At 46.0% G+C, this 143,472-nt stretch overlaps 1 protein-coding gene across 15 annotated transcripts; it reads left to right on the forward strand.

Annotated features, from left to right (window-relative positions):
- The first annotated feature begins 1,853 nt into the window (after window positions 1–1,853).
- Window positions 1,854–82,403, forward strand: ACTR3B (actin related protein 3B). 15 transcript variants are annotated; one of them, XM_070265269.1, is made up of 13 exons: window positions 1,918–2,038; window positions 20,507–20,562; window positions 36,659–36,783; window positions 37,447–37,557; window positions 43,513–43,591; window positions 48,615–48,710; window positions 50,238–50,345; window positions 53,924–54,067; window positions 57,097–57,270; window positions 58,738–58,830; window positions 79,831–79,956; window positions 80,837–80,920; window positions 81,496–82,403. In XM_070265269.1, the coding sequence occupies exons 5-13, from the start codon at window positions 43,538–43,540 to the stop codon at window positions 81,589–81,591; spliced, it is 975 nt and encodes a 324-aa protein (XP_070121370.1). In that variant the 5' UTR covers window positions 1,918–2,038; window positions 20,507–20,562; window positions 36,659–36,783; window positions 37,447–37,557; window positions 43,513–43,537; the 3' UTR covers window positions 81,592–82,403. The 15 variants fall into 15 exon arrangements, with proteins under 15 accessions (XP_023495819.1, XP_070121369.1, XP_070121365.1 ...); XM_023640050.2 differs by lacking the exons at window positions 1,918–2,038; window positions 43,513–43,591 and adding exons at window positions 18,692–18,804; window positions 19,419–19,463; XM_023640051.2 differs by lacking the exon at window positions 43,513–43,591 and having other exon boundaries at window positions 1,854–2,038.
- The last annotated feature ends 61,069 nt before the right edge of the window (window positions 82,404–143,472 follow it).

The raw sequence follows: 143,472 nt of genomic DNA on the forward strand, positions 1-143,472 counted from the left end.
ACTAAAATTTGCTCATTCCTTGTGCCATTTCTAGTGAGGTTTTCTGTTACCTGCAAACAACATCTCAACTGATACATAAAGGGTTAGCAGTATGTAGAGGAAAATACTGAAGTCAGGAAATCTTTTACTTCCTACCAGCTTCTGACCATGGCCACCATTCCCAGTAAGTCCTATGTAGACAGGATACTCCCCACAGAGGAGATACTCCTTTATTACTGGCCAGTCCCAAATTCCCATAAGGGCTTCTTCCCTGGTGAAGTGGATTGGGCCACATGTGAGTGTTGATGTCCCCCTGGCCTTTGTACATGTTTCCCATCCTGGAGACACTCTCCCACTCTACATTCTCCTCCATCTAACTACTCTCTACCTACGCTCTGGGTTTCAGCTTAGAGACCAATGCCTTGAGAAGACTTCACTGACTCCTACGTCAGGGTTAGGTGCCCCCTTCATGGCTTTCTGGGCTCCCTGGACTGCCCCATCCAAGCATTACCACCCTGGACCACCGGGTCTATTTACTGTCTTTGTCTCTCACTAGACTCTACAGTCTTGGTGGCAGAGACTGTGAGTGTCCTGTTTACTGTTTCAGGCCCAGTCTAATACCAGGCCTGCCTCATCGTAGGCACTTGATAAATAAGCATCAAGTGAAGGAAAATAAGAAGCATGGCAGTGCTGATCTTCAGCAATCGAGAGTTCATCTGCTACATTCTGACTATGGCCGTGAAAAAGTGGGAACTGGGCTGGGCCTGGGGGAAACACAAAGTAGGCAAATGAGTCTTTGCCCCTGGCCCCAGGGTCCCAAATGGGATTTTGTCCACACTCCTGACCTTTCATTTTCCTCTCATCTTCTACTTCTCTCTCCAGTTCCTTTGAAAATTTTCTAGGTCTGGGCCATGCTTGACGCTATAGGTGAAAAAACCCACAAAAACCAAAAAAATAAAACTAGCAATAATGGGTTACCGAGAGTGATAAACTAATCTATTACTTCTCCTCGGGGAAAACACAATGCTTTACATACCACTTAAACTACATGGAATTTCGTATCCAAAAATCTCCTAAAAACTAAACTAACGTCAAGAACTTATGATAGGGCAGGGGGCAGGAAGCAAGTGGGACTTTCAGTATCTATACAACATAGTAGGCAGGTGCTTGCCTACTTTGGTCCCTAGTGTTGGTAAGAACTTTTGGACGATCATCCCATCTTTGATACTTGAAAACACTTTCCCAGAATAATCTTGGTGTGGTGTTAACTCAATCTAAGGTCATTGATTCTTTACGGCTGGCCATGCATTTGTTTTGCAGATTTTTCTCCTATAGAGGAAATTTTGCAGTGTTCTGCTAGTTATAAAAATTCTAACAGTAATTTTTTTTCCTTTATGGTGTTTATTCATTCATTGGACAAACATCTGGGTTCTTCCCATGTATGCACCAAACACTGTGCAGTACTAGTCAGTAACCGGTAAGACAGACACGAGCCCCATTCTAGAGGCGCCTATAGTCCGGTCGGAGAGACTACAAATAAATATATATATTAAAAATTTGCTCCAAATGTTGCGAATGAAAGTATAGATTGTTGAACAGACGGTAAGGAGCGGGGGGTGGGGGGACTGGAGAGGAGGTAGGGTGAACAGGGACAACTTCCCTGAGAAGGTGACACTTGGCCGGAGACTTAACGGATGAGAAGGAGCCGGTCTCGGAAACGGGGTCAAGTTCACTGTAAGTCAATTAAAAATAGCCCCCAGTCGCTCCGACAGCAAGGTGGGACCTACGGGCGAGAAGGCGTCGCCGCCAGCACTAAAGATGGCGGGCGCGGGGGCGTCCCCGCGCGGTGATTGGCCGGCGGGAGCGGCGTCACGTGGGCGGCCGCCGAGCATCCGGGCTCCCGGCGGCGGTCTGCGAAGGCTCCCGGGAGCGGGCGGCGCGGGGCGAGCGCGGCGAGCGGACGGCGGCGGGGCCTCTCGGGCCGCCCGCGTGGCCGAGCGGCGCGGGTGCCGAGCATGGCGGGCTCCCTGCCTCCCTGCGTGGTGGACTGCGGCACCGGGTAAGAGCCGCTGGCGCCCGCCCCGCTCCCGCCGCGGCCCCGCTCCGGCCCCGGCGCCGAGCACCTGCCCCGCGGCGCGCCCTCTCACCTGGAGGCCGACCCGCGCCGCGCCCGGCGACCACCTGTGCAGGTGGAGGCTGCCGCCCCGCCCCCGGCCCTGTCCCGCGCGCCCGCCGGGGTCACGCGCGGAGGTCGCTCCCCTGGACAGGGAGGGAATGAGGCGGGGGAGCCCGCCGGCTCGCCTCGCCCCCGACCTCTGCCCTCGGCCGGGCTCCCCCGATCCCGCAGCCCCCCCGGGATGCCAGCTTTCGGGCGGGTTTCTGCAGACCCTCTGACATGTCTGCCTTTTACCCACCCAACGGTGCCCTTGCCTTCCTTCCAACATTCTTAAAACTGGCCCTCGTTCCGGGCCCCCCGTGCATGTCGCTTCCCCCTGCTGATGTTTCTTTACCACTTGTGGAGGCTTTTACATCCGTCTCCCCACTTGACATCTTTTTGCAGTCCACTCTGCTCACTTCCAGTATGAATGGCTCACTCAGGCTAAGCGCTTGCTTTAATTTGCGTAGACTGGCCTTTGCACTTAAAAAACGATGCTAAAAAGACTCCATTTTGAAAAACAGTCTAAATTTGGGGAAGCCTATTTGTGGTGTAGTTTTTCCCCCCTTTACTTTTTGGGTGTGATTGCATTTTGATGTTGCTAAGATATGCATGACACCATAGGGAAATTCTCTGTACTTTGGCCCAAACTTAGCTGGTTTTAGGAAGGTGCTTACTCAATCCGTCTAGCTGGTAGTTTGGAAATTCAGGCTTACCTGCTCCCGTTACAGGTGAAGTACTTAATAAAACAGCCTGTAAGTAAATTTAGCCTCGTAAAGATTTTTCAAGACGGGATTTTAATCATTTTTGCTTCAGAACATTCCATAGCATGTTCACCTTAGCCTCGATTCTTTTCCATAGAAAAATGGACTTGGTTTGGTTTCCTTGACAACCTTGTGGGGGTGTCTTTAGTTTGCTCCACTCCGTCTCCTCCTGGTGGTTCTTTTCTTTTGCTGCTGAAGCCACTAGTAGTGGTTACAGGCTGGAAAAAACTGCCTCTTGGTTTGTGCTAATTCTTCTTTTTGAAATACATATTGTAGCAGAAGTTTTGTGGCTTTTTATTTTGGAAGTTGCTTTGCTACCCAGAACACAAGCCAAAATCAGTATTGATATGAACAACTCCCAGTGGCTGGCTCTCTTATGCATCCCCTCTCCTTACAATCTGTGTTCACCCCATGCCCACCTGAGGTCTGCTTGTGCCGAGAGTGAAGGCACCGGCTAAAAGTGTTTTTCATTTCCACATTTGCATGTGAGATTTCTGTTTCTGTTTTTGGTCTTGTAAAATGATTGAAATATAAAAGCATTTCTTGGTACTAGCAGTAAGATAATGCCCACAGAGTTTGTCATCCCTTTAATATTAGTAAGCCGGGGGCGTTACTCATCATTCTTGCTATAAATATCTAAAATGTGGTGCTCAGTTTTGACCTTTTGAGGTGAGTGATAAATGTAACTGCTCACTTGGAGATATAACATCAGTATATCGTTGTTTTTTGGCCCAAAGTCATGTTATTGTCTTCATGCTGTCGTAGGCCTTGGACTTAGAAACGCTGGCGGGGAATCTTCCAGAGGGTTTCTGCTGGACATAGTCTGTCCTGGAGAGGACTCTGGTTAACCTGAGTCCCAGTGTTCAGTGTATAGCCAGAAGGAGCAGGCAGGAAGAGCCTAAATTTATTTAGGCATATTAGTAGTTCTTATGTTTCCCAGAGAGCTAAATGGTTTTTGGGTTGACTTTTACCTCAAAATAGGATAAAAAGAGGTAAAATGCAGGTAAAAATAACCAGGACCAAGGGCAAGAATGGGCCTGGGGAGTTGCCCTCGACTGTAGGCCAGTGGTTGCTGTAGCGGGACCTCTGATTGGCCCTAGTCTTTCTGTCTGACAAAATTCTGAGAGTCGTTGTCAGTTATCTGATTCCCATCATCTGGGAGGAAGAGAAATATCTGTTTCTCAGGGGAAAACGCTTTTTCTAACTTTTAAAAGAAAAATTCATGTTGAATTATACATAATGGACATTAATGATTTAGTAGAAAATGCACTAAAATAGCAGATTTCATCCTGGTGGTTTAGCATCCTCTAGGAAACCCTGAGACCAACTCAGTGAGCACAGGTGTGCTGGGGGCTGGGATAATACAGACAGAGGGATCTGCTTATCCAAAGATAAAGCTTCGTTTATTTAGAGCAATTGCTAGGTTGCATAGTTTTCAGGGAATATTCCACAAATACTAGTCTCACTTCTCTTTTATTTTTTGAGGAAGATTAGCCCTGAGCTAACATCTGCTGCCAATCCCCCTCTTTTTGCTGAGGAAAACTGGCCCTGAGCTAACATCGTGCCCATCTTCCTCTACTTTATATGTGGGACGCCTACCACAGCATGGTGTGCCAAGTGGTGCCAATTCCGCACCCGGGATCCGAACCGGCGAACCCCGGGCTGCCGAAGTGGAATGTGCACACTTAACTGCTGTGCCACCGGGCCAGTCCATAGTCTCACTTCTCTTAACCAGCCTTTTTAAATGAGAACTTTTGTATTTTTTAAACTACGGAAAAGCTGCAAGGAGAGTACCGAAAAGACAACCATATATTCTTCATCCAGTTTCACCAGCTACCAACCTTTGCTTTATCATTCTCTTTCTATCTATACCTATTATTTTTGTAAATTGTTTGAGAGTAAGTTACAGACATTGTGCTGTTTTATACCAAAATACTTCAATGTATACTTTCTGAGAACAAGGACGTTTTCTTTTATAATCACAGACCAATCATCAAAATCAGAAATTTAACATTTCTACGATGGTGTTATCTAATATGCAGTTTGGATTCACACCAACGGTCCCTTTTGTATCTTAAGGACTCTCACCTCCCTCCCTCATCTGCCACCATACCTGTGTTTGGTTGTCGTCACGTCTTTTAAGTCTGATTGAACTGGACCACTTCCTTAGCTTTTTCTATCTTTCAAGACATTGACATTTTTGGCAGCCAGTTGTTAGGGATAATGCCCCTCAATTTAGGCTTGCTGGTGTTTCTCCGTGATAGATACAGCGTATGCATTTTTGTCAGGAAAACTGCAGAAGTCAGGTTGATCCTTCTTTGTGCCTCCCATCGGAAGGCTTCCCCCGACCTTCAGCTTTGTTGAGAGGTAATTGACAGGTGACGTTGTGTAAGTTTAAGGTGTACAACACAGTAATTTGGTACATTTCTGTATCTCAAAATGACTATTGCCATAGCATTAGCTAACACCTCCAGCACATCACATAATTACCATTTTTTGTGGTGAGAACGTTTAAGATCTACTCTCTTAGGAACTTTCAAGTATATAACGCAGTATTTTAACTTAAATCTCTATGCCGTCCATTAGATCCCTACCGTTTATTCATCTCAGAAGGCTTAGCATAGTGATTTGCCTCATTCTTGGTGATGAGCTGGATGGGGCGGCATCCACCAGATTCCTCCACTGCGTGGTTACTGTCCTCTTTGTAATTGATGTCATTTGTGGAGAGAGACTTTGAGATTGTGTATATACTCTGTTCTTTCTTAAACTTTCCCCCATTAGCTTTAGTATCTGTTGGTGATTTTTGCCCTAATTGATTATTACAGTGATGGTTGCAAAATTGTGATTTTTTAAAAAACTCCAGCGTTACCTATATTTATTAATATTTTACCATAAGGATGCACTTTTCCATAGCCTCTATTTGTCATCTGAGATATGGGTTGTTATTTTATCCCAAGGGTTATAATCTAGTACGTCATTCTTACTATAATCAATGGGTGATTATCTACTGCCATTATTTGTGTTGATGCTTAAATTATTTCCAAATTTGCACAACAGAAGCTTGTTCTAGATGTTTCTGGTGTTCTTTAGACATGTGTCCATCATTTTTTGAGCATTTTGCTTTTATCGAGAGACTGCAGTGATGGCCTGTGCCATGCATACATCTTTTTGTATTTTTTGCTGCAGTGTCTTTGGGATAGATTTCCAGAAGTGGGATTTCTGGGTCAAAAAGTAAATGCATATATACTTTTGCTGGACGGTCTCAAATCCCCATCAGTAGTGTGTATCTTCACCAGCAATGTATGGAAGTGATGTCTTCTTACAGACTCACAAACAGAGTATATTGCCTTTTTTTTAAAAAAAAATTTTTACTAATCTAGAAGGTAAAAATGATAGTTTAGTTTTAATTTGAATTTCTTATATTATTATGTGGGAAGATGAGCATCTTTTTGTATGCTTAAAAGATATTTGCATTTCTTTTTTCTGTCTTGTCATTTCTCTAGCCCATTTTTCTGTGGGTTTTGGTTTTCTGTTCTTTTATTTTTATTTATTTTTTAAATTGCAGTAACATTGGATTATAACATTATATAGCTTTCAGATGTACATCATAATATATTTTGAATTCTGTGTAGATTACATCCTGTTCACCACCCAAAAGCTAATTATACTCCATCCCCTCACATGTGAGCCTAATCACCCCTTTTGCCCTCCCCCCTTCCCCTGGTAACCATCAATCCAATCGCCAATGCTATGTGTTTGTTTGTTGTTTTTTATTTTTAGAAGCTCTTCAATATATTAGGATGTGTTTGGGGTCCCACAGACCACTTCCAGGTTCAGTGATTTGCTAGGAACAGTCATGGGACTGTTGCAAAAAGGTACAAAGCAAAAACAACCAAGGGAAAGGCACATGAGGCAGAATCTGGAGGAAACTGGGAGCAAGCTTCGAATCCTCTCCCAGTGGAGTCACACAGAATGCTTACTCAGCATCCGGTGTGACAGCACAACTCTAAAGGGAAAGCTCTTTAGAGACTCAGTGCCCGGTATTTTTAATGGGCTGGTCATGGCACCCTCTGCCTAGCATATACCAAAATTCCAGAGTCCCAGAGAGGAAGTAGGTGTTCAGCATAAATGGTATTGTTTGCACAGCTTAGGCACAGTGAACCACTCTTACCATTTAGGGAATAGCAGGAACCCTCCCGAAATCTAAGTTCCCAGAAGCCAGCCAGAGGCCAAGCTTGCAGGTAGGCCTTTCTAAGGATGGCCGTCTTAGGCTTGTTCACTCTTTTCTGCACATGGGGTATTAACCCTTTATGATATAAGTTACAAATATATTTTCCCTATGTATCATTTGTTTTTTGCCATGCAAAGATTGTTTTTTTTTTTTTTTTTAAAGCAATCAGATTTGTTTATTTTTCCCTCATTGTTTCTGGATTTTGAGTCATAGTTAAAGTCCCTACCCCCATTCCCAGATTGCATGGTGGTTTGTAAAAATGGTTTCATTTTTTCATTTAGATCTCCATTTGGAACTTTTCCTGGGGTATCGTATGAGGAATGGACCCAGTTGGAGCCAATTCTGTCTTTTCCTTTTAGCTATCCTGTTTATCTCAACATCATTTATGAAAAAACCCCCAGTGCTCGGAGATGCTGCCTTTATCATGCACAGATTTGTCCATGCAATTCTGTTTATTTCTGGATTTTGTTTAGAGTTGCATTAATCTGTCTGTTCATACACCACCACAGAGTTTTAATTACTGAGGCTTTACAATGATTTAATATCTCATGGGGCTGGCCTCCCCTGCCCATCCCATTCTTTTTTTAGGGTTTCCCCATCTGTTCTTGCTTCTTGTTCCTCCAAATGAACTTTATAATCAGCTTCTCTTGTTCCAGAGGGAAACACCTGATGGCATTTTTATTTGGATTGTATTAAATTTATAAGTAGTTTAATGAGGACTGTCATCTTTATGATGCTGAGTCTTCCCATCTAAGACCATGGTATTTTTCCATTAGTTCAAGTCTATTTTGTATCTTTAGGAGTATTGTGTTTGCCTCAGGTAGACTTCTGAAGGAGTATTGTGTTTGCCTCAGGTAGATTTCTCAAGTTTACACCTAGGTATGTGATTTTCTTTTTTGCTATCATAAATGGTGTCTTCTTTTTCATTATATTTTCTGTTTTTCTTGAATACATTGACTATTAGTTTTTTTATGTTGATTTTATAACCTGCTACTTTACAAAATGCTCTTTGTTTGTATGAATTTTTCTCTTGACTTTTAGGGTTTTCCAGAAACAAAATCTTGTCATTGGCAAGTAGAAATTGTTTACCTCTTCCTTTCCATTTCTAGGGACTCTAACTGCTTTTTTTTGGACTCACTGCGGTGGCTGTTACCTCCAAAATAATGTTAAATAGGAGTGGAGTTAGTGGGCATTATTCTTTTGTTCCTTGCTTTAGTCGGGTAGCTTCTGGTATTTCCAAAATAAGTAAGATGCTGGCTTTCAGGCGGCTGTGTGTGTGTTGCATACATGCATGCATACACACAAATATACAAACATATGCATACATGTGCATATGTGTATATATAGCATGTTAGGAAAGTATCCACCAGTTTCTGTTTTTTGGAGTGTTTATAACATGAACGAGTGTTGGATATTAGATACCTTTATCTTAAATGGAATGTGGTTTTCTTCCTTAACCAGTTAAATATGATGAATTAGATTAATGAATTTCCTAATATTGAGCCACTCTTGCATTCTGGAATAGTCCCCACTTGGTCATGATGCATTATTTTTTGATGTGTAGGTAGATTCTGTTAATATTTTATTTAGTTTTTTTTTTTAGGTTTTTTTTGGTGGGGAAGATTGACCCTGAGCTAACATCCGTTGACAATCTTCCTCTTTTTTTTTTCCTCCCTAAAACCCCAGCACATAGTTGTATATCCTAGTTGTAAGTCCTTCTGGTTCTTCTGTGTGGGATGTTGCCACAGCGTGGCTTGATAAGTGGTGCTAGGTCCGCACCCAGGATCTGAACTGGTGAACCCTGGGCCGCCGAAGCAGAGCACGTGAATTTAACCGCTCCACCTCTGGGCTGTCCCTGCTTTGTTTTGTTTTTAAGTAGGATGTTAAATTCACTTTTATTTTTCCTTTATATTGAAAAGGTATTTAATACTGAAAAATTTTTGCTGTTGCACCTTTAGCTTTATGGATCTGTTAAATTTGGGTATATTTTTGCATTATTATTTTCAAGAAATTTCTGTATTTCTGTTTTGAATTTTTCCCTTAACTCAATATTTCTCTTTTCTTTTTTTCTTTTAAAGATTGGCACCTGAGGTAACAACTGTTGCCAATCTTTTTTTTTTTTCCCTGCTTTTTCTCCCCAAATCCCCCCAGTACATACTTGTATATTTTTTTTAATTGTGGGTCCTTCCAGTTGTGGCATGTGGGACGCCACCTCAGCATGGCCTGATGAGTGGTGCCATGTCTGCGCCCAGAATTCGAACTGGTGAAACCCTGGGCCGCTGAAGCAGAACCTGCAAACTTAACCACTCAGCTGCAGGGCCAGCCCCCCTTAACTCAATGTTTCTGTACCAGCATGTTTTAAAATTTTCAGATGGAAGGGCCTTTTAAAAAAAATTTTGTGTGTGTTTTTTTTTAGGAAGATTAGCCCTGAGCTAACTGCTGCCAATCTTCCTCTTTTCACTGAGGAAGACTGGCCCTGAGCTAACATCCATGCCCATCTTCCTCTACTTTGTAAGTGGGATGCCTGCCACACCATGGCTTGACAAGCAGTGCCATGTCCGCACCCGATATCTGAACTGGCGAACCCCAGGCTGCCGAAGTGGAACGTCTGCACTTAACTGCTGCGCCACTAGGCCGGCCCCCCAAATTTTGTTTTTAATTTCTCGGTTTATTACATCGTGGTCAGAGTGCTGTTTGCAGTTAATTTCTGTTCTTTGGACTTCACTGAGTCTAAGATATGGTCAATTTTGTGAATGTCGTGTATGTACTTGAAAAGAGGTATGTTCTCTGTTAGTGTGTTCAAAGTTCAACATATATCCACATGAGCTATCTTAGTAATGATGTTGTTTAGGTCTCCCGTTTGTCTTTTGTCCACTTATCTCTCTGGGAGTGAGAATGGTGTCTTAGGGCCTCCTGTCATTAGTGCGTTTCTTGTTTATTTCTCCTTGCGTCTCTTGTAATTCTGCTTTATGAAAGTTACTGCTCTCTCACTGAGTGCCCCCATGCTAAAACTTGTATCTTCACCTGAGTTGTTCCTTTACCATTGTGAAGTGTCCTCTTTTCAGTGGTTTTTAGTCTGAATTCTACTTTGTCAGAAAGTCAAAGGATGGTCAAAAATATGCCAAACAAATGCAAACTGAAAGAAAGGAGTATTGTTTACATGCAATGCAAAAAACTTTAAATGAAGCAAGTGGCTCATTTATTTATCTTTTGATTCACTTAAAATTTGTTTATTTTATCAAAGTAATATGCGCACTACTTTAAAAAGTCAAATACTGTTCAAAGGCTTTTGTGAAAATACATGGGACCGTTCTCCCTACTTTTTTCTGTCCTTCCCCAGAAATAACTACTTTTACCTTTTAATTATTTGTCTTCTGGCATTTATAGATTTCCATATTTCTAAGTAATATGCAAATAATGTGTCTTTGATTATCAGTTTTTTGCATTATGTGTTGATTTACTGTTAGCTGAGGATTTAATTCTCTTCACTACCTTCCCCCCTGTTTCTCCCTCCCCGTTCTCCCAGTAGAGATGTTGTAGTTTTACATTTCCCAGTGAAATCTGCGATCAATGTTTACATTATTATGCTTATGCAAATGCACTTCCTTACTCATTGAAGTGCACCATAATGATTTTTTCTCTTAAATTTTGTTTTTACCGAAGTTAACGATTACCCTATTTGTTTGTGCGTTTTGTTTTCTGTATCCATTGCTAATTATTTTCCATGTTTTCGAGTAGCCGACCTCTCAGTACAAGTTTCTACAAGGTTAGTCACATTCAAGACTCTGTCAGAGTTTGTTTTCGGAGTCATCACTTTTGCAGACATCTGTCCTTCTGTCTGGCTGGTGGCATTCCAGCCCTGCCACACAACTGGGACTTCCCTTGCATTCTTCTGGGTATTTTCTGTGCCTGTCTCCTGGCCTGAGTCTCTGTTGCCTGCTTTCCTCCCTCGTGCTGGTGGTCCCCCAGTAAGCAGCTTTGTTGGGTGAAAAAGGTGACTCAGTGGTACAAGGCATCTTGGTGGCTGTCTTTGACATGTCTGTTCCCTGAGTCTCACGTCCTGTCTGGGGCACCTCTGTCATCCTGGGGTCTCCTCCACCATCATTCTGGGGGTTCACGAACACCTCTCCTCTTTAGTTCATGTCTTCTTCTTCCCTGGTTTTCGCCTTTGTTTTGGTAGAGGGCATCCTCTGGTAACTTTCTGAGAACTGCTATGTGGGAGGGAGGTAAATTGTTTTATTTCTTGTTTGTCTGAAAATGTTTTTTTTCTACTCCCTCGCTTGGTTGATCGTTGGGTGTAGTATTCAGGGTTGGAAATAATTTTCCTTCAGAATTTTAAGACACTGATTCTTTGTCCTCTTGCCTGTGATTTTGCTGCTGAGAAGTCTGAAGCCTGTGTGAATGACTGACTCCCCCGCCCCTTTCCAGAAGCTTGTAGGGTTTTTTTGGTTGCTGGTTTCTGATATTTCACAACAGTGTGCCTTGAAGTGGGTCCATTTTCCTCCATTTTGCTGGGCATTTTGTAAGCTCCTTCCATCTGAAAACTAGTGTCTTTGAATTTGGGGCAATACTTTTGAATTACTTTTTCCTCTCCTCTGTGTATCTTTGTGTTGTCTTTCTGGAACTCTTGGATTCATGTGTTGAATTCTTGTGCTGTTTCTCTGATTTTCTTGTCTTTTCTGCCTTATTTTCCCTCATTCTTTCTTTTTTCTTTACTTCTAGGATATTTCCTCACTTTATCTTCTAGCCTTTCTCTTCAGTGTTTTTCATCCTTGCTCTGAATTTTTAATTCAGAGTTCTTTTTGTTCCCTAAATGTTCTTTTTTTATAGCATCTTGTTCTTGTTTCTTGGACATAATATCTTCTCATTGGCATGGATGCTAGTGGTGTTTGTGTGTGTGTGTGTGTGTGTTGGCATTGGTGGGTTTCCCCACGTGGCTGCTGTCTCCTCCAGGGTGACTTTGATGTGTGTGTTTTCCTCCCTGTGTTCCCTGGTAGAGGCCTTCCTCAGATGTTGGTAATCTCTGGCTGCCTGCTCGTGGTTAAAAGTCAGGAAATTGAAAAGCTTGTTGGACTCCCTGAATGTGTGGGTTTGCCTTCTTGATTTTGAGCTTCACGAAGGGTGTTACAGGTGGGCTGTTTGCAGGGGACTCTTCTGGTCTTAGGGTCTTTAGGTGTTTCCTCAGGAACTGGCCAGTGCCCCTGCGAATATACCTCTGATCTGCTTGGAGCGGCGGGTCTGGTGCTGGTGTTCTGAGAGCTGAGTTGGGGAGAGAGGGGCCTGCGAGAGGGTGTCTTAGTTGTCAGCTTTTGTTGTGTGTTTGGTGAGGTAATCCCTTTGTTTTCAGAATGGTACTGTAGACTTCGAGTCCAAAGACACTTTGCTTTACACTCTGCAGAGAACTGACTTCTGGAGAATTCTGGGGTCAGGGAGGAGCGGTACCCTAGCGGTGTGGGGCAGGGGAGGGGAATCTCCCCGAGGCCCCATGGCTTGGGCTCTCCACCCTTGCTTCTTGGCCCTTTAATCCCAGTTCCACAGGTGCAGTGCAACTGCCAATTCCGGAGCCTTTAAAGATCCCGGGTGTGTGTGGGGCTGGCTGTCAGCTTTTGCCTCTGCTGGTTTTCTTGCATCTCCAAAGTCAGTTACCACCGAACCTCAACTATCCAGGGGCAAAAATTTGCTATTGCTTCATCTTCTTTTCTCTCTATTGCTGTGGTTTAATATATCTTAAAAAAAAAATCATTTTGCAGTTTTAATGGGGCCTTGGGACAGAGTGAAATTAGATTGTATGTTTAATCCACCATTTTAACCTGGAAGTCCGAGTTCACTTGATAATGCTCAAAATCCACAAAGAGGCCATACCTCGTAATCTTATATTTACCAAACAACATAGAGCAAAAAATGCTGCTTATAGAAGGAGAAGTGGACAAGTATATTAGGTAATGTAAAATTTACAGATGAAATAGACCAAAAAAAGGATACTGATAAAATAATTAATAAATTTGAACTTATACAGTGAACTCTGTGTCCTATAAACAGAGACTGCCATTCTCTATACGAAAACCCAAGGAACATTTGAAGAACTTGATCATGCATTAATTTACAGTGTGCAGTGTAGGGAGTGTGTATAATTTAGAAGTCTATCATTGGGATCTGGGAACAATTTTAGTTGTGTCAAAATCTTATTCTAAGGCAGTTGTCAAATTTTTTTTTAACTGAGAAAGTCTTGGGATGGAATAGAGCTATTCTGGTTGCAGTTTGGGGTTTGAGACTGGACCTCATAAGGGGTCTCAATCGAAAGGCTCTCCGTGCAGGATATAGTTTGGAAACACTGTTGTTCTAAGATGTGACATTTCCACTTTCAAACATAAATTAATTGAGCTTACATTGTCACCTTCTGCTTTAAACACATGGTTGTAGGAGGAATTTCAACTGTATATAGATATGTTTAGTTGACAGTAGTCAGATTAATTCTCCTGACTGCAGAACCGAAAAGTCTATGTCTGCTGCTGTTGCAAGATAGTGGCATTTAGCATGAAGAATTAAAGAAGCTTTGTAGAAGGACTGTTGAGAATGTTTGAGGCAAATAAGGATATATTGTATTTACAGGAAGTGAAATGGGAAGGATCCACGAGAAAAGGAGGTGGGTGGAAGGCAGAAATGGGGTGGCTGGGCGTAGGAGAGCGCATGAGACTTCTTGACTCCCTTTTTATAGTGTTTTGAGGTTTGAATTATGAGAACATATTGGTTTAAAAGGAAAATAGTTGTAAACCATTGGTATTGCTTTATGCAGCTGTTGATTCTGTTTCCACATCTTCTGTCTGTCCTGATTTCCATATGAGAAAAGGTCTCAGGTCAGGGGTTGCCTGGAAGGGGGCATTGAGTTCGAGAATGTGGCTGGCAGGCTGTAAGTATAGTTTATGTATTTTTGAGAACAAAGCCTGCCTCCACCATGCTGCCTGTCCTTTTGGAAGATAGTATTCAAACAAACAAACAAGGGCTTTTAATGTAAAAGTTGGTCTTGATTCCTTATGTACACATGTTTGGGAAAATGTGGTTGATAGAGCTCTGAGTGAAAGATATACATAGAGCTGGAAGAGAAACAATTCAAAATTTTGGTATAACGAGGGACTTCAATTTAGAAACGATGAAGGAAATTATTCAGGAAAATAATTGGTAGATTTATCACCTAAACTGTTTAAAACTTATCTTTCAGAAAATGTATAATTGAAGGTAAACCACAAAGTGGGAAAAATTAGTGACACATATGAGCAAACGTTAATATCCTCAGTATGTGAAAGTGCATACAAATTGATAAGATATTAAAACTCTAGTAAAGGGGCCGGTCTGGTGGCGCAGCAGTTAATTTGTGTGTTCTGCTTTGGCGGCCCAGGGTTCGTTGGTTCGGATCTCGGGTGCGGACATGGCACTGCTTGTCAAGCCATGCTGTGGCAGGTGTCCCACGTATAAAGTAGAGGAAGATGGGCATGGATGTTAGCTCAGGGCCAGTCTTCCTCAGCAAAAACAGGAGGATTGGTGGCTGATGTTAGCTCAGGGCTAATCTTCCTCAAAAAAACCCAACCAAACAAACAAACAAAACTCTAGAACAGTTCATGCAAGAAATACAGATCTCTAGTACACATCAGATAACATTCAGTAAGTAGTAAAGTAAATAAAATTATTGAATAATGAGATACCTTTGCTTTTTTTTTTTTTTAAGATTTTAGTTTTTTCCTTTCCTCCCCAAAGTCCCCCAATACATAGTTGTATATTCTTCGTTGTGGGTCCTTCTAGTTGTGGTATGTGGGATGCTGCCTCAGCATGGTTTGATGAGCGGTGCCATGTCCGCACCCAGGATTCGAACCAACGAAACACTGGGCCTCCTGCAGCGGAGCGCGCGAACTTAACCACTCTGCCACGGGGCCAGCCCCCCCCTTTGCTTTTTGAATTGGGAAATATTGTCCAGAAGTGGTAATGTCTAACATCGAGATAGGGATCATTATTATTCACCTTTCATGGATGCAGAGAGTGAAGTATGGAGCGATTAATTTACTTGCCTGGAGTCACGTGGGTAGTGCTGCATTTTGAACTCCCTCAGACCGTAAATATATACCACTTTGCAACTACTTTCAAGCTATATTATAAGCTATTTATGGCAGTAACTGTAAATCGGCTTCATTTTTGATGGTTGTATAGCATTTTATTGAATGGATATAATATAATTTATTTAATATATCCTCTATTGATGGCATTTGAAGGTTGCCAGTTTTTTGTTGTTGTTTTGCTGTTCTGTGCTGTAGCTAACATTTGTTGTGCATATCTTAGCATACATGTAAAATGCTTCTGTGGGTAAATTCCTAGAAATGTGCTATTGGGGCAGAGGCCATATGCACTTAAACTATTTGGACTATGGGTATGTGCACTTAATATTTTGATAATGTGATACTTTCCTTTATAATGACTCTTCAACCTTTTACTATCACCCATTTACTACCACCTTCTTCAGTATTGGCCCAGATTTTGAATGGTTTTGCATTACATTTATAGATAGATTTAGTGAAATTTGATGTTTCTTTGAACATATTGACTCTTCCTATGTAAAAGTAAGGTATGTCTCAGTTTATTTGACTCCTATGTGGAGCTTTCTTCACACATATCATATAGTTTATTCTTAAGGGTAATATTGTTCTGTGTTGTTGCCATTGTGAATGGGTTCTTTTTATCCAGTATATATTCTTACTTGTTATTGTTAGGTAGGAAAGTTGTTGATTTTTGTGTCTTCATTTAGTAACTGGCCATCTTACTGAATTCCCTGTTGCTTTTAGTTTTTCACTTAATTTCCTTAGATGTTCCAGGTCTGAAATGATCATTTACAAATAAATTTTTGTCTTCTCCTTCCCAGTATTATTCCTTTTATTTAGTTCTTTGTGATTTGTATTGTCTGGTTTTTCTAAAACAGTGTTAAATGGGGGTAATGATAGTGGGTCTCCTTGGATTCTGACTTTAATAGGGATCCTTCTAGTTTTTCTCTATCTTTTGGTTTGAGAGATTTTTTTTCCCCATGATCATCTCTTCCTAAGGATTGAATGTTTTTGTTTTGCGCCTGGGTGTTTTTCAGTACTCTATAGAGCCTAGTTTTTTTCTTTTCTTTTTTTTTTTTTTTTGCCAAGCATTTCCATTTGTTTCATAGGTGACCCAAATACACAGTGTTCTAAATAATAAGACTATAGTGGTACATCTGAGTCCTTTCTTCTGAACTTCTGACTAGTATTAAACTTCAGTATTGTCGGTACATTTTATTTGGTAATGTGGTGGTGGTAGGTGATGTGGTTAGAACATGGACGTGAGGGTGGGGAGCTTGGATTCTATAGAACTTTTAAAGTGGTCGCATGTGGTGGAGTGCAGTCAGCGATTCCTGAGCGCGGTGGTCGACCGTCAGAACCATGTGGGGACAGGCAGGGAGTGTTAAAGATTCCCCTTAGTGATTCAGGCTCAGGCCCTGGGAATCTGTGTTGAGAAGCTTCCTGGGGGATCTGATCAGCCAGGCTCGTTGCGTTCTTTCTGGAAGCCTAATCTTAAACTCGCCTGCCAGATAAAGTAGGTCATGCTACAATGAAAAACTCCATTTGAAATCATGTTTCTAATAGGTGAACATTTGAGGAATACTTTGAGGCTTGGGGCCATGCCCCCCCACCCCCCTCAGTATCCTGGGTATCCTCCCAGTATGCCTGCTACATTGTTTCTAGCTAGTAAACTGGTGGAAATAAAGAATGCTTCTTTGTTTTTATAAATGGCGTTTTGAACTGCTTTCCACATTTACAAGTTGTGTTTTACTTGTTGATTTTGTTTTGGCTCTGCTCTTCATGTCGTTGAGCTGTTGTAAGGCCATCTCTAACGAGGCACGCCAGACTCACGCTGGACTGTCTGCCGAGGAGACAGTTTAGGATGAGCACTTGTTAGGTCTCATTGACAGTTTTTATTTAATAGACTCTCAACTAAGTTTGATAGGAGCCTGTATTGATGAAGATTTATTAAAATTTTAAATTTGAATGTCTCTTTTTAAAAAATCTTATTAGACATTGATTACATTGTCGTCACTCAAAGTAACAAAACCTCAGCTGTATTTGATGCTGTTTAAGGAATGGCACAGGAAAATTTAAAGATAGTAAATCACCATTAGGTGATCTGAATAGTTTGTGCTTTTGCTAGTGGCTTTTTTTTTGTTCTTGTTCTTTTGGTGAGGAAGATTGGCCCTGAGCTAACATCTGTTGCCAGTCTTCCTCTTTTTGCTTGAGGAAGATTGTTGCTGAGCTAACGTCTGTGCCAGTTGTCCTCTATTTTGTATGTGGGGCACCACCACAGCATGGCTTGATGAACAGTGTGTAGGGCCCCTCACAGGATCCAAACCCCTGAACTGGGCCGCTGAAGCAGAGCATGCGAACTTAACCACTACGCCACCAGGCTGGCCCCTTTGCCAGTGTTTTTAATAGTTTCAGTTTTGCTGGGAGAGTAAGGAAAGATCTCACAGTAGGTTGTTAATACATAAGAATATTAATATATCCCAGCGTTAGTTTGCCTCAGTCATGAAAATCATTGTTTGCTTACTGTTACTGGTGCTACGGTCCCCGAGTGACTCTGACAGAAGGCCTCCTTTGAGGTCTGTGCTGTCTCAGGGGTCACTGCGGCTTCAGCATCTGAACGCCCCAGCAGCTGGTGCAGAGTGGCGGGTGGTAGCGGCATCCTCAGCGTTCAGTTGAATTTTAGAGCTGTGGGGCTGAACACGCCCCCGTCCACTTCTGCAGTGTGACCGTGTGCTGCTGTGGGCCTTTGCTCATGACATCAGGGTCCGAAACTTTGAGATGGAGATGAGACATGGTTGTTGAAGGATGTCTGGTATTTACTAGGGTCACCATTTGTGCATTTTATTTCCACTGCTTCAGAAATCAGTGTGTCTGTGGTGTATGGAGTGGTATATGACAGAAAGACTGAACAATATGACTTGGGACACAGAGCATACTGTTGCATTTTTTTTTTAACTTTTCAAAATTTTAAATTTTGAAATATTTCAAGCACAAGAAATTATAGTAAAAAAATAATGAAAACATATAGATAGCACTGTTCTAGTTTTTTCTCTATATATTTACTTATATATTATATATATTACTCACTAACCCGTAGGAGGTAGGTTGTATTATTATCTCCATTTTACAGATGGAAAAACTAAGATAGAGATGGGTAAAGTAACTTGCCCAAAGTTATACACCTGGCAAAATAACAGAGCTGGGATTCTAAGCCAGGCAGTTTGGTGCCAGAGTGCATGGTCTTAACAATGCAATACACTCGTTTGCCTTTCAGAAATGCAAAAAGTTATATAACAGACATGAGTGATACTTAGCACCTAATTTTAATAAATGTTAACATTTTTCTGTATTTGTTTCAGGTTTTTTTTTTTTTTAACTGCATTACACAAAATAAATATTTTCTCATGTGTAAGTGAGAGATTGTATTAGACAACGTCTTTGGTCTTTTCTGGTTCCATCAAATTGGTTTTCTGACTTTCAGTGTCCCCCTTTCAAAGCTGGTCCTTTCCCCAGCACTTTGACGGTGATGACCTGTCCTTCCATTTGGTAACAACTCATTCAGCAGATACGTACGGAGTGTCTGCCACGTGCCAGGTACAGTGCCGGGAGTGGAGATATAATCAAGAAAAAGGACCCTATTCTGGTCATCATGCAACTCATAATCTAACACCCTGGGAAGGTGGATTTATTTAAGTGCAAGGTGCATACTTTTTTTGGTGAGTGGGTAATGTGGCCTGTTAAAAACCCAGACTTAGATCTGGGGTTTTTAGTGACTTCTGGCCTGCTCATTACATTTTGTAGGCTTCTTTAGCCTTGGGTCAGTAATTCAGTTTATTTATATTTATTGTCTGGAATATACTGCCAGAATGATGGTTGAATTGGGGATGATGCAGAATTTTTAAAGTCTGGTCTGTGTTGCCCTCCTGTAAAGCTCTGGTGCCCTGGGTTGACTCTGAAACCTCCTGGTGAGTCTGGAGAGCCCTGGAGTGGGAACTCGTGGGTCTACTTGGTTTGTGTACTTTGGTAGCTTGTGGGGCTTAGGGGGGCTCTCAGATGGGTCTTGCCTTGTAGAAACTCCTTATAGGGCCCGATGGGTCTCAGGGCCTGGCCTTCCCCAGGGTCTTGTGGCACAAAGACTTCAGAGCCTTAGAGACACAGCAGTAAGGCATGATTTAAGTGGAGCTGATTTGTTCTTTTTGTCTCTTCAGACCTTACGTTCACTCTGTGTTCAAAAATAGTAAAATTAGCATATGGTAAGCTATATTTAAATATCATAAAATTAATTTATTAGAATTTGGAATGTATTACCACATCAAAACATGTAGTATCAAGCATCTTGACATAATTTGTAAAATAGAGTGAATTAATAAGTTACTTTCAACACCGCCAGGAAGTGTTTTTATCCACTGAGGCATTGCTGGAGAAGGCTGGGGAGCATGCCTGCTGCTCGGCCGGTGCGGTGGGCCTGGGAGAGAGGAAGGGCCCACGGGTCTTTTCAGTTTTTAGTCTCCAGCAGATGGTTCTGAGTGGTGGTCCCTCCCCCCCTTTTTTATATATTTAGGAGATTAGCAGATGCTTTTGGAACAGATACTAGTATTTTGGCATTTGTTTTAGTTAAGACTTTTGGAATTCATCATACAGACTGTCTTGACAGAAAATGGGCTCGTTCTGAAATGAGATGATAAAGAGATGCTCCTGTCAGATATTCTCAGGAGGTGGCAGTAGCTGTTTCTAGACATATGCCATGACATTTTAAGAAAATTATATAATCATTTCCTAACCCCCCCAAAAGTTCATGAAGTTTCAGAAGTAAGCGCACTTCTCTGAGCGCCAGCCCTGGAATTAGAGCCTGCATATTTAGATTTGGGTTCTTTTCCTGTTCACTGGCTGGCTGGCTTCGGGCAGCTTAATTAACTTCTCGGGGCCTCATTTTTTTCTTCTGCAAAATAGAGATAGTATTTACTTTCTTCACAGCATTTTTGTACAGATTATGAGAGTATAAAAGCACTTTTAAAGTTATTAGGGATACACGAATGTCATTTATGTATTAATATATGTGTGCAAGAATTTTTCCAAAAGAACCAAGCATAGTATTTTAAGTTTTAGTAACTGCTTGCTTATTTGAAATTAGTGTTTATTCTTAGTCAACAAGTGTTTTCTCTTTTTTAAAAAATTTCAAGGGACTATTATGAGGCTTGATGTTTGAGAACTTGGAGAGCTTATAATAAATGACATGAGTGGGATACAGAGGCGAGTATTATTGTCTAAACCTGTGTTGATGACTTTGTGCTTTTAGGTACACCAAGCTTGGCTACGCAGGCAACACTGAGCCCCAGTTCATTATTCCTTCATGTAAGTAAAGCTGCCCCGCGGGTTTCTCAGGGATGGTGTTTCTCGGAACTGTTCTAAGCATTCTCATTCTGTTTTTCAAGGTCTATTAATTTACTTGCCGTCTCCTTTTAGAAGATTGTTCTGGTTACCGGGGAGGGTTATTTATTTTGACACCTTGTTCTTGAATATTGCAGTAGACTGTTGCTGTTACTAAAAACCCCACCTTTGTAATCCTTGGATTTTCTCCTGACACAGCCGTCTGTCGCTGACACTGGAGTGTGAGCTCGGGTGGTGAGCAGGGGCCTGTCCGTCCGTCATCAATGTCTGAGCTGCTTTGAAGGAGTGTGTCTGGTTCTTTAAGGTTGATTTGTAATTTTAAGTACGCCCAGTTTTTTAAGTTAGCCGCTTTGTGGACTGACCGTCCATTGTCCTGACTGTTTACTCTCTTGAAGGACTTTTGTTTTTTAATTGAGAGGGCTGATGACTGTTTTATTATGTTCAGAAGTGTTCTGTTTTTGTTTAAATTTTAGTCAGTAGAGAATGATAACCTTAAAAGAAGAAATGTCCTCACATTGGCGGGAGTGCACCCTACCCACTCCTTATTTCCCACAGGAGTCTCCAGGGTCAGGTCAGTTTTTTCTAGGGTAGAACGCTTCTCTGAAACTATTTACATTCTGGGTCACTATTTGGAGACAGTTTACCGAACAGTAGTGTAATCAAGAGTCAAGTGAAACCCTGCCTCCTAAATGTACCTCTGGTAAGATAAATCATGCTCTTAGAATCTGTAAGCTGTTACGGGGCTGGTGACGTTGTAATGACAGGCTCTTGTGACCAGTGTGGAACCTGGACAACTGAGGAGAGCCGGAGGGAGGGAGCTTAGCAGGTATTTCTTCACGGGAAGACTGAAGCCTTATTTGGTGACTATGGGTGTTCAGATCACTAGAAAGTGTACTCCAGATTCCTTGAGAGCATTTAATTCACCTCATTCCAGTCCTTTCTTGCCGGATAGCCGATCCTGAATTTGATTTTCTAGATCTGAATGCTTTGATCCTCCACAGCAGGCATGATGGCCTGCTGCACCCTCATTTTAAATTCGTGGCTGGGTACGTTAGTTGCTAGGGCTGCCGCAGACTGGATGTCTTCAACAACAGAAATTTATTTTACCACAGAATGGAGGCTCCAAGTCCACGATGAATGTGCCATCAGGATTGGTTTCTGGGAGGCCTCTCTCCTTGGCTTGCAAATGGTTCCTTCTCACTGTGTCCTCATGTGGCCTTTTCTCTGTACAGGGCCGAGAGAGAGCTCTCTGGTGTCTCTCCCTCTTCCTGTAAAGACATTAGTTCTGTTGCATTGAGGCCCCACCCTCGTCACCTCATTTAACCTTTATTACTTCCCGATAGGCCTTATCTCCACATGCAGTCACACTGGGGTAGGGCTTCAGTATGTGAATTTTGAGGGGACACAATTCAGTCCGAAACAGTTGGTGTTCTGTAGGAGAGATCAGTCATTTGTGAGTTTTATTATTGCGAATGTCACAGAACTTGATCATTCCACAGTGAATCGATAAGTTGGACTTTCTGACTTTTCAAAGCAGATGAGATTTTAACCTTGTTAGGGCCCACAACTCTGAAAGGCTGACCTTGCACCTTTTGCCTTAGTGCTTTGCCATTTAAAACTGTCAGCAGCGTCAGCTGGCTGCCCCATTTACCCTGTCATCATTAATAGAGGGGAACCGAAGTCAGTTATTAGCAGGGTTTCGTTCAGTGTCAGGAGGCACGGCAGCTCTCAGATTGGCGCTGTCAGAACTTCAGCAGTGGCAGAAGCTGGGAAGATAATGAAAATGTCAAAGAGGTGGGAGTAAAAGAACAGTTATGTTGTTGGCTGAATTTGTTACAAGAGATAGAGAAGCCCCAGGAGGCAGGGTTAGAAGACGTTTGGGCAGAAGCGGGGGTGTTGGCAGGTAGGGGGCCCTGGTGACCTTGGGCAGTTGTCCACTGCTTGTCCTCGTGCTGAGAGCTGAACCGTTTTTCTGGTTATGCTCTGTTCGCAGTGTGACGATCAAGACGTATGTGCTAAAGTGGCATCCAAGGAGAAAAGGTGGTGCTTTTGTGGATGTGTGGATGTCTGGCAAGTGCTGGAACAAGACTTTTTTTTTTTTTAAAGATTTTATTTTTTACGTTTTTCTCCGCAAAGCCCCCGGTACATAGTTGTATGTTCTTCGTTGTGGGTCCTTCTAGTTGTGGCATGTGGGACGCTGCCTCAGCGTGGTTTGATGAGCAGTGCCATGTCCGTGCCCAGGATTCGAACCAATGAAACACTGGGCCGCCTGCAGCGGAGCGTGTGAACTTAACCACTCAGCCACGGCCACAGGGCCAGCCCCAGGAACAAGGCTTTTTGACTCCCGTGGGCGTGGAGGTGAGGTGCACCCGGGGCATGTGAAGAATTGCCACACTCTGACGGTACCGGACTCACGGCTCCCAGTAGAGAGTGGCAGGGGATGTGGTTGGAAACCTGTGGAAGGGCCAGATGACAAAGGCCTTGGAACTGTCCTCTTAAGGAATTTTAATTTCATTTTGCATAGCAGGAATTTTCCTGTTGTTTCTGAGGCTCCCTTGGGGGCCTGGTCCCCAGACCAGAGAGGCGCTGAGCCCCGTGCCGCCCCACCAGGGCAGCTCTGCTTCCACCTGATTTCTTGAGCTTCTGTGCAGAATTCGCTTGATTGTTTTGAGAAAGTTTTTCGCTTCCTTTTTTTTTTTTTTAAAGTTGTTGGAGAACATTAGGAGTCGTTGAGAAGTTTCAGGCAGAGGAGTGTGTGTGTGTCCACAGAAAGAGGATGTGGGGGGCAGGGAGGGGTCAGGAGAAAGGAGGGACACTTTAGACGTTGAGCGTTTGAAGAGTTCAGGTGAAAAGGTCCGGTGTGCAACCGGGTGAAAGGCTGAGGTCTCTGGACAAGGGTCTAGGCTGGACATGGAGGTTGAACCCAGAGGCATTTGTGTTTTTTTTATTAAACAGAATTCTTTAAAATTTTTGTTCTGGCCAAAAAACAAAAGCAAAAGATAATGTAACAAAGACCCACGTACCCCTTATCCAGAATGAACCAGTGTTGACATGATTCCATCTTGTAAAGGGTAAACACACGTGTCCATCGGCATGGGTGTCAGCCCCGTCTCCATCTCCCGTCCTGCTTCTCTGTCTCTTGTCTCCCTGCCCTGGTGGGTGTCTCCTCTGTCCAGTCCGTGTTGTATCCTTACCTTCCAGATACGAGCCCACAGTCACGAAATGTGGCATTGTTTTGTGAGTTTAAACACTTCCAAAGTGATACCATACTGCAAATAGTTTTCTGCATTGTTGTTTTAAAAAACCCTCAATAGTGTGATTTTCAGACTCATCAGTGTTGATACAGATCTGGATCAGAATTCTAATATGTGAATCTGCAACAATTTTTTTTCACCTGGGCATTTTCCAGTTTTCTCCATTACCCAGATAGTGCAGTAACTATCTCCTTGTCCATGTGTGCTAGTTTCTAAAGAGAAAATAATGAGAAATGGGGTCGTTTCGTCTTTCAGGTGTGCACCCCTTCAGCTGTATCGGGTGTTGCCAGGTTGCTCTTTCCGGTGCCTGCACTGACTTGAGTGCCTGTTGCAGTGGATGGGAGCATCTGTTTCCGCACCTCCTTGACAAATGGATGTTGTTAGACTTCAGTTTCTGTCAGTCTAATGAATGTAAAATGAGGTCTCATTTTAGAAATTTGCATTTCTCTGATTACTGGGAAGATGGAGTACCTTTCATTGCCTGTTCATGTCTTTGCACATTTTTCTAACACATCTTTTGTCTTTTTTATGGAGTTATAGGAACTTGTGTACTCTGAATACTAATTCGTGGCAAATATCTTCTATTCTGTGACATCTTTTTTAAGTGATTTCTTTAAATCTAGAAACTTAAAATTTTGATATAGTCAAAATTTTGTAATATATTCCTATTTTAAAAAATGCATTTCTACTCCAAAGTCATAAAAACTTTGTGTTTTCTTCTAAGAAAATTTGAAGTGTTTTTGAATGTATTGTGAGAGAGAGAGTTAATTTTGTTTTCCAAATGGAAGGCCAGTTGTCCCAGCACCATTTATTGAAGAGTGCATTCCAATTTGACATGCCTCTTCAATCATATTGAGGTACTGTATATGCTTGGGAATATTTGTGGTGTTTTAATTTTGTTTCATTCATGCGTTTGTCTATCTCTGTTCCAGATTTGCACTATCTTAAGTACTATTGCAGTAGTCCCACCTTATCTGCAGAGGATACGTTCCAAAACCCCCAGGAGGTCCTGAGACCACAGATAGTTCCGTAATCTACGTATACTGTTTTTTCCCATATATACACACCTGTGATAAAGTTTACTTTATAAATTAGGCACAGTAGAGGATTAGTGGCACTTTGGGGCCATTATTAAGTAAAATTAGGGTTACTTGAACACAAGCACTGTAATACCTTGACAGTTGATCTAATAACCAAGAAGGATGCTAAGTGACTAATGGGCATGTAGCATATACAGTGTGGATACGCTGGACAAGGGGTGATTCATGTCCAGGGTGGGAGAGCAAGGCATGGAATGAGATTTCATCCTGCTACTCAGAATGCCACGAAATTTAAAACTGATTGTTTATTTCTGAAAACTTCCGTTTAATGTTTTTGCACCTGGTTGACTGCAGGTAACTGACATTGCAGAAGGTGGAACCTTGGATGAGGGGGGCCTGCTCTACGTTAGCATGTGGCTCGAGATCTGGGAGGGCCGATACCTCCTCCCTCCTCTTTCCTTCTCAGAACAACCTTGGCCTCTCCCAGGCCCTTACTCTTTATTGTAAGTTTTAGAATCAGTTTAAGGTCCATGAAAAATTATAATGGGGTTTTGATTAAAGACACATTCAATTTATAGATGAATTTGGGAAAAATTTGACGTCTTCATGAATTGAGTTTTCCTTTCCATGAATACGATAATGTGTTTTATTGTTTATTCATGTCTCTTACGTTTCAGTGGTGTTTTGTAATATTCTTCAAAAAGCTCACACACTCCTTTTGCTAGATTTGTTTTTAGGTGCCTTTATGTTTTTGATGCTCTTGTGAATTTTTTTAAATTACGTTTTCTAATTAATAGTTGCTAGCATGTGGGAATGCTAGTGAGTTTTTAAAGTTGTTTTTGAGGGGCTGGCCCCGTGGCCGAGTGGTTAAGTTCGCGCGCTCTGCTGCAGGCGGCCCAGTGTTTCGTTGGTTCGAATCCTGGGCGCGGACATGACACTGCTCATCAAACCACGCCGAGGCAGCGTCCCACATGCCACAACTAGAAGAACCCACAACGAAGAATATACAACTATGTACCGGGGGGCTTTGGGGAGAAAAAGGAAAAAATAAAATCTTTAAAAAAAAAAAAATAAATAAAGTTGTTTTTGAATCCAGCAACCTTGCTGACCTCTCAGTTTTGTTGTAATAGTCTGCAGATTCTCTTAAGTTTTCTGTGCAGACTAATGTATTAACTGCAAATAATGGTTATTTTGTCTCTTCCAATCCCGGTTCTTCATAACTTTTTCTTGGTCTTTTTGCACTGGCTGGAACTTCTACTGCAGTGACTAGAACTGGAGGGAGCAGGTGCTTATCTCTCTGACTTTAAAGAGAATGATGTTACTGTTTCTCTAGTGATTGCTCTAGGTTTTTGTGGAAATGCTTTTTTCAGGTTAACACAGTGCTCTTCTGTTCCTAGTTTACTAAGAGTTTTTTTTTTTTTTTATTGAGTTATTGATAGGTTACAATCTTGTGAAATTTCAGTTGTACATTAATGTTTGTCAGTCGTGTTGTAGGTGCACCACTTCACCCTTTGTGCCCACCCCCCACCCCACCTTTCCCCTGATATCCACTAAACTGTTCTTAGCCCATAATTTTAAATTCCTCATATGAGTGGAGTCATACACAGATTGTCCTTCTCTCGCTGGCTTATTTCACTTAACATAATTCAAAGAGTTTTTTTTTTTTTTTTTTTAAATGATGAGTAGATATTGACATTTAGGGCGCTCTGTGTATCTATTGAGATGATCATATGGTTTTGGACATTTAAACTCATAATGAATTACATTAATATACTTTCAAATATTGAACAGTCATTTATTTCATTCTTGAGGTAAACCCTACTTGGTTATGAGATATCAAGTACATGCTGAATTGTATTTTCAAGTTTTGGGGGGGGATTTTTTACATCAGTGTTCAAAAGTGGATTGGTCTATAATTTTCCTTTTTTGTACTGTTTTTGTCTGGTTTGTATATCAAAATTGTACTGGCTCTATAAAATGAGTTTGTTAGCTTGCTTTTTCTCTTTTCTGGAACAGTTTATATAAGATAGGAATTATTCCTTGAATGTTTAGTAAAATATATGACCTTTTTTTTTTTTGTTTACTGAGGAAGATTCACCCTGAGCTAACATCTATGCCAGTCTTTGTCTATTTTTTAGTATGTGGGCTGCCAACACAGCATGGCTGCTAACAGGGGTGTAGGTCTGCGCCCAGAAACTAAACCTGGTCCATTGAAGTGGAGTGAGCGAACTTAACCACTTGGCCAGGGGACTGGCCCTATACTGGATATTTTTATTTTAAAAATTAACATTATCTGTCAACTGCTATAACAAGTGTTCTTAACATACAGAATTTATATCTAAATCTTTATGCATGCTCTTCCTTAGATATGCTCTCCCTGATAGTCTTCTTTAGCTTGCCCTCAGATGAATTTTTAGCATTTGGAAAATACCCTGTCTCTTCTGTTGCACACATTTCTGTACCCATACAATTTTTTTTTTAATCTGTAGAATAGTTACATTGTTCTTTATTACATTTAATCTTGTTATTTTTGATTCATAATTACAGCTAATGGAAATGTTTTATTTTTTAATTTGTTTATTTACAAACTATATTCATCTTCAAACTATTTTATTTTGAAATAATGATAGATTTACAGGAAGTTGGAAAGACAGTTTAGTGAGGTCCTATGTACCCTTCTTCCTGCTTCCTCCAGAGGTCACATCTTACACAGTTATAGTACAATGTCAAACCAGGAAGCTGACATTGGTGCAGTGTGCACGTGCAGTTCTGTGTCGTTTTGTCCCATGTGTGGATTCCTGCAACCATGGCTGCAATTGAGGTTAGAACTGTTTCATCACCACAGAGATCTCTCCCATGCTGTTTTCTTATAATTACACTTACTCATCTCCCCTGCCCCATTCCTACCCTCTGGCAGCTACTAACCTAGTTCCATCTCCGTAATTTTGTTATTTTGAGAATGTTATATGAATGGAATCATACAGTATGTACCCTTTTGAGATTGTCTTTTTCATTCAGCATAATGCTCTTGAGATCCATCCAAATTGTTGCATGTGTCAATAGACTGTGCCTGTTTATTGCTGACTAGTATTCCAGTGTGTGGATGTACCATAGTTTGTTTAAACATTCATCTGTTGAGGAACATCTTAGTTATTTCCAATTTTCAGCTGTTAAAAATGAAGCTGCTATAAACAGTTGTGTACAGGTTTTTGTGTGGATGTAATTTTCAATTCTCTGGGTAACTACTGTGTAGTGCAGTTGCTAGGTTTAGTATTTTGAGGAAATTCCCATAATGGCTGTACTATTTTGCATTCTCACCGGCTGTGTAGGAGAAAGCCAGTTGCACCACATCCTTGCCAGCATTTGGTAATGTCACTTTTTAATTTTAGATGTTTTAATAAGTATGTAGTGACGTCTCAGCATGATCTTAATTCTCATTTCCTTAATGGCCAGTGATGTTAAACATCTTTTCGTGTGCTTATTTGCCGTCTGCATATCCTGTTCCGTGAAACGTCTCTTCATGTCTTCTGCTCATTTTCTAATTGGATTGTTTGTGTTTTGCTGTTAAGTTTTTAGAGTTCTTTATGTATAGTAGATAAGAGTCCTTTGTCAGGTATGTGGTTTGCAAACAATTTCTCCCAGTGTGTAGCTTGTCTTTCATCTTCACAGGGTCTTTTACAGAGCAACAATTTGAACTTTTGATGAACCAGCTTTTTGATTCATAGATTTTTCTGTTTTAAATTTTATTGATTTCTTCTCTTTATTTCTTTCCTTTTTCTTGTTTTGGGTTTGTTTTGCTCTTTTTTTTGGGTTCTTAAGGTGAGAACTTAGGTTATTGATTTGAGACTTTTTCTCTTTTCTAAAGTATGCATTTAGCGTTAAAATTTTTCCTGTTAGCACTGTTTTAGCTGTGTCCCATACATTATGATATTCTCTATTCTCATTGTCATCCTGTTCATGTAGATTTTAGTTTCCCTGAGACTTCCTCTTTGATCCATGGATTTTTTAGAACTATGTTGTTTAGTTTCTAAGTGTTTGGGTGGATTTTCTCGTTATCTTTCTGTTATTGATTTCTGGGTCAATCCCATTGTAGTCAGAAACACACTCTGTGTGACTTCAGTTCTTTTAAACTTGTTGAGGTTGGTTTTATGGCCCAGTATAAGGCTTATTGGTTGCATGGATGCTTGAAAACAATGTGCATTTTGCTCTCGTTGGGTGGAGTGTTCTATACATGTTGATTAGATTCCGTAGTTAATGGTGTTGTTGAGTTCTTCTGTGTCTTTGCTCATTTTCTGTTTATTTGTTGTTTTGATTGAGAGAGAGGTGTTGAAGTCTGCAGCTATAATTGTGGATTTGTCTTTTCTCCTGTCAGCTTCTGATTCACGTATTTTGCTGCTCTGTTCTTTGGTACATACGCATTTAGGATTGCTCTGTCTTCTCGATGGATTGACTTTTTATCATTATTTAGTGTCCCTCTCTATCAGTGGTAATTTTCCTTGCTATAAAGTTTACTTTTTCTGATGACAGTATAACCACCCATGCTTTCTTTAAGGTTTGCATAGAATATCTTTTTCCATCTTTCTACTTTCAGCCATCGTATGTCATTACATTTGAAGAGAGTTTCTTGTAGACAGTGTAGAGTTCAGTCATTTTTTTTAATCCCCTCTGCCAATGTCTGTCTTTTAATTGTTATATTTAGACCACTTATGTTTGTTGTAATTATTATTATTATTATTATTTTAAAGATTGGTATCTGAGCTAACAACTGTTACCAATCTTCTTTTTTCTTTCCCTGGTTTTTCTCCCCAAATCCCTCCAGTACATAGTTGTATATTTTAGTGTGAGTCCTTCTAGCTGTGGCATGTGGGACGCCGCCTCAGCATGGCCTGATAAGTGGTGGCATGTCCATGCCCAGGATCCAAACCGGTGAAACCCTAGGCTGCTGAAGCGGAGCGCTCGAACTCCACCGTTCAACCATGGGCCGGCCCTGTTTATTGTAATTATTGGTCAGTGCTTTTTCTGTTTGTTCTGTTTTTTATTTCTTTGTCTTGTTTTACCTAACTTCCCGTGGATTACTTGAGCATGTTTTAGAATTTCATTTTGATTCATCTGTGGTGTTTTTGGGTACATGTATGTATAGCTTTTTAAGTGGTTGCTCTAGCTATCACGTTAAAAAACGTAACTTCTTAGTCTGCTGGTGTCAACATTTTACCAGTTTCGGTGAAATGTAGAAACCTTACCTCTCTTTATGTCCCTTTCCCCTCCCCTATTTCTGATATAATTGACTTTATTTCCTCTGCATATGTTGAGAAGCACATCAGTGTTATAATTTTTGTTTCAACTGCCAGACGTAATTTAGAAAACTCAAGAGAAGCAAAGTAATTGTGATTACCCATTTTTTTTTTCTTTTGCCGAGAAGGATTAGCCCTGAGCTAACATCTGTTCCCAATCTTACACTTTTTTTCTCCCCAAAGCCCCAGTGCATGGTGGTGTATCGTAGTTGTGAGTCCTCCTAGTTCTGTGTGAGCTGCCACCACAGCATGGCCACTGAGAGGTGGTGCCGTTCCACAACCGGGAATCAAACCCAGGACTCCGAAGTGGTGAGCGCCCAACTCCAACCACTGGGCCGTCGTGGCTGGCCGTGATTACCCGTATTTTTGCTCTTTCCATTGTTTGTTCTTCCTTCCTGATGTTCCAAGATTCCCTTTTTTTGTTTTTTTTATCATTTCCTCCCTGTTTAGAGAACTTTCTTTAGCCCTTCTTTTAGAGTTGATATGCTGGTGAGAAATTCTGTTAGTTTTTGTTGTTCCGAGAACGTCTTGATTTGCTCTTTACTTTGAGGGATATATTTGCTGAATATGGGTTTCTGAGTGGCAGCTCTCTCAGCACTTGGTAGATGTGCCCTTTCCTTCTGGGCTCCCTGCTTTCTGAGGGAGATTTGCAGGAGGCTTTCAGAATTTTCCCCTTGGTCTTCAGTTTTTAGAAGTTTGACTGCAATGCATCTTGGCATGGATTTCTTTGGTTTTATCCTTTTTGGGGTTTGTTCAGTCTTGAATCTTTAGGTTTATTTATTTTTTTTTCCAAATTTGGCAAATTTTTAGTGAGTATTTCTTTGAATGCTTTTTCAGCCCTGCCTCCCTTCTCTTCTCCTGGGACATGGAATGTATGAATGTTAGAGCTTTTGTGTAGACCCCACATGTCCTGGAGGCCCCATTCATTTGTTTTTCAGTCTGTTTTCTCTTTGTTGTTCAAGTTGGGTAATTTCTCTTGTTCTGTCTTCAAGTTCAGTGATTATTTCCTCTTTTTCTGCTGCTGAGCCCTGAGATTTGTACTTTAGGTATTGTGTTTTTTAGTTCTGGAATTTCCATGTGGTTTTGTCTTTATATCTTCTGTCTTGGCTGTGACTTTGTGTTTCCTTCCTGAGACTGTCTTTTATTTTCCATTTGTTTCAAGTGTGTTTGTCATAGCTCACTGAAGCGTTTTATGATGGCTCCTGAAATCCTGTTTGATAATTCTGTTATCTGTGTCATCTCAGTGTTGGCATCTGTGGATTATCTTTTATCATTTTAGTTGAGATGTTCCTGGTTCTTCCTATGGTGAGAGATTTTTTTTTTATTGAAAGCTGGACATTTTGGGTATTACATTATGAGATTGTGGATCTTATTTAAATCTTATGTTTTAGCAAGTCATTTCTTTTCTTTTTTTGGATTGCTTATTTTTAATTATTTTTTAATTGAGGTATAATTGACATACAATATTATGTTAGTTTCAGGTGTACGACATAATGATTCAATATTGTATATATTGTGAAATGATGACCACCGTAAGTCTAGTTAACATCCATCACCATACATAGTTAACAGAAATTTTTTTTCTTGTGATGGGAACTTTTAAGATTTACTCTTCGCAACTTTCAAATATGTAATTCATTATTATTAACTATAGTTGCCATGCTGTACATTACATCCCTATAACTTATTTATTTTATAACTGGAAGTTTGTGCCTTTTGACTCCTTTCACACATTTTGCCACACCCGACCCCCTCCCTCTGGTGACCACCAGTCTGTTCTCAGTATCTATGAGCTTGTTTTTCTTTCTTTTTAGATTCCACATATAAGTGAGATCATATGGTATTTGTCTTTCTCTGTTTGACTTATTTCATTTAGCTTAATGCCCTCAAGGTCCATTGATGGTGTCACAAATGGCAATATTTCTTTCTTTTTCATGGCTGAAGCAAGTCATTTTTTTTATTGTTGTTTGAGGAGTTAAATCTTTATTTTCCCCAATTATTTTATTGAAGTCATAAAAGTTTGTAACATTGTGTAATTTTGGGTGTTCATTATTATTTATCAATTTATGTATAGACTGCCTTTTGCTCATCACCAGTAGTCTGATTTTTATCTGTCATCATACACATGTGCCCCTTTACCCCTTTTGCCCTTCCTCAGCCCCTTGCCCTCTGGTAACCACTATTCTCTTCTCTTTATCCATGTGTTTGTTTATCTTCCACATATGAGTGAGATCATGCAGTATTTGTCTTTCCCTGTTGGGCTTATGTTGCTTAACATCATATCCTCAAGGTCCATCCATGTTGTTGCAAATAGGATGATTTTGTCTGTTTTTATGGCTGAGTAGTACTCCATTGTATATATGCACCACATCTTTATCCAATCATCAGTTGATGGGCTCTTGGGTTGCTTCCACATCTTGGCTATTGTAAATAATGCTGCAGTGAACATAGGGGTGCATAAGTCTCTTTGGATTATTGATTTCAAGTTCTTTCGATAAATACTCAGTAGTGTGATAGCTAGATCATATGGTATTTCTATTTTTAATTTTTTGAGAAATCTCCATACTATTTTCCATAGTGGCTGCGCCAGTTTGCTTTCCCACCGGCAGTGTATGAGGGTTCCCTTTTCTCCACATCCTCTCCAACATTTGTTTTTTTTTTGTTTTGGTAATTATAGTCATTCTGATAGGTGTAAGGTGATATCTCATTGTAGTTTTGATTTGCATTTCCCTCATAATTAGTGATGTTGAACATCTTTTCATGTTCCTGTTGGCCATCTGTGTATCCCGTTTGGAGAAATGTCTGTTGATATCCTTTGCCCTTTTTTTGATCAGGTTGTTTGTCTTTTTGTCGTTGAGATATATGAGTTCTTGATATATTTTGGAAATTAACCCCTTGTCAGATATATGACTTGCAAATTCCTCCCTGTTGGTGGGTTGTCTTTTCGTTTTGTTCATGGTTTCCTTTGTCTTGCAGAAGCTTTCAGACTGATATGTATCATTGGGATACTGGTTGGGATTACATTGAATCTACAGATTGCTTTAGGTAATATGGACATTTTGACTATGTTTATTCTTGCACTCCAAAGCATGGAATATCTGAAGCAAGTCATTTTTGATATGGCTCCAGCAGGGGAAGGGGGATGCCCCTTGTTAATGCCATGTTGAGGTCGGAGTTCTAGTTCTCCACTTGGCCTTTGTTGAAACTCAGTTGGGGAGGGACTCCATGTTACTGCTGAGTGAGAGTGGGAGTTTAGGCTCCCCACTAGGCCCCTGCAGATAGCATCCTGGCTGGAAGGCGAGGGGCGCCTTGTTCTGCTGGTGGTGGTGGAAGTCCCGACTTTCTGCTAGACCTGCTCTGACAGAACCCCATCGTGGAAGCAGAGGGGCAGATTGTTTCTGCTCGGTGGGTTGAGTCCTGGCTCCCCACAGGGTATCCACTGGCACCGAGGGTGGGGCTTTGTTTTTCTGTGGTGTTTGACTGGAGTCTGGTCATTGTTTTAAAGTTTTCTATCTTTTCAGGGTGCCCCTTTCATCTCCTTTGGCTGGAGATAGGCTTTTTGGGGGACCTATTTTTGGGTGCTCATTGGTATTCCTGGGTTCTTGGCTTCTCCAGGACCCAGTATAGGATATATGAGACAAAAAGAAAATCCAGAGAACTCACCACTGTGTTGTTCCTAGGGTCCTGAGGTCCCTAGTCAGTCTGCCATCTTCTCTTCACCTCTTAGCATCTTTTTATGTTCCTTTAATCTATAAAGTCCAGGGATTCTAGCTGTACTTATTGAGAGGAATAGGGAAAAGTGTGTTTATTCCATCTTTCCAGAAGCAGAAGTCCAAATTTAATTTATATTGAGTAGGTAATATATTCATGTGATAGAAGAGTGAAATGGTAATAAACAATGAAAATTAACTTTGTCCCATCTACTTCCCCTCTTGGATGGCAACTGCTCTTTCTGATTTCTTTTGTATCCTTCCTTAGATATGCTCTGCATACACCAGCAAACATGCAGACACATGTTTTTACCCAAGCAGTGGCATACCACAGGCACTGTTTTCCACCTCGCTTTTTTCCTCATGCCACATCTTAGTGATCCGTCTAGGTTAATACAAGAACTGCTTCGTTCTTTTTCACGGCTTCATGAGATCCCAGTGCATGGAGATGCCACATGTATGTGGCCAGTTGGAAGGTTTAAATGTTGATTCTCTTATCTGTTATATTTATTGTCCTTTCCATCGTAGTGTCCTCCGTACATTTCTTGTCTTCTCTGTTTATACCTGAGTCAGAGTTCTGTAGTGTGCTGTGGTGTGCTGGAGATAGCTGCTGGAGTGACATAGGTCATTATTCTGTGATGAGTCATGTAATCTGTGAATGCTGTTAGATAGTCATTGGTAGCTACCCTCTTAGACACGTCTCCATCATGCTCGTAAGGACTGTTTGGACTACATTTTGTTTTTTGTAGGTATGAACAAAATATTTTGAATGTAAGCTCTCTGTATTCCTTTACTCTCTTTCCTGGACTCAGCTACTTCCTGTATAATAGTTAAAAGAAGTATACTTTATGGTTTTTTGTTATTTCTAAGGGCCACTAAAACATAGATCTACTATGATTTGGGATCAGAGTACTTTGATCTACCTTTTTGGGAGGGATGAGGTTTACTTTGTTGTCATTTAAATTTTGTGGTAATTTAGGGGCCGGCCCCATGACTGAGTGATTAAGTTTGCACACTCTCCTGCAGGCGGCCCAGTGTTTCGTTGGTTCAAATCCTGGGTGTGGACATGGCACCACTCGTCGAGCCACGCTGAGGTGGCGTCCCATGTGCCATAGCTGGAAGGACCCACAACCAGAATACACAACTATGTACCCAGGGGCTTTGGGGAGAAAAAGGAAAAAAAAAAAATTTGTGGTAGTTTCATTCTCAATAAGTTTAGCATTTTTTTCTTTAAGGTGGTGATTTTTCTTTTGGTTAAATATATTGCCCTCAAATTCATGGTAAATGTGAATGATGTCATGGATGGCAGAATCTTTTTGCCTTTGTCTCTTCACAATCTTTTATATTTGACTTGACAGTTTAATTCTAAATTCATCCATAATTGAGTTTGATCTTGCCTAGAGGATGGAATCTGTGACTTGTGCCGGCACACTGTGTCAGGATTTTTGAGGTCTGCTGCAAGCCATCTGTCCAGGGGCCCTTTGAAATACCTAGTTTGTGCGTCAGATGATCCTGTGTGCTGTGGTCAGTTTTCAGAGGTGGGTTTATTTATTTCTACAGATTGCTTTGGTAAGTTATGGCCCACCAGACTTTTCTGTCCCTATTCTCAGCCTCATGGCCCCTGACACGCTCACTGCTCCTGACTCGGACGCTCTCTCTAGGCTCAGTCCCCAGCATTTCCACGTCACACCTGCTTCCTCAGTCCTGCAGAAATTTTGTCCTTTAGGGTTTGTGCCACCTTTTGTAGCCTGCAAACTTCAACACTAAATGTGGCAGTGAGTTGAAGTGAGAAAAGGATGTCCGTCCTGCATCTTTTTCTTTTCACCTCTTCAGCCTGTTAGTTCAAGATGCCTTTCTGGGAAAAAGGATTCAAATTCACTCTTATAGCATTGTTGCCATTCTTCATTTGGGTTAAACAGGGATTTCAGATAATTTACTTTTAAAAATAATTGTACGTGTTTACTAATTTGTTTTGGAATAAATTTGATGAAGGTGAGTTTATGGGAACTCAGAGTGTGACCAGGAGTTAGGAATTTAAATGGAAACTTGAATCTTCGTGAAGCTTTCTACATTTCATTAGATGTTGAATTCTGGAGTGAAGTTTTGTATGATTATTTACTGCTAAGTATATTCCCACGTATCAAGATGAAGCTCTTATTAAAATAATGCATCATAGAGCCACTAATATTTTTACATAAAACAGTTGCTTGATTATTGCACTTTTCTTTTTGCAACAGATGTAAGCCAGCATCCTCCTAGTTTTCCCTTTTAATGAGAAATCATTTCTTTTCTGTAACAAGACTAAAAATATATTTTAAATCTATCTGGTGCAGAGTTTTATTAAAATGAGAGCATATAGGCCTTATTTTTCAGTTTACTCTCCTCTTCTGTGTTATATTTTTAATTTTGTCTCCTATATTGTATTTTAAAATTTGGAACCTGCTTATGCTCCTTGGGTGTTTCACTTACTGTCCTAAGGGATTTTTCCAGGTGAATCTGAGAAATTTAGTTGTGTAGCTTCTGTCAGCATTAAAAGCAGACCAGCCAAATTCCTTTGTGCCGTTCTGAAAATAATACTGCAACGTAATGACTTGTTTCTGTGTTATTTTATGCGCTCATTGATAGTGGCTTTTCTGTGAACACCCTTGACCACAGATAAAACCCTAACATTGCAAACTTACTTGTATATACACAGGGAGTATATTATCCTTGCTTGATCCTTCAGATGTGGATATTGATGGGCATCTTGTGGTGTTTTTTTTAAGGTATTGCCATCAGAGAGTCGGCAAAGGTAGTTGACCAAGCCCAGAGGAGAGTGCTGAGGGGCGTTGACGACCTGGACTTTTTCATAGGGGATGAAGCCATAGATAAACCCACGTACGCCACAAAGGTAGACCTCTGACGGGCATTGCTTCTTTCTGTGTATAGCCAGGAACAGAGCAGTGGAATGGATAATGCAGAATGGTAGATTATCTAGAAATTGTGCTTGTGAGTTATGGAATGTATTTTCATTCTTAGGTTTGGAAGGAGGTTTTGTTGTTGTTTTTGAATAGGGTATTTTTGATGTGGGGAATCAAGCAAATTTACAAAGTCCTGGAATGCAGGATTCGCTCAGGCAGTGCTGGGTTAACATGTGACAGCAAGCCCTGCGCCTGGGTAGAGTTGCAGGTTGACTGATGAGTCTGTCAGATACGGAAAGTTGCAGATTGATTAATTAAAAAGAAGCGCTAAAGTTATTTAACTAGACATTTGTTCTAAAAAAAAAATGCTCCAGATTGAATGGGATGGTAGATTAGCTGCACGTTTCCATCTGTCACCCATTGTTAAGACGGATTCTTTGTACTCAGAAAGGGGTGGAGTAGAATATAAACAGTAATATAACTTGACCTTTCTGGGAGGGCGCCTGTTGTTTCTGCACGTGAGTTAACATTCACTTGGTGCGGAGAGGACCCTGTTCTCTGATAATTCAGCTTCTTCCGGGCCAGTGCTGGTAAACTGTTGCTCGTGCTGTTGTGAACTGGACGTTGACTGACTTTGGTTTCTCTTGCTTCAGTGGCCAATAAGACATGGAATAATTGAAGACTGGGACCTTATGGAGAGGTTCATGGAACAAGTGATTTTTAAATATCTTCGAGCTGAACCTGAGGATCATTATTTCTTAATGGTGAGTAACTGGGTCTAAGGGGAGTATATCTCTGTAAATTCCAAATTGCTTAGATTTTAAACTCAAGATACTCTTCCCTGGGGAGTTTTAATTCCTGCTGAAGCTATTTGTGTGGATCAGGATGCTTCTTTGGCAAATAACAGAAGGCTCAACAAAAATGTCTGAAACCAGAAGGGGTTCGTTGTCTCACAAGGCAGGAGGGGCAGAATTGGGCGTTTCCAGGGCTGGTTCTTTCAGCAGCGCGGCAGTGGAAGCAAGGACCCCGCTTGTGCACTCGCTGGCTTGGCCTCCTGGGTCAGTTCCCCTCGTGGCCCAGAGATGGCTGCCCAAGTTTCTCTACCACCTCTTGGTGTATTTGCTTTCAGAGGTAGAAGCACTTTTTAAGAACTGAGAATCCGTTTCTCAGAAACCTTCCCAGCAGATTTGCCCCGTCCATCCATGCCTAACTCTGTCACTAGCAAGGGGAATGGAATACCTTGACAGGTTTAGATTAATCAGGATCCTCTCGCTGGGGCTGGGGAGGGGACCCTCTCTGATCACCTGGCCCCAGGAGGGTAAGCACCTACACAGGTCTCCAAGAGCAAGGAAGATGGAGGAGCAATAGATTTGGGTAGGAAACCAGCCTTGTACTCTGATATCCTCGTGAAGTAGCTGGGTGCCTATGACTTTATGCTTCTTATAGCAGAGGAACCCGAGTCAACATGTTATTTTGCCAGGGTTTAAGTCTTAGTGTAAAATACGCTTGAGCTGAGTTACGAGCCCTGATTATGGTACTGTAGTCCCCCTCATCCGTGGTTTCAGTTACCCGCGGTCAACTGCGTCCGAAAAGAACGCTATATCACAGTGCTTAGTCATCCATCTCACTTCGTCTCATCACATGGGCGCTGTGTCGTCTCACATCACAAGAAGAAGGGTGAGGACAGTACAATAAGGTATTGTGAGGGAGAGAGACCACATTCACATCACTTTTACTGCAGTGTATTGTTCTAATGGTTCTATTTTATTATTAGTTGTTAATCTCTTACTATGCTAATTTGTGAGCTAAACTTTGTCATCGGTATGTATATATAGGACAAAACGTAGTATACATAGGGCTCGGTACTATCCGTCGTTTCAGGCGTCCCCCGGGGGTCTTGGAACGTGTCCCTCGTGGATAAGGGAGGACTAATGAACTTAACTGGTCTTGTTCAAACAAAATAAAACATTACAGAGCACAGAGAAGAAATATTTCTTGGTTGTGGAATCTGTTCTATTGTTCTACTCAACGTTATGTGTTTCCTTCCATGAAATGTTCTTTTTAAGTTAAAATTAATTACCTGTACACAATGCTTGCTTTATAGAGAGCAATTGCATGTAACATAAGCTGCATATTAAAACCTCCATAATTTAGCTTTGGATTTTTTCCGTGCAAGTACGTTGTCAAAGGGTCCCCGATCCAATTATGTAATTCTTTCTAATGTTAAATATCGAATGTCTCTTTAGACCTCTCTGGTTTAAAATATGTTAACCACAAGGCTATTAGGGTAGTTAGTGGAATCCATGTATTTAATATCTATTAAAACAAGTCCTTGAAAGTGCTCTGATCTGTTTTTCTGGCTATGTCTTCACAACTGGAAATTGCCCAGTATGAGTACTGCGTTTTATACGCCCCTGTGTCTTTTCTGTCCTGTGCTTCTGCAGTGGGTTGTGTAGAGTAAACGGAACCAGGAAGCTGGCAGTGTGTCTGAGTGGTTTTGTCTTTATAGCCAAACAAATCACAGATTCCCACCTGTCACATTTGGCATTTTTCCTTCTCCAGCACATCACATAACTACCTGTTGTTGGATAGGGTTTTAGGACCAGGCACCATGCCCAGCTGCTTCCTTCTGTCTGCTTCAGCTCGCCTTGCCAGGAGCTCTCCCTCTTACTCCACGCAGAGGGACGTCTGATCTCAGGCCTGTGGAGCAAACGCACACCACCAGGACACAGCTCAGAGGAAATTTCTCCTGAAAGAAAGGTTTTTCTGATTTAGCTGGCATGCATAGGCTAGTAAGATAAAACCACTTGCCAGGAAGGAATTGGAGATATTTGGCGTGAACATGGAAAAGCTGAAGTCCATTTTCCAAAAATGAGTACCTGCAATGAACATTTGAAAAGAATCAAATTTATTAAATTAAAGACAAGAAAATATTCTATTATATGTATTGTGCTTTGAAGTCTGCAAGTCAGTTCATTGCATCATGTGATCGAGGAGGTGATGAGAATGGTGAATTTTTCAGGTTTACACCCTTAATCATCAGTTAATGGAGTAGTTAAAGGGGAGTAAAGCAGGTGTACAGATTTGTGGCCAGTCATAGAAGTTAACTGGAGGCATTTTCTGAACTGTACGTCAGAGGAGGCCTCTTGGTAGAAGAGAGTCTAAGAGGTCTGAGTTATAGGTCCCTTAGTAGCTCACAGAACTGTCCTTTCTGACTGCTGTGACTAGCCATCTGCACATACAGGGGGAGAATGAGCTCATTACGGCTCATACTTTTCAAAAAGTTTCAGAGACTCAGTTCATACTGGTCATGTGGCTCGAGCAGATAGCAAATGAGAATCATATGATTTTCTCCCATACTGAACTGCCAGAATCATATATTTGAAAGAATTGCAGTGCTCTTAAGTGAAAATTGAGTTGTAACTTCAGAAGAGATTTGTAAACTTTTGAATGTGAATCAAGCAAGAAAGAGCAAACGGCGTGTGCTGCTCAAGAAGGCTCGAGAACCAGGAGCTCCAGTGTCCGAGAGCAGGAAGGGTGGATGTCCCAGCTCAAGGAGAGAGAGAGAAAATCCTCCTTCGTCTTTTTGTTCCATTCGGGTCTTCAGTGGATTGGATGATGCCCATCCACACTGGTGAGGGCAGAACTCTTCACTCAGTCTACTGAATGCTAGTCTCTTCCAGAAACACCCTCACAGACGCACCCAGAAATAATGTTTTACCGATTATCTCTAGGTCCAGTCAAGTTGACACATAAAATTAACCACGACATGCAGTATGCCCTGACTTACTATAATAGTTCCCTTCCTGGTTCCTTTTTTTTTTTTTGATTCTTCTTTGTCTTCCCAAATCCCCCGGTACATAGTTGTATATTCTAGTTATAGGTCCTTCTGGTTGTGCTATGTGGGACGCCGCCTCACGTGGCCTGGTTGAGCGGTGCCACGTCCATGCCCAGGATCCGAACCAGGGGAACCCTGGGCTGCCAAAGTGGAGTGCACAAACTTAACCACTTGGCCATGGGGCTGGACCCCCACTTCCTGGTTCTTGAGAATGATTTAGACCTACTCTGCCTAATTCAGTAGCCACCAGCCAGTGCAGAGGCTACTAAGTTAATTACTGCTGGCCCATGTGCTTTCCAGCTTCTAGGATATTGTCATCTCCTCTCCTGTTCTCCCTTCCTTGAGGATTTATATTTTTAAAGGGTTTCTTTACCCTTTAAAAATGTGAATGTCGGGGCTGGCCCTGTGGCCGAGTGGTTAAGTTTGCACACTCCACTGCAGGCAGCCCAGGGTTTCGTGAGTTCGAGTCCTGGGTGTGGACATGGCCCTGCTCATTGAGCCACGCTGAGGTGGCGTCCCACATGCCGCAACTAGAAGGACCCACAACTAAGAATATACAACTATGTACCTGGGGGCTTTGGGGAGAAAAAGGAAAAAAAAATAAAATCTTTAAAAAAAAAAAAAAGTGAATGTACTCAGTGCCACCAAACTGTGGAGTATGGGAGTGGAGCGATATTAGGTACATGTGTTCTGCTTGCTGTCTTTATCTAGAAATATGGATTGGTTTTTATGGTACTGATTATTTTTGAATCAATATCACATGATATTTTACCATTGTTATGAATAAAAATGTTTGCGTAGCTTACAGTTGTATGTTTTAATTGTATCATTCAGTATTGAAGAAAAGTAAGAAACTCAATACCTCTAATTTAGACCTTATGATAAATAATGGTTTGGGAAATTTTTATTTAAATTGGTCTTCTAAAAGAACAGTTACTTGTAGTAAACATAGAAGAAATGGAAGATTGAGGAAAAAATGGATTTATGGTTATGGTTCTCAGAACCTGTGAGGATATGCCCATAATAATGCTGAGTTTGATTCAAGAACCAGGAGAACCTAATTATATTGTAAATGTTCCATTAAATGGAAGTACATAGATTTTAATGTAAATTCTTGACAGATGGTGAATTGTTTGGCAGCAAGTAATGGAAGTGTAAAAAACAGTAGTTTAAACAAGTTAGGGGTTTTATTTTTCTTAAACAAATTGGTAGTAGGGAGGCCAGTGCTGGTATGGCAGCTCTGTGCTCCAGTGTCTTTAGCATATGGCTTCCATTCTAAGGATGCCCCACAATCACAAGTTGGCTATTGCAGCTCCAGTCATCACCTCTGTTTTCCAGGAAAGTAGTTAAGGGCAAGAGGGAGTCTATTACTTGAGTCTGCTAACCTTGTAAGGAGCTTTTCTAGAAGTCATCAGCTTTTGCTTCTTATTGGCCAGAACTTACTCACTTAGCCATCTCCGTCCACAAGGAATTCTGGGAAATGCTTTTCCTCAGGGCCTGTTGCCTCCTCCTGTGATTGATTTGTGGTTTATCAGTAAGGCAGAGGGAGAGTGGATATTGGGTAGGTAACTTGCAGTGCCTGCCGTAATGATGGGCCCCTAGATGTGAAGACAGTGGCAAAACAAGCATTCAACCGTTTTTACAACTCAGACTGAATTCTGCCTGCGTGGAGAGTGTCATCCACATTGGGGAGCCGACAGGCCAGGGAAAAGCTGTGTCAAGGGGTGCTGCTGTGTGTCCTGCTCTGTGTTGCTGTCTTGCTTCTGTCGAGTTTCTCTCTCTATGGATAAACAGGTCAGGAAGTTGTATGAGGAGTCTCTCTTGTCCTTTCCCACAGGCCGTAACCTACCCCATGTAAAGACTTTTTCTCATTATAGAACTATTAGTATGATAGAGGAAATTTGGAAGCTGTTTATGGGACTTTTCACAATCCTATCACGTTAATGTGATTATTACTAACATTTAGTAATTTTCATTTAAATTTTCACCCATGTTTCTGTATGATTTCACACTCAATATTGTATCCTCCATCCATCCCCCCATTTTCATACACAGTCTTCATAACCCTCATTATAATGGCGGTACTATCGTCTACCCAGTTGTCTACCCAAACAGACAGGAAATATCCACTGTGCTCCACTTTGGTGGCCCAGGGTTTCTCTGGTTCGGATCCTAGGCGTGGACGTGGCACTGCTCATCAAGCCATGCTGAGGCGGCATCCCACATGCCACAACTAGAATGACCCACAACTAAGAATATACAACTATGTACTGGGAGGACTTTGGGGAGAAAAAGGAAAAATAAAATCTTAAAAAAAAAACTTTCTTTCTAATAAAATGTACATACCCTAAAATTTACCTTTTAGCCATTTTTGAATGTACAGTCTGGTGACATTGAGTACATTGATATTGTTGTGCAGCCATCACCACCATCCATCTCCAGAAGTTTTTCGTCTTCCCAAACTGAAACTCTGTCCCCGTTAAACACCAACTCTCCTTTCCCCTCTCCACGCCGCTGGTGCCCTCCATCCTGCTTTCTGTCTCTATGATGTAAGTGGAATCATAGCGTACTTGTCCTTTTGTGACTGGCTTATTTCGCTTAACGTAACATCTTCAAGGTTCATCTGTGTAACATGTGTCCGAATTTCCTTTCTTTTTAGGGCTGAGTAATACTCCACCGCGTGTCCGTGCCACGTTTTGTTTATTCTGTGAACTCTTTCCTGTGATACCTAGGAAGCTTGTGTCAGCAGCAGATTTTTTTTCTCAGTTGATTTTTTTTTTTGCCTTTGTAGGTTATATTTTGCACATCTATAATAATTTAAAATTTTTATGTAGTAAACCTATTTTCCTTTCATGTTTATACTTAATCTTCATCCATCTAGGATTTATTTGGGACGTCACTTGACGATGGACTTAAACCCATGGAGCATCCAGGGAGCCCGGGTTGATCTAATCCTGTTGGTAATGTCTTTCTGTAGGCTCGCTTTTTGCTTCAGACCAAGCAGGCCGCTCTTGGCTGCAGGCAGGAAGCGTTCCTGACCGTGCTGTCACTTTCATTCCTTTCCACCTTTCTCTCTCCATCCTTCTCCCCTCTGCTCAGTTCAAATGCTTTGTTTATAAAGTTAACTTACTATTAAGGTGCTTGGGTTCCTATTCAGGGTGAGAAAACTTTCTAGATCCCTACAGTCAATGTGGGAGGTCCACTGTTGGTAGTTACGGGGATGTGGACTGAGTGCTTGCTGTGTGCCCAGCCCATGCCCTCCCCGGGAATTCACATGCCTTCACTCATGCCTGTAACCCCACCGACAACCCTGCGGAGGCAGCTGTTAGGCTCGCTTTTCATATTCATAGGAGGGACCTTGACAGTTTATCGTAGCCAATGCTGTGCAATCTCATGCGCTTTAAATGAAAGGAATCGAAAATCATTGCTAACACTTAGAGTGCTAACTGTGCCAGGCATTTTACAGGTATTAACAAATTTAATCCCAACCCCTTGAGGTAGGCGCATATAAAATAAGTAATACGTGGTTGAGTGACTTTGAGATCTCTTATTTACAACATGCTTTTGAGTGTGACGTCGTTATTCGTCTCCCATGGTTTAAGATTGCTTCTCTCTCCCATCCAGGGAATATATTCAAATGGTTAAAGCCTCTTTGGGGCCCTGTGGTTGAGCTTAGCATCAGTTGCTACACGAGAGTCCAAACTAAAGCATAAGCTAGTTGATGGCCAGGTTTGTCTGTTTGACAAGATAATACACAGACAGCACAGAATTCAGAAGGTGCAGAAGGATTTCCAGGGCAAGTCTGCCTCATCCCACCTCTGTTCTGCCTCCCAGATCCCCTTGCTAGAGGAAGCCACCTTTACCACTTCTTGACGGGTTCACGGTTCGTCTTTCCAGACATAATTGTGTACAGGCATATGGATTATGCATAAACTTTTGTTTTATACAAATGATAACAAAATATACATACTGTTGTACACCTTTTTTTTATTAAAAAAAATTGTGTGGTGGCACAGTGGTTAAGTTTGTGCACTCCACTTGGCGGCCTGGGGTTTGCCAGTTTGGATCCTGGACGTGGAGCTATGTACTGCTTATCAAGCCTTGGTGTGGCAGATGTCCCATGTATAAAATAGAGGAAGATGGGCACGGATGTTAGCTCAGGGCCAGTCTTCCTCAGCAAAAAGAGGAGGATTGGCGGCAGATGTTAGCTCAGGGCTGATGTTCCTCGGAAAAAAAAAATTGTGGGCCAGTCCCGTGGCTTAGTGGTTAAGTTTGGCGTGCTCCACTTTGGCAGCCTGGGTTCGGTTCCTGGGCACAGACCTATACCGCTTGTCTGTCAGTGGCCACGCTGTGGTGGTGGCTCACATACAAAAAAGAGGAAGATTGGCAGTGGATGTTAGCTCAGGGTGAATCTTCCTCAGCAAAAAAAAAATTGGTAAAAACCTAATATGAAATTTACCCCCCAACCATTTTTAACTGTATAGTTCAGTACTGTTAACTGTATTCACATTGTCATTAAGAGATCTCCAGGACTTTTTCATCTTGCAGAACCAAAGCAATAGAGATTATCATAGAGACTGTTTTCATATCAGCACATACAGAGCTCATCCTTTTTAATTGCTGCAAAGCAGTCTATTTTATGGATGTGGCATAATTTCTTTAATCAGCTCCCTAACGATGGGCATTTAGGTTGTTTCTGGTCTTCTAGTGCTTGTAGACAATGCTGACTTCTGACCTCTGCCAGCCCCTGGTTTGAGACGTCTCTGGCCTGTAGAATGTCATTTGATTTTGTTTCTTGGTCTTAGCTGAGAGACTTTTCCTTTTCAGTTGGTGAGTTTCTCACTTGTGTTTGCTGATGATTTTAGTACCAATAACCTGCCTTCATCGAGCACATTCTGTGTGCCAGGTGCTGCTGGGAGCAGGTAGACCCCCTTCCTGTTTCCACCTCTGTGCATAGGTGCTGATCGTACACAGAGACGAAGTCACCGCCCAAAGTTAGTGAAGTCGAAGGCCGCGATGTGACCCAGCGGGTTGGACTTCAGAGCTCCCGTGCTGACCCCCGTGTTGCGTGCCACGTGTGGCGGACATGCTGAGTCTTAGTGCAGCCATTTTACTTTATGTCGTGCTGTTTGTTTTTACTGTGTTTTATTCATGTATTAGTATTTTTAAATTCAGGCTTGGTTTTCTCTTTGCTTTGTATTGGGTATGCTTTCTGATAATTTGGTGGTTTTTTTTTACGTGTTTTATGTAAGTATAATTGCATATAATATGTTTACCATATATTTGTTTAGGGGTGATTAACTACTTTCTGCTGTGATTAGTGACCAAGTGGGTACATTTTCGCATTTTCTTTTCTCCTCTTCCTTTCTTCTGCCACCTGCTTTTGGTTGATTATGTTACTAAACTGATGGTCATTTTAACATTTATAAATTTGTGTATAGTGGTGCCTCTTATATAACAATACCTTTTGATTCCACGATAAGAGGATATCAGTGTCTTTCTATTCTCTCCTTTCCGGCTACACGTCTCAACTTGATATTATTTCTACTGTTTTAATTTATTACTTGTACATTCTGTTCTGTAGCTTTAATTCCCAGAAAAGAGAAATCTTTGGTCCTACATCTTAGATGGGCTAATTGCTCACGCTGAGTCTTTGGCTATACTTTCTGCTTTCTTCTTGTTTGGTTAAAGTTTGTCTTCTAGTAGTTAATTCATGAAAGGCTCATGGAAGCCAAATTCTCCAAGGTCTTGTATATTTAAAGATGTTGTGTTTTTGCAACGTACTGGGTTGGCAGTCCATCGAGATGTAGACTTCTTAGGTCAGGCCTTTCCGCCCTGAACACTGTAAGTGTGGCCCCAGGGGTCCGGGGCTACAGGGTCTGTGCTGACGGCCCGCACTGCCTGTGCTTCTCCCGCTTTAAGGTTGTCTCAGCTCTAGCTGCGGGATTGAAATACCATCGGCTGGGGGCTTAAACAACAGATGTTTGTTTTCTCACAGTGCTGGAGGCTTTGCGGCCCACATCCAGGTGCCGGCGGAGTTGGTTCCTGGTGAGGCCTCTCTTCCTGGCTTGCAGGTGGCCGTCTTCTCGCTGTGTCCTCCCGTGGCCTCTCCTCTGTGTGCAGTCCCCTGCCGTCTTCTCGCTGAGTCCTCCCGTGGCCTCTCCTCTGTGTGCAGTCCCCTGCCGTCTTCTCGCTGAGTCCTCCCGTGGCCTCTCCTCTGTGTGCAGTCCCCTGCCGTCTTCTCGCTGTGTCCTCCCGTGGCCTCTCCTCTGTGTGCAGTCCCCTGTCGTCTTCTTGCTGTGTCCTCCCGTGGCCTCTCCTCTGTGTGCAGTCCCCTGCCGTCTTCTCGCTGTGTCCTCCCGTGGCCTCTCCTCTGTGTGCAGTCCCCTGCCGCCTTCTCGCTGAGTCCTCCCGTGGCCTCTCCTCTGTGTGCAGTCCCCTGCCGCCTTCTCGCTGAGTCCTCCCGTGGCCTCTCCTCTGTGTGCAGTCCCCTGCCGCCTTCTCGCTGAGTCCTCCCGTGGCCTCTCCTCTGTGTGCAGTCCCCTGCCGTCTTCTTGCTGTGTCCTCCCGTGGCCTCTCCTCTGTGTGCAGTCCCCTGCCGTCTTCTCGCTGTGTCCTCCCGTGGCCTCTCCTCTGTGTGCAGTCCCCTGTCGTCTTCTCGCTGAGTCCTCCCGTGGCCTCTCCTCTGTGTGCAGTCCCCTGCCGTCTTCTCGCTGAGTCCTCCCGTGGCCTCTCCTCTGTGTGCAGTCCTCTGGTGTCTTTCCCTTTTCTTACAAAGACATCAGTCCTGTGGCGTTAGGACGCCACCCTTATGACCTCGTTTAACCTTGATTATCTTCCTGGAGGCCCTGTCTCCAAATGCAGTCACGTTGGAGGTTGGGGCTTCAGCATAGGAATTTTGGGGGCACTGTTCAGTCCATAATAAAGGGTAATGTGGGCTTTTTTTTTTGCCAGAAGGCCTGGAGAATTTTTATTCATTCTTTTGTTTTTGTTTTTGTTTTGCAGCTTTAAATATGTGATGCGTATCCATATTTATTGACATGGAAAAATGTCCACAACATATTGCTGAATGACAAAAAGCAGGTTTATTTATTCTTTTAATCTTTCTGTAATCCTTTCATTTCCTCCTATTTGATAATGGTTATTATTTAAAAATAGACGTTTGAATTTTTTGAAATGCCTTTGGTCACGATTTCCTTCTGCTTTGTTTTTATCTTTTTCTGGGTGTATGTTTTTTGTCTGCCATTTGTTTTCCTATTACTCTCCTCTCTCCCCTCTCTTCTTCTTTTAGTATTTCATATGGTCTCTCGCTGGTTTCCTTATGCTCTTTCCTCATCTTTGAACGAGGGGCATTCTTCCTGGAATAGCAATGTGCGAGAGTTCAGGCCTGGGGGCAGGGTGGTGTCTGGGTGAAGCTGCTGCTGCCCTGGACTCTGCCTTGTGACTGACAGCAGAGGTCTTCCGTCTCACCTTGCCTTCTGGGCGCAGGTGGCAGGTGGGGAGTGGGAACGCTCCTTCAGCTGTGCTGCTCAAACTGATCTTCTCGTCCAAGCACGGGCTCACTGCTTTTGCTCTTCTGTGGAGAGCTCTAATTCGCCTGGGATCTGAAGTCGCCAGTATTCTGTTGCGGTCTCCTCGCTTGTCTTGGTTGGGTTTTCGCTGCCCTTGGCAACTTGCTGCAGGTCTGTTCAGTTTCAGGGTGTTGGTGTTATCCAAGATAATTTTCTTTTCTGTGACTTGTTCTTGTTTTGGGGTGATTAATAAGAGCAGAAGTGTTCTGAGAGGTCTTTACTCTGCCATCTTAAAGCTTTTAAGACTCACAGCCAGATTTCTTTAATTAATCACTCTGAGTTTATCTATAAAATTAGGGAGTTGTACAGCATCCTGATTAAACTGCTTTTAGCTTAACTTTTTTATGATTCTAATGTAATTACATGAAATTTGGGTGAATGGTAAATATAGTGAATTTTTGTTTTCTTATAGACAGAACCTCCACTGAATACGCCAGAAAATAGAGAGTATCTTGCAGAAATTATGTTTGAATCATTTAATGTGCCAGGACTCTACATTGCGGTTCAGGTAAAATCAAAGTGAATTTTACGATTCCCAAAGGACCATCTAATGGAAGAAATGGTGATTCCAGAGGCTCTCTGTTAAGATCATGCTGTGTGGTCTTCCTTTTTCCACTCCCTCAAAAGACGCACACACACATGCACTCCGCCCCCCATTCCGGTTCAAACATTTATACTGTTGGTATAAAATTTGTCTGGCTTTATCTTTTTATGTACATTAAAATCTAATGCACTTTTCTCTGGGTGATAAGATCAAGATGTAAAGTGAAAGCCTCTTTCACTTCTGATCATAAAAAAGAAAAGATACTGTAGAACCTGTTAAAAAACAAAATAAAACAAGGTTGTAATCTATCATAACATTAATAAAAAAAAAAACCAAAAAACACAAAATAAATACCTGTAGAGAGGTCCTCCGTATGGACTTTGGGCTCCTGTGGGTCCATGAGTTTGCAGGCCTTCCTCTGAAGCTGTTTGTTCTCTTAGTCTGGGGATTTTTGTTGGTTTCAGTTGTTGCAGCTCTGCCACCCTATATAAGGGAATGGACTGAAATATTTTGGAATAAATGAAATAGGTGTTTTCTAAAATGTTTTCTGTGTAACACTAGTTCCTTACTCTTAAGAAAAAGGAGGAGTTGCATAGGAGGATGATTTGGGAGACGCCCCGTGCGGTGGCCCCTGCATGGTGATTCACAGTGCACACGGGCATAGTAAAGGCTCTGAGAATGCCTGCATTAGAGAAATCTGTTTATTCCAACACTTCCAGAAATCTTCCCCCTCCCCTAGGTTGTTTACCTTCCTCAGAATAGGGAGACACTTTAGAAAACACTGGACCAGTGGTTCTCAAAGTGGTCTGTGCATCAAGTCACCTGAAGAGTGTGTTTTAAAAGTACAGATTCTCAGGCTTTATCTCAGACCAAGGTTTTCCAGCGTCAATACTGTGGATTGGGCAGTTCTTCGTGGCGGGGGCCATCCTGTGCATTGTAGGGTGTTTAACAGCATCTTTGGCCTCTTCCCACTAGAGGAAGCACTGCCTCCAGCCTGCCCTCCCCCAACTGTGACAGTCAAAAATGGCGCCAGACATTGCTGGATGTGCCCTGGGGGGCAGAAGCTTGAGGACCACTAACGTAGTCCTACCAGATTAGAGTTTCTGGGCGTGAGGCCTAGTAATCTGTCTTCTTAGAAACTCCACAGATGATCTTACTGCAGCCTGTCTGTGGGCCCACAGTGGGAACCAGTGGATTAGAAATTAAAATCTTCTTATTCCATAATAAAATTCCTTTGTGGCTTTTCTTTGTAAAAATTTGCTTTATTTTATTGAAAACTTGACTCCTGCAGTTTTAGGTATACTAAATTTGTGTGTTAGGTGTTCATCTTGGAATTTGAATTTTCGGGAGAAGATAGAGGTTAGGGAAGGGAAAGAGTTATGCAGACTTAGTAAGAGAGAAAGAGCTCATTGACTGAGTCTGAGAACGAGCAGGCAGAATCCTCCAGGAAAATTTCCCCGTATGCTGACGGTTTCTGTGTCTTTTGTCCAGGCAGTGCTGGCCTTAGCGGCATCTTGGACGTCTCGACAAGTTGGCGAACGTACGTTAACAGGGATCGTCATCGACAGCGGGGATGGGGTCACCCACGCTATCCCAGTGGTAAGCAGAACGTTCAGTGCTTCTCTCTCTCTAGGCCTCACCTGACTTGAGGTAAGGGAAGAAATTAAGAAAAAACCCTTTTACAACTAAAATACCGCATTAAAGGCATATCTCTAGTTAGGAAATGTAACAAGAACTTTTAAGCCCAGGTGTGTGAGAAAGAAAAAGCTGCTGAGCGCCCGTGGTGTTGACGATGTTAAATTCCAGTGGCACATTCTGCCGTTGGGGTGCCAGCGGTCATTTGGGGTCTCCGGGGCCTCTGCTTGATCCCCTGGGGTGACATCCCCAGCAGGACCTCCCTGGCTTCTGTTCTGAGCTGTCGGGGTAGACATCGGCTCGGGTATCAGATATCTGGGTGTGGTGCATGCCCACTTGAAGGGTGATCTGTGTGTTCTGCGGCAGGCCGTGGACAGCTCTCACCAGCTCATGCTTTAGAGAATTGCTTCTTGCTTTTAAAAATATATTTAAGAGCCAAGAAGGAGAGTGTACATTTCAACTTGCAGAATTCTCTGCAATGTCACTTTTTGGTTTTAATTTTCAAAATATTAGAGAAGTGATTCCTAATTCAGGCTTCAAGAGACATCTCTATTTTTCTGTCGGTCCAATGGACTGCATACTTAAATGCTATTTAAAGTTTTTTTTTGTGAACATTAATTGAAACTGTCCAAATGGGGGTGTACAGTGGAAGGTCAGACTTGCTCTCTCCTGGTCTTCCTCCTCGAGGTCCCCTTCTCAGGCATCCCTGTTACTAGTTAGTTATGCATCTTACAAGTACGTTTTCTGCATATCTGACGTGTATGTGTGTAGCTCCTGTTTAAAATGCAAACTAGGGTTTTTTTTAAACAATTCATTTACTTTAATTGAAAAAATGGTCACCATTTCAGTTCTGGAAGTTAAGGGAATGATATACTAATATGCTAATGATTTGGTTCCTTCAAGGTCAGAAATCACTGGAGGGGAAGGATTAGTGGTTGATGTGCCTGCAGACAGGAAGGAAAAAGCCAGATTCCTCCCAGGCGCCATCCTTGTGCCCCTGCCGGTGTGCCCTTTGCACAGGGTGGGGCAAGGAAAGGGGGCAGGCATGAGTGATGCCCTGCACAGCGTTCTCCGTGCTGGGAGCACCCTCAGGCGGGTCTCACAGCCCCGCCGCCTCTTGTGGGTCACTGAGAAGTGTTAGTGCCCTGACATGTAATGCTCACGGGGAGATTCCGGCTTCTGGCTTCTTCCCTGAGCAGTGCAGACGAGATCCAGGGAGAGGGGCTTGTGGGCCTGCCCCTCTGCCCTTCTCCTGTGTCTGATGGAGGAGAAGGAAAGAGAACAAATTTCACGGGGTGTACAGGCTCACAGAGAAAGTTGTTTTTAAAATTTTCATCTGTATCTTAGTTCAGTTATTTTCCTGATTATAAAAATTACATTTGTTGTACAAAATTTGGATAAAATAGAGAAATGTGAAGAAGAAAATAAAACGACCTGCAAACCCACCCGGAGAACTGTGTATTGTACTTTTGGTCGTGTAGCTTTCTAAGCTTTTTTTCTTAGACACATGTGTGTACACGTTGTAAGCAAAATTGGAATATCCTACGTCTGGTTTTGTATTCTAATTGTATAATATAATCCTAAAGTTGTATTTTGTGTATTGATTTATCTCTGATATTTTTTCTTATGGTTAAATATTCTGTGAAAAAAAATTTAATAAGTATATAATAGCCCATCATGTGGGTGTTGCATAATTCACTGAGTTAGTTTCCTACTGTTGGACATGTGGGTTGTTTTAATGTTTTTCATGCTGTGATGAAGCTGATACTTATTTAACACTGGTTGAATTAATTATAGAAATGTTATATATATTGCGTAGAATGTAATAATTGTGAATAGTTTGTGGTGGAGAGCTAATATTCTTATGAGTTTAAGTTGATCTTTACTATTTTAATAATTTGTGCATATCTTTTATCTCCATCATAAAATATTTTACAAATAATTTGGACTCTGGAAAGGCCAATTCTTCTCTTACTTCCAGAAGTTGGCTACATCAGAAAGAAAGATGAGAGGAATTCCGTAACTTGTCCTGCAGCTTTATAATCGTTAGAACTAGTGCGTCTGTGAGGTGAAGCCGGCAGTTCCCTCCAGCGCCCGCTGTCCCACTGGACGGGTGGCACAGAGGCCAGTGCTGTATGTGCGAGACCCGAGTGTCTCCTCTTCATCTGATGAAACTGTGCTGGGAGTTACCCCCTCTGCCCCGCAGCCCCCATAAGCACGCTGGAAGTGTGCCAAGCCTGTGGCTGCCGTGGTGTGTTGTGCCCACAGGAAGGTGGTGCGGGGGCTCGGGCCGGCTGTGAGCTGCAGGCGCGTGAACTCATGGCCCCAGCCTGCTGGCGGTCGGCTCCAGCTCGTTTCCTGGCTCTGGGAGGGCAGTGGAGTGCAAGGAGCTGAACTCGTGACTGACGAGGTCTCAGATAGCGTGCTGTGTAGGTTAGCTTCTCAGAGTTATTGCTAACAATACAGCACCTAATACAGCCAATGGAACCATTTCTCGAGTCGTTTGTACCTGCCAGACAAGTGCTGTGTGCTTGACCTACTGCATTTCACTAATTCTGTATTGGAAACCCACGGGGTACTACTACTTGCCCCGTATTTTTTTTTTTGAGGAAGATTAGCCCTGAGCTAACATCTGCTGCCAATCCTCCTCTTTTTGCTGAGGAAGACTGGCCCTGAGCTAACATCCATGCCCATCTTCCTCTATTTTATACATGGGACATCTGCCACACCAAGGCTTGATAAGCAGTACATAGCTTATGTGGGACGCCTACCCCAGCATGGCTTGCCAAGCAGTGCCCTGTCCGCCCCCGGGATCCGAACTGGTGAACCCTGGGCTGCCGAAGCAGAACGTGCGCACCTAACTGCTACGCCACCAGGCTGGCCCCACTTGCCCCGTATTATGGGTGAAGGTACTGAAGCTAAAACATGTTAACAGACTTGTCCACGGTCACTCAGCCGACAGAGGTGGAACCGGGATTTGAATCCAGGTCGTTAGAATCTAAGTCATGCATACTTAACCAAATTGTTGACTTTTACAGATAAGTAGACTTATAGTTGGTTTAACGACTTACAGATAAAACATTTTCCTTTTTGTTAGAGGAGCAAAAAATTCGATTGGATTCTGTGTTCTGACAGACAGCATTACTGTTTGGAAGTGAACTGTCCTGAGTGATTTTCCTCCTCATGTTGCTCATAAGTGTCAGTTTGTTTCTGGAGAGTGTCAGGTTACAGTGAGGGATTGTGTGCTCCAGTCCTGAGCTTTGCAGAGCGGGCTTCGGTGCATGCTGCCAGTGCTGGGTGCCGGGAGGGCAGAGGTACATGCTGCCGGTGACAGTGCCGAGTGCCGGGAGGGCAGAGGTACATGCTGCCGGTGACAGTGCCGGGTGCCGGGAGGGCAGAGGTACATGCTGCCGGTGACAGTGCCGAGTGCCGGGAGGGCAGAGGTACATGCTGCCGGTGACGGTGACGGTGCCGGGAGGGCGGGTCCAGCTCAGAGTCCCCGGAGTTGCTCACGCGGTCCCTCTGCTCCTCTTCTTCCCCAGGCGGAGGGTTATGTAATCGGAAGCTGCATCAAACACATCCCCATTGCAGGTAGAGATATTACGTATTTCATTCAACAGCTGCTAAGGGAGAGGGAGGTGGGAATCCCTCCTGAGCAGTCACTGGAGACCGCAAAAGCCATTAAGGTAAAAACAGATGGGAAACGGGCCGGTTTGGGGGTGAGAGAGAAATGGTGTCTGGACACTTCCCCTTGCTGCCATCACCCTGCCCCCGCCTTCCTTCCTCTCCCCTCCCCGCGAATGTGGGTCTTGATCTGTTTACCACTTGAGTTAAGGGGCTGAAGGACTAAAGCTTCGCCTCTTCCTCTGAACGTAAATGCTTGTGGAGGTTCCAGCTGTAAATGAGAACAGCCTGACAGCCGGTGTTGAGCCCCGGCTGCACGGTACAGAATCATTTAATTGGAGCCTAATTGGATAGGACCTTCAGTTAACTGAATGTGTCTTCCACATCTCCCTCCGTGCTTCATTTCTAGAATAGGGAGCAAACAGCAGCAGCAACTGTGACTGTTAGGAATCCTGGAGGTGACCAGTATTCAAACTGACTTCCAGCATCTGTCGTGTGCAGTTCTGTACCCTGAGAATTACACTGCAGGATAGTGCCATTCTAGGATCCAGAATCACTAAACAAAATACACCAGTGTTTGCTAGACTCTAGTTACCATGCTAGAAAAGTTACAGGAAGTTTTAAAATTAGAGAAGTGAGAGAAGGAGAAAAATGGCTGTTGGTCCTGATTTAAAATGTTCACCTGACTAGTCATTACTTTAGTCTCTGTATTGCTCTGTACGTAGCAGTTGACTCTTTCTAAAGAACTTTTATTTTCAGGTTGCAAAATCAGGGCAAATGATTATTCTTTTAGTTAGAATGTAAGAGATTCTTAGTAATGCAAGGATAATTATTTATAGGTGAAGAGGGAAAGATTTTGTTTGTTTTTGGAGGATTTAAGTGTGGGGTGTCACATGTGACCCCAAGCATCTCCTTTCTCTTAGAACACACAGTTTTTGAGCTGCAGAGGAGTTTAAAGGGAGGCGAACCTGACTCCCCACCCCGACTGCTTTCCTCCCATCCCAGCCCCCGTAGCTGAGGCTGCTTGAAGGAAAGGAAGCATCAGAGATGGCGCCCGCACTGTGCATGACACTCTTGGTAAAAACGGGTATTTTTAGGACAGGGTGCACTGGTATAGGTAGGGCTCCTGCGGGCAGGGTGGCAGCTGCTCCGGTGTTCCCGGGCCTGGAGTTTCCAGGGATAGGGCACTCTGCGCTGGAACGGTGCAGTCCTGGGCACGCTGGAAGAGCTGGTCCTTTTCCTCTTGGGAAAGTTTACAGAAGTATCAGAAGACTTTCTTTTTAGACTAAAATATTTGCCAGGATTTCCCCTCTCCCTTTCCTTCCCTTTCTTCAGTGAAAGAAATTTGAATATTTGATCCGCGGTCCCTCGCCGCCCCAAATCTGTTACAGATGTGAATCAGAATTGACCCTCTCGTTCCGATGCTCGGGTCGATCGGGGGAGCGCGAATGTTCCCCTTTTCAGTAAAGATTCCTGAGTGTGGTCACTCGTGGGGTTGCTTTCCTGGTCCTCTCGTGGCATATACTTTACTCACTGGCTCTCTGGGCTCCAATTCTGACCCTGAGTTCGGAGCTGGCCCGTTCAGGTGATGACAGCATATCGCTCAGCTGTGGAGAGACTCCTTGTCTACTCCACACATCGGCTGCACTGCCCCTGCTGTGTGGGCTAGCCTTGCTCTCAGTGCTCATCTCACCTCTTTCTGTAAAGGAAGACATCCTGGAAAGAGCGGTTTAGAGTTACCCCTGGGTCATGTTACCACCATGGCCGTCTCCTGTGTCGCGAGCAGGGCTGAGGCCGCGTAGATCATGGCTCACGCCATCCTTGCTGCATGAGCCCGGAACTTAAGACTAACACTGCTGCACTCCACTCACCGTCCTGGAGGCACTTCCTGCCATCAGCTAAGCCGGTGGAGATGCCATAAGAAATGGACCAGGGCTCTCAGACAACTGCATGTTTTTGTCTCCAGCCTGGTAGATTTAAAGTTGTATCGACTGACTCGCTGTTATCAGGGAACACAGGGTTGTGTAACACATCTTGCCCATTAATCTTATAATTCTGCTAGAGTTTATCAAGGATGGTATTAGAATGTTCAGGGATTCTAAGAAACTTTTAATATCACAAAAACACCTTCAGAGGTACTTCCAAAATGTGTTATGAGCACCACTTATGTGCCTGACAACAGTGCCAGGTGTTGAACAGAACCCCCCTGGCTCCTGCCCACGGGAAGCTTGCTTTCAGAAGCTGGAACCCAGGTGCCACCTGCTGCTTTGCTGAGGTTAGCTCTAAGGACAGATGGTCAACCCAATTAAGCATCACCTGATGCTAAGGAGACAGTTCGCACATCTCAGGCTGGTTGCTGGTGCCCAGGTGAAAACCATTAGCAAATTATCTTGCAGGAGCAACTCCAGTACTCCTACCCAAGTCTGCCTTTGCTTTTTCCCGTGGTCTCTAGAACCTTAGAACCTACCATTTACTTATTTGTTGTGGTTGTTGCTTACTGCCCGCCTCTCAGCCAGAGCTCATGCTCCAGTGGGCAGGGGTCTGGGTGTGTTTGTCACTTATGCATCCCATGTGCCTAGGCACTTAGTAAATACTTGTTGTGGAGCCAGTGACTGTGCTGTGTCAGACTGCACAGCAGGTTAATGAACAGCTGATAGACTGTGCTGGGCGTCAGGATGACATCTCCCACATTCAGTGGATTGGCTGTGTGCAGGTCTGCTGGTCCAGAGTGGACGGCAGTGAGTGCCTGGGCAGGGGCCACGTGGGGGCCTAAGAGGAATAAGGAAAGAGGAAATGGAGACAAGATAATTAGTAGATCTCTTTAGACATTATTTCAGATAATATGGCAAAATAATTTGATAGAGTAAGGCTGAGATTAATAGCCAAGTTGCAAAGAAAGTAGACTTAATGTCCAAAATCAGAGCATGGTCACGTCTACTGTGACCATGCTGTCCACACTGGAGTTGTGGTGTGTGGACGGGACTCGTTCCAGGAGTGTGTTCAATGCTTGGGGTTACTGGGTATTTATCCGAGGGAAGAGACTCTGGGTAGTTATTAATGACTGGTGACGTCTTTGTGTGTGTGCATGCAGGAGAAATACTGTTACATTTGCCCTGATATAGTCAAGGAATTTGCCAAGTATGATGTGGATCCCCGGAAGTGGATCAAGCAGTACACGGGTATTAATGCGATCAACCAGAAGAAGTTCATCATAGATGTCGGCTACGAAAGGTTTCTGGGACCTGAAATTTTCTTTCATCCAGAGGTAAGATGTTTGCTTTTTGTGTGCTGAAGTATGGCATCTGTGGAGTGATACTGCCACCTGGTGTGCATAAAGATCCGTTCTCTGTGAAGGTCGCTGAGCAAGATAACTGCCTTCGGTGAGGACGACTGGTGTGGGTCACTCTGCAGACTGGTACAGCCTGTGGGCGACGTCTGCTTGATTGATTGTTTCCATTTGCCTCTCCGTAGACTTATCTGTTAAATAGTTAACGATTGATTATACCACGAGTGGTTAGGAAGAAGTTTTAAGAGCAATAGAAGATAATGGAATGGAAATTAATCTCATGTTAATATGAAAACTAATTAATCTCAGGGGCCAAATGAAAGTTGCCTCTGTATAAAAGGGGATAACATAGAACCTTTCCGTCTTTTCTGATCATCCTTCCTCATCCCACTTGTTACGTGAGGACAGTTGGTCCTGCCGTGGTCCCTGCTGCAAGTTAGTTGAAGCTTCTCTCTGAGGACCAGCCTTTCCATTGTTAGTCTTCAAGAGTTACAGATAGCCTCACTGTAACTAGTAGTCAGAAAGAATTATTGCTACTTTTCCAGAAGTGGTAATTGAGGCAAGATTTTAAGGTTTAAATAAAATGTATTTTATTGGTATTTTGTATTTTCCTGCCTAATTCAGTTTATATTCAATAGGTGGGTTACAAACTGCTGCCTGTTTTTAGATGTGTATGTGACTGTTTTGTACAGGGAAGTGGTACAGAATGTCTGCTGTACTGTAATCTAATATACTCATTCACTCATGCCTTTGCTATTATTGATTTAAAACAGACATAAAACCAACAATGGCCAGTCAGCAACTGGATGTTAGCTTCTTCCCTCCAGGCTATTGTACATTAAAGCTTTCCTTGATTTTAAAATGTACTTAAAATGTCATGTAATTGAATTGTTTATGCTTTAGCTTATTTAACTTAAGGAATTGAATCTAAGGCTATTGACTCAGTAACGTGATGGTTATCCTGTTGATTGTTTCATTTGAAAGCCGCCACCATCGAATCCCCCTCCCCGAGTCTTCTAGCTCAGCTTACAGTGATTTTTCATTGATTGTTTTTTTCTTATATCCTGGCTAATTTTTTCATAATATTAATGTTCATAAGTGATATACTCAGTGTTTCTCATCACATATCATGTACATCATGCCTGTGCTTTTTACAGTCTCTTCTTGGCATGATTCACTGCAGATTCATGACACAGGGCTGGCCTGTCTTTGTTGCTATTTGATATTTTTCCTTCACAAAACCCACACGTTTCATCTCTTGAGGGGACATATGTTATCATCACTCCATGCACACATATTCTCATGGGATTCATTTGACTTATTGTTCATTCCAATGTGAAGTTTTTAAAGGTATAGTAAATTCTGTATTTGTTAAAGTTACTTTTTCAAAAGAGTTTTGTCTTATTGAGAGAAATGTGTCATGTTTCTTTTATATTTGTATATTAGTTTGCCAACCCAGATTTTATGGAATCCATCTCAGACGTTGTTGATGAAGTGATACAGAATTGTCCCATCGATGTGCGTCGCCCGCTGTATAAGGTATAAGCTGCCTGGGTAAGGTACTTTGATCTCCTTCCAGAGCTGAAGGCCCGTCATTCTTAGACTAGGTTATTAACGTCAACATGCAGACTGTCCTACTTTACCTCCTGTTTCGTAGGATTTGTTAAAGGCCAGTGTAATGGTAAACTGTTTTTCTTGGGGTGCGGATGACTTAAATGTTTGGAAATATGACTCAGTTAACTAGAAGTGTTTAATTTAAATCTTCTAGTATCTTTTATTCTTATCTGGCAAACTTTATTTTAAATTGGACAATTTTAGCTGTATGTATTGACTGAGATATCAAAGTGATACTTCCCCTCCGGCTGTCCACGAATTCCACTGGTCTTGTTTCATGCATATTTAGGTTCACTGCCAAATGTGGTGTTGCCAGAAAGGAGTTAGAGCCTGAAATGAAACAATCAAATAGAAAATGCTCATGTAATATTCTTTCCAGAATTCTTTGATTGCAATGAATTTTGAAACTTGAAATGAGAAAAAGCCAGTCCATGTCATTGTAGGATCAAAGGAAGTAGTGCTGGCAGCCAGATATCGAGGGCAGAGCGTGACGCTCAGTTAGGCTTCCCTTGTCCTTCCTTAACCTCCGCCTGAGTGAGTTATGTCGTCAGCTCTCAGCCTCGGGAGTTCGTCTTACCTCCCTCACACTCAGGTAGCTGAATTTTAAAGAGAGAGAGTCAGGCTTAGTAAAGAGGGCTTCGTAAATTTTGTTTCATCTATACAGTGGCATACTATGCAGCCTTTAAAAAGAGTGAGGTAAATCAATGTAAATTCAAATGAAAAGCTGAGAATCCTATATATTGTTAGTGAAAAATCAAGTTGTAAAATTTACACGGCATTATTTCACTTTATGTAAAAACATAGTTTGCATATATGGAGATAAGAAAAGATTTGAATGATAAATGTTAAACTCTTAAATAAAATATCTTTGGGGGTGGGAGATGGATAACTTTTACTTTCTACTTTTAGTGTTTTAAAATTGTTTGAAATTTTATAGTTAAATGTTATTTTTATTATTGGAAAAAATTTTCCTATAAAGCCAGCTTTTTATGGATGAAAATGAATTATAATTCTACTTTTATTTGTTGCATATCCTTTAATTAATTAATTAATACCTCTTTCCTCCAATAAAATGTGCATGAAAGGGAAACTAAAGACAGACTGGAGTGTTAAAGTTTAGTAAAATAGCGTGTCTTAAATCTCACTTTAACACTAGCTGTGTCGTCTTGTCCCTGAAAGCAAGGGACAAGTGCACACTGCTCAGTCTTCATTTCATCATAATGGATGCGAAACTTCTGCCAGCGGTTACCGATTGCTCATGGTGGGTTGAGATTTTTCTCATTTGACAATTTAGTTCACTTTCAGTGGATTCATAGGACTCTTGAAGTAGGGAGGGCCTTGGAGAGTGTGTAGAGTAGATGATGACAGTGAGCCCGGAGATGGGAAAAGGAGGCAAAACTAGGGTGCTGGGTGCAAGGGAGCAGACTGGTCTTGCACTTTTGTTTGGTCTTGCTTTCTCTCTCGTCACTGGACAAGTTCCTTCACCTCGGCGATTTGGACTGGTAGATTGGGCAAGCCCACACAGTCTCTGCTCTTGGAAAAGATGAGTCTTTCCCTTTGCTGTTCCTTGTGCAGGGCGCCCTGAAAGAGGCAGCCTCGCGTGCCTTCCCTTGGAGGGCATCCACTCCTTCTTGCCTGCCTGGTAATTCCACTGCAATGCCATTTTCAGTCTTGGACTGAAAGACTAAGTCATATTCTCTCCCCACTTTTAATCCTTCTTGTCTCTAATGACTCTTTCCCAGGTTTAGGTACCAAACCCAATATTCGGCCTTGGCCTCAGGTGGCTTTCTACCACGCCTACATCTGACATGATGAATTGCACATGAGTGCAGTTTCCACACTGTCACATTTTTCTCTCGTTTGCTTGCCTTGTCTCACTAGTTTATAAAGCTTCCTTGAGTTCAAGGTTAGTATGTTTCATTTTGCAGTTAGCACAGTGTTATTAATAATTTAATAAGTCCAAGAAGGATTAAAAGTGGGGAGAGAATAGGACTTACAGGGAGAGGAGAAAAGAGGAGTTTTGGGGGCCTAGGAACGAGAAAGTCTTCTGCAGAGGCTGCTGAGGTACGGTTACTGTGCCTGAGTAGATTTCCCTCTTCACCACTCTTGGGACATCTAGCCCTAAATTTCCATCTGCTTCCTAGACACGTCCCAGTGACTGCCTTGTAGTCACCACAAAAGCTGTACAGGCATACCTTATTTTATTGTGTTTTGTAGATACTGTGGTTTTTACAGATTGAAGGTTTGTGGCAACCCTGCGTCGAGCAAGTCTGTTGGCGCTGTTTTTCCAACAGCATTTGCTCACTTTGTGTTTCTGTGTCAAATTTTGGTAATTCTCGCAATATTTCGTTCTTTTTAAAGATTGGCACCTGAGCTAACAACTGTTGGCAATCTTCTTTTTTTTTTTCCTGCTTTTTCTCCCCAGATCCCCCAAGTACATAGTTGCATATTTTAATTGTGGGTCCTTCTAGTTGTGGCATGTGGGATGCCGCCTCAGCATGACCTGATGAGCGGTGCCATGTCTGCACCCAGGATCTGAACCGGTGAAACCCTGGGCTGCCAAAGCGGAGCACGCAAACTTTACCACTTGGCCACGGACTTTACCACTTGGCCACGGGGCTGGCCCCTCTCACAATATTTCACACTTTTTCATTGTTACTGTATTTGTTATGGTGATGTGTGATTAGTGATCTTTGATGTTACTATTGTAATTGTTTTGGGGTGCCACAAACTATGTCTTTATAAGACCGTGAACTTAATAAATGCTGTGTGTGTTCTGACTGCTCCATCAGCCAGCAGTTCCCCCATCTCTCTCCCTCTCCTTGGACCTTCCTATTCCCTGAGACACAACAATATTGAAACTGGGCCAGTTAATAACCCTGCAGTGGCCTCTAAGTGTTCAAGAGGAAGGAAGTGTCGTCCATCATTCATTTTGAATCAAAAGCTAGAAATGATTAAGCTCAGTGAGGAAGGTATGTTGAAAGCTGAGATAGGCCAAAGGCTAGGCCTGTTGTGCCAATTAGCCACATTGTGAATGCAAAGGAAAAGTTCTTGAAGGAAATTAAAAGTGCTACTCCAGTGAACACACAAATGATAAGAAAGCAAATAGCCTATTGCTGACATGGAGAAAGTTTTAGCGGTCTGGACAGAAGATCAAACCTGCCACAGCATTCCCTTAAGCCAAAGCCCAGTCCAGAGCAAGGCCCTAACTCTCTTCAATTCTGTGAAGGCTGAGAGAGGGGAGGAAGCTGCAGAAGAAAAGTTTGAGGCTAACAGAGCTTGGCTCACGAGGTTGAAGGAAAGAAGCGTCTCCATGACATAGAGGTGCAGGGTGAAGCAGCAGGTGCTGACGTAGAAGCTGCAGCAGGTTACCCCGAAGATCTGGCTGAGAGAATCAATGAAGGCAGCTGCACCAAACAACAGATCTTCGATGCAGCTGCAACAGCCTTATATTGGAGGAAGATCCAGCTAGGACTTTCACAGCTGGAGAGGAGAAGTCAATGCCTGGCTTCAAAGGACAAGCTGACTCTCTTGTTAAGGGCTAATGCAGCTGGTGACTTTGAGTTGAAGCCAGTGCTCATTTACCATTCTGAAAATCCTAGGGCCCTTGAGAATTTTGCTAAATCGACTCTGCTTGTATTCTGTAAATGGAGCAACCAAGCCCGGATGACATCACACCTGTTTACAACATGGTTTCCTGAATATTTAAGCCCACTATTGAGACTTACTGCTCAGAAAATTCCTTTCAGAATATTATTAGTCATTGACAATGTATCTGGTACCCAAGAGCTCTGATGGAGATAGACAATGAGATTAATGTTGTTTTCGTGCCTTCTAACACAATATCCATTCTGTAGGCCATGCATCAAGGAGTAATTTCAACTTTCAAGTCTTATTTAAGAAATGCGTTTAGTAAGGCTGTAGCTGCCGTAGATAGTGATTCCTCTGATGGATCTGGGCAAAGTAAATTGAAACTCTGGAAAGGATTCACCATTCTAGATGCCATTAAGAACATTCATGATTCCTGGGAAGAGGTCAAAATATCAACAGTAACAGGAGTCTGGAAGAAGTTGATTCCAACCCTCATGGATGACTTTGAGGGTTCAAGACTTCAGTGGAGGAAGTAACTGCGGATGTGGTGGAAACAGCAAGAGAACTGAATTTAGAAGTGGAGCCTGAAGAGGTGACTGAATTCCTGCAATCTCATGATAGAAATTTAACGGATAAGGAATTGCTTCTTATGGGTGAGCAAAGAAAGTGGTTTCTTGAGATGAAATCTACTCCTAGTAAAGATGCTGTGAAGGTTGTTGAAATGACAACACAGGATTTAGAATGAGACATGAACTTAGTTGAAAAGCAGCGGCAGGATTTGAGACGATTGACTCCAATTTTGAAAGTTCTACTGTGGGGAAGATACCATCCAACAGCATCGCATGCCACAGAGAAATTGTTCGTGAAAGGAAGGGTTGATCGATCCTGCAGACTTCACTGTTGACTTATTTTAAGAAATCCCACAGCCACTCTAGCCTGCAGCAACCACCACCCTTACCAGTCAGCAGCCATCAACATGGAGGCAAGACCCTCCACCAGCAAAAAGATACAACTTGCTGACGGCTCAAATGATGGTTAGCATATTTTAGCAATGAAGTGTTTTTTAGACATAATGTGATTGCACACTTACTAGAATACAGTATAGTGTAAACATAACTTTTATATGTACTGGGAAACCAAAAAATTTGTGTGACTTGCGTTATTGCGATATTCGCTTTGTTGCGGTGGTCTGGACCCGGGCCTGCGATGTCTCTGAGGTGTGCGTGTATGTACGCGATCCCTGCTTGTCATTTCGTCTCTTAAATTCAGTGCTCTTCTCCCAGCCACCCTAACTAGAAACGTTCGGCTCCATCAAAAGCGGCTGCCCAGGGGTCGGATCTAGAGACACTCATGGTGTTACGTCGTCTATTTAGGGGACACGAGCTAGTGGTTAGTTAAAAACGTTGCTTCAGAGTCATTCTTCTAGTGGGTGTACAGGAGAGAGTAGGAAAGGGGTGTGGCTTGTCTGCTTCCGTTATTTGGAGTAATTATTTTGGGCACCGATGGATGTGTACATTAGCAGGTTCCTGTGGTTCGTTGGCTGTAGGAGGTGAGAGCAGAATCCAGGGTAGAGAAGGTTGAGAATGATGGGATGAAGAAGCCAAAATGAAAATGTGGTTTGGGTGAGGATCAGGAAAGGCAGCTTAACAAATACATGGGCATTTAACCCGATTGACTTCATTTCCTAGTATTTTTAAAGCCTTAGGTTTCTATCAACTCTATACTTAGGAAGTTGGAGAAAATGACCGAACTTCTAAATGTAAATTTTTAATTTTTAAAATTTTTTTAAACTTTTTTTTCTTTTTTCCCCAAATCCCCCCAGTACATAGTTGTATATTTTAGTTGTGGGTCTTTTAGTTGTGGCATGTGGGACGCTGCCTCAGCGTGGCCTGACGAGCGGTGCCATGTCCGCACCCAGGATCTGAACCAGTGAAACCCTGGGCCGTCGCAGAGGAGCATGTGGACTTAACCTCTCGGCCACAGGGCCGGCCCTTCAATGTAAATTTTTCAAATGATAAGAAATTTCGGATTTGCTTTTTTGTGATCAGTTGCTCTCCAGGTGCCTCATTATCGTTGTTCAGAAACAACCTTAACTGTCTCCATTTCTGAACAGGTTTTCCTTGAAGAAATCATGTTGTTATTCACAGACTTTGAAAAGATCCTTTATTAAATAGCTAGAATTTATTTGAGTGTTTGTATGTGTCAAGAACTGACGGTTTCCTCACCACCGTCTCATGAGGGAGCTGCTGTTTCTGCCCGTTTCCCGGATGAGACTGATGGACACTGCCCGAGGTGCGCTCCGGTCAGCGCTGCTGTGTCTCCTGAGGCCTCTCGTGTGCAGGGACTTTGAGAGGAGCTTGGAACGCGTTGCGTCTTTTAATCCTCACACACGTCTGTTGAGGTTGAGGTTGATAATATGCTCCTTCTTTACAGATCAGGAAATGGAGTTTTGGGGGGTAAGTGCTAGGTGAGATCACAGCTAGCTGCTGGGTGGCCCAGTAGACCGTGAGTCCATTTCCCACATAGTTGAAAACTCACGCTTTGTCCACCACGTCACACTGGAAATGATGTAAAATGTGGAAGGAAGCTGATTCTCCAGAGAGGGAAGCCCTGACTACTTCACCGTTAGGATGGTCATTTCTTCGCTGTGGTTTTGGAAGAGTGTTAGCCTTGCCCTGGTTGTCAGGTTTGTGCCAGTAAGTCTCGAGCTCCATCAGCTGTAAGAACTCGTCTGTGTGGGGCCTCTGCAATGTTACTGCACCCCGTAAGTGACTGAGGACTCCAATAGATTGAGAGGGGAGGCCTGAATGTGGGAGTTGACCATGTTTTTCTCCTTGCCACGTGGCCAGGCTCCGTAGCCCGTGGGAAAGGAGGGACACAAATGGGACCGCCCCCTTTGCCACCTTTGTAAGAAAGCAAGTGGACTAGAACGTTACCGGAAAAATGAACCCTGACATCTCTGTGCCTAACAGTGGAGGTGTGCTTCCTCGCTCACGGGACAAATCCATTGTGAGGTGGCACCCCCAGAAACGTCATCTCGTGGGTCACCCTGCCGGGGAGCCAGCTGGCAGGCCACCTCAGCTGTCCTCCCTGGGCGAGCACTGTCACAGGGCCCAGCCGCACTGCCGGGCCCCGGGACTGGGGAGGTGACAGAGCATCTGCTGGGCACCACTGCCTCGGCCACAGCCACCACGAAAGGGACTTGTTTCCAAAACAAGGGGCTTGATTTGCTCAAATTGAAGTTTCATATCGAGGCCTAGAAATGGCTTTTTCTGCATGTTAACCTGCCAATAATGGCTGTTGTCATAGTGCTTTTTCCCCAGGTGATTTTAGATGGGGGATGGCCAACCTTTTCTGCGAAGAGCCAGATGGTCAATATTTTCGGCTTTGCGGCCTGTTAGGCCTCTGTCACACTTACTCGTGCTGCCGGAGTGGCCGTGGACGACATGTGAGCGACCAGGAGGGGCTGAGTTCCTGGGGACTTTAGTGACGAAAGCAGGCAGCCTCTTGTGGACCTGTGAGTAATGACTTCGGGAACCCAGTTCTACCACTTGCCAGATTAGGCCTCATTGAGGCCGTGCGTGTGAAGGCGGGGCCTCTCTTCATCGCCCGCGGTCCACGCTGCTTTCAGGAAGGACGGCCTAAGAGTTACTGTCGGACTCCTTTCACTTCGGATTCGTGGCTCCGCCAGCAAAGGGCAGAGTCACAGACTGCTCGGCCAGCTCCCTGCCAGCTCGCTTTCCAGAGGCCGTCCCCCTTTTTCCCAGACTGGTTCACACTGCGTGGGGTCGTGGAGGGTGCTCCTGGGGCATCTTGGGCTGCGGCTTCGTTGTAGGATTCTCTCTGTTCCTTTGGTCCTGCCTTCCTGACTCCGACTCCTCCTGAGCGTGGACGTGAGCTTGCCATGGAAAGAACCTTCCACTTCAGCTTCTGTGTTCGTGAGGCCTACAGATGTGTGGGTTCGTGGGGTTTTTAGTAATTCTGAGCCACTCTTCTAGTTAGCAGATGTGCTGCGATCTGCTGCGGAGCGTGCGTTGCCGCACTCCATAGAGCTAACGTTTCCGTGTCTTCAGGTGGCATATCTTTCCTTTCCAGTCCTCTTATCACTGTCACCCTTGTCTCTGTGACTGATGTTTCTTCCTACCTGCCAGGCCCACTCTTGTCAGTGGCCCTAGCACCTGCCACCGCTTAAAAGGTACTCAGTAGACCAGTAGAGAGTCGGAAGCATGGTCCCCGCGCCCAGACACTCGCAATTGAAAACGGGGAGCAGCATGCCTGCTGAGCCTTGATGCATTCCCGGGACAGATGAGGTGCCCCCCAGGAGTGTGGAGGCGGCTTCCTGACCTCTGCCATCGTGTGCGACCCCAGGTCCCCACAGCCTGCTATGAGAAGGTGTGGTGGCCAAATGGGCTCGAGTGGAACCCCAGAGACCCCACAGGAGAGATTTCTGAGCCAGCTCCTTGGTGCCCTGAGGGACTGCTGTTCGCTGTAAGGGAAGTCGTCTCTGCTTTGCAGAGCCTGCTTCTAGAGGCACCGTGTAGACAGTTGGGCCAGGACGTCTTAGATTTTCCAGACTCCGTCTCCGTAACTGTTGGTGGAGTTTGTTAGGATGAGGCTGTCGGAGGAGGCTTGCTTTAGGCTCTACTGGAAACTTCTGAGACCTTCCTGGTCGTCGCGTTAACCTCACTCAGGCTAATAGACAAGAAAGCGGAGGTGGTGGAAGAGAGAATAAAAGGTGGCTTTGGGGCTGGCCCCGTGGCCAAGTGGTTAAATTTGCATGCTGTGCTGTGGCAGCCCAGGTTTTCGCCGGTTCTGATCCTGGGCGCGGACATGGCACTGCTCATCAAGCCATGCTGAGGGGGTGTCCTGTATGCCACAACTAGAAGAACCCACAACTAAGAATATACAACTATGTACTGGTGGGCTTTGGGGAGAAAAAGGAAAAAAATAAAATCTTAAAAAAAAAAAAAGGTGGTTTTGAAAATTTAGAATCTTTAAAAAAGCAAAAGAGTTTTTTTAGATGAAAGTAGTCATAATCTAATTTTTACTCAGTCTGGCCCGTAAGTAAGAAGGATTTACATGCCTCCTTTCTCTGTTCAGCCTCTCAGTATATTGGAGGCTGGGGCTGAGAGGACTCATGTGTGAGGGCCAAGTCTTGGTAGGCCTGTAGTTTCCCCAGGAGGCCCAGTCATCACAAGGAGCAGGTGCTGCTGGAATCCAGGTCTTTTCAGCCTGGCCGCCCATGGGCATCACCCCAGGAGATCTTAAAAGCTCCCTGGATGATGCTCATGTGCAGCTAGATTGAGAACCACTGTTAGCAACTAGTTCACTCGTGGATTAGTCGGTGTTTGGTGGCTTTCCTGCGTGTGAGGGCAAAGCTGATTCTGAGCTGCTTGGTAACGCAAGTGGGTGTCTTTTCCTGAGTTCGGTTTATCAGGTATTGGAGTGCTTACTAAACACAAGACACCATTGTTGTTAAATGAGAGGATTTAAGTATGTATGAGAGGCGGTTCTTGTCTTTAAGAGCTTATAAAAAAGCTAAAAGTAATACCGAAATAATTCTAATGGGAGCCACTACAAGCTAAATGTCACTACAGCGAATTATGCAAGTCACGGTAGCTGAGAGGAGGGCAAATGTGTTTAATAGAGCGGATTGGGAAAGGCTTCCAGAAGGCCGCATCTGAGCTGAGTCTGAGGGCTTGGCCTGCAGAGCTGAGGTGGGGAGACAAGCCAGGTGGAGGGAACTTGATGAGCACAGGTGGCGGCGGAGCAGGGCAGCTGTTCCAGAATCTGTTAAGGTGGAGCCTGAGGCATATGGAAGGTGGTGGGGACCAAATCCAGGAGGGAGGGTGCGGCCAGCAAGGAAATATTTTAAACACTGCTTTAACTGTGGGGTGGGAGTTGTTGAAAATTCATATTCATTATGTTTGTCAAGCAGATGTGAATACATCTTGATATAGTTCAAAGATTGATTTTTTTCTGTAAGCAATTGCTTGAATTAGGTATATATATTGTAATTATGTTAATGCCTTTAAATCAGAAAGCGTGTTGCAAGGTAAATGACTTCTGTTATTTTTTCTTAATGTTGATAAGTTCAAATCTCTAATATTTGAGAGAGAAAAATACATATTTTAAGATATCATTGGTTTTTTTCAGCCGTTTTCAAAATAGGCCTCTTATTCAGATGGAATCCTGATTAGAGCCTAGTGTGTGAACAGGTGAGAGAGCTGCTCTGTGTGGGGGGTGGACAGAGCAGGTCCAGAGCTCTGCTCGTTCAGCCCCGACTCCATACTCGTATTTTCCCCGTAACTCTTAACTGACGCTTTCCGCTGCTGGAGCCAAAAGTGGCCCGATCTTTGTGTTCCTGGGGAGGGAGAGTGTGGCTGACAACTGAACGCTGACTTGCCAGTTGAGAAGAACTTTCAGGGCTTGCTCGTTGTTAGTTGTGACATCGCCCGTGACCAGGCTGCTGTTTAGAGCCCGCCCTGAGGTCCGCGGACTTTCCTCTGGGACACCGTGGGGCGTCACACAGCCCACATTTTAGAGATAGGTTTGTTCTAACTTTGCTGGGATTGTAGGCCTTGGGTTAGTTTCAGAGTAAAAAAGCTGTTGTCCCTAAAGAGAGACAGCCTTTCCAGAATACGGTATAGAGAGAGTTACCAGGAGCTTCTGATGGAGTTGTCTTAGCCTGTGGCGAGTGTCACGTGGCGACTTCTCCGTGAGCAGGTGACATCGCGCCTGCAGTTAACTGCGGGGTCCGTTAGAGTTGCACGGGGTGCTGGGTAGGTGGTACCGTGCGTCCGTCAGATTGGGTTAAGAATGAGAATAGAGCCTCCAGCACCAAATATACTTGGCATTAAGGAATGGGAATTTGTTATTTTTAATACCATATTAGGTATTAGTTAAATGAACTTACTATTAATATAGACCTTATTGTAAGTCTTTCTGACTAGACATCAGGTGACTGACAGGCTGTGTGTAGTGTTAATACTGTTGTGTGCTACGGCATTCCTTACTAGCATAAAGACAGGCCCTCTCCGTTTTTAGAGGTGGTTTACAGTTGAGACTTTCATTTGACATAATGAAGTAAACTCTTGTCCTGTTGGAATTGTCGAGGGCGACGGAGGAGTCCAGTCGGCCCGTGAACTTGAGTGACAGGTGGAGCCGTGCGCGGAGTGAAAGGCGTGCTTGCAAACAGGCCCGCAGCCGTTCCGCGGGTTGGGGGAAAGCAGGGAAAACAGTTTACTGCAGAAAGTCTGGACTCTACAGTTGAGCAGACTATTGTTTCTAACTTAGAATGCATTTAGAAAATATGAGCAGTACCAAAATCTTTGATGAAGAAAACAGAAGTCACTCCTCTCTAATCACTGCATATCAGTTATGACTTTGACTGCCTTTCTCTTTGCTTTTTGAAATATAAATAGGTAGATATATCATGCTGTGTTTATATTTTGTATCCTATATATTAACTTAGCATTATGTTGTGAACAGTTTCTTAAGTAATTAACATTAACATTCTTTTTTTTTTTTTCCTGGTGAGGAAGATTGTCCCTGAGCTGACATCTGTGTCAGTCTTCCTCTATTTTATTTGTGGGACGCTGCCACAGCATGGCTTGACGAGTGGTGTGTAGGTCCATGCCTGGGATCCAAAACCACGAACTCAGGGCTGCTGAAGGGGGGTACTATGCCATGGGGCCCAGAAATGTTCTTTTTAATGAGATCTAATGCTCTATCCTGTGTGTGTTTGAGTAGCCAACTCTTCTCCTACATTTAGATTTGTGATACTTTTCTAGCTTAGGTCAAGATTTCTTTCTTCCCCAGGGTGCAATCCGACGCCCATGGCAGTGTGTATTTCATGATGCTTTTGGGTTGGCTTGTTCTGATTTGCGAGTTTGCTGACCGACTGGAGCATGCTTTCTGGCTGAAATGCTCACCTGGGTCAGCAGGTCTCTGAGCACTTTTGAATTTCCGGTCAAAAACCCTAAGTGGGCTTGCCAGAGGAATAACCTGGGGCATTGGGAGAATGTCTTTCCAGAGGATTGCTGACTGCTAGAACTCTCACCCCGCAAGTATACTGGCTGCTGTCGTTCCGTGTGATCAGGAAGCGCTGGTCTGTTTTCTAAGTAAACTGCCTTTAGAATGAATCCCATTGAACTTTGGCTTTTGTTTAAAGTTCCTTGAGAAGTATTATTTTTATATCATAATGCTTAAGAGTATAGGTTCCAGAGCCACACTGTGGGGTTTTCTTCTTGCCTGAGCCACGTACCAGCATGGCGACTGTGTGGGGTTGTGCGGGCTCTTGGAGCATCTGCTTCCTGGTGCGAGGTGGGGTAATTAGCGTAGCTGTCTCATAGAGTTGCTGGGAGGATTCACTTAGATAATCCTCACTGAGGCAAAAGTGCGGTGCTGGTGCATAGGAAGTCCTAAGTAAATATTATTGTTACTGTTTTATCATATTCTGTGAATCCCATGGCGACGAGCATGGGCTCTGAGTCAGACAGATGTGCAGTTTACCAGCTGTGTGGCTTTGGGCACGTTATTTAACGCTGAGCGTTGGTACTTTAATCTGTAAAATGGGGTAGTAAGTTTACAGCTGGGAGGCTTAACTGGGACAGTGACTATCAGCATCGTAACTGGCACCTGCTAAACGTGTTATTGTTGTTTATAACTGTTCATAGTGGGATAGACCAGGAATTTGAAATGACGTAGTATCAGTTTAGGTTTAATTCAGAGAAAATGCTATAGTTTTATTTTATTTTATTCCAATAAAGTAGGTTATGAAATGTGTGTTTTTCTTGTTTGAATTCAGTTAGGAGAGGAGTTCTGCGATTTAGTAAATCAGTAATCAGATGTGATATGACTCTCAGTGGATTAGTGCATTCGGAGTTTTTCCTTCTTATTACGCCATTCTAGTAAAGACTATGCATTTTGAAAATATAGGGAGAGAGACCTCCCCCAGCTGAAGTTGGTTTATTGGGGTCCAGGGCAGGAGTAGAGGCTCTTGCTGGTGGAGGGAAGGGTTGTTGAGGCGAGGGAAGGGCCTGAGCGCAGACATTTAGTTGGAGTGAGCATGGCTTCTGTGTAGGCCCTGTAAGGTCCATCAGTTCATTTACTCATCTTAAGTGTTTATGGGGAACCTGCTGTGTGCTGGTCGTTGTTCTGGGCACTGTGGGGTTAGCTATGAGTAAAACTGGAAGAAAATCCCTGCCATTGTGGGATTACACTCTTGTGGGGGCAATAGACAAAAATAAATGAATGAGTGAAATACGTAGTATAGCGGTAGGGAGGAAAGTTGCCAGGAAAAGGAGAAAGGGAGTGCGGGGGTTTGGGAGTGTGGGGAGACTCAGTTTCCCCTAGGTGATGGGCAACATTTGAGCAAAGACTTGAGGGGGTGAGGGAGGAAGCCATGCAGATGTTGGGGAGAGGGCAGTCCACACAGCATCTAGGCAGAAGCCTCAGCAGCCCGGAGGCCTTGAGGTAGGGGCAGGCTCATGTGTTCTGGAAGTTTCAAGAAGGCAGTGTGAGTAGAGCGGAGTGCCTAGCTGGAGACAGGAAGGAGACGAGATTGGAAGAGGCAGAGAGGGCCTTATGGGAGCCCCCACCCTCGGAGGGCAGGGCCACCACGGTCTAAATCCAGGGCACAGGGCCAGATGGCAAATGTCGTCGACTGCCTGAGCAGGGCTGTCTTCAAATGAAACTATTTGTGGACACTGAAATTTGAATTTCATGCAGTTTTCATGTGTCACAAAATATTCTTCTTCTGTTGATTTTTTCCTCTAAACTTTTAGAAGTGTCAAAGCCATTCTTAGCTTATAGGTTGTACTGGAAGAGTGAGTGGCCCAGATTTGGCCCATGGGCGGAGTTGCCAAGTCCTGGTCTGAGTGAATGGCAGCCCTGAATTGTGCAGTGTGTGGCCTCTGTGGTGGCTGTGGGTCTTGTGAACTGTTGGGAGGGCTTCGGCTATGCCCTGAGACTTGAGAAGCCGTGGGAGGGGTTTGAGCACAGGAGTGACGTGGTGTGACGTGTTTTACAGTGATAATCATGGCTGCTCAGTTGGAAGTAGATTGTGGAGGACAGAACAGAAGTAAGGAACCAGCTGGGGGTTCTCTCAGTAATCCAGCAAGACATAGTCATGGAGGCTGAGAGAAATGGTCAGATTTTGCTTGTATTTTGGAGATAGAGCCAACAGGATTTGCTGAAGGAATAGAAGTGGTGCAAGAGAAAGAAAAGAGTGGGTGTGACGTTAAGCGGTAGGAAGGCTGCACTGTCATTGACTAGATGTGGTACCAGTGGCTGCCTCGCTGGTGAGAAGTCCCAGAGGGGTTCATGTCCCCTTCCAGCTGTGGAGGCCGATGCCGTGAAGCGTTGTTTCATGCCGTCACTCTTCAGAAGACCTGTCTCTAGCTCTTGTTGCTCAGGGCACATAAATTACTATCACACATTAGAAAAATCTCTTGGTATTTTTGATTATTGATAATTATATTTCAGCATAATTGGCTTCCTTTGTAATCCTCCATATTTTATTTTATGCATTTGAGAGCATTACTGTGGGAAGGGGTCCTTGGCCCACAAAAGGTCCAGACCTCCTGTTCTACCAGCCCCTCATGCCCTTACCTAAGGCTGGCCCTCCCTGGGGATGCCTGAGGATGCCTTCCCTCCGAGCATTGCTCCTGTGGTCCTGCCCTCTGAGCATCGCTGCTGCAGTCCTCCCCTCCGAACATCACTCTGGCAGACCTCCTCTCTGCCTTCCTCCCTGCGACCCACCCTTCTGGCTCAGAGGACCTTCACTGCCTGTCTCCCTCTCCCTCGCTGCGTGCTGGTCCCAGTGCCGCTTCCTCCACGCCACCTCCTCTTCCTCTTCCCCTGGGATGCGTCAGGACTGTCCCTGACTCTCTTTCTTCTGTATCTCTGTCTGTTCCCTTGTGGTACCATCCAGTCACATTAAATATAAATGCTCTTTGTCCTCTGAGAACTGCAGACTTGATGTCTCCAGCCCAGACTGCAGGCCCCTAGGTCTGGCAGTCTTCTTCCATCTCTGGGATGTGGGCTAGGCCTTCCAACTCCACATGCCCTGAGCTGAATGCTTGATCTTCCCCTACAGACCTGTTCCACCTCTGGTTTGTGGCACCTCCACCCTTCCAGTTAGTTTTTAGGCCAAAAGCTTTGGAAATTGTCTTCTTGACTCCTTATTTCTCTCATACTCTACGTCAACCCTGTCAGCAAGTTCTGTTGGTTTCATTCTCAAACATATCTAGAAGCTAACCATTTCTCATGACCAAATCTGCTGCTGTCCTGGTTCAAGCCACTGTCATTTCCTGCTAGTGTTCTTCCTGCCACCTCCTAACCGGTCCCCTCAGTTCTTCCTTAGCCCCTTGGCGCGTAGCCAGAGCGACTCTGTTTTCTCAGTCAGCTCAGCCCTCCAGAGCCTTCCAGCTCACCCAGAGTCCAGCCAGTGCTGTGAGGGGCTGCACTGCCCGGGGTGGGCTGATCTGTTAATTCAGGACCTCACCTCCTGCTCCTGTCTGCCTCCCTTGTTTCCTCTCTGCTGTTCCACAAACACACCAAGCTCAGTTCTGCCACAGGTCTCTGTCCCTGCTCTCCTTCTGCCTGGAACACTCTTCCAAGGGTCTGCCTGACTCACTTCCTCGGTGCCTTAAGTCTCTGCCCTGATGTCATCTTCCCAGGAGGCTCCCTGACCAGCCTGTTTAAAAGGCGTCTCTGCCCTGTCCGTTTCACTCTGTGTCACCATGACTTGCTTCAGTGTTTCCTCTGCATGTTTGTGGGCTGTGTGTCCCCTGTTTTGATATGTTAGGTTCAGTGCTGATCAGCAGGACCCAGAACGGTTCCTGGCACTTGGTAAGCACTTGATAAATATTGTTGAATGGATGGACAAGAGTGTGGGGTGCTTCGTGAGCTCTTACTCCTCACACATGAGGCAGGGAAAGAGCTGTTGTAGATCTGGAGAGACGCAGAGCGGCAGCCTGTCGGGCACAGGTGACATCGTGCGCCAGTGTGCAGCATCTGGAAGAACCTGGGGCTGTAGGGCCAGGGCGTGGCCAGGGAGAGGGAGGACGCAGACTGGCTGGAGAGTGGAAGGGCCTGTGTCTGCTGTCCCAAGGAGTCTGGGCTTAATTAAGACCAAATGTAGGATCTTAGTGAAAAAAATATTTTGAAAGGTAGGCTCAGAGCCCGCCCTGGTGGCCTGGTGGTTAAAGTTCGGCACGCTCTGCCTCGGCAGCCCGGGTTGGGTTCCTGGGTGCAGAACCACACGCTCCTCTGTGAGTAGCCACGCTGTGGCAGCGGCTCACAGGAGAATGAGAAGGACTCACAACTCGGATATACAACTGTGTACTGAGGCTTTAGGGAGGGGAAAAAATGATCTTAGCTCAGGGCAAAACTTTCCCAGCAATAAAAAAGTAAAAAGAAAGGAAGGCTCAGTAACTATTTGTTAAGCTGTTAGAATAAACAATCATTGAGTTCAGAGTCCTATTTTAAGAGATCGCCTTGCCTGTGCTTTACACACAGTGAAATAAAATGGTGGTATACACAATTTTTGCATTATTTTGAAAACTGTTAGATAAATAGGGCATTTGAAAATGCTTTCTCTGTGCTGGGCTTTCTGCTGGAAGCTTTCTCTACGATTCTTGTGATAATCTGCCTCGTGAGTCTGATTCTTTTCTGTAAGTAAGGGGTTTGTTTTAGAATATTGAAATTTTATTATTTGTGATATCTTGTTTAAAGGCTTCCTTAGGAGGATATTTACTTACTCTTCCATGTGGAAACTGCTTGAGAATACTATTAGGCTAGCTGTTCATATTTCTGAGGTGCAGAATCATTAAAGTAAGCACTGTTGCTTTACTTTGAAAGAAGACGAAAGAATACATTTATTGATAATTTCACTTATTTCTCTTTTTCTGTTTCTGTTTTTTCCCTATTCTGAAAGTGAAACAATCATGGGTAATGAAAAACCAAAGCAGATGATGTCTATAAATCAAATTTAAACTGTCAGGATGTTTCTGAACAGTCACCGGGTTGAAAATAATAAGTTCAGGTAACATTTTAATGCTCACAAAGACTGGTTCAGAAGCCAGTTGTATTAAGCCCGTCAGAGAGGAGGAGGATGAGACAGTGGTGGGCGGGGCAGACGGCTTTCTCCCTCCCTGTCACCCTTCCTCCTCTCTTGGGCGTCTCCAGAATCCAGTGAATGCCCTTTAGGAGTGAAGGGCAGACTCTCCACCCTGTCACTTCTTGGAGAAAATGGGATCGTGGTTGGTAGTGACGCCTGTGTACTGAGGCTGGTCTGTGGTGGGCACAGCTGGGGGCTGGGGACGGGCTTCGTTGTGGTTTGTTTTGTAATCTGTTCTTGTGTTTTCAAGCATAGAATAGCATGCTGTCGGTGTAGGGGGCCAGGAGGCTGCAAAGTGGGTCTGTCTCCTTTCGTTCCTTTGTGTAACAGAACTTTTCCACTGAAGTTTTGTGTTGAGATGAGAAGGTTTTCCTTGCTGAGTTACTGTGACACTTGGTGTTTGATTTCCTGTTTGTGACGTGCGCCCTGGCTGGTGCCTGTCAGAATGTGTTCTGTCCCTTTTCCCCAAAGGGACTTTAAATGGAGAAGTGCTTCCTCTAGTTCCCACTGCCTTGGAAGTCGTGCTTTTACAGCCGCGTTTGTTTTGCATATTGGAGATGGTGGGTCATCTGACCTCGATTGGCCCCGGGGCAGGATTCCCTTTACCCAGCTGGAGTTTGTTTATATTGTGAGCAGCTGCGCTCTGCTGCCTTCCTGGGCTGTGTTCTGGGGTGGGGTGTGAGGGCGCGTCCTGAGAGCTTGTTAGCACATTCCACAGTACATCCAGAGAAGGGTTACTGGAATACCGGGAGGTCTTGGGGTGGCTGAAGGAAATGGCATTGTGTAACTTGAGAAGACTGATTAGGGAGCACGGAAGGGCATTTTGGTGGAAGAGGGTGGGCAGTAGTGCCAAGTGGCAAAACCAGGGCCAGTGGGGGGGATTCAGCTCAGCACAGCAGAGAGCTGTCCGTCCAACCAGGTGGGGTCGGAGTTCTCCGTCACCACAGGGGGCAGTGTGTCCAGTGCTTAGAGTGTGGTGGTGCGCGCACTGCAGGGTTTGAGTGCCTCTACTCTGCTTGTTGGCTGTGTGACTGGCAGGTTGCCTCATCTCACTGGGCCTCTAATCCCCATCAGCAAGTGGGGTAATGGTGTCTACCTCATGCCACCGTTGGGAAAATCCATGGGTTGATCCATGGCAATGCTTATGACAGCGCCAGGCAGACAAGCAGCGTCATCCTGCATTCCATTAAATGACTGTCAGTGACGTTCTAGATGAGGTTCTGCATCCAGGGCCACGTTACCCAGGGGGCTTCCAGCTGATTGACTTCTCTATTCTTTAAGTTCCCAGGGATTTTGCTGGTTTCCTTTGCTGTCTTTTTGCAGCAGCCGCTGCCACTTGGGGTTGTTGTATATGCAGGGTTGGCTGCAGAGCCGTGCACCCCTTCCCTGGCGCCTCGTCTTGGCTGGTGTACAGGCCCGCCCGGGCAGGGCTCGGAGCTGTCCACATTTGGGCCAGGTTGTCCTCTCCTGTGGGGCCAGCCTGTGCGCTGTGGGAGGTTTAGCAGCATGCCTGGTGCAGCCAGTGGGTGCCAGGAACACCCCTCCCCGGTCTGATGGTCAGAAATGTCTCCAGGCGTTGCCGAATGCCCTCTGGAGGGCAGAATCGCCCGGTTGAGAACCGGTACACTAGGGGGAAGCATGAGGAGATTACTAAGGTTCAAGAACTTACTAGAAATTATTAGTTATTCTCGTTTGTGATTCTTGAACTACTTTCAGGGATCCTTTTTCCTTTCCTTTCCCCCCTCTATTCCAGAGTCCAGTAAATCAAACCTCTGTTGCTGTTGGGCCCCTTGTTCACCCACAGACATTTGTCGAGGACCCACGGCTTACCGTGCACTGGGCCGATAGATGGGGAGGGGAGGCAGATGGCGGGGGGTGGGCGGGCCTGCCCTGCCCGGTCCTGTGTGGTGTGGGTGGGCGCTGGGTCCCCCCAGGGTGTTGTGAGGACTAAACGAGAGAGTGCCCACTCGAGATGCCCGCCCCGTGCTGGGCGCTGCCCGTACGTTGCCGCCCTAGTGTCCTCAGAGACCCTGCGATGTGCCTGGCACTGTTCTTTCACAGACGAGGAACTGTGGTGCGGAGGGTGAGAGTGTCTGCCGCCTGCTCAGGTCTCGAAGCAAGTAGGTGGTCGGGGGTGCAAGCCCCCTTTGGACTGTCCCTGCCCTAGCGTAGTGGGGCCGAGGTCAGGGTTCAGGTGGGGAAGGGTTTGGAATGCTGTGTCAGGAAAACAGGATTTTAGGTCAGTGTTTCTTTATCTTTTTAAAAGCTGGTCGTCTTCTTGTTTTCTTGCTCTTACCTCATATTCCTGGCAGGCAGGACGATTTCACAGAGCCTGGCTTTCTGCAGTGCCTTTTTTTTTTTTTGAGGAAGACTAGCCCTGAGCTAACTACTGCCAATCCTCCTCTTTCTGCTGAAGAAGACTGGCCCTGAGCTAACATCCATGCCCATCTTCCTCTACTTTGTACGTGGGACACCTACCACAGCATGGCATGCCAGGCAGTGCCATGTCCATACCCGGGATCCGAACTGGCGAACCACGGGCCGCCGAGAAGCGGAACGTGCGAACTTAACCGCTGCACCACCAGGCTGGCCCCCCTGCAGTGCCTTTTAACAGGAGCTACGTTCCTCCTCCGTCCCACTCTGGGAGGTCCCCTCTTCCCGTGAGAGGCTCTGCTGGGTGGTGGGAGTCTGGGAAGGAGTCACACAGGGCCAGAATGAAGGTGTGTGATGGGCGTCAGGCTCGGGCCACCCAGGGGCAGCAGAGGCCTCATCAGTGGGACATGTCAGCCGGGCAGCTCTCTGCTCTGACCAGCCTTCCCACAGGACTAGTCACCTTAGGCCATGTCCACGCAGGGGCCTTTCTAGCCTGGAGGCTAGAGTTCTTCTGCAAATAGAGCTTACATTCAGAGGGTGAGCCAGAATGGCAGCATGAGAGAAACAAGAATAGTTTGCCTAGTTAGGGATGTGCAGGAAAAGTTAGCAATTCTGTGCTGTTGCCAGGCCCCAGACCCACTGATTCTGTCACATATGTGTGGCCTGCGCACATGTAGATGGAACCACCGTAGCTGTGGTGTCCAGCAGGGGCCAGACCTGAGAGCTTGACCTGTTGCCTGGCCTGGCACCGGAGGCCTGGGCCTTTCTCCGGGGTTTCCTCCGTCGTGAGTGTGTGGGAAGGAAGGTGCTTGCCGGTGGAGGCGTTAGAGCAGAGGTCCAGGACGACAGGTGTGTGTTCGGAGGCAGAGGGGCGGGGTGGGCAGTTACTGTGCAGGCGAGTGAGTCGAGATCGAGGGTTGTTGCTTCTTCAGTCCTAAAGAGTCTGGTGAGTTTACTGGCTCACGTCTGAATTTTGGAACCCAAAGCAAGGCTTGGACGTAGGGTGAGCGCTGAGCTTGTTTCTGGGGAAGGCCTGGCCCGTACTGCTGCTCTGTTCTGTTCTGCACAGCAGCTGTCAGGAGGTAAGTGTTAAAATGTTAGTACATTTGGACCATCTGGCTCTCCGCTCACTCCCTCGTCCAGGTGGAGTACATTAAGAAAACAGAGTCAGCGTGTGCCGTCAGCGAGGGTGAAGGCCCTCCTTCCGCTTCCTTCCCGTCGTCTGGGCTCAGTTCAGCTGTCACCTCTTCAGTGAGGCCTCCTCCATCACTTCTATTGTATTGCCCTGTTTTTAAAAGTTCAACTTTGAGATATGATTTACATACAATAAAAGAAGCCCATTTTAAGTGTACAGTTTCGAGAGATTTGACACATTCCTATATCCATGTAATCACCACCAGTTAAGATACAGAACATGCCATCACCTGCAGAAGGTCCCCTTTGATTCCCAGTGATTATTAAGGCAAAACAGCTAACGATCCAGTGTTACTTTGGCCTTGGATTTCTGTGACGAGTCAGCGTGTCAGTGTGTGCAGTGTGTTCTGGCCTCCTGGTCGCTGACGAGCTTCTGCCTTGCCCAGAGGGGGCACGCGGAGCAGCACTGCTTCAGGTCCTCACTGGGTTACGACCGAGGAAACGTGCAGTTTGTGACCCTGGAAGATCAGCAGGAGGCGCACTTCGCTGATAGCGTTACTTTTGCTGCGATGGTTCTCGTGGAGGTTGAAGGGCGTTGTTCCCACTTGCTTGGGGCGGGTGGGAGTTCTGTTGTGGGCGGGTTCCTGGAACAGCGTGGGAGGACGATTCCGTCAAAGGAAACCCTGCTTTGTGTCTTCTAGAATGTTGTTCTCTCAGGAGGCTCGACGATGTTCAGGGACTTTGGACGTCGACTACAGAGAGATCTGAAAAGGGTGGTGGATGCCAGACTGAAGCTCAGTGAGGAGCTCAGCGGGGGCAGAATAAAGGTAGGAGGCTGGCCGGGCCGTGAGGAGGTGGCGTTTCTGCGCCTGGCTGGCTCGGCTGACCCTCCCTGGCGCGAGGCTGAAGGAGCTCACTTTGTGGGTAGTGGGGAGTAACAATGAGCAGGATCGCTCCCAGCCACACTGTGAGGTGGCTTTCCGAGGTGTGTGGCCTGAGCTCGCAGGCCTGGGGATGCAGCAGCAGGTGTGTGCTCTCGCTGACCCGCGTTTCCAGCGGCTGCTTTTGTGCTGTAAGGGATCAGGCGTGTAGTGTGGCGCCCACTGTCCCGAGGAGATGGGATTGTTTATGGTGAGAGTCTTCACTGTCCTTTGGAAATGTTCTCCTTAAACTACACTAACCGATATGAACAGGGAGTTACAGTGTGTTCCTGGCTGGTGATCCAGCTGGGCTTGTAAGGGAGATGGCGCGTTGGGGTGGGGTGTGAGGAGTAGCGTGTGTCCTCACCTGGGGAATCACACAGTTGGCAGATGTAGTTTCTTGTAGTATTTTGGGGACACTTACTGTTATTTGGCGTTATCTCTACAATGCTGAACATCTAGTTAGTTTAGTAAAAAGATCAGTTGGGTTAGGTGCTTAGACTTTTGAGTCTTTCAGTGCTTCTAGTTGTGAAAGGTGCCCCTCGGTGATGCACCTTGTTCTCTGCACGGCCCGGGGTGGGGCCGGGGGGATTGGCATTGGGAGCAGCTGGGAACCTCCCTTCAGAGGTGGCGTGTGGCTGATGCCCCACAAAGGGGTGTTGGGGGGATGGGCCAGGATGGGGGCCTGTGTTCCCAGCGTTTCGCTGGGCTGCCCTCTGTGCGCTGACAGTGATGGCCGTGGACATGCATCCGCACCGCTGAGTGACACACGTTCCTCTCTTTGCAGCCCAAGCCTGTGGAGGTTCAGGTGATAACGCATCACATGCAGCGCTACGCCGTGTGGTTCGGAGGCTCCATGCTTGCCTCGACCGTAAGTCCTTTTCTGGGTTGTTCTGGACCTTCATTTCTGCGTTCTCTGTTGAGTCTGAATAAATATTGTCTTATGAAGGTTAAATAGTGTGTGTTCTGATTGTGTATGGCTCTAGACGGTCACACATTTAATTCTGTGAGATATAAAAAATATTTTAGTGATCATTTAAATTGCATGGTTAATTCGTACATATCCTGGTTAATTAGGGGTTACAGAGAATATAGATAAGTGAAATCCAAAAATAACCTAAAACATCTTGCATTAATCATTAATGCCGGTGACTTTTCCAAGTAATTATTACTTTTCCTCCTCAAATTTGTGGATAGCTAATGAAGTGCTAAATTAGGGCCAGCACATAGTTGGTCCTAAATGAAGGCTGAATAAATTTTTAAAAAATGAAGTAAAGTCTCATTTAGTAGTTCAGTCCTTCGAAGAGGTCAGAATCTTACAACAGAAGTCAGGAGAAAGAGTGGAGGTTTTGGATAAGGAGAGTTTCTCGTTTGCCCAATAGTTGACTTCATTTTGTTTCCTTTCTGGAATGTTCACCTGTCCCTTCTCCTCGTCGCCTCCCTCAGCCGGAGTTCTTCCAGGTCTGTCACACCAAGAAGGACTATGAGGAGTATGGCCCCAGCATCTGCCGCCACAACCCCGTCTTTGGAGTCATGTCCTAGTGTTTGCCTGACATCCTCACCCGGTCGTGTCCTGCTGGTGAGCAAGTGTCCTTCAGAGCCCGGAGAAGACCGCAGCTCCTGTAAATAGTGGCATCTGGTGTTGGTGTCGAGAAGCGTGCTTGTGTCGCCGAGTGCATGAGGCACCACCGAGTCAGTTCAGTCAAAGCCATTTATGTGCCCACGTTCGATGCCCATTCCTCCTTCCCACACTCCCCTCCTGTTGCCCCGCTCTCTCTCCTCCTCGCCTCCTGAGCTTCTAGCTGACAAATATAATTCTGAAGGAATTCAACTGCGACTTTGAAAACTGTTAGGAAAAATCCCTAGAACACGGCGCAAAATAGATGCCCCCGGAAGGAATATGGGGCTGTGAACCCTCTTCCTCCCAGCCTATTTTTGTAAATAAAATGTTATAGACTTGAAATACAAATTGATGTTTATATTTCCTATCATTTTGTATTTTATGGTATTTGGTACAACTGGCTGATCCTAAGCACGAACAGATATCGGTGTCCGGAGTGCTGTCATAAAACGTTTGTAATCGTGAGGCATGTTCTGATGTGTTTGTAGGCAAAGAAAACAGAGCAAACTTTTTTGCCACGTTTGCTAGAACATGATTACACTTTACTGGAGTGACATGAAGTTTAAACACTAAACAGTATTGTATGAGAATTATTACAGATAATGTATCTTTTGTTTTCTTGTTTGAACTTTCTGGAACTGTTTTATAGAAGATGTTGGTTTGCTGTTGGTGAGTGTTGGATGAAATGCCACCTTGCACATAATAATAAAAGCAGTGAGACTCTTTATATGGACTTCCTGGTGTGGTGTGCTGGCCTTTGGATTTTGTGCCTTGTGCCTGTACTTCTTTTAAAGAATATTGAAATTTATTTCACAGTGGATGACTGCATGATTAATACCAAGTTTGTGGAAGGAAATTTCCTAAAACGGTGTGGACTGCCTGTCCTGCAGTGACAACTCCGTCACTGGAAGTGGTGTGGCTGACCATGTGAGAGGTTTGGGGGGACGGGGTAGGGGTGGGGTGCTCCTGATGATTTCCCACGTCCTTCTTAGAAATTCAGAATTTGTTACTTTAAGCTTTCAGTAACTACTCTGACATTTGCCATGTAGATTGCTGGCTTGAAAGGTAATTCACTAAATTAAGAGATTTAGTTTTATTCCATTCTTCATATAATACTTGTTACTTTTTAAACTGTTATGTCTATGGTATTTCTTCTAAGTCATAAGTATGTTTTATTCTCTGAAATTCTGCCTTCATAAAGAAATATTTGGTTCTGTTATTTAAGTTTAGAAACAAGTGTAGGAATAATAAATTCTCCCCTCAGTATCGTGAAATCGGGGTTTCCCACACTGTAGGTGATCCCTGCCCCTTTCTCCTGATTGTGAGTGACCCCAGCCCTGCCATCTCCCCACTGGAGGGTCTCAGACCACTTGTTATTCCTCTGTCCAGACTGACTATTTCTCTGCTCTCCCTCTGGCGTTTGCTCATTCTCAGGATCGCTGGATTCTTGGTTTCTCATGGTCTTCCAGCTACTTGATCCAGGCAACAAGTTCTGGCCCCGGCCTGTCTGCCTTCAGGCACAGCCGTGCATCCTACACGTGGTACAAGAGTAACCTCTCCCAACACCGCTTTCATCTTCTTCCTGTTCTCTTCAGGAACCGTGGTTCCAGCCTGGGGCCAATCTCGCTTTGTGCCACCTTCCCATTTGGCCCTTTGCCTCACCGACCTGAATGTGCTTTGTGTTTTCTGACAATGAATGCACCATTTCTGCCGCTGTGCTCTGCGATTCCACTTTCTTTTTTTAACTTGGTCAGGTGCTTTGTCAGCAGGTGCATTTCCCCTAAACTCCTAGAATAATGTGCTCCTCGTTTGTCGGTACTGGTAACAGGCTTCAGAGGCGACGTGCTCACTTCCCGTTTTGGGCAGCTCTTCAGATGACCCTGTGTCAGGGTCCAGTCTTACCAACATTGGCCAAACTAGAACTAATATAACCCGTTCTTGGACCAGATTGCTTCTAAAACTTCCATTGTCCTTGTTTAGGACAAGATTATCTTTGAGATTGTACTTATGTTTGTCAACCTACAAGATCTCAATCAGAGCATTTTGTTTTAAGCATAAAAATTTATGGAACAAAATGACACAGTAGAACATGACCGGTATGGTGCAGGGGCTCCTGCCTCTGGCTGGGGCCCGTCCCAGCTCAAGTGAATCAGAATGGGGCCCATGGGAAACAGGGAAGGCACCTGTAGTGGGGGCTGAAAACCCTGGTGAGCAGAAGGAAGGGCTTTGAATGGAAAGATCTGAATCTTGAGTTCTGGCTGTTCCTCAAGAAAATGATGTCTTCACCTCTGTTTCCTTGTCTGAGAATTGCATTGGCCCTATTGCTGTTAGTAGATTGGAGTTATAATTTTTTGTTTTCTCAGTAAACCTGCCAGATTATGTAGAAATGAGTTGTGATTCTGCAATGTGCATTGGTTACTCTATATGGAGGAAAAATGCCTAGGATTATGTTAGTAATTTTAAGAAAATCTGCAGATCCCTTTTCATCTAGATCATAATAGAGTAATGAGTTAAGTACTACTAGAGTTGACAGGTAAATTCAACCCTCTGTGATAAAATGCCTTACAACTCTCAGGGAACAGTTCTCTATAAACAACATTTTGACAAGTGCACACGTTAACAAACATTCTAAAATTATAAGTCAATAGTTTTTAGAATGGTTAAACTTTAATAGTATAGAAAGTTGCTTCACCCTATTTAACAGGTGTCGACATAAACTCAATTTTATGATGATAAGAATATTATGGGGAGGCTTTAACTTAAAAAAAATCTGGTAGCTGGCCTGTGGATATTTGTCAGTGTTACCTTTCTAGCAAGATGTGGTGGTAAGCTCCGGGTTGCCCTGTGTGATGCATCTGTGGCAACAGCTTCTCATTTTTACCTAGGGATCTTTGCAACTGCTCCTGAGGGCTTCAGCTTCTGCCTTTATTAATTTTCTAGCCAAGACTGGATTAAAGAACAGGAGGCTTATGATTTTGTTTCTGCATGTGTGGAGGGCAGGGGGAAAAACATAAGTGAGAGAAATTGAAGCTGCCGAAGGGGGAGGGGTCGATAACTCTTCATCAAGGCCCCTGAAGAGGTGAGAGGTGATATGGTCTAGAGCAGAGGGGAGGAAGGAGAGACCCGGCAAGCAGCAGGTGCTTGTAGTGCAACAAATCCACGTAGTTGCAGGGTTCTCTCCAGTTGCTTCCATGTAACCCAGATGGAAGAGGGAGGAAGGCAGCAAGTTGGCCTTCTTCGGATTTTGCCAGGCAAGTGTGACGGGGCAGGTGTCCTGGGGGTACTCTGTAGATAGGGGGTCTCTGCAGTTGAAGTCTCTATGAAGTCGGGATAGGGTGGGGAGTAAAGGGAAATGAGAGGTTGGGAAGAACAGAGGGGTCTGAGGCCTGGAGGACCTGAACTTCAAGGTTGGGAGATTGGGGTCACAGAGAAGGAGATCGGTGTTTAACGGTTCAGAGGGGAGCACTTCTCAGTGATGACAGGATCGTTGAAGTAGAGAGGTTGAACTTGTTGCAAATGAAAGAATTTAGGGAATTTTGAGACAAGGGTGTTGGATATATTGTCCGGTGGTGCGGGTGTCATCCAGGTGGGTATGGGACCTTGGAGATGAGAGCAAGACTGTGGTCCAGTCGGCAAGGGCCTGAGTCAGTGTGGGCAATGGCCGTAGCTGAGCATTGACCGTGTGCGGGGCACTGTGCTAAGTGCTGACTACACATGGCCTCATTTAATCTTAACAACAGCCCTATGAAATCGGCATTACTGCCATCCCTGTTTTCCAAATAGGAAACTATGTCTGAAAGAAACTCAATAACTCGCTCAAGATCACACAGCTAGGAAGCAGAGAAGTCATTATTTGGTCTGTTCTAGAATATGCATTTGGAGCCATTCCTGTAGAAGTAGGTAGATAACAGCATCCAGGTGGGAGCTGTGTGGTCAAACCCAATGATACGAGTCTGCAGAATGGTTTCGCCAGGTAGTGGAATAAAAACAGCTTGGAAATGGCAAGGAGGGGCTAGAGGAAATTCCCCCTCTAATCCAGATCCCTTGGTATGGAGTGTGCTCTAGGAAGCTACTGATAGAAGATGTTTTGATGTTGAATTATTTTTGTTCATAAGGCTTTACCAATATATGTTTTCTCATGTGTACTGACTTTATTGTATGTTACAAGGAATAAGATAAAAGACAGTTGTTAATGTGAACACTTAGAGCCATGATGGTCCCATAGTAAGCGTTCAGTAAAGTTTAGCCATTATTATTCTGTTATAAAGCAATTGTGTCCTAAGAGCCCTAGTCATCAAAATTGTATTAAAAAATAGTTTCAGGGGCCAGCCCCGTGGCCGAGTGGTTAAGTTTGCGCTCCGCTTCGGTGGCCCAGGTTTTCACCAGTTTGGATCCTGGGCGCAGACCTAGCACTGCTCATCAAGCCATGCAGAGGCAGCATCCCACACAGCAGAACCAGAAGGACCTACAACTAGAATATACAACTATGTCCTGGGGGGCCTTTGGGGAGAGGAAAGAAGAAAAAAAGATTGGCAACAGATGTTAGCTCAGGTGCCAATCTTTAAAAAGCAAGGGGAAAAAATAGTTTCAGTGGGGGAAAAGAGAAGCTTAGGTTCATGAACTATATGGCCTTTAGGAATTTCAGTAAAAATATTTTTAAAAAGGTATTAGTATATAGTTGCAGAATCTAAAGCTCACTGGGCCTTTTCTTATCGTGACATTGCTGGTATGATGGAATCACTTTTATCATCCACATAATACAGAAAGCCACCCTGTGTTGCCTGTGCAGCAGCTGCTCCCCAGCTAGCTCCATGCTGTGAGCCGTCCTTTTATAACCAAAATGAGGATATCTGCAGTCTGGGTTATGCATGTTCCATAGACATGCTTCAGCTGAACACACTGGAATTTCGAAAATTGCTCTTGGGTGTCACTCTGTTATTTTGGTGACAGGATGGTGGATGGTACCCTCCAGCGATCAGCCTCCAGAGGGGTCCCTTTCCCTGGTCCTCCCTCACCTGTGTGGCGAGTTCACCCTCGTCTCCAGCATCACCTCCGTATGAAGCCGCCTCTGACCTCCCCCACCGAGTCAGCCTCCCCTAACCCACGCACCACTTATGCCCTATGTCTTTCGCCAGATTGAGAATATATGGAGCTTATCCTTGTATGCCTGGGACCTTCGCAATGCCTGGCACATGGTAGGTGCCCAGTAAGTATTTGTTGGATTAAATTCCTATTCACACGGAAAACTCCATCACTGGTTTTTCCAGGCTGTGTGCTCTGTACTGAGAAGCATTGTGTGTTTGGTGAACCTTTGATGAAAGCTGTGTCTGGGATCTTAACTGTCATTACCTTAGGACTTTTAATGGTATAACATCTAGCTCTGCAGTTGTGACGTCAGAAGGTGTTTCATGTACATGAAGGGTGGATGTGTTGCTGTAGCCCATCTAGTGTGAGTGGCTTCCCTCCACTCTGGGTACTGTCTGCATCTGATCAACAAGAAAACCCAGCGGAAGAAATTACCCCGCAGAAATCTTGAAGACGTAAGTATATTTTATGGTAGTAATGGCCACTTCATTCTCCAACTTAACTAATATGAATAACGAGCTCGTGTGTGACTGGAGTACCGATCGTTTTGTGATTAATCTTTCTTTATGATCCCTGCGTTCTATCTCATTGTAAAAATTACAATTGTGCCAAACAAGCTCGTGAGGTTAATCAAGTGCACAGCTTATTTAAAACCACGGGAGAGCCCCATTAAGAATATTTATCTGTTAAATAATTCTTTACTAAATTGGAGAATATTTCATAGTGTTTCTTTTAAAAGTAACTGTCAGGCTTTTTAAATAGAAATATAAATTGATTAGCAAAATAATTGTGTGGGGCTCTAATTGGCAATTACATCAATTTCACTTGGTCAGATGGAAATAAATCTTTTTAAATAGACCGAAAATAAAACCACTATAGCTTGATATTGGTATTGTGGAAGGATTTTCCTGATGTTAAAATATTAGTTCTTTCTACCCTGTCTCGTGTCTCAAAAGTAAGCAGCTGTTTCTTCCCTGTGGGTTGACTTCTCAGGGTTTACTCCTTTGTTTTCAGCTTGGGGCACTGTGGATTACAGTCACGTGTCGCTTAGCGACGTGGATACATTCTGAGAAATGCGTCATCAGGCGATTCTGTCGTGCGAACATCATAGCGTGCACTTACACAAACCTAGATGGTACAGCCCACGACACACCTAGGCTCTATAGTGCTAGTCTTATGGGACCACTGTTGTATATGTGGTCCATCCTTGATTGAAAGGTCACTATATGGTGCATCTTGACTGTATTTCTGGTTATGAGTGTGTGTACAATCATTAATATATTTTTCTTAAGTTGGTAGTTGCTACTAAGGATTTCAAAAATTTTTAATTGATAGAAGAATATAGCATTAAATTATTAATGAATTAATAATTACAAACCTAAGGGTTTGTGATGTCAAATTTAAATGATATGCTGTTGGCTACATATTCAATATTAAGGGGTCAGATCAGCTGTAATAACTGATCAGAGCTCCGTTTAATCCACTCTTGGCTACGTTAGCAGCTACTGCAGATGAATTCCGAACAGTTTCACATCAGACACACTTTGGCCTTGAGTAGTCTGTCTCCATGCTTCTCGTTTTTGATTGGCAGTGGTGACCAGGTGATGTTTTTCGGTGAGTTGCACTTTGCGTCATTTGTTCATCATGGTGTAGCAGAGCTTGGGGGATAAGCAGAGAACAGGACATCTGGAATCCTGCCTTCAAACTCTGGCGTGCAATGGGCTTGTCGTTGGTCCTTGTTAATGTCATTTAATTTCTATCTCTGTCTCCTGTCCTTCTCTTTACCTAGTGAGAGAATGGTAATACATGCCAGTGGAGTCAATGGTCATGGGATCCTATGTTACTGAATGACTCAGCAAATGAGAGTTTGGTGGAAAGATGAGATGTGAGGAATGACTGAGGGAGTTGGGATGCGAAGGAAACTGGACACGAGGATGTAGTACTGCTCTCATTGGACAACTCCAGGGGAGCCCTTCAGACTGTAGTCTGTAGAAACCGCACCCTCTGGATTGGTGCAGTTGATCCTTCTTGCCTCAAGTTTTTGTTTCTTTAAACTGAGAAAAACCCTCATTTGTGAATGCTTGCTCGGTTCTGGGTACCGTGCGAAGCCCCCATTTCATCAAGGCACATTTGCTAAGTGTCTGTGAGCCACGGTGTGCCAGTCTGAGCTGCACTGTCCATGGACACAGAGATTCTCTTTTAGTGGGAGAGATGGACGTGAATCGGATAACCACATGTGATTATGGATTGTGAAAGGGCCATGAGAGAGAAGTGCGGGTGCGCTGAGACACACAACGGGGCTCTGAACGAGGGTGTGAGCGAGTGGAGGGGTGGTGCAGAGGCTTCCTGAGCAAGGGACGTCCAGCTGAGATCACAAGAGTGTAGAGGCTAGCCAGGAGGAGCGCGAGGGGGAAGAAACGGCGACTTCAGATGCTTCACTGATACCAGCGCCTGGTGTGGGGGGCAGGGAGGTAAGGGTGTCCAAGACGGGGCTGTGTTAAGAATTTTGGTCTTCCTCTTAAGAACAAAATCCTTCAGCATGTAAAAATATTTTAAATGGAAGAGTGGTGATCAGATTTGTGCAGACATGCCTAGAAGTTTCTACCGAGAGCTGTAGCTTTTCTCTGGAGTCTCTGAGCCGACCTGGAAGAGGAGAGATGAAGTCAGCTAGCTGTGAATGCCGCTCTGGAGCTTTCCGACGGGCAGCTCCAGGAAAGTGTTCCAATACCTACGAGATCAGACAGTCTGATAGCTATTGCCAGGGAAGACAAGGTGGAAGTTTTGTGTCTTACTCTGTCAAACAATGGGCAAAATTCATAAGGAGTGTGAGGAGGGAATCGGAAATCAGGACGCCGGATACTAGGATCTGTAGAAGAAGGGAGGGAATGGACTTCGTGAAGTTTAGTATAATAAAACGTATGGCTAGTGGATGCAGTTTTCAGTTTTGAAATGGAAGGACAATTTCTCCTGCTGAATTTAGAAGTAGTAGGTCTTTTTTATTCTTCTTAGCACTGTGCTTTATTTCTTTTGGAGAAAAAGAGCTACTGTGATTTGCCCATAATCACTGGTATTTGAGAACTATTAGCGAAGAACTTACGATGCAGCACAGTGTAGAGAAAGTGCTCTTAATAATAATTAGAAATAAGCTATCTAGAGACAGAAGTTTGTGGGCTGTGAAGGTACAAATGACTAGTTGATATTTTCCACTGACATGTCTTAATTAGGATGGTATACTGAACTTGCATTTCTGATTATATAATCATTTTCTTGAGCTGAATTAGTATGTTTTAACACTTATTCATTAGGTCTTATATCCATGATAAATTAAACTTTATAGGTAATCAAAACATTGTGTGATATAATTACAGCTCTCTGAATTAGAGTTTAAGGATGTTACTGCAATGGTATATACATAACTTAAATCTCCCCTAATGGCAAAGATTAATAGCAGTGTAAACATTCTGGTAACACGCAGTTCATGTCCGGGTTGGTTTACAGTTGGGTCACTTTTAAAGAGCTGACAGCACTTGTGCTGAAACTTTATAAGCAGCATCATTTCCAGGTGGGAAAGTCCCCTTTAGTGCTGATCACTAAGCCACTCACAGTGATGTGTGTGTGAAATGTGTTGTGTCAGTGCCTGGAAAAGTCATTATATTCATGACAGAGTAAAGCAGGTGCCTGCTTTCACAAAGACACATCAGGAAATTAGCTACATGGAAATGGAGTAGCAATTTTGGTAGGGCTTAATAGCCATACCCCAGGACAGTTTTTCAGGGTTTTTGTTTTTGCTTTTCTTTTAAAGAAATCACTGACACCTTCACAAAAAGGGACATACATTTTTGAGCATTTTTTTTTTTCTTGAATCTTAAACTCCCCATTACAGTGGATTGCTCTCGAAAGCCTTGGGCTGTGAATATTGGAATTACATCCATGAGTCCCTTACTCAGAGGTGATGCTCATGGCCAGTTTGAACAGAGCAGGACACGGACCTGGTGTTCTTTCCCCAATCTTAGAGATGGATTTGCAGGGATGACAAAGTTACAGACCCTTAGACCAACCAAGTTCCCCCCCCCCTCCCCCATTACTAGGACCTCTTGATGACATGCGGTGAGAAGTGGCTGATGGCGACCAGAATTCCAGTCTCTATCCATGGGACGGTGTCAAGCTTGCTGGCTTATCCAGGGATCGAACCAGTGGCCCCATAGAGGAGGCCAATGAAAATCATTGAGTCCTGCTCACGAGTGAACTGTGGCTTAATGCTGAGCAACTGCTCTGAGTGTGCTTGGGATAGCAGACAGGTGAAACACAAGTTCCAAGCTCGCATATATTTAGGGACCCTTGCATTAAAGGAGAACCCATTTCTTTACTCGGAGTTGATGAGAGCTGTTAACACACTGCGCTGCTTCGTGTCCCTGTCAGCGGGAACACAGAGTGACGTGGTAGGCAGCCTTTCACGTCTGCCACTCCCTCCCACCAGTAACATCTCTTGGCACCAGTGGTCCAGAAGACAGAGTTCGGGAAACCTGTCCTAATGGGATCCCGCTGAGACGGCTGCCTTCAGAGGGCTGTCGATGGAGGAACGTCTGTGTTCTTGCTCTTGATAGACTGTGGTAAGTGAGAGAGAGAAGTTAAGTTTCTAAAAAGGGTTTTTGTTTTTGCTTTGGAATATTACTTTATCTTACAGTGAACCGAAGAGAAATGATAATTGTGCTTCTGATGGCCATGGGTGATAAATAATTAGGGAAAAGTTACAGAGGGTATTTGATACTTGCAGAAAGACTGGAATGAACACAATGGGCCGTTGGCGTTTCTTTTTGTAATTTTTCATTTCTCATGCTCACACACATCCTCTGAGACGATGCAGACATTCAATCTGTTACTCTCTTCAGACTGCAGCGAGGCAGACGTTTTTCCTCAGGACGTAATTGCCCTCTGTTGGAATTCTGTTTCAAATCTATTCACACGCCCCTCAGGGAAAGGACTTAGAGGTGCGGCCGTCACTGCCGTGTGACCCGGGTGGACATTGATGGTGTGGCCATCACTGGGACATCTCATTTCTGTTTTTTACAGAAAACAAACTCCTTTCATGAGAACCACAACCTTAGAGTAATGTGACGCTGTACTGGCATCTCTTCTGTCCTCGAGTGAGAACCCCATCACTCTGTATGCCTTGGGGAATATTCTTAAAGAGGAAGATAATTTCTGTTCTTTTAGTAGTTTTGGTGGACATCATATCTGTGGTTAGGGCGCAGAGTTTCCAAATGTCAGTTACTCCCAGACGTTGTCTTGAGTCAGAACTTCAGAGGTGCGGTCAGTTCTCAGGTGTTCAGGCTCTTTCAATCATCCAGGTGGAACTCTGATCCTCTGGCTACCTGCCCTTAAGCGGTTTTACTTCATGGCAGCATCTTTTCTGGAGAGTGCAGGAGAAAATTAAAGATGAAAACTGCTTACCTTTTAGTTTTGGGAAAAATAATTTGTGGTAGAGAAGATAAAGCTATGTTGTATGGAAATAAACGAAGAAGCAAATGAGAACAAGGGGAGGCTGTTCTTTCAGAGGTCGCTGGAGCACGGGGGTCACCACCATGCCCTGTGCTTGGCAGGGACTCAAAGGCAGGCGGGGGTGGGACAGCTTCACAGTGGGAAGGTGGGGGGCTCGGCTGTGCCTGATGGAGGCTGTGGACCGGGGAAGCTGGGCGGCTATCTAGAAGCCGGGCACCTGTGTGATTGGTTAGGGGAGCATCATTAGCTTCCTCCGCTCCTAAATTGGAGGTGGTGGCAAAAATTAGGAAGCTGGCTGATACTGATCAAGTCCTGACCATTTGGGACCACTTGCTACAAATTACGGTTTGGCTTCTTGGGCTGGTTGCTGCAGGTTGTGGTCAGAGTTCTGCTGTCACATATGGTCTGGCTGTTGTCCCTTCATATAGTCTCCCAACTGGAAACATGACATTTTGAATGAAGTGTGGATGGTCCAGTTACGTTTTTTATTACCCAAAACACAAAAGTTGGCCATCGCAATCCTGAGTCCATGCTGTCATGCTGCTGTTCTTTTATTTAAATAAAACCTGTGAAGCATTTCTACTATATAACACATTTTTCCATAAAGGTTCCCAATTACGGCCTCAGGGGATTGCGAAAAGAACCTCAGATGAAGACTGAGTTCTAATCCCCACTCTGCTCCTCGTGGGCTCATGGTGCCAGTGAATCCTTTCACTTCCCTGGGCCTAAGGTCGTGTTGGCGTGGATATGATGAGGCCCACTCCTCACTTTCCCTGGAGTATTGTAATGATACAACAGAAACCTTGACAACAGTTGAGGAGACCCTGTACCAGTCTCCTACGGCTGCCGTCACAAAACACCACCAACTGCGAGGCTTAAAACAACAGAAACTCATTGTCTCCTGGTTCTGGAGGCCAGAAGTCCAGGATCAAGGTGTTGGCAGGGCCGGCCCCCCTGAAGGCTCCAGGCAAGGATCTGCCGGCCTCTCTCCTGGCATCTGGTGGGGCCTCGGTTGTGGCAGCAGAGCTGCAGTCTTCACACAGCGTTCTCCCTCTGCGCCTGCTGGGGGCCACACTTCCCCTTTTCATGAGAACACCAGTCACGTTGGATTAGGGGTCCTCCCTAATCCCGTGTGAGCACATCTCAACCAATTACATCTGCGATGGCTGAAGCTCCAAATAAGGTCACATTCTGAGGTCCTGGGGTTAGGACTTCAACACATGCATCCTGGGGAGGCAATTCAACAGTTCAACCCATAACAAGATCTCTGAACACATGGTGTTAATATCAACCACACAAGCCCTGTGGTTCCTTGGAGCTGACGGTGCCCACGTGCTCCTGGGTGGACTGAAGCCGCAGCTGGGCAGCTCTGGCCACACCAGCCACTCTCTCAGTGTGTTTCCTCACCTGTAAAAGGGGGGTAATGATGCATACCTCAGCAGCTGCAGGGATTAAGCGGGAATACGGGGAAAGGGTTTAGCACACTTCCTGGGACGTGACAATCCTGTTATTATTAGTTATCAGAAATGCACCTGATACCCACCCTCTTCATCTCGAGTTCATGGGCCCAATGCCAGTAAGCCAATGGCTGAGACACTGGTGCTTGGAGATGGAGAAAGCTTTATTCAAACTGGCCAAAATGAGAAGGTGAGAGGATGAGTTCTCTCATATCTGCCTTAATGAAAGAAGAAATTAGGGGGTTTATAGAGCTAAGGGGCTTGGCAGAAGGAGTTTCAGAGAAACAAAGGGGTAATCCTGTTTCTTTCACTCCAGATAAAGCCCTCGGGTAATCTGACTTCTGGGCCTCGACCTCAGCAGGGGGCTGGTTATCTGTGATCCTAACTTCCTTGAGGGCATTCTCTTCTGTAAAGCGAGCTCATAAATCCTTGTAACCCTTGAGTCACCCCTCAGGTTAAACAAGAAAACAGCAAATTGACAAGATTAACTTGCTTTCATAACCAGGTTGAAAGGTAATCTTACTGAAAATTTGCAGTCACCCTCAGGTGCCCGGCTTCACGGCCAGAACCCACCAGTCAGCAGGGCTGCGGGGGTAATACGGGGAAAGAGGGACACGCGTGTCTGAGGAAGGCACTGTCGAGGTCGGGGGGAACCTGCTTCCTGGCCTCTGCCCGCCTCCCTGGGGGGCCGAGCCCGCCCTTCTCGGCCTCTCTGATAAAGCTCAGCCACGTGGGGGGCTCAGCTGGGGCCTCCTTCTCCCCGGCGGTCTGCCAAGTTCCTGGAGGCCTTCCGGCGCGGACTGGCTGCCGTGGGGCTACCTCCTTGTGCCTCTGCTGACCCTCCGCCTGGGGCCGTCCCCAGGGCAGGCCTCGCTGTGAGCCCGCCCCACGCGCCCCACTGCCCACCTCGTGGTCAGGCCTCGGGACAAGGACCCGTGGACCCGGCGCAGGCCCAGTGCGGTCCCGATGGAAGGGCGGGGCCCCTGCGCGAAAATCGTGCAGAATCGCCGGCGCCGGCAGCGGTGGTTCGGCCCGAGCGCGGGGTCTTGCGTGTTGGCGCGGCTGTTGGTCCAGGAAGCCGGAGTTTTCCAGAAACAAGCATTCGAGGACCCTTAACGCCCCAGGGTGCAGAGGAGCCGCGGGGACAGGAGACGGCAGCTCCGGGCTGCGCCCGGGCCTCTCCCCTCGGGGCCACCGACGCCAGGGACCCCTCCCCAGAGGGAGGCGGCGCGCCGGGACCCCCGATCTCCTTGCGGTTCCCGCGTTCCCCTCCGAGGAGCCGGCGGGGGCACCAGCAGCCCGTGGACGGATATGCCGCGCGGCCGTGTTTACTGAGTCTTGAGTCGTCGCGTGAAGCAGAGGAGAGCAGCAGCGATTATGTGCCGAACCACGTTTTAACTTCTCAAGTGTGTCCGTGAGGCTTCTGCGCGTGAAGAATGCATCCGAGCGGCGCAGGGAGGAGCCTTTGCTGTGCTGCCCGCTGCTCGGTCCTGAGTCCAGGGCAGCGCTCCCCGCACCATCTCCGGGACAGCATTCGGCGCCTGCGTCACACCATTTGTTTGCTTGTTGTGTGCAGGCGGAGGATTGACCCCGGGGGGCCTGGCCTTGCCCGGGCTCCTGGCGGGGATCCCCAGGCCCCTGGCAGGTCCTCCTGATGGAAGGTCTTGTTCTCCCGGGCCCTCGGGCCACACCAGACGCTGGGTGCTAACAAGGGGATTTAGGGTGGGGCCTTGGGTCACAGGCATCAGCTGACCTCCCAGCGGCTGAACCGCGGGTCACGCCTGTGCCCCCGCCCAGCGGAGTCTCTGGACAGCAGGGCTTGGGCGGCCTCCTGGCCGGCAGCAGTCTGTGGTATTGCCCCACGTCGGTGCCAGGGGTTGGCACTGTCCGTCTCCACTGGGCGGGGACAGTGGGAAGCCCCACACTCGCAACTGTCCTGGACCCGGCTCCCTGCGGCTCTTCCTGGCCGATTTTAATCTGCATCCTTTCACTGGAGTGAACAATGGCTGGGAATATAGCAGCTTTCAGTGGGTGCTGTGAGGCCTTCCAGTGAATTATCAAACCTGAGGGTGGTCTCGGGGACCCCTGAACGCTTCAGTAGGTGTCAGAAGTGAGGGTGGTCTTGGGGACCCCCCTGAACCCCGCAGTGGGTGTCAGAAGTGAGGGTGGTCTCGGGGACCCCCGAGCCCTGCAGTGGGTGTCAGAGGTGAGGGTGATCTTAGGGACCCCTCACGCGTCCACGTCTCCCACTAGAGAACGGGCATCTTCCCCCAGCTCTAGCACAAAGTGGGCCTGGAAACGTGCAATGAACGTGTGAGAAGGAGTGAGTGAGAAGCTCTTTTTGGAGCGAAAGCCTGGAAGAGAGTCAGTGGCTCTGGAGAGGCTTTGCAGCAGAGAGAAGGGGCGCCCGCCCTGCACGGCTCCGGGAAGCCCAGGCTGTCATCCTCTGTGACCCACAGCGTCATTCTCACACCCCTGAGGTCGGGGACGCCAGTACTCATTGAGGCCCGTCGTCCCAGCCTTGCCTTCCTGCTCTCGCCCCGATTTCTCCAAGTTAACGTGGCTGTTCTTGAGCAGTGACAGGTACGATTTCAGCCCGGTGGTCCTCGACCATGGGTGTCATGTACAAAGGGACATTCTCGTCTCCAGGCAGTGAAGCAAGGACAGGCTTTCAGAACTTTGTCCACAGATTTCAGGCAAGAATTTTTCTAACCTAGTGATAAATTCAAACAACATTTGTCTACCTTTTACTGTTGTAAGGTGGTCTTTTATCCCCAGGGTCTTCTATTAATAAAGGTTAGAGTTTCCACAGTGCGTTGGCCAGCATGGAGGTCGTCCGTCAGAACTGGGCAGCCTCACTTCCCATTTGCGAAGCACTGGTTGTCTACAGATAGAATACGTTGAAAACGCAAGTTAATTCAACAGAGTTAGGTTGGAAGGGAATTTTAAGAAATACCTGCTTTGAGGCTTGCTTCTGCTCTTGCTACTTTCAAATTTAATTAAGATCCAACTGCAGAGAGCTTGAAGAATACGGAGGTTTAGTACAGAATTCTGGAAGGAAGGAGGCTGAGGTTTGCGTACAAAATACAGCATCCTAATATTCTGTTTTCCCATGTGTCAGGGTTTTAGTTACAGACCACGGAATCCCAGTTAGCTTCCTAAAGGAACAAGAGCGTGAGGTGGCCTCAGAGTACCTGGAAGGGATGGGGACACAGCACATAACCCAGAGCTAGGAGCACAGTCACCAGGAGAATGTCCGGCATCCATCCAGAAATGCGGTTCCACCGGCCTGCTCCCCACGTGGCTCCCAGCCCTGCCGCCACGCTGCCTGAGAAGAGCCCAAGGCTGCTGCTGGGAGACCCTAGCACCATGTGGAACGCCGATCCCAAGGCCATGAGGGGAGATGGACCCTTCTGGGGAGATGTGTCCTCCTGGGGGGATGTGTCCTCCTGGGAAGATTTGTCCTCCTGAAGAAGCGGGCTCTCCTGGGGAGATGTGACCTCCCGGGGAGACATGCCCTTTAGGGGAGATGGACCCTCTTGGGGAGATGGGCCCTCCTGGGGAGACGGACCCTCCTGGGGAGACGGACCCTCCTGGGGAGACGGGCCCTCCTGGGAAGATGTGTCCTCCTGGGGAGATGGATCCTCCTGGGGCGACATGTCCTCCTGGGATGATTTGTCCTCCTGGGGAGACGTATCCTCCTGGGGAGATGTGTCCTCCAGGGGAGGTGGGCCCTCCTGGGGAGACGTGTCCTCTTGGGGAGACATGTCCTCCTGGGGAGATGTGTCCTACTGGGATCATTTGTCCCCCCGGGGAGATGGGTCCTCCTGTGGAGACGTGTCCTCCTGAGGACGTGTCCTCCTGGGGAGATGTGTCTTCCTGGGGAGACGGGCCCTCCTGGGAGGTGGGCCCTCCTGGAAGGTGGTGCCCTCCTGGTGGCTCATGCTGCTGCCTCCTGGAGAAGGCAGGTGAACTGTCCCATTCTTCTCTTCATGCTTCCTCAGGCCCTAGCTCTTTTTCTGGCTCCGTTTGCCACCAATCTGCTCCTTTGCGCTGTGGCTGCATTGGAAATCCATCCCTGCAGCCATCTAGGTGAGGCGAGTCCCTCCAGGAAGCTGCGTGTGCACGAAGGCAGTGAACTCAGGGACAGTCGGAATCGTTTGCGAGGAGACCGAAGAACTGAAAGAACAAGAGACACGACTGTGTGGGAAGGAATTACCTGGGCCCACCTCTCCCCTTCGTCGGTGGGTATGTGCAGAATAAACGCTAGTTCCAAATTTAGTTAAACTGCATTTTCATAGAATCAAGTTCTTGGGATAATTTTAGAAATCAAAATGTTATCCAGTGACTAAGAACCAGGAGTGGAAACCACCCTGGTCAGCTGAAGACAGAGGTTTAATTTTACTATTAGATGGAAGGACGAGACGCATCCAGGTATGAGAGCCGTAAAACACCAGAAGGAAATAATTTAAACTCCTCCTATTACAGCAGCTTTATAACCTCTCCTTCAGGGTGAGTAATGACTCCTGTCTGGCAAGGAAGAAGATATTCCCATTTCATGAATCTAATTATCTACAAACAAGCTTTCCAGGAGTAGAGGAGGTTGGGTAAAAGTAGTCGGTGTAGAGGCCTAATTTTTTTCCATCCATCTATTTATTAGGCTTACGGGAGAGTGGAGTTTTTATTTGTAAATACGAGAATCCTCTTATTTTGACTGCATGTGCCAGAAAACCTGTATTGATTGTAGTTGCGATACATAAGCCTTTATTTTTTCTTGTAGGTGGGCTCTCCATGGCTGGCGTCACAATTTCCATGAAGACTTTAGGGACCCTTGGTCCTTCCAGTGTTTCCCAGTGTTTCTGGCGACCATTCCTAGATTGTGGCCCTAGTCCTCGTAGCCCAAAGTGGTGGCAGGAGCTCCGGGTGACACACCTGCTTTCTGGCCAGCAGGATGAAGGAAATGACAAAAGAGAGTGTGCCTCCTCCCTTTTCAGGGTGCTTCAGAGAAGCACCGTCCAACACTTTCTAGAACTGGGTCACATGGCAGCAACTAATTACAACGGATGGTGGTAGATGTTGACATTTAGCTGGGTGGCGACGGGCCTAGCCAAGAATCAGTGTTTTATTGTTAAAGAAGAGGAGCGAGGGCATTGGGCAGTAATGAGCAGTCCCTGCCACAGCTGAGTTGAAGATCATTTGTATAGATTTTTTACAGACAGGGTGGGCCGATGACTTCAAGGACAGCAGGGTGGGGCCTCCTCTCCGGCCCGTGCGCTTCAGGGCCGCCCTGCCCTGCTGTTTCACGTGTGCTGACCTTACAGGCCGTTTCTCAGGAGCTGGTACGGTTGGCTTCAGGCGCACCAAGGGGGCCCGCACTCTTTCCTTTGATCTCAACGTAAGGAAACGGAGCACTTTTCTGGGTGGTGCTCGCTGCTGGCCTTTAGTTCCCCGTGAACGCAGCGCATTCTGTCCTGTCGGCCCATCGAGAGGCGGGAGGAGAAACAACTGGAAGCATCTTTCGCTTTAACCTGCTAGTAACCAACTCCTTCCTTACCACGCTTCCGTCCGACTACTGTGTGAAACAAACCAAACAAAATGAAGCGAGCACCCGTGTTCGTTTCCCAGGGCTGCTGCAGTGAGCTTCCATGCTCTGGGGGTTTACAAGGACAGGCATTTATTCTCTCTCGGTTCTGGAGGCTGGAAGTCTGAGAGGAAGGCGTGGGCAGGGCCCCGCTCCTCTTCCAGCTTCTGGGGTGGCCGGCAGTCCTCGGTGTCCCCGGGCTCGCTGCTGCATCCCTGCAGTCTCCACCACCTTCCCTCTGTGTCTGTCTGCACGTGGCGTCTCCTGTGTGTCTCCTCTCCTTATAAGGACACCTGTCATGCTGGATTAAGGGCCCACCCTACGCCATCTTAATTTACATCTTAATTTCATCTGCAAAGACTCTGTTTCTAGATAAAGTCACATCCTCAGTCACCAGGAGTTAGGACTTCAACATATCTTTCTGGGGACATGTAACATGGACCGTAACGGCACAGGTGCATGCTGGAGGCTGGGGTTCAGAGCCCTCGCCGGCCGGGCCAGCGGCTTGCGGACGGTGTCTGGTCCGAATGGCTGTCTGTGGTGCTGGTGTTTAAGTGCATCCCTGTATGCACTGGAGCTTTTAAATTCTCTACTGGTTCCAGCAGCCTAGGGATCTTGAAAGAGGAGGAGGAAAATAAATAAAAAGATCTAGTTTTCCCAAGCTGTTGGTTATGAGGCCAGAATAAGAGTTGACCCTGAACACAAGTGTCCAGAGGAAACTGGATCCTTGCTGCTCACAGGGCCCTCCGTGGACCAGCAGCATCGACATCTCCCAGGAGCTTGTTAGAAATGAAGAGTCTCAGGCCCTGCCTGAGCCCTGCTGAATCTGACTGCACGTCTTAACAGGCTCCCGGGTGGCTTGTGTGTGTGCACGTTCAAGGTGAGGAACTCGACTAGAGCACCAGAGTGGGGAGGAAGAAAGAGAGAGCGAGCCACGGTTCCTTGGGCTTGATGGTAACATGCTTTGATAGTTCCAGCAAAGTCCGACCCTGGTTAAATCCAGAAAGGCTGTTGGTTTAATGGTTGAGAAGTTCTCACGAGAACCGACTGGAAGGTCTAAACTACGGACGGATGCGTGAGGGGCCGAGCAGTGTGCTGCCGCTGGCCTGACCTGCAGCTCTCGGTCCAAGAGGCACAGAGAGGTTGTGGTTCCTGGGGCACCTGCACGGCTGAGTTGCGTTCCAGCAGGGGGAGGGTGAGAGAGGAATGTGGGGACAGTGTGCACCAGGGGAGGACCAGGAGAGGGCCAGGGAGTCGAGGAGGAGCCCCCCTCACAAACTGACACCCCCCCCAGATTAACTACCTACTTTGTTTTTTTGTTTTTTTTCCAGATTTATTGAGACATAGTTGACATACAACATTGCGTAAGTTTAAGCGGAACCTTAATAGATCAAGGTTTTAAATTTTACACTTAGAAATAACTCATTTAAAATGTGAATGTCCCGTTGAGGCAGTTAGCTTCTTGAAATAGTGGACTGAAGTGACAAATGACAGATGTCCTTTCCCCAGAAGGAGAAGGAGGGGACATCCTGGCCGACGTCTGGTTACTTCCAGTTCTACGAAGCTGCCACTCGCAGGCTTCTGCGCTGACCGCTCTGTGCCCTCCCGCCCACTCGGATCTGGGAGGGAACAGAGTCCTCGCTGCTTCACCTGAAGCAGCAAAGTTCAGAGAAGCCCCTCGTGGACACTCGCAATTCATGTGACTGGAGGCCTGATACGCAGGTTCCCCGTTGACAACACGAGAACTCTAGTTCCTGACCTCGCAGGGAGGTCGGGAGAAGCAAGCAGGATGATATGGAGAAGTGCTTTGTCAGCTCTCTGCAAAATCACTCTTGTTCTCATGATGTTTGAAACTTGGCAGATGTCTGTATAAAGCAGCGTCATGCTTGGAGCATTTGGTAACCAAAAAAATGGGATATAAGATATGGCTGCTGTTTAAACATTTGTGGTTCTGATGCAGAGACAAGACCCCCACGTGACGTGCTAGGTAACCCCAGGCAGTGGAGGAGTGCCGAATGGTGCTGTGGGTCAGGGCTCCGAGCATCAAGGTAACATGAGCTCACCTGGGCTCCATTCTCGGGGAAATGAGACTTGAGGCACCCTCTGGGAGTCAGAGAGACAAAGTTAAACCAACGGAGAGGCTCGCTCACCGGCTCTCAGCTATCGGTCAGCGGGTGGAAATCTGTGGGCATCTGCAAGGGTGACCTTATTATACAGACCTGATGGAAGGGTGTGTTAGGGGACCAACCAGAGCAGCCGGTGCATAAATGTGATTAAGAAGATTAGAACATGACCGAGTTGTGGGTGATCCGTCTTTACAGCAGTGTCTCAGACATTCTAATTAGGGCAGCAACTGGGTTCTGTAATTTTTTCTTCTGTGCAGTCTCAACAAAACCAATTAAGTCTTATTGCATCGATACATTACCACCTGCACAGGCCACGAACGAGAGGAGGCCTATTTAGTCTAACTGTTGCCTTTTGTGTTTTAATGGAAAATCAATTTATTTCAGCTTATTAAACTATTAGTGCCTATTGGATATGAACTCTCACTTTTTCCTTAAATGCCTCCCCTGCTTCCCCTTGCTGGGCATAGGGAGGAGACTCTTGTGACTTTATTGTGTTTTTTTTTTTTTTTTTTTTGAGGGAGATTAGCCCTGAGCTAACGTCTGCCGCCAATCCTCCTCTTTTTGCTGAGGAAGACTGGCTCTGAGCTAACAACTGTGCCCATCTTCCTCTACTTTATATGTGGGACGCCTACCACAGCATGGCTTGCCAAGCGGTGCCGTGTCTGCACCTAGGATCCAAACCAGCGAACCCTGGGCTGCCCAAGTGGAACGTGCGGACTTAACCGCTGCACCACCAGGCTGGCCCCTCTTGTGACTTTAAAAATGGTGAATGGGAGAACTCCAGGAGGCAGAGGAATGGACCAGGGGCTACAGGATGTTTCTTTGGCCCCCAGGGAACTTTCTGATTGAATTATGAAATTCCCCAAGGCTCCTAAATTCTACCATCAAACATCAATTTTAAAATTCCATTTTCTATTAAGAAGTGGTACCATTGAGAACCTGTTGGATGCAAGGCCTAGGCCTCGTTCTTAGGGTTACACGAAGGGATTGGCAGATTAGATGAGGCAGCACTTTCTGAGACGGGGAAGGAAGATGCATGGTACCCGAGATGGCTAATTTTGTGTGTGCACTTGGCTGGGCTCTGGCGCCCCGTTGTTTGGTGGAACACCAGATCAGATGTTGCTGTGAAGGTGTTCTGTGCACGTGAGTAACATCTACGATCAGTTGACTTTAAGTAAAGGTCACCCTCCATAATGTGGGTGGGCCTCATCCAGTCAGTTGAAGGCTTTAAGAGCAAAAAGGCAGGATTTTCTGGAGAAGAAGGAATTCTGCCTCGAGACCATAACTTAGAAATCCTGCCTGAGTTTCCACCCTCCCATGCTGCCCTACAGATTTCGAATCAAGATTGCAACACCAACTCTTACCTGTCTCCAGATGGCCAGGCAACCCTATATGTTTCAGACTTGCCAGACCCTACAATTGTGTGAGCCAATTCCTTAAATCTCTCTCTGACCGCCGCCCCGATACGTATATATCTCCTATTGGATCCATTTCCCTGGAGACCCCTGACCGACACACTGCAATCCCCAACCCGCTCTCTACCCAGGGTGTTCTGGGTAATTGCTGACATTGCTCTTTCCTCCCAGCCCAGATGCGGCCTCAGAATCACCTGGGAGAGGCCGTGACTACAATTGTTCGAAGTCGGCACTGGAGAGGGAACCTGTTTGCTGTTCTAGTTCTAGACGATTTTCTTTGTGGATGTTGGCTAATAAAACAAATGATTGTTCTTATATTAAGTATCATCTAATTGATCTTTCAACTAAATTTGTGGGCTTCTGATACCAAAGTATTGTGTTTAGCCTTAAGAGGATAAAACATGGACAAGACACGGAGCAATGGAAGATCCGGGCTGAGCATCTCTCTTCACCCACCTGGCTGGGAGCTCACTGCGGCGGAGCGGAGCAAGCGGCCGAGGCAGGGTGGCCTCACGGTTCCGTGACCGCCACCAATTACTGCATTTGATAAGCGGCAGAGACAGCTGGGGGGCAGGGCCACATTCGCTGGTGGGGCAGTGTGGGTGGACCCCACGGACACCTGCGAGCTTGAGGCCAGAGCCCCTGGGTTCACAGCAGAAGAGGACATGCTCCCTGCCCCAGTTTCAAATGCTGATGTTGATCAAACGACCCCTTCAAGTCAACTGGAGACCACAGTGGCAGCGGTCACAGGGTGCGTGAAAGAATCGAGTTTTTAACCAGAAAGGAGAGAGGGCAGGGGAAGGGCTTCTAAATCAGTGATGCGTGTGCGCGCGTGCTCACCCGTGCTGGCGATGGTGGTTGTGGGGTGTGACTGAAATAACAAATGATGCCATTAATAAATGAGGAGGAGCTATTAAATTAACGGCAGCCCAAGATTGGAGATTAATTTTTTAAATGTTTCCTAACAAGAAAAATGAAGCAAATAAATTCCGACAATTAGGAAGTAATGAAGACCTTGCGAGAATAGCTTACTGCCAAAGGCAGATAAGGGAATTCGCGGCGGGCCTGCAGCCAGTGTAGATGAGCAGGCGCGGGTACACCCACCTGCAGGCGTTAAGGGAAGTTGCTTGCTCGCTTTTTGAACCCAAGTAGTTGTTTTTGAAGCATCTTTCAGAATGTGTGGAAAAAGGCAATCATGGCCACGGAAGTTGTATTCTTGCCCTCTCTCACCCCCCACCGACCCCCTCCTCCCTGGCTCTGATGGGGGCATCAAGGGGCACATGATAACGAGCTGGGTCTGCATCCATCTGATGCTCCCAGGATGTGCGGACCTCCTGCACCCCCCCTGGGAAGTATGAGTGGGGCCACTGCCAACTTGGACAGGGAGCAAAGGCCTTAGGAGCCTGGACATGAGGGGGATTCTGGGGCCTGCAGAAAGTGAGCAGTGGGGCGGGGATGCACCACAACTCACAAATCAGGAGTGTTCTGGACGGTGAGCTGCTAGCTTCTGCGTTTTTTCAAAGCACAGACTCATGAAAATTTCCCCCTAACTTGTTCAAGCATGCCCTTTCAACCCTGGTCAACGAGCATGGCCTCTTGTTTCCTGACGTCCTCAGGTACCTTCCTGTTCAGCACAAACCCTCCTCCAGCTTCTGGACACCCGATGCCGATCAGGACACCTCTCCATGCACAGCCTCCTGTCGCCGGATCCTTTGACCCAGTTTATCGTGCCATGAATTCACTGCTTGACTCCCGGCTGTATTAAAGGCTGTGATGGCTTCAATCGTCTTGTGTTCCACTTTCTAAGATCCAATAATAATAGTAGTCATAATCATAGGTAACATTTACGAAGCATTTACAATGCGCCAGGTCCATAATGAATCCATTTAATCTTCATTATAAGCGGAGGGCAGGCCCTGCATCTATTGAGTGCTTTCTGTGTGCAAGGCACTGAACCAGCCCATTCGTGGAGTTTGATTATGTCATCCTTAGCTGCACACCGAGGGCCGGGCTCTCGTTCTCGTTCTACAGGTGAGGAAGCAAAGAGGTTGACTGAGGCTCCGTCAAGCAGGATGTGGAGGGGGAGGATTTAAATATACCAGATCCACTGCACAAAACACAGCCCCCTCCACCCCAGGGTGTGGCAGGGTCTGCAGACGCCTGTGACTGTGGGGTCGGGGTGAGGGTGTGAGCCGTGGGGCATGAGCAGGGAGGGTGCGAACTGAGGCAGAGGCTCTGCAAGGCCTTTGTTAGGGGTCGAATTGTGTCCCTCCAAACTCATATGTTGAGGTCTTAACACGCAGCATCTCCCAATGTGGCCTTGTTGGGAAATAGGGTCCAAATGTAATTAGCAGGTGTAATTAGTTAAGATGAGGTCATGCTGGAGCAGGGTGGGCCCCAATCCCATATGACCGGTGTCCTCATAAGAAGAGGGACATTTTTTGGGACGCGTGCACAGGGAGAAGGCCCCGTGAAGAGGAAGGCGGAGATCAGGTGATGCTTCTACGGGCCGAGGGACACCCAGGATCAGCAGCGAGCCCCCGGGCACCGGAGAGAGCGCGCCTCTCCCTCATGGCCTCAGAAGGGACAGCCCTGCCCACACCTCGATCCTGGACTTCCGGCCCCCCCACCTGTGAGACGATGCATCTCTGTTGTTTAAGCCCCTCAGTTTGTGGTACTTTTTATGACAGTTCTAGGAAATTAATACAGGGCTCATACATAAAGTCTTTAAAAATGCCGGTGGCTCCCAAACCAACCAAAATGGCCTGTGTTCTGACTTTGCCACCGCGGCCCGTGGTCTGTGCAGTTTCGGATGCTCAGTCACTTCGTGAAAACTTTCCACGAACTTTCTCCCTGAATGGACCAGTGATCTTGGAGGCTTCTCGATATTTGCCTAGCCAGCTTGGAAAAGAGGGAGAAGGCTACAACTTTGCTTAAGCTTGGAACAAATATCTTGTCCTGGACATCATTGGTGCCCTGTAAACAATAATAGCGACATTGGCTGGTTCGAGCTCTTGCTCTGCCAGGCGTGGTTCTAGATGCTTCACGGGTATCAATATCGATTCCTCTACTTCTCACAAAACCCCTGTGAATCCCCGTTGTCATGCCCTGCTGTTACAGGTGAGCGGACCGAGGCGGGGCAGGTCCTGTTGACTAGCATATACTTTCCAAACAAGGTGGATCTTATTAATTTTCTTCTATATGAAAAGCCCTAAGGATCAACATTTTGTTTTTGTTTTTTTTTCACTATTGAAGTGAAATAACTCTGGTCCTCATCTCCAATATTTGTGGGAGGCCTGGGATCTCCCTGAGATTTTGATGATTTGTGGGCAGAGCAAATAACGCTGACCTTCTTCCATGCATGAAAGTGGAAAAATCTTACTTACTTTTAAATTAGGGACGGGGATAGAAAGGAAGCTGGATGGAGACAAATCAGTTAAGAACTTAGAAAGCCAGCTCAAGTGGTCTGCCAGATTTATATTCTTCAAGATCTTGCCCCAGCAAAGATATAAGCTACGCTCAGTGTAATGCTACTGTTCACGTTTGGATCAAGGGTGCGTTTGCCAGGAAGCTGCCTGGGGCACTGATCTATGATATGTATTTAGACAAAATTTGAACAACCCAGAAACACCATGCCACTTTCCCCATGTCCCCATCTAATGAACAAAAGATATGTTATTAGCCCCATTCATGCAAAAGTAGATCCATAAAAAGATTCATTACCATCAATTCCAAATAGAGTGAAACACTATATTACATTCAGGGCGTTTAACAAATGTCTTATTTGGAATATAAAGAGGTATGAAGTGTTTACTAATAGAAAAGTCATTTCTTCCCCCCTCCATTGAGTGTACACTGGTCAGATATTAAAGTCTATTGCTCAGAAGGAGCACCATGTGACTAGTTTTCCTGGTGTGGCCTCATTTCTCTGTTTTACATCTGAACCAGGCTGGCCCCCACGTATGTGTGTGTTTATGCTTTCTCTTACGTCTCTTTCTGGACAACTCCCACATTTGAGGACTGCCCATGTCTATCCCTCACATCCCCATTTGCAAAAGCCAGCTTCGCTCAGTGGTTTGGGGTCATTTCCCGGAAGAAAGGGGAGTGTGTGTGTGTGTGTGTGTGTGTGTGTGTGTGGTGGAATTGTCTGACTCACTGACGGTTGGGCAGGTTACTCTTTGGTTTATAATTTACCATAGCAGCATCTGTCTCATTAGTGAAAGCAGAAATATGGAGCCTCCACCGCACAGAACACCTTCTCCACATGAGACATCATTTAACACTTTTCACAGCGCTTACAAGGAGGTGCTCTTCTTTTCCCTTCATTAGTGAGCACCAGGAAAGGTCAAGTGCGTGCTCCACCAGGTCCACCTCTCCAGACCACAGGAAGCTTTCTTTTGGTTCCACCCACTCATGCTTTCCATCCACTCTCCCGATCAATTAGTTTATAATGGTGTTTGAAAGCCCTGGCCTGAGAATCGAGACCACGATTTCAATCTTGAGTCCTCATTTATTAGCTGTGTGAACCTCAGTGTATTTCTTAACCTCTTTGACTCTCGATTTCCTGGTGTCAGAAACGGAGGATGCAAACTGAGCTGTCCACGTAGCTGGGCGGCAGACAGGTGACAGGGATGGAGAGGTCTGAGTGGGACATCTCTGGGTACCCGGTCCTTCGCTGCTTCCTCCCTGTGCTCTCTCACTCCTTGGGTTTCCAGGGAGGGGAGCGTCACCTGTCAAGGTGCGCCCACGTGCTTCCCGATGCCCGCGGCCAGTGCTCACGGTTAGCGCCCAGGGTCAGTCTGACCCTTGCAAGCGGGTTTCCGGGCCGCCTGTCCCAGAGGCGGACGCCAGAGGGCGCCGCAGCACCGCGGACCGCCCTGGTTCTGGCTCGCGAGTCCTGGCTCCGGGCTAACGGCCGAGTGTGCGGAGCCGGTGTGATTGAAAGTGTGAACTCACGACCAATTCCCAGAGGTCAGTTCCGAGCCGAAATCTGAAGGAACGGAGGACAGATTACCTACATGAACCCCTCCAGGTTATTTTAAAATCGGATCATTGCACGGAGTGGAAATGAACCAAGCGGATTTGGTTGACGGAGCAAACTATTTTGCAATTTTACCTGCAGAGCAAGTGTGCCCGTATACCCTCTCGGTTCCTTGGAAACACGAATGCAGAGGCGCATGCAGAGCCTGGGTCCAGGGGCGCCCGCCTCTCTGCTGCTCGTACACCAGCAGCCTCAGCTGTGTGCAACGTGCCTGGGAGGTGGCCCAGGCACCCTGAGCCGCAGAAGGCTGAGTGAGGCTACTCACCAACCCGCGCTGGGGGGTCGGGGCCTCCCTCAGAGCCAAGATGTCTTCACTCTCCTCTGACAGGTGTGAACTCCGGCCTCTGAGCCCATCAGAAGCAGCCAATCAGAAGGCGGAGGAAGGGGGTGCTCTCCATCTGTAGGAGTGACCGTGATGCCTGATGCCGAGGAAGAGGCGGCTGAGCACAACAGGTGGTCTCCACAGTGATCCATTAGACTCTGAATGACAAAGAGGAAATACGACCAGCACTCACTGTTTAAGGCATGAAGATGCATCATAAATTTACAAAGCTTTTAGGTTAAAGTGGTCCAAATAAGATTTTGGTGAATGAATAAATGGAACTGATTGAATCATCTAGAAATAGTACTTAAGGTGCCATCTTGTTTATTGATGACGCCCAGAACACTGAGAACCTGCTGTCTTGATTTGTAATGACAAGGGTCTCATATAGGTCTTTTTTGGTTTGCAGGCTTTGATGGACGGTAATGCTTTTAGAAATTTTCCCCAAGGCCTTCTGGTTATTGGTGAGTGGGCCCGTGTGTGCTGTGTGGGGATGGAGCAGTGACACGATGGTGAAATCAGGGGTTGGGGGTTATGGCAGTGAACATTCACGCTTTCGGGCACGTGGGGATGGGGGCCTTCGCTGCTGTTGCCAGAGCCTCTGCACCCTGAGATTCCCCAGGAGGAGAGGAGGGGCCAAAGCCTTGGGGACTGAAAAGGAAAACAGTCTAAGACCATGTGGAAGCCACCCGTGGGCGGCTCTGCCCATTTGGTGTGATGCTTGAGGACCGGTTGTTCTAGTGATGCAAACAGTGGAGGGCGAGTCTGCGAGGAGGTGGGCTTGTCTGGTGAAGGTTGCGCACATGGCTCTTCCTGGGTGGGGGTCTCTTCGCTGGGTTTCTCCTTCCCCTCTACGGCCCTGGGCTGCGCCCCTGAGTGGATTCTCCAGGGTCTGCTAGTGGACCTCAGTACAGAAGGCACAGGGGAGAGGGGTGATGCCCGGATGGTGGGGTGGAGGGCACAGGGGCCAGGGTGAGGGCTGTCCAGTCCCCACACGCCCTGGCCTTGCAGCCCACACCGCAGCTCAGGTGTGTCCATCTGGTGGAGTCCCTCCCCGCCCTCTGCCTCTGCCAGAGATGCTCCTCTCTCCGCTTCTGTCTCAGTCATCACTTCTCCATTCGTCCTGCGGTTCTGACTGACAGTCACTTTGCATTGCGGTGTGTGAGCATCTTGAAACCCGTCCTCTGACTGTGGCTTCCAGGCTGCCCATCAATCTGCTAACAGAGGGGCACTGCACTGCCATCTCCCAGGAGTTAACCGTGCACTCAAACTGGCCACCCCCTGCGTGTCTAGGTGCCCAGCGCTGAGCTAGGTACTGTGGGAGATGAAAGAAAATATTAGACACGTTCTCTACCTGGAGGATTTTGTAGTCTTGTTGGAAACTATATAAGTTAATATGTAACCATGGTTAAGGGCTCTGATCTAGCTGTAAAGACTGTAGGAGTTCAGAGAAGAAATGAGGGTGAAAAGATAGTATTTGGTTGGGCTTTGAATATTGGGTGAGAATTTTGGAGGGGAGCCCTGGCGTGGAAGTTGGCGTTATTCTCATTATCCCGGTTCGAGAGATGGGGAGGTGGTGTGCCCCACTAGTGCGACGATCCAGGGAAGCCACATCCTTTTACTCCAAGAGCTTTCGATGCAATGGGAAAGCTGAGAGCACAAACAACCCCCTCCCTTTCAGAGACTAGACCAGCACATAGACATGTGCACACGTGTTGCACAGATGCTCCCCTGTGTGCATACACACCCACGTGTCACACAAGAACGGAGGTTGGAGAGGCAGAGGTTGGGGGCTCCAAGGAGACTGCTCCTCTTGGGCTACGTGAACGGTACTGAGCGTCGTGGATGGAACAGCAGACAGACAGACAGACGGATACTGACGATGCTGGCTTTCCTCAGTCCACCACCTGCCCGGACCCAGCTCCTTACTCCATGGAGGCAATTTATAGCTTTGTAACCTGGGGTCCACGTGTTACTCTGCAGAGCGCTGCTGACGACAAAGTGTCGGGCTGTGGTCCCACGGCCTTCTCCCTTCGCCTTCCTGGGAGCCTAAGGAAGATTTCACTGAAGTTTCTCAAAAGAGCATATAATCTGCATCAGGTTTTAAACATGAAAACAGGAAAACTTGGTGGGGTGTGTTCTCTGGACTTTTATGTCACACACACGCCTCAGGCACGGAGCTGTTGCCTTGGAATATAGGCAGCCCGCCTGCCTCCTGCCCGTGGGTGGTGCACACTCTTCCTGGGAGATCTGGGGAAGTCTGAACGCTCTTCACTACCAGTGGCTCCGAGGCCAGAGGCTGCGGGCGACAGACGAAACCCTGCTGTTCCTTCGGCTCGGCACTTGGAGATAAGCGGTTTGCAGAGCTCATTGCAGGCCACAGGGGATGCCCCGGAGAGCAGAGGGAAGTTCTGTTTTCCTAAAGATAATGGGATATTTAATTCAAGGCAACAAAAATTTATTTTTTAGATGCCACTTTTAGAGGTATCGTGCCTAAGTCACGGGTGAGGGCCGTGGGACTGTACCACTGGGAGGGCGGTGGGTGCCGCGATGCGTCACCTGCACCCTCGCGGCGAGAGACTTACTCCCCGCAGACAGCTCTCAGCTGCCGGCCCCACAAGGCTGTCTGGACTGTGAGGGTGTCCCCCAGGCCACGCCCAGTTCCCGGACCCCCTTTCTCCCTCCTACTTCCCTCCAGTGTCTAACTGAAGTTGGGGAGAGGGGACAATAAAGTCAGTGCCCTCTGACCTCAAATGGGGGCAACTCTAAAGGGTGGTCCCTGTCTCAGACTCCACCCAGGGTGGGCTGACATCTCTCTTCAGACCGCATCACAGCTCCACTTCTCCCTCTGCCCGGTGCCCTCCTTCCCTCCCTTCTGCACGTGCAAATCTCAAGAGCAGCCCCCGGTAAACCCCCTGCATGCTCACCTCCATCTCTGAATCGGCTTCCCGGGATCCATCCTGACAAAGCAGCTCGTGATTTCGCAAAGGAGACAGACCTGTGGTCACGTGATGGCACGTGGACTGCTGGTGCAGAGACGTACTCGTCAGAGAGCAGCGGGGCGTGAGGAACTTCCATGGGTAAGGAAGCATCGCTCAGCGGGCCACGCTGACTGAAGCTTGAGGGACTTCGAAGGATGCAGGAGTTTCCCAGGAGGCCTTGTATGAAGAGGCAAAGACACAGGACTGTGTGCAGAGGGAGATGAGCCCTGTAGTCAGAGCCTGGGGATGCTGCAGCCCGAGAGACGCGTGGAGAGACCAGGCAGGACTTGCGTGCTGTGCTCTGGCATCGGGATTTTACCCCGCAGCCAGTGGAGGGCCGTGGAAGGACTGCACGCAGCCCAGGAACATGAACCTATTTTTATACAAGAAAGACCGTTATGATGAGCACAGTGCATGAACCAGGGGCGTGGGAAGACAAGGTCCCATCTGGAAGTCCCAGCTCTCTCTTCTCTGCCTTCAGATGCCCCCAGGGCTTTGAGGTCCAGCGGAGATGCCATCTCCTATGAATGGGTTTCTCCGGTCAGGAACACCGCCAGACCTCCCAGTGTGTACCACACAGCTCTGCAGGTACCCTGTGGACTCGTGTGCCATCCCTGTCAACCTGTCGGTCACAGGGGGTACCGTTTTGGGGGCTGCCTCTGCTCTCTGGACCAGATCATACTTTGATTTCTTTTAATCGTAATGAGAAAGAAATTTTGACGCCAAGATGTAAAAGCTGGCTAACACGTGTGGACAGCCCTTTATGCCCTGTTAAGGGCAGCGCTCAGATCATTTCTGCCTTGTTCTGCTTCTCGGCCCTGCCTCCGGGCGGGGACCTGCAGGGGCCTGAGCGGCGCTCTGCCCCAGGGCACACATAGGACACGCAGAGCAGCGACAGAGTGGCTGCCACCCAGGACAGCAGACAGGACCAGGCCACCTTTCCAGCAACAGCAAACAGGAGTTAGAGACTGGATGTGAAAGCCAAGGACAATGTCCCTTTGCCGTATTTGGAATACAAAGGTGCATTTCTCCCTAATCTACTACTTCTCTCAGGGCAGAAATGGTCCATCTTGAAGAAATCCAATTACAGGTTCCTTTCCTTTGAATCTACGCGTATCAGAATGAACCCAGCAGGATTTCCTACTGAAGGGATGGCAAGCGGGAGATAAGTGGGTGTTAGAGATTTTTCCTTGGGTGATGACGTGGGGCCTCTCTTCCAGGAAAAGCTGGCACCTGGAGGGGACCTTCTTTAAGACACTGGTCGGCTCTGTTGGTCTCACCTGCTCCGGAGGAAGGAAAAAGAATTCATAGAAGTTGGGGTCTTCTGTCCTTTGTGGGAGTTTCCCAAGTAGCTACAGTATATTATTTATTTGGTCTTCAAATCTTTGTGAGGGACCCATGAGATGCCAGGGGCTTAGATTGCTAGGGCGGGAATAATAAACCCCACAAACTGGGCAGTTTAAATGACAGAGATCGGTTGTCTCACAGGAGGAGGCTGGAATCCCAGATCAGGCTGCGGGCGGGCTGGTGCCCCGAGGCCTCCCTCCTGGGCTCGTGGATGGCCGTCTTCATCTTCACAGGAGCGTATCTGCATGTCTTGCACGCATGTCCGTCTGTGTGTCCAAATTTCCCCTTTTTATAAAGACACCAGTCGTTTTGGATTGGGGTCACCCTAATGACCTCTCTTTAACCTGATCAACTTTGTAACGACCCCATTTCCGCATGAGCTCACATTGTGAGGTCCTGGGGGTGAGGACTCTAAAATATACATTTTGGGGTGGACGTGGTTCGACCCATAACAACTGGCAAGGGGTGCTGTCCTCGTCCCCTTTTCCTCTGTGCGCCTGTGTGCGTCTATACTTACGTCTCCATCTATATCCCTCTAATTTGCGATGAATAGTGGCCTGCTGCCCCAGACCACATCCAGGAGGTGTGGCATCTCATTACCATCAGTGGGTCAGTCTTAGGGAGTGACAAGCATGGAAAGAGAGAAGCGGGAGGTGGGTGTGAGCCAGCACCGCTGGGCGGAGGCTGGGGGACGTGTGCGCCTGGCCTGCCTGTCCGCAGATGCACACTCAGCTCCAGAGTCTCCCTCACGAGAACGTCCCTTCCCTGGACCTTTGTCCTCGGGGAGCTGGAGGCGCTGTGCTCAAGGTCTCTGCTCCAAGTCCTCAAGCCCGACTCAGGTTGCTCTTCCATGTTCTTTCCTAAATAGAAGCCCTCCCAGTCAAGCCTGGAGTTAGCCACGTCCTTTCTGGTGGCAAAAGATAAAATACATACGGTGTTTGCTATCAGAACGTGTGCTCAGTGAAATACAGACTGAGCACTTGCTCCGGAGAGCTGTGCCCAGGCCCGGCCCACGGCGGCTTTCCAGAAAGGACTTTCCCCATGGTGGGGGGTGGGGAGGGCCTGCGGGTGCGAAAGGGAAGGGGCCTGCTGGCTTTCTGAATATGTTTGCAGATTTTCTTTTCTCATTTTGGAAACCATCTGGCAGTGTTACCTGGACTGTTTTTAAAATTAAATTACCAGTCCAAACTTTCTAGTCTAGAGCTGCAGATGGTGTTTTGGATTCTGAATGATTTATTTGGGACCGGATCTGTAAGAACCAGTCGGGGCGCACCTGTGAGGCCCGAGCCTTGCACGGGACTCAATCAGCTGTGTTTACTCGGCTCTCTCCTCCACGCGTCACCCCGCTGCTCTGGGACGCGGGGGACCGCCAGCATCATCAGAGAGGCTCATTGTGTCTGAGTTTCTGACCAGACTGTGAGTCTACTTGACCAGCTCCCAAACCAGACAATCTGACAGCTCCCTTGCAGAACTATATGCTTCTAGAGTTTTCTCTTGGAAATCTGAAAGGATTCTGAGAACTAACACTAGTGCAAAGATTCTCACCAGCCTGGTCCTTCCCTCCTCGCCATGAAGGATGACGGCCATAAAATGAAAGGTGATCCTGTGTGTGGCTGTAGTCACCCGGTTAAAGCGCTGTTCCATCGGGGGAATCTCTCTATTGATGCTCAGAGACCCGCTAAGTCATTGCACAGCATATTCTCCACTCCCTTCTTTCCTGTGTTTAGTTATTTGTGTCCCTCAAAATGGCCTCCAGGTTCCCTGAGTCTCAATCACTCTATTCACGTCTACTCTTGGGGAGGGAATAGAGAAAGAGACAGATGTGGGATGGGGAGCAGAGGTGGCGGGAGGAGCAGGGAGAGGGGACAATCAGTCCTGTTGGACCTGAAAGTGGGAACTGGTGTGGGGATGGGGAAGGGGTCAGCGTCTCCCTGTGGAGTCGAAGGGGATGGAGAAGGTGTCAGTTCCGTGTGGCTGGGGGATCTGTCCTCGGCAGCTGCGTGAACCTCTGGGTAGCCGGAGGGTGCAGGGCTGGTGGAGGCGTGGGTGTGGGAGTGGAGTGGAGAGCGGGTGTGGGTTAGGAGAGCAGTGCTGCAAGGAGGTCGGGCGCAAAGCCCTGGTGCACTCTGGCATGATGTGGGGGCTGCACCAGGCCCCGGGGAGCCACGCCTGCCCACTCGGGGGTGAAATGGGTCTGGGAGGATTTGTGGGCAGATGGGGAGGGGATAGAAGGATGGGGCTGAGGGGTGTGTGGTGACATGGGGAAGAAAGGGAGTGGGTCCCCAGCACCACCCTTGCCCGGGCCCCTGGACCTGCGCTGGGTGGCCAGGCCCTGCCCGCCCTGCCTCGGCTCTGGGGGACTGTGGGGCAGGCGTGGTGCCTGCTTCAGGGGCTGGTGCATTCCAGGAGGCCACGTTCCAATCAGGTGTGGACCGCCGCTCCAAAAATACAGTTCATGGACGCCTCACTTTTGGGGAGCAGTCACACCCCAAATGCCTTCTGGCCTGTTCTGGGTGACATAAAACATGTTGAACCTCATGCTCTCAGCAGTCTGACATCCCGCCTCAGGCCCCACACTCCTCGCCGCCGCCAGCCTTGCCCCACCTCTGTTTGCGCCCCTCCACAGCTTTCTCTTCAAAACCTACCTGTCGCCTGTTCGCCTCAGGACGCCACCAGGTGGGTAGTGAGCCATGTGACGGACTATGAGCAGTGCTGACCTTCTGAGGCTGGTGTTGGGGCAAATGGGCCCGGTGGCCTCGGGACAGCCACCTGGCTGTGAGTTTGGCTTTGGTTACGCTTTCAACTGCTGTGTGCTGTGTCAGCAAACACGTGGCTATTCTGACAGTCCTATGTTGCCAGGGCCTGTCGCTGTGCCAAGAAACCCAAGGTCGTCAAGACCCCTGTCTGGCCCTGACTGGCAGGTTGGCAGCAGGACTGAAATGCAGATACTACTGGTTCTGCTTTACATGACAGATATGTTCCTGGAACTCTGCACGTTTCGACAGACTTTCCCATGAAAAGTGGTGGCAGTGGGGCTGTCTAGATGGGGCCCTCTGTATTCTCCACTGTCTATCAATAAACTATTTTCAACAATCATGCACGATAATAACATACACCAGATGACAATGAAAATGTGGGACACACAGGGTGGGCCAAGAGTTAGGGTTCTGGGGGGGACTGCGATCCCATCCCAGCTCTTTTCTTAGTAGTTGAGAGATCTGTGGCAGCTTCCTCCCTCTCCTCCACGCCTCTGCTTCTTCACCTGCCACATGGGGGTAACAACAGTGTCTACTCCCTAAGGTTGTTTGAGAGTTAAGGAGCGTACAGGTCGGCCAGTGCCCGGCTCATCACAAATGCCCAGTGACTTTTAGGTTAAGATGTCCTTATCAAATGAAAGGGATAAGAAATACACGTGCAGCTTCCTGTAGTCTAGGTCTACAGGACTTGCCAGAAAGACAGAGATGACCCTGCTGAAGATGGCGGTGGTGATTGGTAGTGATGAAGGAAAAAGGCACAGAGAAAGGAAGGAGGAATAGAAGCAGAGAAAGGCCGCCATGACATCATCAAGACATCATGATGACATAATCAAGACAATGGTGTTGCAGAAGGAGACAGTGCTGAGACTTCTCGAAGCTCAAACATGCCCACAGAGCAAAGATGAGAGCAAAGTCTTCTCTTCAGGCCACTCCCTCACCCTCTCAGGGCCAGCAAGCCTGCCCGATTTCTTCTTGATCACATATCTTTGTAATATCAAATTGTTTTTTGTGACTAAGATTGACCCTGAGCTAAGATCTGTGCTAATCTTCCTCTGTCTTGTATGTGGGATGCCGCCACAGCATGGCTTGATGAGCAGTATGTAGGTCTGTGCCTGGGAGCTGAACCCATGAACCCCAGGCTGCTGAAGCAGAGCATGTGAACTTAACCACTATGCCACCAGGCTGGCCCTTAACATCAAATTTAATGGCAAAGAGAAAATTTTTTGTACTTTATGTCACCAGAGTCTCTTGAAGAAGATTTTCTGATTTCTTGTCAGACAGGCAGCACGATAGGAGAGTAACCAGGCCACTGTGCAACCCCAGTAAATCAGATGGAGCCTGGGGACCAAGAGGGCAGGAGGGACCTGGCAGGGGTCGGGGGCATGAAGGGGGCAGTTCTCACACTCTGAGCATTGTAGCACCTTGCAGCTCTAATGTCCTGTGGACCAGCCTGTAGGTGTGAACTTCACGGGGCTCCAAAGTTTAAATGGAAACTGCCTAATGAGAGGAGGACTCTGTACCATTGGATCAAGATGCTTCCACTGGGTGTCCATTTGCAAGGTGCATGCTGTGAAGAAGGAGATTCCTCTGTGCTTTCTGAAGTGAACAGTCAAACTTTACTTTTAATTTTACTTGTATAGTTGACAAACAGAAAGATCCAGACCCATAATCTGAGATATTTTGTAAGCTAGCAAGAGAACTTATTCAGTTTATATAGAGGCAATTTTACTGAAAAGACATCTGTTAGGTCAAAGCTACTGGGTTAATTATAACAAGTTGGCAAGTGAATTCAATTTTCTATGTCAAGCATTGCTCATAACTCTAAGAGAACAGGCATGATTTTCTGTAACAAACATATTCTAACACATAAAATTTCCCGTAACAAACATTTAAGGGAGAGATGTCAAGATGATGGCATAGGTGGGCTCTGAACTCACCTCCTCTAGTGGACACAACAAATTTACAACTACTCTGACAGAGAACTGAAAACTGTATAAAAAGAACAACTGAAACAAGGAACAGTCCTGACTGAGGTGGAAGAGGCAGAAATTCCTTTCTGGAGAGAAAAAAATAGCCACCTTCACAAGCCGCAGCACCTCACAGCACGCCAGGAGCAACACTAAGGTATGCAGCCTTCCCTGGAGGAGCGGGGGACCTGAGCAGGGAGTGTTACTGCTATAAGCATCCTTTGGACTCAGCACAACCAAGATGAATCTCATAATATCTGGCTTTGCTGGCTACTAACAATGACAGGGGTACCCCCAGAAAAGCTATCAGATATAAGGGCAAATAAAGCCGACTCTTAAAGGACCCACACACAAATTCACCCATTTCAGAAAGCAACCTAAAATGACCAGAAAGAAAGGTGCACAGTCTTTTGGTGAAAAGAGACTCACCTGATAGGCTCTGGGTGCATCTTGGTGAGAAATGAGACCTCCCCAGTGACTGAGACATTGGCAGCAACCATCAGTGTGACTTACAACATGCATGCTGACACAGATGCTGGTGGATGCCATTGGAATTCTTCCCCTGGCCTGATAGCATATGGTCTGCCCCACCCACTAGAGTGCAGATTTAATCCAGTTCAACCAGAGCAGGCACCCTACCCTAGGGACTGGCCCCACCCAAGAGCAAACCCTTGGGCAACTTGTGGGTCAGCATGGGCTGGGTGCCTGGATCCTCTGTAGTCAGGTGAGTGGGTCTGCCTCCGTGGGGCAGGGTGTGTGCAAAGAGTGGGTGGAGTATGTGGGGTGTTGATGGAGTGTGTGGGTCCTCTGCAGGTGGACGACTGGGTCTGCTTCAGGGAGTTAGAAAGAACTCATGGGCAGGACTGTGTTGATGGCATATGTGGCCCTGTGGGCGATAGGATTTGTCAGCTGCAGGAGACTTGAGCTTCTCAAACAGCCACATAGGTGATTGATCCCACCATCCAAAGCTTGAAACGATTGGGTGCTTCTGTGCCTGGAGCCAGCCCCACTCGGCTGCAATCTTGAGAGAGCTGACAACAGCCTTGCAGGCCAGAGGCCTACAGCAATTGTAAGCCCCTGAGCATAGCAAGAAGTCATGCTGGAGGGCTACCCACTTAACAGAAAAACTGCAACAGGAATGTGCTATTAAACCTTACAGTCAACTGTGCTGGGGCTCCCCATGCCCAATAAAGTGACTGAGGGTCCATAGCAGCCACACACAGCTGAGCATTACAACCAGCTGGCCAGAGAACAGCCTAGCCTCGCTGAGCATCTGCAGCAAGAGCAACCCTGCCACAACAGAAGGACACATGTATCTCACACAGGGGTTGTTCCTGGAACATTTGGAACTAGTGATGAGAGGGTAGCACACTGCTGGGCCACATAAGACATCTCTTACATAAGGCCACCTCTCCAAGATTAGAAGATGTAACTGACCCACCTAATACATAGAAATAAGCACAGAAAAAGAAGCAAAATGAGGAGGGAAAGGAATATGTTCCAAGTAAAGGAATTGAACAAAACTCCAGAAAAAGAACTAAACGAAACAGAAATAAACAATCTACCTGAGAAAGAGTTCAAACAAAAAGTCATAAGGATGCTCATTGATCTTCAGAGAAGAATGGAAGAACTCAATGAGGATGTCAACAAACAACTGGAAAATATATAAAAGAACCAATCAGAAATGAAGAATACAATACCAGAAACGAAAAATTCACTAGAGGGACTCAATAGCAGAGTAGATGATACAGAAGAATGGATCAGCGAGCTGGAAGAAAGAATAGAGGAGATCACCCAAGTTGAACAGACAAAAGAAAAGAGAATTAAAAAGAATGAGAGCAGTCTAAGGGAACTCTGGGACAACACCAAGTGCAGTAACATTCATATTATAGGTGTCCCAGAAGGAGAAGAGAGAGACAAAGTGGCAGAGAATCTATGTGAAGAAATCATAGCTGAAAACTCTCCTAACCTAAGGAAGGAAACAGACATCCAGGTGGAGGAAGCACAGAGAGCACCAAACAAAACAAACCAAAAGAGGCCCACACCAAGACACATTATAATTAAAATGTGCAGAATTAAAGATAAAGTAAGAATCCTAAAAGCCACAAGAGAAAGGCAAGAAGTTACATACAAAGGAAACCCCATAGGTAAATTTTCTCAGCAGAAACCTTACAAGCTAGAAGAGAGTGGCATGATATATTTAAAGTGCTGAAAGGATAAAACCCACAGCCAAGAATACTCTATCCAGCAAGGTTATCATTCAGAATGGAAGGAGGGATAAAGAGCTTCCCAGACAAGCAAAAATTAAAGGAGTTTATCACCAAGAAACCAGTTTTACAAGAAATGCTAAAGGGACTTATTTAAGTGGGAAAGAGAAGACCACAAATAGGAATAAGAAAATTATCAAAAAAAGGTGATAAAATCATTGGTAAAGGCAAAAATACAGTAAAGGTAGCAGATCAACCATCTACAAAGATAATATGAAGGTCAAAAGACTAAAGAACTAAAATTACCTATTTCAATGATAAGAGGGTAACAGATGCACACACACAAAAAGAGGTTAGATATGATATCAAAAACATGAAATGTGGGAGGAGGGGAGTAAAAGAGTAGAGCTTTTAGAAAGAGGTCAAATTAAAGAGACCATCAACTTAATATAGATTGTTATATACGTAGGTTATTATATATGAACCCCATGGTAATCACAAACCAGAAACCTATAATAAATAAGCAAATAATTAAGAGAAAGGAACCCAAACATAATGCTAAAGAAAGACATCAAACCACAAGGGAAGAGAGCAAGAGAAGAAGAAAGGAACAGAGAAGAATCACTAAAAAAGTAACAAAATGACAATAAGTACATACTTCTCAATAGCTACTTTGAATGTCAATGAACTAAATGCCCCCGTTGAAAGGCATAGGGTAGCTGATTGGATAAAAAAAAAAAATGACCCAAATATATGCTGCACACAAGAGACACACTTCGGACTTAAAGACACTCACAAACTGAAAGTGAAGGGATGGAAAAAGATACTCCATGCAAATGTCAATGAAAAGAAAGCTGGGTAGCCATACTTATATCAGACAAAATAGACTTTAAAACAAAAACTGTAACAAGAGACAAAGAAGGGCACTACGTAGTGATAAAGGGGACAATCCAACAAGAAGTTTTAACACATGTAAATACCTATGCACCCAACATAGGAGCACCTATATAAAGCAATTATTAACAGACATAAAAAGAGAAATAGACAGTAACACAATAATAGTAGGGGACTTTAACACTCCACTTACACCAATGGATAGATCATCCAAAGAGAAGATCCATAAGGAAACATTGGCCTTGAATGACACATTTGACCAGATGGACTTAGTAGATATATACAGAACATTCCATCCAAGAACCATAGAATCCACTTTCTTTTCAAATGCACATGGGACATTCTCCAGGATTGATCACATATTAGGTCACAAAACAAGTCTCAAGAAATTTAAGAAGATTGAAATAATACCAAGCATCTTTTCTGACCACAAAGGTATGTAACCAGAAATTAATTACAGGAAGGAAATCAGAAAAGCCACAAAAATGTGGAGATTAAACAAAACACTACTCAACAATGATTGGTTTGATGAAATCAAAGGAGAAGTAAAAAAATACCCGGAGACAAATGAAAATATGACATGCCAAAATCTATGGGATACAGCAAAAGTGGTTGTAAGAGGGAAGGTTATAGCAGTACAGGCCTACCTCAACAAACGAAAAAATCTCAAGTAAACAATCTAACAGTGCATCTAAAGGAATGGGAAAAAGAAGAACAAATACAGCCCCAAGTCAGTAGGAGGAAGAAAAGAATAAAAATCAGAGCAGAAATAAATGAAATAGAAACTAAAAAAGCAATAGAAAAAAATCAATGAAACAAAGATCTGGTTCTTTGAAAAGATAAAACATAATTGACAAATCTTTAGCTAGATTCACCAGGAAAAAAAGAGAGAAGGCTGAAATAAATAAAATCAGAAATGAAAGAAGAGGAATTATAATGGACACCTCAGAATACAAAAGATTATAAGAGAATACTATGAAAAGCTAGACGTCAATAAGTTGGATAATCTAGACAAAATGGATAAGTTCTTAGACTCATACAATCTTCCAAAACTGAATCAAGAAGAAACATGGAATTTGAATAAACCAATCACCGGTAAGGAGATTGAAACAGTAATCAAAAACCTCCCAAAAAATAAGAGTCCAAGACCAGATGGCTTCCCTGGTGAATTCAACCAAACTTTCAAAGAAGACTTAATACCTACCCTTCACAAATCTTCCAAAAAATTGAAGAGGAGGGGAAGCTTCCTAACTCATTCCATGAAGCCAACATTACCCTGATAGCAAACCCAGGCAAAGACAACACAAAAAAAGAAAATTACAGGCCAATATCACTAATGAACATCGATGCAAAAATCCCCAACAAAATACCAGAAAATTAAATACAACAATACATTAAAAAAAATCATACACCATGACCAACTGGATTTATTCCACGGATGCAGGGATGGTTCAACATCTGCAAATCAATGAACTTGCACCACATTAACAAAATGAAGAATAAAATTTACACGATCATCTCAATGATGCAGAGCAAGCATTTGACAAGATACAGCATCCACTTATGATAAAAACTCTAAATAAAATGGGTATAGAAGGAAAGTGCCTCAACATAACAAAGGCCATATATGACAAACCCATAGCTAATATTCTCAGTGGAGAAAAACTGAAAGCTATCCCTCTAAGAACAGGAAGCAGACAAGGATGCCACTTTCACCACTCTTATTTAACATAGTATTGGAAGCCCTAGCCAGAGCAATCAGGCAAGAAAAAGAAATAAACGGGATCCACACTGGAAATGAAGAAGTATAACTGTCACTATTTGCAGATGATATGATTTTATATATAGAAAATCCTAAAGAATCCACCAAAAAACTTTTAGAAATAATAAATGAATACGATCAAATTGCAGGATACAAAATCAACATACGAAAATCAGTTGCATTTCTATACACTAACAATGAAGTAGCAGAAAGAGAAATTAAGAATACAATCCCATTTAAAATTGCAACAAAAGGAATAAAATACCTAGCAATAAACTTAACCAAGGAGTTGAAAGATCTGTACACTGAAAACTAGAAAACAGTGAAAGAAATTGAAGAAATGGAAAGATATTCCATGCTCTTGGATTGGGAGCATTAACATAGCTAAAATGTCCATTCTTCCTAAAGCAATCTATAGCTTTAATGCAATCCCTATCAAAGTTCCAACAACATTTTTCACAGAAATAGAACAAAGAATCTTAAAACTTATATGGAACAACAAAAGACCCTGAAAAACCAAAGCAATCCTGAGAAAAAAGAACAAAGCTGGAGTTATCACACTCCCTGATTTCAAAATTTGCCACAAAACTATAGTAACCAAAAAGCAAGGTACTGGCACAAGCACAGACACCCGGATCAATGGAACAGAATCGAGAACCCAGAAATAAACCCACAAACCCATGGACAGCTAGTTTTCTACAAGTGGGTCAAGAACAGACAGTGAAGAAAGGAGAGTCTCTTCCATAAATGGTGTTGGGAAAACTGGACAGCCACATGCAAAAGAATGAAAGTAGACCATTATCTTACACCATACACAAAAATTAACTCAAAATGGATTAAAGACTTGAATGTAAGACTTGAAACCATGAAACTTCTAGAAGAAAACATAGGCAGTACGCCCCTCGATATTGGTCTCAGCAGCATATTTTCAAGTACCATGTCTGACTGGGCAAGGGAAAAACAGTAGAAAAAATAAGCAAGTGGGACTGCATCAAACTAAAAACCTTCTGCACAGCAAAGGAAACCATCAACAAAATGAAAAGACAACCTAACAATTGGGAGAAGATATTTGCAAGCCATATATCTGATAACGGGTTAATAACCAAAATATATAAAGAACTCATACATCTCAACAGCAAAAAAACTAACAACTCAATTAAAAAATAGGGAAAAGATCTGATCATACATTTCTCCAAAGAAGATATAGAGATGGCCAACAGGCATATGAAAGGATGGTCAACATCATTCACTATCAGGGAAATGCAAATCAAAGCTACAATGAAATATCACCTCACTCATGTCAAAATGGCTATAATTAACAAAACAGGAAACAAGTGTTGGAGAGGATGTGGAAAGAAGGGAACCCTCGTACACTGCTGGAGGGAGTGCAAACTGGTACAGCCACTATGGAAAACATATGGAGATTCCTCAAAAAAGTAAGAGTAGAGCTACCATATGATCCAGCTATTCTACTGCTGGGCATTTATCCAAAGAACTTAAAACATGAATGCATAAAGATACACGCACCCCTATTTTCACTGCAACATTATTCACAGTAGCCAAGACTTGGAAGCAACCTAGGTGCCCATCAAGGGACGAATGGATAAAGAAGATGTGGTATGTATACACAATGGAATACTAGTCAGCCATAATAAATGGTGAAATCTGGCCAATTGCGACAACATGGATGGACCTTGAGGGTATTATGCTGAGTGAAATAAGTCAGAGGGAGAAAGCCAAATACCATATGATGTCACTCGCAAGTAGAAGATAAAAACAACAATACACACATAGCAATAGAGATTGGATTGGTGGTTACCAGAGGGGAAGGGGGGAGAGGGGAGGGTGAAAGGGGTGATTAGGCACATGTGTGGGGTGATGGATTGTAATTAGTCTTTGGGTGGTAAACATGATGTAATCTACACAGATTTCAAAATATAATGATGTATACCTGAAATTTATATAATGTTATAAACCAAAGTCACTGCAATAAAAAACATAAATTAAAAAAAAACCCCTGAAATGAAAAACATTGAAGGGAATCTGGAGTTAACCTAGATTGGAGGTCATAGGTAGGTCGTGAGGACAAATTCTCTGAAGATGGAGGCTGCGTGTTGCAGAGCACGCAGTGATATTGATCAGACATGGAGCATGTTACATTTGACCCTGAAGGAAACTTTGTGCCCCTTGGGAGAGAGTAAATTTTATTGTCCTGCAGTGGGTGTTGCTGTGACACGAGCGAGCCACGTGCAGGCAGCTAAGAGGAGAAAGTTTCCAGTACAATGTGACGTCCCATTTTCATCAGTGCTTCTTCCTGGACACAAACCAGTAAAAGAAGAGCAAATGAAACTCAAATGAAGCAGAAGAAAGGCGACAATAAAGATGAGAACAGAAATCACTGAACTAGACAGCAGATGAACAATAGAGAAAATCAGCGACACCAAAAGTTGGGTCTCAGAGAAGATCAAGCAAATTGACACATCTCCAGCAAGACTGATGGGGAAACAGAGAGATAAGGGGCCCAAGTTACCCCCATCGGGAACGAGAGAGGAAGATGCTACAGGTTCAGCACTCACGGAAAGGATAAGAGGGTGTTCTGGAAAATTTATGCCGGCAAATCCCACAACTTAGAGAAAACGGGTGCATTCCGTGAAAGATTGACTATCAAAACCCACTCAGGAAAGGGCAGATATACTGAATATCCTTGTATTGATGAAAAAAGTTGAACTTTTAATTAAAAATCTTCACATAAAGAAAATTTTAGCCTTGTTGATGAATTCTGCTCAAATTTAAGGAAGCTGTAATGCCAATTAACACAAACTTTCAGAAAACTGAAGGAGGAGAATACTTTCCAGTTCACTTCCTAAGGCCAGCAGTACATTGATACCCACGCCAGAAAAAGACAATACCAGGAAATAAAACCATAGAACAATATCCTCATGAACTCAGGTGCACGTATTCTTAGCAAAATTTTAGCAATTCGAATGTAAAAATATATAATACATTATGGCCAGGAGGGGTTTATCTCAGGAATGTGAGGTCGATTTGACATTCAAAAATCAGTGTAATTCACCATATTTACAAATTAAAAAAGAGAAACCAGGGGCTGGCCCGGTGGCGCAGTGGTTAAGTGTGCACGTTCTGCTTCGGCGGCCTGGGGTTCGCTGGTTCGGATCCTGGGTGCGGACATGGCAGCGTGTGCCAAGCTATGCTGTGGTAGGCATCCCATGTATAAAGTAGAGGAAGATGGGCATGGATGTTAGCTCAGGGCCAGTCTTCCTCAGAAAAAAGAGGAGGATTGGCAGATGTTAGCTCAGGGCTAATCTTGCTAAAAAAAACAATAAATAAAAAAGAAAAACCGTATGATCATCACAATATATGCAGAAAGAGCATTTGACAAATCTGTTCCTGACAAAAACTTACAGTGACTATTAATAGAAGGAACTTCCTCAACCTGACAAAGAGAATCTGCAAAATATCTCCAGCTAACATTTTACTTAACAGTGGAAGAAACTTGATGCTAATACACTTGAATATTTACATGAAACATGAGCTCCTAGAAAAAATTGCTACTTACAAAACTGACAGAGGAATAGAAAACAATAAATGACTAATATTGAAGAAGTGAAAGTTAGAATGAAAACCTTTCTAACAAAGACAACCCCAGACCCAGATGGCTCCACTAGTGAATTCTACCAAATGTTTATCAAAGAATTAACCCCAATCTAAGCTCTTTCAGAGAATGGAAAAGGAGGAAACTCTCTTTGACTCAAGGTCACAATAGCGTTGATATCAGAACCTGACAAGACAGAGATGAGAAAGAAAACTTACAGATCAATATCACTCTTAAATGTAGATGCAAACAGTCTTAACAAATTTAGCGAACTGAACGCAGCAATACGTTAACAGGATAGCACTTCACAAACCAGTTGGTTTATTCCAGGAAGGCAAGATTGGTTAAATATTCAAAAAATCAATTAATCTAATTTATAACATTAACATAATAGAAAGATCAAAATCATATGATCACCTCAACAGAGTCAGAGAAAAATGTGTGATAGATTTTGATAAAATCTCTTTGCAAACTCAGAAGTATGGAAGGCTGAATAGTGGCCCCCAAAGATATCCAGATCCTAATCTCTGGGACGTGTGGATGCTACCTTATACAGCAAAAGGGACTCTGCAGATGTTGTAGTTAAGATATTAAAATGGGGAGATTATCCTGGATTATCTAGGTGGGCCCTAAATATAATCATAACGTCCTTATACGAGGGAGCCAGAGGGAGAGCTGGCTGCAGAAGGAGGCAGTGTGGTGAGTGAAGCGAGGTGATGCCCTGCTTGCTTTGAAGATGGAGGGAGGGGCTGGGTGGGTGGCTCCAGGAGTGGAAGGAATGAGTTCTAGAAGCCTGAAGAGGTGAGGAAACAGATCCTCCTCTTAGAGGCTCTGGATAGGGCGTGGCCTTACCTGCACCTTGATTTGGCTCAGCCCTGGTTTCCAACTTCTGACCTCCAGACTGTAAGAGAATATGTGTGTGTTGTTTTAATTCACCAAGTTTGTGATAATTTGTTATAGCAGCCACAGGAAACTAATACAGGAAGAGAACTTTGTAGGAGAGGAAAGCCTCTATCCGAGAGGGGATCCCTACAGCAGACATCCTAGCTGTATCAGTTCACTGCGGCTGCTCAACAAAGTATCACAAACTGGGCAGGTTAAGGAAGACAACAGATCGTCTCATAGATCTAGAGGCTGGAAGGCTGAGATCAAGATGTCAGCAGGGCTAGTTCCTCCTGAGGCTGTGATGGAGAGTCTGTTCCAGCCTCTCTCCTAGCTTCTGGTTGTTTGCTGGCCATCTTTGGCGTTCGTTGGCTTGTAGAAGTGTTGCCTTCATCTTCACACACAGGTGCTGCATGGACTACATGACAGATACCCATAAAACCCCTGACACTACTGCTTGGGTGAGCTTCCCTGGTTGGCAGTATCTCACGTATGTTGTATTGTCACACATTGTTGCTGGGAGAATTAAGTGCGTCCCCATGCAACTCCACTGGGAGAGACCTCTGCATGCTAGTGGCTGGCTCCTCCTAGAACTCAGCCACAAGCCTTTTCTCAGTGATGACTTTAATCTGTATCATTTCTTCGTAATAAACCATAACCATGAGCATATGAGCTTTTTTCTGAGTTCTGTGAGTCCTTTTAGTGAATCACCAAGCCCCAGGGTGGTCTTGGGACCCCCGACACAGAGTTATATCACACACACACATCTTGTGAAAACTGAAACTGCTTGGGTAAGAATGGAGTTCTATAGGCAATAATGAGCATCATAGTCTTTGCCTAGGGAGTGCATGGTGATAATGGTGTGTGGGTTTTGAGAACGGGATGGGAGTGTCAACAGAATTGGCAATAGATGCATCAGCATCATGGCCCAGGTGAGGCTGTGTCTTGGTGCTGCAACAGAGAAAGGATGAGAAGTCTGGTTCCTTTCCCTGAGATGGTTGCCAGGGGGTCGTCTATCAATGGGTTGTGGGGGTCTCTCTTCCTGCCCTGTGATAGTGGCCACAGGGGCAGGTAATGTCCTGGGTTTGGAGCTGGCCAATGGATCCATAGAGAATTTGGTTCCTTCTACCACTTCAGGACCCTGGCAGAGTGCCGTGCTGTGGAGTGTGGGATCCGTCTTCCCTGATGGCTGCCCAGGGGCACCGGTCATACAGCTCTGAGAAGGGAGGAGTAAATGCCCCAGGGGATGAATTTGATCAGCAATGGAAGGCAGGTGGCAAGGAGCCAGCATCCTCTCACTTCCTTCCCCAGATGACTGGTTCCAAAATGCAGAGGTTCTGTACCTTCCCATGACATCTCTGATGAATGAGCAACTGCGGGTGTTTTTTGTGAAGATGTGGTCAGTTCCTTAAAGCACCACCTTCTATTTTCTCTCCCTCCTTCCTTGCCTCACTCTCCTTCCCCTTCCCTCCTGCTTCCCTCAGACTACACCTGCGATCCAACATGAGCATGTAATCTGTGCTCAGGCTCTGTGACTGAGAAGCTTGGTAACACAGCAGCTGTGAAAACCAGTTGGATCATGGGAAGTTGCGACGAAGTGAGTTTCACAAAACCACTTGCCTCCATCAAGGGAGAGAGGCTGTCCTGCCTGAGTCGTCAAAGAACATCCCAGGGGTTGGTGGAGGGATAGCCTGGGCTTGGCAAGGGGCTCAGTGTTTCCCTGTTCATATTTCACCCTGATTTAGGATATGAGAACCCTTTTTAACATAAAAGTGTCCTTCTTTGCCTCTCCAGATGACTCTGCCTTTCTCCACCTGCTCTGAGCCCTGGGAGGTTGACCTGCACAGACTCTCTGGGTCCCGGGCACTGGGCTCCCCTGGAGGAAGCAGGCAGGGCTGGAGGAGGGTGAGGTGTCGTGTGGATTCCTCCCACTCTGCCCGCCCAGGGCATGGCTGCTGCCCAGCGGCTGCTCTCTCCTGCAGCTGTGTCTGCCCTCTCCGGGTGCTGGGGACAGCACCTCCTCTGGCCCCTGTGATCTGGAGAGGGGAAAGCCCTTCCCTGATCCTGGCTCTGGGGAGCACCCCTATGTTTGCTTGATTTCCCTGAATTAATCGTCCTTCTGTTAAACTCCTCCCTCACCTGTCCTGAGGGCGCCATTTATTTCCTTCTGGGACCCTCACTGAGACAGTCTATCTCAAAACAACTCATAAAATCAGAAACACACTCTATCTTTAGGAATGTGTTTAGTGCATCTATATTTTATAAATCACAATAACATTGCATATATTTCCATAATTGTATGCACGGTCAATACTATTTATTCAGTATCGAGTCAATGCTCGGTTTGCGTACAGATTTGTAGACCCCTTGTCATTATTTCTCAGGCTCCCAGCAAGGATCCAAAGCCCTGAGCTTGGGAACCCCTGTCATAGATTATTGGAAATCGGGGGCGTCAATCACCAACGCCTTGAAAATTACTTGTGACTTAAGTCATGGTCCCCAACCTGGCTGGTTAACAGAATCACCTGAACCTTTTGTCTTTTACACCGTATCTCTCTGAGTTTCCCCCCAGGTGCCTCGGAGGATCAGCCGTGTTTGAGATGAATGACTCAAGGAACTGAGTCCCCTAGAGGGACTAGGGAGTGTGATTCATAGAAGTTTGGCTTTTGAAAATAAAGGTCAGCAATGGGAGTGCACAATTCCCTCAGGGTAAAGCCAACGTACGGCACGTGGCGTCAGGGCTCCCGGGGGCTCTGGGCGCTTCCTCCCTTCCTGCACACACGGGAAACCCCTCCCAGCGCCGTGGCAGTGCATTCTGGCCACCAGGCTGGGAGCAGACGCGGTGTGTGTCCCTCTGAAGGAGCAGCTAAAAGCTGCCCTGGGGTCCTGCGTAGGCTCCTCCCCCTCTGCAGTGGCCCTGACTGCACACTCAGGAGGGGCCACAGTGTGCGTGACCCTACACGGAGGACAGCTGCCTGCACGGTCTGCAGACCCATGGGGACTTGGAGTGAGCACAAAATAAACCTCATTGGGCGACTCTGGAATTGATTGTAATCACAGTAAAACTCAGCTTACCCTAACTGGCTTACCATCGTTGAGAGATTGCTCAACTATTGTTAGCTCTAATTCTAAAAACTATAGAGCATCGTGGGGGACTGCTTATAAGACAAGGTTGAAACAATTGGGCTACAAAATTGCATGTCGTTGATACATAGTTATGTAAAAATATCCATGCATGTGGGCCCTCGCTGGACGGGAATGTACACAAGATAAAACACTTGTGTGAAAGTGATGGGAATTATGAGGTATTAAAATGGAAAATAATTTTACTTTTGAAATGTCTTTAAAATCTTTAAAAGGATTATCATCGTTTCTCTTCCTCTTTCTTCTTTCTTCTTCCTCCTCCTCCTTGTTTTTATTTTTGAAAGAACTGAGAAGGGGGTCTTTCTCGATGGCGGCGGCAAGCTGAGCATGGGCACGGCTGCTCCCACGTGAAAAGCTGCAACAGGGGTCAGGGAGGCCCCACGAGCTGTCCTGGGGCAAGGTGTCTGGACGTCGTGAATTCTCGGAGGAGCGGGCTGAGGTGTCCGTGGGATGTAAACCTAGACTTTTAGATTGCTTATGTTGATGCTCTTTACATTTTCTATAATTACTATTTTTACTTTTTTATCAGCGTTCAGTTATTTTCCATTTCAAAACAATGATCCAAAGCAGTGGTTCTCAACCAGAGACAGTTTGGCCTCCCAGGGGACATCCAGCCACATCTAGAGACATTATTGGTTGTCATGACTGGGTCGGGGGTGTTATCTGGTGGGTAGAAACCAGGAAGGTGCCCCCACCCTACAAGGCACAGGTCAACCCCCACAACAAAGAATTACAGGGCTCAGCAGCTGGCCTCGTGGCGTAGTGGTTAAGTTTGGCACACCCTGCTTTGGTGGCCTGGGTTCGTGGGTTTGGATCCCTACCCCACGCATCAGCCATGATATGGCAGCGACCCACATATAAAGTGGAGGAAGACTGGCACAGATGTTGGCTCAGGGTGAATCTTCCTCAGGAAAAAAAAAAAACAATTATAGGGCTCAAAGGCCAATAGTGCTGTTGGGGAGGAGCCTGGCCAAGGGAAAAGAAGGAAGGAAGGGTCTTCTGTCTTTTCCTGCTCTGCAGCTTGCAGAGGCTTGACCATTCAGCCTGCTGTGGGCAGCTTTGCAGGACGCGGAGGCTGGGCCACTCGGCCCGCTGTGGGCAGCTCCAGAAGGGACTGGAGCGTGAGACTTACTAATGGAAAGAAGCTGCTCAGGAATGCAAACGTCAAAGCCATTTGACACGAAGGCCCTGGAAACGCTGAGACGGCGGGTCTGGTTCGGGCTTCTTCCCGCGGCAATTATTCATAGCAGGCCATCCATCTCCCGGCTCTGCTCCCCTGACAAGATGAAGTACATTCCTGACATACAGAATTTCCCAATAAAGATTTCATTGTCTCGTTCCCCTGTGAGGAGTGATAAGTGAACTTGATATTTCTCTGTTCAACCTTCATCAATAAAAAATTGTTCTGGTTGGGTTATTCCTGTTGATTCTTAATGAAGTGGCGTTTTATGAGGTGCCATTCAGTTCTAAACTTCAGAAAGAGTCAGGGATATATGGCACGGCCAAGTGCAGGCATTAAACGTCGAAATGTGTATTAATGGCTGTGTGCATACATAACACGGTGGAATAAATACACAGTTCTCAGAGATGTAATACACCTCATCCAGAAAGAGATACATCACACATTAAAACATAATTACTGGCTGGAAATAGAAATAGATCACCTGCTAAACCAGATCCATCAACCTGACTCAAATATATCACCCACTGGACTCGAGAGCGTACTGTTGGGGCTGACAGATCGCCGCCTTGCCCAGACACGTGGCAGCTGATTTAGATTCATCGCGCTAATGGGCTAAATCGGTGGCCACCCCTTGACCGAAATATATTGTCACCTAGTGAGAAATATCTTTGTGAAGGAGCACATTGACTGAAGATTAAATCTGCCCCACGGTTTGGTAAACTCATCGGCTGCCTGGAGCAGGCGGGAGTTGTGTGTGGCCTGGCTCTCTGGGGCCCCGGCGGAGGCCGGTCTGGTGGAAGAGGGGCAGCTCCCTGTCTGTAAGTCAGTCAGCGATGGTGGCCAGCAGGAGCCAGGACAGCTCCCTGCTCAAGCGTCTCTAGGGACGTGGAGGAGGCAGCCCCAGAGCCCGCCTCCCTCCCCGTGGTTGGGGGTGGCTCCCCATGCTGGCCGAGGGGCACGGGGCCAGGAAGCTGGCTGAAGATGGGGAGCAAGTTTCGCTGTGTGTTTTGTATATAAATTCAGCTTATGGTATCCCCTTTCTTTTTTTTTTTAAAGATTTTATTTTTCCTTTTTCTCCCCAAAGCACCCCCGATACATAGTTGTATATTTTTAGTTGTGGGTCCTTCTAGCTGTGGCATGTGGGATGCCACCTCAGCATGGCCAGACAAGTGGAGCCATGTCCGCGCCCAGGATCTGAACCGGTGAAACCCTGGGCCACCAAAGCAGAACACGGGAACTTAACCACTCGGCCATGGGGCCGGCCCTGGTACCCCCTTTCTTTAATTTCCAAACAGCATTTTGTGTGGGGTGTGGGAAGGGGTGGCAAACCCTTTCGATGTGCGTCTTAGGATTTCTCTTTAAAGGTCTTACCTCTCTCGGACCTCTCTTGGTGTTCACTTTCAGCCAGTTTAACTCTCAGAGGGATGTGTGTGCGTGAGCTCGTGCGTGTGCATGTGAGATGGTGTGTGTGCATTTTTATGTGTGTATGAGAGTTGGTGTGTGTGTGTGAGTTTCTGTGTGAGATGGTGTGTGTGTGTGAGTTGGTTTGTAAGTTGGTGTGCACATTGGTTTGTGTGTGTGAATTGGTGTGAAAGTCAGCGTGTGAGGGTTGGTGTGTGAGTGTGAGTTTGTGTGGACACCAGGTGGGGTGTGCCTCAGGCTGTAGATTTACGTAGAACGCTGCACCTGAGCTGGGCGATGAGGAATGCTGAAACCGGGAGCTGGAGGACAGAGCTGGAAGGCCCTGGAGAGAACAGCTGGCCCAGCCTCTTTGTTTTCAGGTGAGGACACTGTTCTAAACAGGGCAGTGACTTGGCCGTGGTCCCATTCGTTTGTGGAGAACCAAGCCGCCTGATTCTCAGGCCGGTGGAGGGGCCTCGTCTCCACAGAATATCGATGGAGCCTTCAGGGCCTGTGCAGGGGTGTGGCTCCTCAGGCAGCAGCAGGTGACCAGCGTGCTGTGGAGCGAAATCGCTGGATCATATGACAACAATGTATTCAGTTTTGTAAAAAAGCCCCAGACTGTCTTCCAAAGCGACTGCACATTTTGCATTCCCACCAGCAATGAACGGGGGTTCCTGTTGCTCCTCGTCCTTGTCAGAGTTTGGTGGTGTCAGTGTTCCGGATTTCGCCTCTCTAATAGGTGTGTGGTGAAATCTGGTTGTTGCCAAAGTCAGTTTTTAAGAAATCTAAGTGAGGTGCTCTTTCTAGTCTGCTCCCCTCTTTCCCTGAACCCTGTCCCACCCCCCGGTCCATTTTTCTCTTACTCAACACGGTCCTGGGACCCTCAGGATACGTTAAATATCCACCGACCCTGTTGTGACTCTCACCCAGCCTGGTTGCCATGAGGAAGGCCCTGCGCTCCAGGTGGCCACTTCCCCCGCCTAGCCCCCTCCACCCACACGGTTGTTTCGGGGTCTGTCGGGAAGAAAGGTGCTCCATTTACTCGCTTCCCCAAAACACATAATTTACTGATAACCCCTGAATTCTCCAGATATTTCCATTCTGAAAATACCAGTCTCTCGTTTGTTCAGTCTGAATTTTGCTCTTAGAGAGCCAAAATTAATTTAAAACCAGAATTCCTAGAACTTAGTCTCTGTGTTTCCTCACCTGTTAAAATGGTCCTACTGGACTCCAAGGATGAATTTCTAAAGCCTTATCTGACCAAAATGATCGAAAGTGAGAAGAAATGGCATAAATACAGCAGCGTTTTGGCCATCATGGGGGTGACGGTCCACACGGAGGCAGGCTGACCGGGCCGTCGGCTGCCCTGGGCGTGGCCTCTCCAAACCACTCTGGCTCTTCAGTGTCTTCCCGTCCTGTCCTCTGAAATGACGGCGTCTCTGAAGCTCCCTCTGACTGATATTCCCCATCCCTCGGGGGCTCCCTGGCAGCAGCGTGAGGAGGCCCATGGTTGGAGGAGGGGGCAGAGCAGAGGCAGCCGCTCATACATATGCTGCCTATAAATGGGGGGCTTCCGAGGGGCCCTTTGCTCGTTCCGTCCCTCTGATAAAGGGCTCCACTGCTCTGTGAGCGTGTGTCAGGGCAGTGCCAGCCTGTCACAACCCACTCAGCCCTTCTCAAAACCAAACCGTGCAAGGCAGTCACCGGAGTGGGGGTGGGAGGAGGGCCTGTTAAACATCCAGCTTCCCGGGCCCCACCTCCAGAGGTTCCATTCAGTACCCCTGGGATGGGGCCCAGGGATCTGTATTTTTAATAAGCACTTGCTATGGGCTCAATTGTGTTCCCCCAAATCTTGTGTAGAAGCCCTAACCCTCCGTATTGTGATCGCACTTGGAGACAGGGCCTTTACAGAAGTAATTACGGATAAGTGAGGTCAAAAGGGTGGGCCCTGATCCGACAGGATTCGTGGCCTTGTGAGAAGAGACAGGAGAGAGCATGCTCGCTCTCCATCACGTGAGGACACTGTGAGAATGGGGCTGTCTACACTCCAGGAGGAGAGCTCTCACTGAAACCAAAGCATCCAGCACCTTGATCCTGGACTTCCAGCCTCCAGAACTGTTGAGAAATGAACTCCGGTGGTTTAAGCCACCTCGTGGATGGCATTCGCGTAGGGCAGCTGGAGCAGACTAATAAAGTACCACAAGTGATTCTGACACGGGTTCATTTTGTAGACGAGAAACAAAGATGTCGCAGCTGGTCACATAGTCAGAATCAATATTTGAGCCGTGCTGTGCTGTGTTCCACATTCCAGGATCCTCCCACGGGTCGTTCTGCTCCTTGTTGAACGGACACCGGGCTCACTTTTATAATGGGTGATTGAGGGAAGGAGGGCGTACATTGTGCCCACAGGGCCCAGGGCTGTGCAGGGGCTTTGCTCATGTCATCTCACGTTGGCCTCACGCTGCCCTCATGGTTCCCTGGTGCTGCAGGTCCTACTACCCCACTTTATAGACGAGCACGCTGAGGGTTGGAGGAGGAAAGTGGCTGGCTTAAGGCCACCTGGCTAGAGAATGGCAGACTCAGGATGATTTGGATCGAAGGTGATCTTCCTCTTGTCACGTTGGGTAGCCCTGGACGCTGACATCGCCGCCTCCCCAGGTATCTTCTTGAGTCTCCATAACGGCTCTTCTCCCGTGACTTTCTTGGCTCCTCTGTTATCTCTGAGTGTTTGTGGTAGGAGCCTGGGGACACAGCACGGCTTTTCTGAAACTCTCAGGGTCATCTGGAGGTGACACCCCTGAATTTACTGAGTTCCTTTCATTTGTCTCCCTCGTTTCCTTCTGCCTTCTGGAGATCAGAACGCAGCCTCATCCCAGGGCCGTGGGCTTGGTGCTATTTCACCAAGGCTGCTTCTTGGATCTTCCTTGACGCTTGTTAGATTGTTCTCTTACCTGAAGATGGAGAGCCCGTTCCGGGAAGGTACGTATATTTTTTTGCAATTGATTTCATGTCAGGTCTAACAAGATCAATCAAATCATATGGCCAGTAAAGCTGATTTAGCACTCATAAAGTCCCATGACATCTCATATCTGCCGAGGATGAATGACGAGGAGGCAAAGCCGCTCTGCGTGTCCTCACCCTCCTGGGCACAGGAGGACACCATCCATAGCCATGGGCTCACCTCCCAAGGCTCCCTTCCCACCCAGCAGACAGATGCCAGGGAAGACCCAGGGCAGGCAGGTCCTTGCTATGCTGGTAAGAAGTGAAGCCACCAAGAGGGCGGAAGGTCAGAGTTTTATCCGTGAACTAGCAGGAGGAAAGAGGCAGAAATTACAGCACTGATGGTACCATTAGAGAGGAAAGATGTGAAATGTTCAGGAGAAGACATAATTGGGAAAATCAGTAGCTTCCATTTTGACCCTGTGATGGGACGCTCTGTTGCTTACCCCCATCTGCTGTCTAATGCAGAGGTGTGCCCACACAGCAGTGATTGGACCATGTGGCCGGCCCCTTCTGGGCCATGGCTGCTTGGTCAAGCGTGGGCATGAGGTCTAAGAGAGGCCAAAGAACCCTCCCCTTGGATCTGAAAGTGGGCACTTAGAGACTGAGCTACGGGCAGAGGGGTGGAGAGGACGCCACTGTGCAGTGCAGCTCGTCTCATCCGTGGAGAGGTACTGGGCTGAGGGTTCACAGAATCCTTTGCCTGCGGTCCCTGCAGGTGTCCTGTCTTCATTTCTTCAGCTTTTCTTGGAATCTCTGAAACCCGTACCCTACGATAAATCCTCCTTTTCTGGGGATAACCTGCATGGATTTATATTCCAGGAAACCAAATATATCCTGGGATTAAAACAGATTTCTCTGGGGAATGATCCACCCTGGCTTGCACAGATCTCGGAGTTGAGGAGTTTTGTGTAAAGTGGACTGTAGATGCCATGCATCCTGGGGTTGCTGATGATACGTCTGCAGGGGTCTTTCCTGTGGATTGGATTTAAACATTTTTGAGTATTTTTAGATGCTCATGTAGGCTCTCCAGCTTACCCCAGGCCCCACCATTCCCTTTTGTCTGTATCTTGCCTACTTCACACAGTGTCATTGCTTTCCAGCCCCCGAGGAGATTTGACGTGTGACTCCTGATCAAGCCCAACCCTTGAACTTTACAGAGAGAAAAAGTGACTTACCCAAGGCCATGCAGTTAGGTATTATCATGACTGGGGCCAGAATCAAGTGTTTCTGGCTTCCAAGAAAAGTGCAAATGGAATGCTATCTGTGATGGTTAATTTCCCCTCCACTTTATTGAGCCATAATCGACATATAATGCTGTGTTAGTTTAGAGTGTACAATGTGATGATTTGATATACTTATATACTGTGAAATGACTACCTCGATAAGGCTACTGAACACATTGTGATGGTTAATTTTATGTGCCAATGTGACTGGGCTAAGGGATGCCCAGATGGCTGGTAAAACATTACTTCTGGGTGTGTCTGTGAGGGTGTTTCTGGAAGAGATTAGCATTCAGTAGACTGAGTGACAAGATCTGCCCTCACCAGTGTGGATGGGAATCATCCAATGCACTGAGGACCCGGATGGAACAAAAAGACGAAGGAAAGGCGATCTTCTCCCTCTCTTTCCTTAGCTGGGACATCCATCCTTGCTGCTCTCAGGCATTGGAGCTCCTGGCCCTTGGGCCTTCAGACTTGGCCTGAATCATCGCAAGCACCAGCTCTCCTGGTTCTATTGCTAAGTGGTTTGGGAAGCTACTGAAGGGTTTTGAACAGAAGAGTGAACTCATCACCTTTTTGATTGACAAGAGTCACTGTGGCTGGTGTGGAGACTGAAAAGCAGCGGCTACAGGGAGGCAAGGGACCAGCCAGGAGCTACTGCAGCGGTCCAGGTGAGAGACCATGGTGGCTTTGAGGACAGCAGCGGCCATGGAGGTGGTGAGGCTGGTGTTGCCTACTCAGCTCCCTCCTGGAGATCCACAACGCATGTCAGCACACAAAGCTCCTAGAAGCTCTGAGGGACAGCAACAAGAACAAACCCTGCTGTCTGGTGTACTCCAGCATTTCCCAAGACGTGACACCCCCCCGCCCCATTACTATCATCGACAGTCTGTACAACAAATTTCTGGAAAACGTAATTTGGAAAACTCTATTCCTCACTCTGCTGCATGCAATTTCAGATAATAAGGTCACCAGGGGAAGGGGATGTCGAGAGTTGTCCTGTGACACATCTCGATCACTGAGCCGTCATCCCCTCTACCCATGGGTGTAATTAGGGCCATTTGCTCCATGCAGTGGGTCCTGCGTTATCAACTCACTATCCTCTGTCTGCAGATGACACAATCCCTTCCCTGCCATCTCTCTGGGGAGAAGGATCCAGAGAAGCCACAAATGGCTCAATGTACATGGGTTTCCTTGTGTGGAGGGGATGGAGGCAGGTGATGGTGTGCAAACGTTCCATTCGCCGTTGGTTGATTTGGGCCCAGGCGACCCTGCTCTGACTGCGCCCCTGGTCCACGCCTCGGTACACCAAGGCTGCAGCTGAATAAAAGGGCAGCGCTACCCATTGCCCTTCCTCAGTGTTGGCTCACACGTCACCCTCTAGAAACCCTAAGCAGGCCCCCGCGTTCCATGGCTGTTCTCTGGCGTCTGAGAATGTCACTCAGTTGCAGTGTTGCCCTGGGCAGTGTTAGTGACTCTGCCTTTAGAGCTTTGGGGCCAAGAAAGCCAGAGGAGCCCTTGGGGCCCTAAGGACGTGGGAAGACTTGTTTCTGACACAGACTGCGACAAAGGGCAGCTTGAGGTTTGCCAGAGGGTCCTTGACGTGCAACACTTTGGAGTCTTTTCTGGCGTCTCTGCAATGTCACCTGGTGGGTGCCTTTCACGAGTGGCCTTGGGACCATCTCTGCATGTTCATGGACATTGACAACCAGAGTCCCACAACCATCCAGAAAGCGACCCCAGCGCCTGGCTCTTCCTCTTTGCTGGTGTCGCTGGCTGGAATTTCACCTTCCTCACCCGTGAAGAGGCAGGGCTGCCTCCAGGCCTCCCGTGCCCGCTTCAGTTTTGACTGGCACCCTCCGGTGTGCCCAGCTTATCTGAGTCTTCACCCATTCCCAGCAGTGGGCATCCCGGGGATGACGAGCCGTGGCCTTTCGCCATCTGGCCCTCTCACCTTGATCGATGCCTGGGGCTCCTGGTGGGAGCAACTCGAGTCAGGCATCCATCACAGCAGCGGGCAGCAGAAGGCCACGTCTGGAAGATGTGTCACAGACATTCGTCAAGGGTGCCGGGCACCGTTAGGAGCTGCACACCGTGCACGGCTGGTGTTTGGTTAAGCCCCGTGTGTGTGTGGTTGTGTGTGTGTGTTTATGTATTTTCAACTCCCCTTCACCCAAGGCTTAGCCAAAGATTCAGAGGCACTCAGGGGAAAAATCCACACCCCAGAACCAGAATTACAGAATCGTAAAAGTGTGCAGGTGGGAAAAATCTCAGAAACTTGAAAGCGCTCTGCAGTGTGACAAATGAAACTAATCCACATGGGCAAATAATTTTGATTGATAAACGACTTATATGAGTTTTTGAGGACCAACAGCAGCAAAATATATATTGCAACAATTCCCAAGCAACGCGCTATAACAAATAGCTATTGTTTACGGCATCAATAAAGTAGTAATTCTGTGACCTCCCACCCCAGGCTCAGGGTATGTGTTGGCAGCCAGCCCCTTGCAAGCAGCAGCTGCTCCCTGTGGAAGCCTGAGTGTCGTCTGGTGCCAGGGCACTGGGGGGTTTCCAGTCTAGGATGAGTGAATCCTTCCCCCACGAGGGTTCTCTCCTTCTGCTTCACGACTCTACAGGAAAGAGCCAGAACATTCCCACCGGCATATAATCCTGGGCAAGGGGAAGCAGAATTGAGGGAGATGGTAGTATCCACCCGGGCACATGTGGTGTTACCAGACCTGCCAAATTAAAGGAAAACTGAGGAAAAGTGGACCCTGGGACCCAGTGAGGGGCTCACACACACACACACACACACACACACACACGGGACGTAACTCAAATGCTGAGGGCCTGAGTGTTTTGGGTCACAGATATGCTGCACGCGAGGGTCTGTCATGTCAAACTTTAAAGTCCGATTTCCCAGGTGGTTAGAGAGGTGAGATTAAATTCCAGGCGAGCGCTTCCCAGAGAGGCTGGGACTCCCACTGTGAGATGGGAGGGGTTCAGAGCGCAGGGGGACACAAGAGCTGCAGCCAGGGCCCCACGCCCCCCAGGCCTGCGAGTGCCCACAGGGCCTGGGCGGACCGGGCCAGCAAAGTCGTGGGGCAGTTCCTTCTCAATGCATGTGTGCCTGGAGACGGCATGGACGTGCCTGGGATGTCTTAACTCGCACTCACCTCTCCCATGTTGAGGCCCCCAGCTAGCGGGCTTCTGGAGCCTGCAGAGGCGCTGGGTGTGGCTGCGAACGGCACCGTTGGCTCCCTCTGGTTCCCGGGGATGCCTTGTTCTGTCCCCCAGTGGGGGTGGGGCTGTGCTGCATTTCATGGGAGATGAGATACTGGTGTTGAATATGATGCTGCTTTGAGGGGTTTTAGAGGGTCCTTGGACAATTGGCGATTTTCACAGACTGTGCTGGTTTTGGGAACCAGCCTGATATGATCCACCTCTTCTGTTTTCAAGTCCCAATCCCCAGCCACTAGAGTCTAAAGACATCCGGTGACTCGCTTTCCACTTGTCTGCGCAGGTGCACGCTTGGCTCTGCAGGCCTTGTTCTGGGTGTGGGGTAGGAGACCGGGGGAGAGGGGCCATGTGAGAAGCCAGGCCAGCTCTCTACGCCCCGACCAGATGCCTGGGTCCTCTCCTTACAGTGAGAGGTGAGGAGTCACCGTGTGTCCCCAGGGAGAGGCGACAAGGCAGCTTCATTTTGGGAAAGAGAAAATGATGGAGCTGGTGTTTTGCTGAGAGCAGGTTCTGCTGGAGGAGAGTTGGTGGGGGAGACCACGAGGGTACTGAACACCCCCCCAGAGGGGCAAGGTGTGTGCTAACGACGGACTGTAGTGTCCCCTCAGATGCCTGTGCTGAAACCTAACCCACTGTGTGACAGTATTTGGAAATGGGGCCTTTGGGAGGTGCTGAGATCACGAGGGTGGAGCCCTCAGGAAGGGGGCTAGTGCCCCTATAAAACAGACCCCACAGAGCACAATTTACCCTTCTGCCACAGGGGGACACAGCACAAAGACAGCTGTCTGTGTACTGGGAAGCCGCTCTCAGCAGACACCGAATCTGCTGAAGCCTTGATCTTGGACTTCCCAGCCTCCAGACTGTGGGAAATAAGTTCCTGGTGTTTGTATGTCACCCCATCTGTGGGATTCTGTCATAGCAGCCCGGGTAGACTAGGATAGGAGCGTGGGGAGGGGAAGGACCAGCGAGGAGGACACCAAACCCAGGGGTTGGAGACCCCGGGGGGCCGGCGTCTCTGGGATCTGAGTGGGCCCATTGCAGCTCTGCACACACAGAGCAGACGCTGCATAAATATTTCCCGTTTGCCTGGGTAATTTCATCGCTTTCTACCCCCCTGGAAAAAGCCCTGTGAAGTGTTATGAAACGAGGCGAAGAGGGGAGAAGTCGGAACCTCTGGTAGTGAAAGGGCTGGGGGGATTAACTGGGAAAGCGACAGCGGTTAGAGATGCAAAGTGCAGGCAGAGGAGATAAGAGCATGTTGATAGATGAGGAATAAAAATAAAATATAGGAAGGGATGTAATTTCAGCGGAACAGGAAGCTTTATGAGGAGTTATTGCCGGGAGCCAAAGAATCCGAGGCAGGCAGTGAGAAAACCAGGCCCCGGTGAACCTGCGAGAGAGCAGTTTGTGATTTTGAGAGGGTGGAGCTGAAGAGCGATGTCTCCACCGTTGGAAGGGAGCAGCTTTTTCCTTCCTGAGCTGGGTGGTCTTAAGACCCCAACCAGGTCGTAAGCAATTCAAGGATGGAGTCGCATCTCTTTCTAATGTTTCTTAGATCACCTCTTGCCCCGACATTGTTCTCCCTGCAGCCCCCATGGTTGGTGGTCTTCACACAGTCATCACAAATCCAGAATATGGAGGGCCAGGGGGCTGCGTCTGTTCAGCCGGAAGATTCGCCCTTGCTTCTTTCTGGGGCTCAGCGTCAGAGCAGTAGTGGCCGGTCAGCGTCGTCTGCTCGCTGGTCTGAGTGACCAGCCAGGGGAACAAACACTCGTGAGATTAGCAAAATATCATCTATTCATCACGCAAACTCCAAGGCTTTGTGTCAAGGAATGAATGGAGCACTAATGACTATTTTTATTTGATCTCAGCTTATTGTATATTAACTGGTCCTTTCACGTATTCAAAAATAGTTTGTTCTATTAAATTAGGTTAAATATGCATCCTACAATCTTGCTCATGCTATTTCTTTGCAAATTTATTTCTTTGATATTTTTTATACTATTCTTATAACTTTCAGAACACTCAGAGCTAAGTTTTATATTTAATTAAAAAATTTAGTACTTTAACAGCCCAGGCTAAGGTCACTGGACACAAATTCCAAATGAGCAGGCTCTGGGAAATGAGAGTTTAATTTTCCAGCTCTGGCTCTAGGAGAAGGAGCCCAGGGTGCGAGTCAGGATGCTTGGCTTCTGGTTGCGTCCTGCCATTTCTGAGCTGGGCCGATTCCTCCTCTCCACTCTGAGCAGGTCTGAAGACCGCTAAGCTTCCTTCCGGGTCTTTGAGTTTAAGTGGGAAGGGGTCTAAAGGGATCTTCTAGGAAGCAGGCACCCAAACCACGTGGCGTCTCCTGATTGCATCAGCCCCATTTAAGGCTGATTTCAGGGCTGGTCCGCCCAAGGGTCATAATCAAGGTCATAACCAAGGCCCCCCAAAGAAAAACAGCATTAGTGGTCTTAATGAAATACCTTTATCTCTTTCTCCCTGGTCTATTTCAGTGCACTGGAGGAAAAACAAAAGTTGCTGAAGCTAGCGTGTGGTTGAAAGGCAATAATGAGCCCCTGTTGGAAACTTCTTGCACACACAGCCCAGGTGACTCTTGTGGAGCAGGGTGGGGAGGGCCATTATCTGACAAAATGACACACTGGCAAAATTATTTCCCAACTACCTTCTAAACGGTAGGAGCTGTGGTTGCCTCCCCTCCTCCGAAAGGCTCTTCTGGGGTTGCAATGAAATAGAAGCCATTAAACAATAAATACGAGTTACTGGCTCTTCGGGAGATCCTGGGGTATTGATTCGAGTCCTGCAAGAATAAATTGTCATCCTCTTTGACTCATCCAGGATTATATTTCACCAATAATTAAAGTTCACCCGGGGAGTGTTCCCTAGAATATAAAGAGCTCTTGGACTCTGGAAGATTCTAGAAACAACTGCATTGCTGAAGGAGAGGGAAGATCTTCTGCAGCAGAAGCTCTGGTGCTGCAAGACGCTTGCACTTTGAGTGTTGTAAGCAATGCTGTCGAGATTGCACGTTGCTGCTTTATTTAGAATTCCCCAAAACCACGTGATCTAACGAAATGGACACAGTGTCCGTATAGCAAATTCTTGGCCCATTATTGCTTGAGGTTGATAGAAAGCCACACCGCTGGATATTTTTTTCGTTAATGGTGTTACAATCATATCTAAATGGCAAATACAATAAAATCAGCTATAATTTGTGTCAACCACAGGCTGTCTCATTATTTGGAGGAAAGATTGCTTCAAAGAGCTGGGCTGAGACAGCGTTGGCCTCAGTTTTGTCATCTCAGTGATGGCGCCTTGATGAATTTTAATGTCATTTGGTTTAAATGCAAATGTTAAAATAAATAATTGCTTTGCTGCGGGCGGCAGTTGAGCAGGCTGAGAATATCTTACTATTAAGCACATGGATAAGATGCATGTTTTAAAGGAAAAGCCTGGCTTGTTATCAATTATTTCATATAGAAGAATTAATAGGAAAAAAATGCTTGTTAGAGCAATTTCCTCTTCTCCAATCACACACTAAGAGGCCATTGTTCATTTGACTTGCAAAGCGGCGTGACCTCTCATACGGATGGTGTTAATAGTGGTCTCACATTTAATATAGTTTCTTAGGCAAATTATTACTCCTGGGTTTGGTATGTGTTAGCTGACA

The sequence above is a fragment of the Equus caballus genome, chromosome 4 (assembly GCF_041296265.1).
Source record: "Equus caballus isolate H_3958 breed thoroughbred chromosome 4, TB-T2T, whole genome shotgun sequence".
NCBI lineage: Eukaryota > Metazoa > Chordata > Mammalia > Perissodactyla > Equidae > Equus > Equus caballus.

Bases quoted from the DNA above. Each gene is read 5' to 3' on its own strand.
- ACTR3B (XM_023640051.2), top strand. From the start codon at position 1,995: ATGGCGGGCTCCCTGCCTCCCTGCGTGGTGGACTGCGGCACCGG. The intron at 48,711-50,237 runs GTAAAATCAAAG...TCTTTTGTCCAG, and splicing joins GACTCTACATTGCGGTTCAG to GCAGTGCTGGCCTTAGCGGC. The intron at 50,346-53,923 runs GTAAGCAGAACG...CTTCTTCCCCAG, and splicing joins TCACCCACGCTATCCCAGTG to GCGGAGGGTTATGTAATCGG.